General features: G+C 52.1%; 1 protein-coding gene across 1 annotated transcript; it reads right to left on the bottom strand.

The window, feature by feature from the left end:
- Positions 1-32,413: 32,413 nt before the first annotated feature.
- Positions 32,414-140,925, bottom strand: RTN4R (reticulon 4 receptor). Its single transcript, XM_067550296.1, has 2 exons — positions 140,564-140,925; positions 32,414-34,459 (listed from the first exon to the last, which is right to left on the bottom strand). Exons 1-2 carry the CDS (start codon positions 140,583-140,585, stop codon positions 33,030-33,032), a joined length of 1,452 nt encoding a protein of 483 aa, XP_067406397.1. The 5' UTR covers positions 140,586-140,925; the 3' UTR covers positions 32,414-33,029.
- Between the last annotated feature and the right edge of the window lie 2,525 nt (positions 140,926-143,450).

The raw sequence follows: 143,450 nt of genomic DNA, 5'->3' as shown, positions 1-143,450 counted from the left end.
CAATGTAGGACTGATTTCATTTACACTGAGGCCATTTAACACCATTCCGGCAGTGGTGGAGTAGCAAAGGAGGTCTTAATGTGGGTGTAAATTACACTGACACTCACTACTGCCAGTTGATGCTGTCAGAGCAGTGCAAAGCGCTTAATGCAAATGATACCTCAGGCTGCAGGGTTTGCAAGGGCTGGTTTCATCCCTGGTGGGGTCCCAGGCCCCACAGAAAAGGAAGCTTTTTGCTGGGGTTGGTAGTGTGCTTTTTTAACCCTCTCTGTTCCAATCTCCAGGACTCTCCTTTGTACTATAGCTGCTCTGCCAAGAAGTAGCAGAGTTCAGGCCCTTACAGCTCAGTTCCCATGTGGAAGAGAAACCAGTGATATGGAATCTAGGTATTTTCTTAGTGTCCTTGGTTTCTTTGCAGTACACAGAGCAGTCCTCAACCAGAGGCGGTCAAACAGCACCCAGGCAAACCCCTGGTTCAGGCATCTCAGCCCCAACATCAAGGCCCCGGTGCCAAGAAGCAGCTCTGCCCCCCCCAGAACTGGCTCTAGGTCAGGCAAAGAGCAAACTCCCCTGCCATTTGCCACAGCTCCTCCGTGAGAATCCACGTCACAAGAGCGGCCAAGCCTCTGCGCGACTGGCTGTCCAAGAACAAGCACTTGTAAGTCTGGGGGTAACTCTGCCATCTAGTGACTCCTCTCAGAGCGGTGATAGCTGGACAAATGCTGGCTACCAGGACAATGACGAAGGGGCAGGCGTCCTGCCATGACTCCCGGAGTGCCACTTTCCCCAAACCCACCCTTGGGGGCCAGGGATCTTATCCTGGGAATCCCGGCAGTGTTATGGAGAGGGGGAGGACATCGTGGAAGGGGGTTGCTCTTTACCCTGCACTGTCCTCTGACCTGGGAAGCCTGCTCCCCACACACCACCCGTCCATGGGCTTGCACATGGCATCCTCCCTAATTTCCGTGCTACCGCCTAGACCTGCTGCTGCTACCCACCTCCCCTGACAGATGCAGAGGGGGACATAGGGCGCTTCAATTCCCCTTTCTGTCACTTTCACAGGTGGGCTCAGCTGGGCCAAGCTCTAGTTAAGCCCCCCTTCCTGTTTGTTGATGATTTAAAGGCAAAAACACTGAGCTATGCAAGGTCTTGGCAACAGTCCAGGAGCAATGTGAAGCACTGGGACGAGCTAGACGCCTTCAATGGGGAGCTTTATATTACCACGCTGAGCTTCAAACAAACCTCTAATTAATTCCATCGCAAAGTTCTGCTGTACTTGTGGTCTGCAACCCTAGTGGGAGGCTAATTAACCTGATGCCTGCCTCCTCCTCCTCTCTCGCTTCTCAAGATCGTCAGTTTTTACTTGTTGAATCTTAATTTCTCTCATCAGTGTAACAGCATCCTCTTGTTCACGCTCAGCTCCACCATGCTGGCTCCACTCCTTTCTGCCTCTGGGAGCTTGAGGGAGAAGAGCCTGAAAATTGCCAAGTATTGTTCCCTGGAAATGTTGAGAAACTGTCATTCCCTCCCCCGGCCCCCCGCATTTCCCGTGAACATTTTCTCTGGCAAACAACAGAATTTTGGTTTCTGTAACAATTTTCAGTTTTCAAATACTGATTTTTTTAAATTAAAAAACTGAAGAGTTTTACCAAAAAGTTTTCAGTTTCCACCTTCATCAAAAACCTGGAAAATTTTGACCAAGATGAACTTTTTATACCAACAAAAAAATCAGTTTGGCCAGAAGGCCATTCTTCAGGGAAACCAGTTCAACGAGCTCTAGCTGGGTGGGGAGCCCATTGATACATCACGTAGGCATGTTTGAAATTTCCACTAGGCACTGATCTGTGTTTTTAGGTGCCTAAACCCCTCTGAAAATCTGATCCTGTCATTTTGAAAATGTGACTTAAGCTCCTAAGTCACTGAGGTTCTTTTGAAAATGTTACCCCTAGTGCCTCTGTATGCATCAGTTCCCTTCTGTAAAATGGGCACAACACCACTGCCCTATTGCACAGGCTTGCTGAGAGGATAAACACATTAAAGATTGTGAGGCACTCAGGTATAGCCATAAGCAGGGGCCATATAAGTACCTAGGAGAGAGCTATATTGATAGCTAGCATTATTTATTACTTTTATTATTGTAGCATCTAGGAGCGCTATCCATAGGCCAGGACCTCATTGCGCTAGGTGCTGTACAAACACAAAACAAAAAGATAATCCCTGCCACAAAGAACCGACAAGCTTAAGTAGAAGTTAGAGCAGCCCTGAGGCTACTAATGAGGGGAGCTGAACTGACCCTGGATATCAGGGAGGTGACTAGGTGATGAACAGCTTAGGTAGGGCTTTGACTCTCACGACCAACTCCAGCTTCAAGCTGGATACAGAAAAGAAGGTGAGAAGAAAGAAGGGTAACAGAAGGGGTGCCATGATCAGACGTGAAGGCACCTGAAGAGCGGACTTTACGCAGGTTTCAGTTCCAAGGGGCCAAGAATCATTGCTGAGTTGGGAAGAGAAATTCATTAATGGTTGTGAATCATTCAGATACCGCAGGTATGAGCACTAGGGAAAAGGTCATGAGGAAATTAACAATCCCTTGCGCAGAGCAGGGTTTGAATGATGTGCAGGAAATGAGGGCGTGGCCACACGTTGCATAACAACACTAAAAAGAAATAATGAACAGCTGTCTCTTCCTCGAGCACCCTCCGTCCTGCGTACTGAACGAGGCAGGGACCCCGTGGGAAAAACAGTGTAATGTGTAATTAGAGGCTGTATAATAATGCAGATGCACAAGAGGCCTGAGAGAAGACTCAGACAACCACAAAACCGGCATTTTCTTAACTTCCGAGTGCTTGACTTTGCAGATTTAGTAATGTTCTTCTACTATAACTTTATTTTTGTGTGCAGTTGTCTGATTCAGCTTAAAGACAGAGGCATTTGGAGTGGATGATGGTTGCAGTGTTGCAAACCCAAACCCGATGATTTCTTGCAACCGCATAAGAATCCTTCACTAGAAACACTAAGTGATCCAGACCAGTCTAATTTCCTTTTCCAAGCTGCGCATAAATAATGAAAAGCAAATTTGATTGCCACCTTTCCCCCGCCCTGTTTTAGTGAACCGAGACATTCTTTGTTATCCAAGTAACAATTTAGGTTATGGATATGAATGGCCTAGAGGGCTGCACAGTTGTCAAGTTGTCAGTAGAGCTGGTTCTAGACTCAGCTTTCCTCCTAGTCTGCCGGGTGACCTGGGCCAACTCACTTCCCCTTTCTATGCCTTGGGCTTGGTAAAGTGCTGACATCTATGGAAAAAATATGCTATATAAGAGCAAGGTGTATAACGTTATATCTACAGGCATGCGGGACACGGGGTTTGCTGCAGTTGGAAAGAGTCCAGGCTTAACTGAAGCCAGTTAGACACTTTTCCTTGAGAGCGGGGTGACGAGCATCTGGGTGATAATCACTGTGCTAATGAGGCAATTGGGAGGATATAAGTGGAAGGACCAGGAAGCAAGGGGGCTCAGAGGGTGAGCCTGGGCTGAAGAGGGAAGGTTGTGGGAAGCCTGTGTTACTTTGTAAGCAAGGAGTCAATACACACCTTGGTGAAAGATAACAACCTGGGGTGTGTTTGTGACGGTGAGGCCACACACTAATGGGCCAGGCCACTGAGTACAGGAAGTAGCAGGGCAGGTGTCCTATGACAACCCCTTTTCTCCTGACATGGTGCACTAGCTTCTGATCTTCCTTGCACCAGCGCATCTGCATTGGCTAGCCGTGGTGATTGCATCGCATCCCGTCTAGACATGAAAAAGCACCAGTTAGTTCAGAACTGCAACAGCCGGTCTGCACAGCAACGGCGGCCCCTTGACCCCAGCACACCGGCGCTCCGTTCTCTGTCGAAATCCCTAGTGAGAGTGGGGCAGGTTACTGAGGACAGATCTCCGTGTGTACAGCTATGTTCACCCCAAGCTAGCTGCCTTCCACTCCAGCAAATGAGCTTCACTGCACCCAGATGAGGTTTATGAGCATAGGGGGCACAGTGTTCTTGGCAGCTCAACTCGATGTCTTCCTGGGGCGCGGTTTGCCCACAATCTAAAGCTGGGGGACGTGTTTGGAAGAGACTTGTCGGAGTGGTGGAAAAGCCCCAATGGTTTTGAAACGTGGGAGTTGCTCCGCTGGCCCGATGAGGAGCGAGGCATAGAGACCTAGCCAGCAGGAAAATTCAGGGGAGGACTTCAAACGGACATGGGCTCAGTGCAGCCCGGGTCCTTCGCAAAGGCTCCATGGGGTGCAGTGGGATGGTCGTTATCCCATCACAGGCTATTAGCGCACTCTGTTTTATTACCCTCCTGTTGCTAAAGCCATTACAGTGTTCCTCTAAATAGCCTGTCGTGATGATTTACTAATTGAGTTAACTTGGCTGACTGCTGCTGAAGGATGTGGTTTTTGATTAGATAAGACCATTGCCCCTTTCAGAACGAAAAAACACATTAAGAGGCTTTTCTAGGTCAAACTAGACCGTTCCAAGTAGATCTTTGCAAGTCATGTGCAGCCTGGAGCCTATTTCCCTCCAGCCCAGGACAGGCAGTCATTACAGCCCAGCTAATGGAGTGCTGTGCTGCTCCTTCCCTGGGGAGGGAGCTGTAAGGGAGAAAAATCCCCAAATGTTCCCAGCTCAGCCTCCCTGACCAAAGTGTCACCGCAACAAGGTTTTATCTGGGCTGCCCCAGGTCGGTTTCCCCGGAGATCAGGCTAGAATCTGGAATCAGTAGGAGCAGATTCTTAGAGCAGTCTGGAGAGGTGCACAAGAAACAAACAGCATCCGGGGATCAGCTCAGACAGCAGCAGATAAGCTGCAGCTTTATGGCCAGCTCTCTTCAGCCCACTCCGCCAGCTCTGAGTCGGGGGACGCAGCGCACAGCTGGAATTCTTGGGCCCCTCTCCTCAGGGCCATGGGAATTCTCTGGATGCAGTCTCTGCTGCAAAGCAAGACTGGCCTTTCAGGGGCGAAGGCAACTGTCCCCTTCCCCCCATGCTTATTGAGTCTCCTCTGGGTCATCAAGGGCTAACAGAATAATCCTGGTTCCTCCTGATGCACTTGCTTCCATGAGAGCTGAGCTCTGCGGGGAGAACCTACCCAGACTGCTGTCAAGAGTAAGGGCCGGCAGCTGGGAGTTGCCAAGACTGCTCTAGCCCGGCAGTAGTACTCAGCCAGGGGCTGCTCAGCGCCTACGCCTGCACCTGCGATCCCTCCTGTGTGTGCCTTGTTCCCAGCCTTGCTCCAGTCCCGTTCCTGCTCTGCTCCACTGCTTGGTTTATGTCTCCTGGTTGCTGATTCCGTCTTTGACCTTGGCTCTGACTCTGGCACTGACCAGTAGGTCAAACTACCCATGCTAACGTGACAACTGCACTCAGTCCATACTGTGCATTAACTAGGAACAGATAGGGCGGGGATAGGGGAGGGCTGTAAATACCATAGCCCAAGTGAGCTCCCGGCATTGGCTAATGTCTGGGAACCCTTGGCTATGAAACATCCTCCATAAATTCGGCTTCAAAGGGTCACCGCTAACGTCTGGAACTGGGAACCGAGCACCAAGTAGGACCAGCAGGCTGATGGCTGTAGCATTCCATGATTGCTTTGTGCATAAGGTGCTTGCAAGAGATCTGGTTTGTTCTGTGTCCAGATGCATCTGGCTGTGCATAGTAACAAGAGCTTCGCAGCTCCCAGCCAGTCATTCTGGTTGGGAAACTCTGCCCTCAAAGGCACAGTCCCCAAAAATACCACATCTTTGCTTCCAAGCCAAAACTTAGTAACAATACCACTTAAAACCCCCAACATTAATATAACACACAATGACACACATTATAACCATTATCAATAAGTAGAAAGAGCTTTTCTTGCAACATCAGAAATCCTTAGTAGAGCAAACCAATCTAAAGCATCAGGTATGGTCAGAAGAAGACCATGGTCATGCTTTAAAGATGTCGCCAGCACAACTTCCACGGCAAGTGATCGTATGGCCACGACTTGGAAAGAGAGCACAGGCCAGCTAGAGAAACATTAAGCAGAACAACAGAGAAACGTGATGCTCAGAAGCTTGAACAGATCAGCACAAGATGGAAATGAAACTGGTGGATGCCTTATGCACCTGCAGAGTGCGGGAGGCTAAAGATAAAGAAGAAATATAGGGGTTATGATCGGTTTTGGCTGACACAGGCTTCACATAGCCCATGGGTGTACAAATTTCCTGTCATTAGTTAAGGTCAAAGCATCCTTCTCTCTCAGCATTCTGGTTTGGTTGGCACCAGTGACACACAAATCACCGGTCTCTGGTTTTGGCCTTACTGTTGTAAGAGGACTATGCTAATACCCTCCTTGGAGGCTTCCATGGACAAGTTAGTTTTGTGCTTACTGTCACAGAACCTCACGCCTGGGGCCTCTTTAACTCCTTCAGTTTCTCAAACTCTTTATTAAGCTTTGCATCCCATGTCCAGTGGATGTCTTCCCACAGTCGCCCTCCGGTGCCGAGCTCAACCTAAACAGAAGTCTGCAGAAACTGTGTCCCCTAAAAGGGCTGTTGATGTGCACAAAGGTGAGCTGTGTTTTTCTAAGGACACCTTCCAATATCCTGCAGCATATCAAGTGTAGCCGAATATTTGGCAAGCCAACACCCCAAAATGTCTCCCCTTGTAGGTAGTGGGACATTTTCCCTTTGTAGATATTTATTTAATCCTTTTGGGTCTATAATAAGTGAAGGGCTCCATCTTTTTAGCTATAATGACCAACGTGTCTACCCATCTGTAGGCTCGGCTACTCTCTCTGATTCCCAGAGCAATGATCCTTTCCTGCTCTTTTTTTAGGGTCAGGGGAACTTTTCTAGGGTTGTGAGTTGGGGAGCAGTGGGGGCCTTCATTCTCTATCCTGTACTCTGGTGATTGCTTCCCTAGCCCCTGGAAAACATCCTCCAATTCTTCCTCAAATGTTCTGGTCCCTTGCCCCTCTGCTGAGTGCACCCTCTTGATGAGACTCAAGACTTGACTTACTTCTAACTCTTTTCCCTGATGCTATTACAAACTGGGTCTTTTTCAATCTGTTATTTAGCCATACTTGTAGTTCTCATACTCCCTTAATAGGGATCTGCTCACCACCTAAGCCCCAAGTTTTTATCCACTTACCCTCCCATACCTGTGGCTTTTTTGCCAGTGTTAATAACTGTCATCAACCTCTCTGTCCTTGCTGTGTGCACTCTGCCGGGGCTTGCCAGCTTGCACAGTGATGTGACCTATTGCATTTCGTGTAGCTTTTCCCATCTGCCAGGCATCGTCTTGGCCTGTGCTGGTTGCCGCAGCTCCATGTGCTGTGTCTGCCGTACTTCATCTTTGAGCTCTGAATGCTTTTCTGCCTCAAGATTCACTTCTTGTAGTATTTTGGATTCTCTCCCATGTCCACAGTGTCCAGAGCTGTCCATCTTCCACAAATTTCATTCTGGTCCAGGGAGCTTCCATTTCTTGGTAAATTGTTTTGTCACAGGTTAATCCTGGGTCTCCGAGCAGACTCTCTCGGAGCTGTTTGTCTCAGACCCCCATCATTACCCCCCCCCCCCCCCCCAAAAAAAAAAAAAAAAAAATTGCAAGATTGGATCTTCAGCCTTAGATTAATCACAAACTCTTTCATGGATTCACCTTCTTTTTGTACCCTCTGTTTAAAAGCATCTCTTTCATGTGTCTCATTTTTACGGGGAGTGCTGAACACCTCACATTCCTGCGCTACTGTTTTTAGTTAGCCTCCGGTGCCTGAGTTAACTGAAAACTGTTAAACTCATCAAGGGCTTCAGGACCAGCTATCGTCAGCAATATTATCAGGAACCTTCCGACTGTCCTCCTGCCTGTTGGCACCCAGTGCTTGCAGGTGCGGAGTCAAGGGCTCTTTGAATTTTCTCCAGTTGTTTTCCACATTTCCAGTGAGTTTCAGCTCTGGTGGGGCTTTGAATGGCTCTGCTTGTCCACTCAGGGCATTTTCTTAGGGCTGGTCTACACTGGAAACTTACATCAGCATAGCTACATCTCTCAGGGGTGTGAAAACACCTGAGTGACGCAGCTATGCCAGCAGAACCCTTGGTGTACCCAGCATTAGGTCAACAGAATTATTTCATCAATCTAGCTGCCACCTCTCGGGGAGGTGGATTAACCACCGCATTGCAAGTGTAGCTATAGCTTTACTTCTTCTTTACACAGTGCTGGGTTGTGATCACACTATTCTTACGGTGCTTGCAAGAGATCTGCTTTCTTTTGTGTCCAGTTCCATCTGTCTGCACGCCCCTCGACCCCAGACTATCTGTCTGGAAAGCTCAGCCCTTGAAGGTACAGCCCCCAACACTACAACGATTTCAGCCTCTGCCGGCCTGTAATTCTCAGCTCCTCCAGCTGGTCAGATGGTGCTTTCCTAGTAGCAGCCAACTCCAGAGACTGGTTCCCTGTATCAGCCTCCTGCATAAGCAGGTGCTTATTTGACGGGCGTTAGCGTCAGGTGTGAGATATTTATTCCACAGACGTCTGACAGGTTTGGAGGTTCACCTGAATGATCGGCTGTAATTGTCCCGCCATGTGCATGCTGGTGAGTCATTAGGGCTTCCTAGGGAACACTCCAGCACTTCTTGAAATGATGGCTTCCCTTCAGCAACGGTTCGATATGGGAACACTCTCAATCCATTACCCAGCCATGTCAAGGATCCAAGTACCTGCTAGTCAGACCTAGTGAACACGCTGGCCTCAGGATGTTTCCTTTTCAGGGGGGGATTATTGCATCAACACAAGCATTAGCTCTTCTTCCCGCACACATCTCAAGCAGCCTTTCACATAAGCACCGAAAGGGATTTGACACAGAGCAAGACCTTGCTGCTGGCAGAGGGGCAGCTTTGCTGATCGGCCAGTGGAACCTTTCTGGTGCTCTCACAGCCATGCACCCGCTTGCACTGGGATGCAGCTGGGACCCCAGCTCTGCAAAGCAGAGCAAATCCCCATTGTCCCCCAGATACTAAGTAAAGGCAAACGGGGGCAGGGATGACAGGGGATTTTTGCAAACTTTCCCCAATCCTTTTATTTCCCCCACTCCCCCCCCACCCCATTTTGCACAGTGGGTTAAATCGCCCTGATGCAACCCAGAGTTATCCCAGAGGAGAACTGGGCCTTATGGGCTTACGGGTTTTCCTCTCTTTAAATATGCACAAAACGCCTGCTGTACCTTGCAGGTGCATAAACTGACCAGGAGCCTGAGCGTTGGCAGGATAGATTCCCTCGGTTCCGGTGTTTCTGCCTCTGGACATGTGCCCTGCTGCCTCCCTGTGGGTGCCCGATGCCTGTCTCTCACCTCAGTCCCAGGGTGAGTCACAAGCTGGGGGAAGACAGGCGATCAGCTGCCTGAGGGACCCGCTCTGGTAGATGCTTTCTGAGCATGCCTGCCGGAACCAGTTCCAAAACCAGTAAGGGTTTCTTACTGGGGCCAGCCAGTATTGCAAACAGTACGGGGGCCTTACTGGGACCAGTATTGGGCCCTTACTGGGATCAGTAACAGAACCAGTAGGGGGGCCTTACTGATACCAGTACTACGTAAATACTGGGACCAGTACCACAACCAGTAAGGGGGCCTTACTGGGACGAGTACTGCGGCCTTACTGGGACCAGTACCAGAACCAGTACGGGGGCCTTACAGGGACAAGTAGTACGGAAATACTGTGACCAGTACAATAACCACTAAGGAGCCTTACTGAGACCAGTGTTGCGGCCTTACTGGGACCAGTACTGCGGCCTTACTGGGACCAGATCCTGATCCTGTAAGGGGTCCTTACTGGGACCAGTTCCAAAACCATTAAGGGTTCCTTTCTGGGGCCAGCGAGTATCGCAATCAGTAAGGGGGCTTTACTGGGACCAGTACTTGGCCGTTACTGGGACCAGTAACAGAACCAGTATGGGGGCCTTACTGGTACCAATACAACGTAAATACTGGGACCAGTACCACAACCAGTAAGGTGGCCTTACTGGGACCAGTACTGCGGCCTTTCCGGGACCAGACCTGAACCAGTAAGGGTTCCTTACTGGGGCCAGCCAGTATCGCAATCAGTAAGGGGGCCTTACGTGGAACAGTAATGGGCCCTTACTGGGACCAGTAACAGAACCAGTATGGGGGCCTTACTGGTACCAGTACTACGGATATACCGGAACCAGTTCTAAAAACAATAAGGGCGCCTCACTGGGACCACTGTTACGGACTGACTAGGACCAGTACCTGAACCAGTAAGGGTGCCTTTCTGGGACCAGTGTTGCGGCCTTACTGGGACGAATAGTAGAACCATTAAGGGTGCCATACGGCGACCAGTACTGCGGCCCTACTGGGACCAGTTCCAGAACCAGTAAGGGGGCCTTACTGGGACCAGTACCAGAACCAGTAAGGGGGCCTTACTGGGACCAGTAGTACGGAAATACTGGAACCAGTACCATAACCAGTATGGGGTCCTTACTGGGACCAGTACTGCGGCCTTACTGGGACCAGTTCCAGAACCAGTAAGGGATCCTTATTGGGGCCAGCCAGTATCACAATCAGTAAGGGGGCAATACTGGGACCAGTACTGGGACTTTACTGGGACCAGTAACAGAACCAGTATGGGGGCCTTACTGGTACCAGTACTACGGACATATTGGGACCAGTACCACAACCAGTAAGAGGGCCTCACTGGGACCAGTATCAGAACCAGTAAGGGGGCCTTACTGGGACCAGAACTGCGGCCGTACTGAAACCAGTACTGCGGCCTTACTGGGACCAGTTCCAGAACCAGTAAGGGGGCCTTACTGGGACCAGTACTGCGGCCTTACTGGGACCAGACTCTGACCAGTCAGGGGGACTTGCTGGGACCAGTACTGCAGCCTTACTGGGACCAGTACCATAACCAGTGAGGGGGTCTTACTGGGACCAGTACTGCGGCCGTAATGGGACCAGTACTGCGGCCTTATTGGGAGCAGTACCAGAACCACTAATGCGGCCTTAATGAGACCAGTACCAGAACCAATAAGGGCTCCTTACTGGGACCAGTACCAGAACCAGTAAGGGGGCCTTACTGGGGCCAGCCAGAATCGCAATCAGTAAGGGGGCCTTACTGGGACCAGTACTGGGCTCTAGTGGGACCAGTACCACAACCAGTAAGGGGGCCTTACTGGGACCAGTACTGCGGCCGTAATGGGACCAGTACTGCGGCCTTATTGGGAGCAGTACCAGAACCACTAACGCGGCCTTAATGGGACCAGTACCAGAACCAATAAGGGTTCCTTACTGGGACCAGTACCAGAACCAGTAAGGGGGCCTTACTTGGACCAGTGTTGCGGTCTTACTGGGACCAGTACCATAACCAGTACGGGGGCCTTACTGGGACCAGTACTGCGGCCTTACTGGGACCAGTTCCAGAACCAGGAAGGGATCCTTCTTGGGATCAGTACTGGGCTCTACTGGGACCAGTACCAAAACCATTAAGGGGGCCTTACTGGGACTAGTGTAGCGGCCTTACTGGGACCAGTACCATAACCATTAAGGGGGCCTTACTGGGACCAGTACTGCGGCCTTACTGGGACGAGTAACAGAACCAGTATGGGGGCCTTACTGGTACCAGTACTACGGAAATACTGGGACCAGTACCATAACCAGTAATGGGGCTTTACTTGGACCATTACTGCGGCTTACTGGAACCAGTTTTGCGGCCTTACTGGGACCAGTTCCTTAACCAGTAATGGGGCCTTTCTGGGACCAGTACTGCGGCCTTACTGGGACCAGTTCCTGAACCAGTAAGGTCGCCTTACTGGGACCAGTACCACAACCAGAAAGGGGTTCTTACTGGGACCAGTGTTGCGGCCTTACTGGGACCAGTTCCTTAACCAGAAAGGGGTTCTTACTGGGACCAGTGTTGCGGACTTACTGGGACCAGTACTGCGGCCTTACTGGAAGCAGATCCTGAACCAGTAAAGGGACCTTACTTGGACCTGTTCCAAAACCAGTAAGGGTTCCTTACTGGGGCCAGCCAGTATTGCAATCAGTAAGGGGGCCTTACTGGGACCAGTACCAGAACCAGTAAGGGGGTCTTACTTGAACCAGTAGTACTTAAATTCTGGGACCAGTACCACAACCAGTAACAGAGCCTTACTGGGACCAGTGTTGCGGCCTTACTGGGACCAATACTGCGGCCTTACTGGGACCAGATCCTGAACCAGTAAGGGGACCTTACTGGGACAAGTTCCAAAACCAGTAAGGGTTCCCACATCGGGTCCCTTTGGTGGGGACAGAGGGGAGAGCAGCATCCCCTTGTAACTCTTAGCTCAGGGGACTCAGTCGGGAAGTCGGAGATGCTCAGTTCAAGGCCCCCCTCCACCTGAGGGGAAGCAGGGATTTGAACAGGGATTGGTCACCTCCCAGGAGAGTGCTCTGATGCCTGGGCGATGGGCTATTCTGACCTGGGTTCCCTCCATCTTTCCTGTTGTGCTGTGGATAAATAATGAGAGTCAGTGGAGCAGAGGGCCTGGATCTCCCACATGAAGGGTGAGTGGTCTACTCACTAGGCTACAGAGCCATTCTCAGGCTTGGGCACTTGCTTTCTTCTCCCCTGCCCTGCCCCACTACCCCCCCTTCCATCTGTCTTCCTGCTACAACAGCCTAGGCACCTAACTCCACAGAGGGCTCTTGGCAGTGAATTGGAAGCAGAAACAGACGTACGCCCAGCGTAGACGTCCATTCCTGTGAGGAGGCAGTGTGGCAGCTGAACACATGTAAAAGTGGGAGGGGGGGGACACCGGTGCCTGAACCCCCTGAGCCCCAGACCCTCCAGCTGCCCTGGGCGGGGAGCCAGGGAGCCCAAGAGCAGCCCCCAGCCCATGTCCCACTCCCCTGAGGGGCTACAAATTAAAAATCAGAAAAATTAGATTTTGGGTTTAAAAAATGACTAATATGAAGCATTTCGATAAGGTCAAAATGGAACATTTCAATTTTTTGTCTGGAAATGCCTTTTCATGCCAAAAGTTCTTTTATTAGCTATTATAAATTATATATTATATACAATGATATAAAATTAAAAAGTCAAAATTAACCTGAATCAACATTGAAAAAATTCATTTAACAGGAAATGTTGAGGTTTTTTTCAGTTTTGTTCCAGTTCACAACAAAACTAAATTTTGTAATGTTGTAATTTCCAGTGGAACAGCAATTCTGATTTTCGATGAGCTCTAGTGAAGATCTAAGATCAAAAGGCCTGTTGAAGGACCATTCTGGCAGCACACTGATGTGCCTCTGGTTGCTGTTCTACATGCCATCTTGTCCAGGGGCTAGTCCAGTATTGTTCTCTACACTACATTCGCCAGGCCTGGCCTCTGGATGTCTCAAGCACTGGAATGTCCCCTGTTCATAGAATCATAGATGATTAGGGTTGGAAGGGACCTCAGAAGGTATCTAGTCCAATCCCTGCTCAAAGCAGGACCAACCCCAGCTCAATCATCCCAGCCAGGGCTTTGTCAAGCCGAACCTTAAAACTCCTAAGGATGGAAATTCCACTGCCTCCCTAGGTAACCCATCCCAGTGCTTCACCACCCTCCTAGTGAAAAAGCTTTTCCTGATATCCAACCTAGACCTCCCCCACTGCAACTTGAGACCATTGCTCCTAGTTCTGTCATCTGCCACCACTGAGAACAGCCTAGCCCCATCCTCCCTGGAACCCCCCTTCAGGTAGTTGAAGGCTGCTATCAAATCTCCCCTCATTCTTCTCTTCTGCAGACTAAACAAGCCTAGTTCCCTCAGCCTCTCCTCATAAGTCTTGTGCTCCAGCCCCCTAATCATTTTTGTTGCCCTTCGCTGGACTCTCTCCAAATTGTCCACATCCTTTCTGTAGTGGGGGACCCAAAACTGGACACAGTTCACCAAATGTGGCCTCACCAGTGCCGAATAGAGGGGAATAATCACTTCCCTCGATCTGCTGGCAATGCTCCTACTAATGCAGACTAATATGTCGTTAGCCTTCTCGGCAATAAGGGCACACTGTTGACTCATATCCAGCTTCTTGTCCACTGTGGCCCCCAGGTCCTTTTCTTCAGAACTGCTGCCTGGCCTGTCGGTCCCCAGTCTGTAGCTGTGCCTGGGATTCTTCCGTCCTAAGTGCAGGACTTCTACACCTGTGCCTGCCTCGCCATCTATAGGCAAACCACACATGACTGCATCTGGAGCGATGGCAAGGAAACCTGAGCTGAGGGGTTTCAAGCAGCTGTTGAATGTTTCCATGTCATGTTTCCATCCCAGCCAGCTCCCAGAGGTCAATGCAGTGTCTTTCCCACTGTCTGGGTGAGGTGGGGCAGGGGGTCAAAGGATTCGGCAGAGACTGTACCAGACCGGATTCCTCTGAGGTTGTAGCAAGGAGGCTGCAGCCTTTACTCCTGGATGTGGATGGAACCTCTCCACCACACGCCCTGCCTTTGTCATCCCTAGACTGGGCAGCTCCAATCGGCTCCATGTGCAGCTATATCTCAACACCATTCAGCTAGCACAGAACACAGCTGATCACTTGCTGAATGGCCAAGGACCATCTGACCTTACAGAGGCCTCTCTCCCCACATGATATTGCCACAGCTGAGCTGGGCAGATGCAACTGGGTCCGAGCACCCCTGATACAGAGGAGAGGGAACTGGCAGGACATTTCAGTGGCAGCCCAAATTGACTCACCCCTCGGTCTGGGATATCCTCAATATGGTGAGCTTCCAAACATGCTTCGTACAAAAACAGGAATCGAAAGTTACGTTGGCTATATTCAGTCCTGGACCAGACACCATTCCAAGGTGTGATATTTCATGAAACGCCAGTGCTAGAAATAAAAGTGTTACCTCCCTGAAGTATTGAGCATCCATGGTTTCCCATCTGCTAGATAGATGAGATAGATGGCACTGGGGTCTAGCCGTGGTAGGTCCTGAGGTACATTTACAAAAATCTGCTGTGGGTATGTTTAAATGTACACATTTAATCTGAATTCTTAGCACATAGACAAGACTGTATGCATGAGTTTAAAAATCTCCTTTGATATTTATGTCCCTCGGAGGCAGAGATCTGTCTAGGGCAGCTAAGCACCAGCTTTACCAGAAAGGGCGCAATGAAGGAGAATAAGGACATTGCAAGGAAGCTTACTAGTTTATTTGGTCGCTCTTCATCCCAAAGGATGCTAGGAAGGCACCTCCCCCCCCCAATGAAACTATATTAGAAAGTTATGAGAAAAGAGGAGTTAAAACAAACTCAATTAGACAGCTACATTCAAGAGTTCTGAAGGAATTTACAAGTGCGACAGCTGGACTGCTAGCATAATAATATCCAATCAGCAATTCTACCACAGGGAAGGAGGCTATCCGGTGGTGTATCTATCTTTCAAAAGAGCACTTAGGGTGAGCCTGTGAATTACAGACCATTGAGCTTTACTGCTGCACCAGGAAAATCAGTTGAAAACATAATTGACGAGAGAGTTATAAAAATCTGGATTCTCATAGTACAATGAGGGTAAACAGGCATGGCTTCTGTAATGGAAATCACACGTCTCCACGCTGCGAGAATTATAAGAGATAGTTTATAAAAGAGGGGAAAAGTAGATCTTTGGATGTTGTTTGTTGATGCTGTACCAAGTCCCTGATAGGAGTCTATCGTAGCCTTGAAGTAGCCACATGATGAAAGGCAAATTTCTGGTGAGGTTCAGAAATTGGTTAAGAGAGTACAAACAAAGGGGAGGTAGAAACGGTCAATTTCATCACATCAGGAGGGTAGCAGCAGGTGCCTCAAGGTCCATATTAGGACCAAAGTTGTTTAACAAACGTATTAGGCCTTGTCCAGACTAGGAAAAAATTCCTCTTTCCAATCATGTTAGCCAATTGGGACTAGCTTTACTTGATTGAAAATCCCTCTAACTGTGTCCACATTGGTGTTAAAACACCTTCACCCCCATTTGGACAGCTGAAATCAGCCCAGCTGTAATGACCTGGGAGGTGGCAAAATGTGCAGATGGCACAAAATGTTTCAGTCAAAACTCGTGAAGCCATTTAGGAACTGCAGAGGAACCCAGATAAGGCAGGCAATGGAGCAAAACTGTGGCAGATGAAATTCAGTGTAGGGAAAGTAGAATTATCAAACCATAAGGTTAGAAGGGGCCGCAAGGGTCATCTGCCAAGACGCAGGATTTGTTGGGTTTAAACCACCCAAGACAGATGGTCATCCATCCTTCTTTGGAAAACCTCCAGGTAAAGGTGGTGAACTTCCACTATTTTGATTGTAAGCTGTTGGGGGCAGGGGCTGTCATTTATCCTGTGTCTGTACAGCACCAGCGCGACGAGGCTACTCCAAAGCCTCGCAGTGTTACAGCATCAAGGCTGGCACACATGGTCATTGCTGTCACAGATCACACCAGCCCCTATCACAGCAGGGCCAGGACTGAGCAGCTGCAAAAGGCAGCCACGGATGGTGATCCTGTCATGCCTGGAGTTCTTTGATACCAACATTAGTAGTGTCTGCTGTGCTGGGCAAGTATCAGTCAGCTGAGTGCTGCCTGGGCATTAGCGCCATGCACCAAGGGTCAATTTCACCCCCTGGCAGGCCGGGTTCAGGGCCCAACCACAGTCCCAACGCCCCCCAGGACAGCCTGCCTTCACCTAGCCACCACAGCTCAGCCACTCCAAAGCTGTTGAGGGCTGTCGAGGTCCAAAGGAAGCTTGGCCAGTAGCTCTCTCCTCTGCCAGCTCTCCCTTGTCTCAGCAGCTGGCTCAAACTCAGGGGAAACAGGCTTTTCCTGTGGCCTTTTCACAAGACCACACCACAGATTGCCCCAGAGAGCCTCTTGGAGCTGGTTTCTCCCCGCGTGGGTTTACAGAGTCAGGAGGTGTAGTTCAAATGACCGTGCAAACTTTGGGCACTTACCCAGAAGGAACCAAACGCTAAGTGTGCTGATGTCCCAGCATTGATCGCACAGCGATTCCTTGTCCCACAGAACGGCCTGGCCCCAGTGGGAGCGCTGCGTACTGTCTGGGGCCAGACCCAGAGAAAGGATGGGGAGAAGCTTCAGTAAAGGTGCGTGGAAGGAAAACCAGGCGGAGCAATGTATGGGGAATGGCCTAACTAAATGCCTGGGACCAGCCACACAGAATGGCCATAAACCCCAGGAGATGCAGCCACCAAAGGATGTCCCCTGTATAAGAGGTTCCTATATTGTGCCTTCCCTGCTACTGGCACAGGGGCCTGATTGGACAAAAGGAGGCGTGAGCAGGGTGTCCCTGTGCCCCACTGATCTCTACCTACCATTGTCAACCCGGTACAAAGCAGCCCTAGGACCAGGGAACACAAAGATCCCCTTGGTGCACAGGGAAGGGGAAGTCAGGGAGACCTGGTTCTGGTCTCTTTTAAATTCAGAAGGAGGATTGCTTGCACTGGAAAGGTAGCAATGCCTCTCCTCCGTTTCAGGGGCAGGGGTAGCAGGAACTGATGGAGCATGAAACAAAAATTCAGTTTAACAGAAGGCATAAACGTTTATAGAGTGAAATCAGCTTACTGGGGGGCCAGTTCCATTCCTGAGCTGAGATCTTCAAGCGGCAGCTTGACGAGCACCTGTCAGGACTGGGCTGAAGTTATTAGCAAGATCAGTGTCCTGAAAGGGCGTGGATTAGGTGACCTAATTTGTGTCCCTTCTAGCTTGAAAAATTCTCTGATGTATTTTTAATGAAGCACACACAATACACGGCTAACATAATATTGGAGGCTTGACTCAAAGCTCAAATAAGCAAGGAATTCAAGGTGAAGGAATTCAAGGTGAAGGTTTCTCAGCATCATTATTATGTGTCATTCATTTGCCATGGAAAAGGGCAAATACAGAACCTATCTATAAAAAGGAGAAGAAGGACAACCCAGGGAATTACAGACCAAACAGCTTAATTTCGGTACTTGGAAAGATAATGGAGTAAATAATCAAACAATCAATTTGCAAGTCCTACAAGAAAATAAGGTGATAAGTAACAGCCAACATGGATTTGTCAAGAACAAATCATGTAAAACGAACCTAATATCTGTCTTTAGCAGGGTAAAAAGCCTTGTGAATAGGAGGGAAGCAGTAGATGCGTAAAGATCTTGACTTTAGGAAGGCTTTTGATACTGTCTCAGGCGGCCTTCTCGTAAATAAACTAGAGAAATATGGCCTAGATGAACCTATTCTAAGTGGGTGCACAACTGGTTGGAAAAGCATACTCGAAGAGCAGTTATCAGTGGTTCACTGCCCAGCTGGAAAGGCATGGTGAGTGCGGTCCCGCAGGGATCTGTGCTGGGTCTGGTTCTATTCAATATCTTCCAAAATGATTTGGATAATGGCATACAGAGTACACTTATAAAGTCTGCAGACGATACCAAGCTGGGAGGGGTTGCAAGCACTTTGGAGGATAGGAATAAAATTCAAAATTATCTCAACAAACTGGAGAAATGGTCTGAAATAAATAGGATGACATTTAAAATGGACAAACACAGAGTGCTACACTTAGGAAGGAATAATCAATTGCTCAAATACAAAATAGGAAATTATTGCCCAGAAAGGAGTTCTGCAGAAAAGGATCTGGGGGTAATAGAGGGTCACAAACAAAATCAGAGTCAACAATGTAACTGTCAGGGTAGCTAAGCACTGGAACAAATTGCCTAGGGAGGCTGTGGAATCTCCGTCACTGGAGGTTTTTAAGAACAGGCTAGACAAATGCCTGTCAGGGATGGTCTAGTTACTACGTAGTCCTGCCTGGAGTGCGGGGGATGGGGTTAGATGACCAGCTGAGGTCCTTTCCAGCCCTACGCTTCTATGATTCCATGTAATGCTGTTACAAAAAAGCAAACATCATTCGCGGCTGTATTAGCAGGAGTGTTGTAAGCAAACACAAGAAGTCATTCTGCCACTCCCAGGTAGCACTGATGTGGTGCCAACTGGAGTACTGTGTCCAGTTCTGGGCACCACACTTCAGGAAAGAGGTGGACAAACAGGATAAAATCCAGAGAAGAGAAAGAAAAATGATTAAAGGCCTAGCAAAGATGACCTATGAGGGAAGACTGAAAAAGTTGGGTTTGTTTAGTCTGGAGACGAGAAGACTGAGGGGGGACATAGTAACAGTCTCAAGTATGTAAAAGGTTGTTATAAAGAGGAGGGTGATAAATTGTTCTCCTGAACCCCCGAGGACAGGACATGAAGTAATGCATTTAAATTGCAGCAAGGGAGATTTAAGTTAGACATTAAGAAAAACTTCCTAACTGTCAGGGTAGTTAAGCACGGGAACAAATGACCTAGGAAGGGTTGTAGAATCTCTGGCATTGGAGGTGTTTAAGAACAGGTTAGACAAACACCTGTCAGGGATGGTCTAGATAATATTTAGTCCTACCTCCGTGCAGGGGACTAGACTAGATGACCTCTCGAGGTTCCTTCCAGTCCTATATGTCTGAATCTGTCATTCAGGCTGGCATAGCAACCCTGTGGGAATATTGGACCCCCTGATTTTCAGGGAGGATCATACAGTTTTGGTGTTCCCCCTCACTCTGGTCCTGCAAAAGGAAATAGAGGGATGGAAAGCTTAAGGGGATCCATCTCCCTACGTTTCCAGACCATGGAGTGTTCTTCCCCTAGTGAGCCTCACATCCATGGCACTGCAGACAGCTGAGCGACAGCCCTTAGAGGGGCAAGGAAAGCGTTCCTTTGCCCTGTGTCAATTCTTTTCCTCTGAACAATTTCTCACATGGTTCATGGGTCTTTGGTGAGAGGTTGTCCATTCCCAATACTCCGTCCTCAGCTCGCTTTTCACCCAGACAATGACAGGAACAAAGCTGGGACGATATGGGACCTACTTATGCATCTTGGTCTCAGTGAGAACCAGGCTTTGCTCCCGCCTCAAACATTTCACAGAAATAGCAGGTGGCTTTGACAGAAGGAGAACAGACTCTTCCCTCTAATAACCATGTCTCCAGTGAGGGGAGTGAGTTCCCTTTTGTGGCAAAATCACAAATTTGCTCAGTGGGTTAAAAGTCTCTATTGCAGCTGCAAAAGCTGTAACCGCTGGTGGCAACAAGGAAATGTGATGAGAGAATAACAGCAGACCCAGAGGGATGCAATGTTGTAGCTGTGCTGCTCCCAGGATATTAGAAGACAAGGCAGGTGAGGCAATATCTTGTCTTGAATCAACTTCTGTTGGTGAGAGAGACACGCTTTTAAGCTTACATAGAGTTCTTCGGCTTTCAGCCCCAGAGGTTCAGTTTGGATAAGCACCTTGGAATTTAGATGCTTCTTTGAACCATGCCTGAACTTTTCCCAACCTCTTCAGACTACAAAGCTGGGCTAAGAACAAGCTTTCTCAAAGATTGCCAGGACCTCTTGCTTCCAGTCAGGCCAGAGGACCCAGGAGACCTTCCATCCTCATGGTCCATTGGTTCTTGTTCTTCCGATCCACACCAGAATCTGGGAAGTGCAGGATTCATCTGAAAATAAAACAAACCCTGAAACAAATACTGAGTGAAATTAACGAAACTTTTCATATACCAAAAAGACACTGGGTTCGGGGTTTGTTGTGGCTTTGTGGATGAGGGCTTGGAATGGGCTGCAGTCTCGTTGCTTCAATCCACTCACCCATCTCTAGAAATACCCAATTCGCTCATATTTGTGACCCCCGCAGACTGGTTTGAGAATACCTGAGCACCCCCATTCTGTGCACAGCTGGACTCTACCTTTGATGGAGAGATGGTCTCAGGAGTTAAAAACCAGCAGGCACAACAAACCTGATCGGGGGCCTTGTTAAAATTTAAACCTATACTGCCCAAGCAATGCAGAACATTTAGCCCCAGCCTGTTGAAGTCAACTTGAACCTCATGTAAATGTCTGGTAACAGATAATAGAGTGGTGAGTGTGTTTATGAACCTCTACTGCTGTATCTTGTTCTATGTTCAGAATCAGCCTCTAATTTTTATGCATAAAGGGACTGCGCCTTACAGGTAATCTAGCGGTAATTCCACCCTGTGGAAGAGGGGAGGATGAACGCAGCTAATGAACTAGTAAAAGTGATTGATTCCTGTCTTGGTGTCAGGCTGCTGCATGGCTCTTTGTCAAGAAACAACAAAATGTTAGCAGGATTTGTAAGCAATTGTTACCATTACATAAAGCACTTTGACTAAAAAACACATAAGATAACTTTCCAAGCCTGCTGCTCTGAGCGTGTGTTAATATAACCACTGGCTCTTCTTGACATTTCTGCAAACAACTTATAAATATTCCATGGGAGCGGCAGCTCCTGCTGCTGCTGCTGCTGCAGTTTGAATGGAAATACCAGGGGGCATAAAAAAAAAGGAGCTCTGTCCTTATTTAACAAGTGGCAGCCAAATAAGAGTCATCGTCAGTCAGGATATTCCAGGGGCTTTGTTCCAATGGAAGCAATGAACGCTCCCACGGCCTGTACCTGCCCCAGCGACGGAGGCACCTCACTGCATTTGAAGGACAGTGCAGATAATCACAACACAGCGCATGTTTAAAGAGTTTAGTGATATTCACCATCACAGTCCTCAGGGACACAGACCAGCATCATTAGCTGCCTTTCACAAACGGGAGACCCGAGACAGGGTCAAGTGACATGTCCAAGGTCACACATTCTGGAAGTGCCAGCACTGGGATTGGAACGCAGGAATGCCTGATTTTCTGGCCTGGGTTGTGGCCACTAGACCTTCCTGCCTTGCCTGCTAAGGACCCAAATGTTCACGCAATAAGCCAAAGTTTATCCATCCGCTCCAAGCCAATGGATAAAAGAGTGTTTTTGTGGCTAAGGCACTGGCTTGACACTCAGAAGATCTGCATTAAGTTCTTGGCCCTACCATACGTTTCCTCTGTCACCTGCAGCACGTTCCCCAGGCCACATTTTCACACTCTCATAGGGGCACCAAGAACCTGATTTTCAACGGATCCCAGCACCCAGTGTGCTGTCTTCAAAGTCTGGATGCTAAACCCTTCTCAACGTCCTACCCCCGGTTCCCCATGTTCAAAAGGGAGGTACTACTGTCCTGTCCCTCCAGGGATGTTGGTAGGCTGAGTTCACACACACTTGGGAACTGCTAGAGTGACGTGGCTCGAGAAGTAGCTAGGTGGGATCTCTTGAGTCTGCAAGATAGCTCTGACACTCTCCTGCCCACAGGATTCCTGGGACTATTGCAGCACTTTGCCATGACAATTAAACTTTCTAGTTCTGGGGTGCCCAACCTGCAGCCCGTGGGCCATACACAACCCACCAGAGCATGTCATAAGGACCATGGCCTGCTTCAACACAATATACTAACAGCCGATTCATTAGCACTTTGGCATCATGTTTACATGATTTTAGTTTACCCCAGTGTGCAAATAGACAATATTGGACATAGAATCACCCTATCTATATACATACGAAAGAAACTGAACTTAAACTATAAATCGATACAGGTGACTTTAAATCGTATTGAATTATGTGAAATCTGTTTGATCCACACATGGTTATTCTTGGGGTTATGTGGCCCTCCTGTGTAACAAGGTTAGGCACCTCTGATGTAGTTGAAAGAGGAAAACTAATGTTATGGCCAAGAAAATAATACCATCTGTAGCGCTCTGTGTTAAGATCGGGCTAATCAGCGCTCATGCTTCTGGGCAGAAGCTGATAGCTAAAAGGGTCAGGAGGGAAAATCTCTCCAATGCTCAGCAACGCAGTTGGTCAGGTGCATTCTGGGCTGCGGAAGGTATCCAGCTTGTGGCACTTCCAGCGGTGGGACACTAGGCCTGGTGCAACTGTGGTCCAGTCTAGGATGGCTGGCCCTCTGCTTCCAGCCCGATGGGCAGGTGGGCAGGAGAGGCAAACCTAACTTTTAAATGTACTCCTCCAAAGGCTGTGAAATCCTCAAGTAACTCCAACTTTTGCGTGGCCTGGCGAAGGCTCGGGTTGGTTCTGATCAGTAACACGCCACTGGGGTTACCAGAGGCGCCCTCGAAAGCTCCTACTCCAGTGAGCAACAATCCCTGAGTGAACACTCCCCCGCAAGCCCGGCTCCCCCTCCTCAGCTCCTCATGGAGCCCCTCCAGGCAGATGGTGCTCCCCTGTGGTGGCAAGTGGCATCCCCCAGCCTGTAGAGCCCTCCGCCTTTTGCTCTGGAGCTGATACCGTTCTCACAGGACAGGCGCGGGAATGGGGAGGGGGGGACACAATGAACGCAGAGGCACCCCTCCCCTCCTGTGAGCCACAGGGACAGAGCTTCTTCCGTCATCTCCCATCCCGCCCATTCTGCTGCACTCCCATCTCTTCCCTGGTCCCACTATCCACTGTCTTCCACAGTAGCACGTCATAGTCCTTCATGCTGACAATGAATAATCACCAGGCAGGACGAGTGTGTGGGAATGACCCTACACCCTGGTGGGCAGGGCGCTCACCTCAGCACTGGGAGACCCACGTTCAAGTCCCTGCTCCAGTGACTAGCTAATTATTTATACACAGTGGAACAGCTTCAAGAGGAGAGATGGGGAGAGAGACTGCATGCCTGCACTCTCAGAATAGCCCATAGCCTTGTGCTGCGGGCCTGCTCCTGCAGTGTGGGACACTCAGTTGTAACTCCCTTCTCTCTAGGAGGGGTTGGCGCACCGGGCCTGGTCTCTCACCTCCCTGAAGCGTAACCTGCCTGCTGGAATGAAGGCACGGAGGGAGTTCCTCGCCCCTTTGCGTTGTGGAAATGCCGGAATCGAAAAGAAAATGTTGAGCTGGGGCGAATCACAACGTTTCTTTTTGACCCGACGCAATATTTTGTCAGCTTATTGGGAGGGAAGGGGGGTATTTCAGAATGCCAGCACCCCAAAAAGTCCTTTATTCACCCCGCTCTACTCTCAGTGTTTTGGGGCCTGACATAAGATTTTGGAGCATTTGGGGTTGGCCATGCTACAGATGTGCCGGGGTCTGGCTGGGCCGTGAGTGTCATCTGGCTCTGGGGAGGGGCTGGGAAAGAAGGTTGCAGCACTGGCCCTTCCCATTCACAGCTGATGCTGAAAAAGGAGATGGCAGCAGCTGCATGACTCCCTGCTCGACTGTGACCCGGAGCACGTCTCTTAGGCCTAGATCCACAAAGGGCGTTGCAATGCTCCGGGTCACATCCTGCAATCCCTAAAACCTGAGTTAGGTCCCTGAGTTCCAGTGCGATGAATGAGGACTCAGCCTGCGACCCACGAAAGCCATCAGTCTAGGCTTGGAGCTGCCTAAGGGAGATTCAATGAAAGGGCTGTGCGCTGAGCCCTGTCCCTCTCGCAGACGTAGGATCTCTGCCAGTGACTGACAGGCACCCAACCCCAAAGAGACTTCGTGTCTAAGGCATTTTTGCAAGAAGCCGGGTGTGGCGGGGAAGGAGGAGGATCTCCATCATAACTAAGGCCCTTCTAAATGGACGATACTGCGGAAATTGCAGATCCCGCAGTATTAGCTGCCACCACAGTTTTGTTGCCGAATGCAGGTGTATGTATCTGACATTTTAACAGTCAGCCCCACTGCCAGCCCTGCGCATGGTGAGACGCCGGCTGTCAGACCTAGGGCAGTGCGGCTCCAGCGTTTCCAAATTACCGCGCTTAATAAAGGTCCGTTGTTACTTTTCCACATTTTTTCCATGTCTTCTCCGCAGCTCAGCCACATCATCCCACGATCCAAGTAGAGCCTTTGCCCTGACCTCTGGGATAAAAGTTATGACTCTCACCTGACCTGTGGGAGACCTTGGTTCAAATCCTCCCTCCACCAGAATAGGAGACGGGATTGGAAGAGGGATCTGCCACCTCTTAGGTGAGTGCTCTAGAGACTGGCCCAAATGGCTCTTTGAACTGGTCCCTGGAGGGAAGGAGGGGAGAGAGAGCCGCTGTAGCCTGGTGGTTTGTGCACTCACCAAGGATGCACCAGACCCAGGATCCAGTCCTCTGCTCCAATGACTTAAATGGCTCCTTCATTATTTAGCCACAGTGCAACATCTTTAAAGGGAGCTACTGTTGGAAAGGTCCTGGGGGGTACAGTGGATAAGAAGCTGGAGATGAGGCAATAGTGTGCTCTGGTTGCCAAGAAGGCTAATAACATATTGGGCTGTATTAGTAGGAGCATTGCCAGCAGATCGAGGAAAGTGATTATTCCCCTCTATTTGGCACTGGTGAGGCCACATTTGGAGAATTGTGTCCGGTTTTGGGTCCCCCATTACAGGAAGGATGTGGACAAATTGAAGAGAGTTCAGTGGAGGGCAATGAAAATGGTTAGGGAGCTGGGGCACATGACTTATGAGGAGAGGCTGAGTGAACTGGGCTTATTTAGTCTGCAGAAGAGAAGGGTTGATCCTGCTTTGAGCAGGGGGTGGGACTAGCTGACCTCCTGGGGTCCCTTCCAACCCTTGCCTTCTGAGGAGGACTCACATGAGTACCCCAAACCCTAGTAGTTAGGGCTCTCATCTGAGGGGTGGCAGGGTCCTTCTCAAATTCCTCTCTTCCTAAGGCAGAAGGCGGCTGGAAAGGGGGAAGGGGTGTCTCCCACATCGCAGGTGAGTATCCTAACCATTGGGCTAAAAGTTATGGGGGAGCTCCTCCTCCAACCCCCTCCCCACAGCAGGCAAACCTCTGCCTTCTCCTGGCTGGTGAGTCACTCTGGGGCTGAGGCAGGAAATAGGCAGCCAGATGCTGTACGGCACAGCTTGGGCACAGAGTGAGTTTAGGTGTTCAGGGGGTTACAGGGGAGCTTAAAACTGGGGCTTAGGGGAAATGAGTCCCCGAAAGACTAAGCGCTAGATTCTCATAAGTACTTGTGCCTATGTCCCAGAGGGATAAGAGCCCTACTTTGTTAACCAGGGGATTGTGAGGATTAATGCAGACAAGATGGTGACGGGTCCAGACTGGACAGTGATGGGGACAGGCAGAACCTTCCCCGGGCCTGTTGCCCCTCCTGTGGTCGAAGGGAGGATGCACAATTAGGTCGGCCCAGGAGTTGCCAGGTCTCTGGGGCCTTGCGAAGTCTGAGCACGCCCTGGTGTGAATTGCGCCTAAGGCCTTCTTGTGGGTGGCATTTGGCTGCCACCGGCGAGGCGACACCTGACAGCAGAAGCCATGTGTGGAGCGTGGAGCATGCCGGTGCAGCGGGAGTGGTAATTAAACCTATGTGGAGGATTTGGGTGGAGACCCGCTCATTTACTGCACTGTTAGCAGCAGGCATTAAACTCAACGGCCATCCCATTAAACTGCCCCTTTGCGGAAAAGACCATTGGGCCCAAGAGAAGCCGGGGGACCAGGCACTGAATTCCATAATTCAGCCTCCAAACAGGGCTGGAAGCAGAGCCCCATGGCAGCAGAGCCCCATGGCTCCAAAATACGTCCCCCGCCTGCCAAAGAATTTCACCCTCTCCGTGAGGAGCCGAAAACAACTGTGACAGTGAAACACGAATGCAGTGACTGAGCAAACATGGACACAAGGGGTTCGGAGGGAGCGCAGCCTGTTCCTGCGCTCCTTGCTCTGGGAATTCATCAGCACTGGAGTCTGACTAGTCTCTCCGCCCCTTTGAAGGCTCGGCTGAGCTCTGCCTGGCTTCCCCCACTGCGGCCTGCCTGCTTTGTTTGCTTTATTTTACTTTCGTCATCATTCGGAGATGCTGTCAGGAGAGAGGCCTAGCCGGCAAATTGCTCTGGTGCCGCATGGGGAAAGAAAGGGAGCGCAGCTCGGAGCTGGGGAAAAAGCCTTATGCCCTGAGCCCCCATTGCCTGGCCCCGATGACCGTGTGTCATTGAAATTGGTGCAATGTGAGCATGAGTCAGATCCGTCGTGCTCTGATAGCGTTTTACCTACACTGGTGCAAATGACAACAGCTCTAGGCAATGGAGACGGCGCCTGCTGATTTCGCTTCCTGGATTAGCTCTTCTCCTGCCCTCCTTCTACCTCCTCCTGACAGACATTTCCATCTCTACCATGCATCCAGGTCAGCAATCACCTGGGCCGTTCCTCCTCCCTGGTGCTGTTCAGCCCCCAAAACCTGCCAGCCAGACTTGAAACTTGAGCGCTAGGGGTTTCTCATGCCTAAAGCCGATCCGGGGACATCACAGGGGCGTGTCTACACAGCGAAGCTGCACTGGCCTAACGTAAATCATATTTTAAACCAATCCAACAGCAAACCCTTGTGCGGTGGCCCTGGTTTTGGTTTGATTAGGCACCTGTTTAAGAAAACCAAATTAATTTTGGATTTGCTGAAGCAAGCACAATTTAAATGGAAAGACGAGTGCCCATGAGGTTGACTAAACTGGTTTAAATTCTCCCCATTGGTGAACGTCCGCAGCTCTGTGTGCTGTGACGCCTCGGAGGTCAGCTTCAGCAAACTCACATTTCACTGCTCTGGGGACAAAGCTATTCTTTTTTCTTGCCCAGGATTTATTCCAAACCATCCCCTGTCGTCCTTGCTTTCAGGTCCGTGATGCTGCTGGGCTGCTCTGATCGTAGGGCCTGATCCTGTGAAGCGCTGATTGCCCACGACTCCCAGTGACCTCACTGGGTGCAGGCTCGGGACCTGATAGGATGGTTCTAGGAACCATGTATCCAAACCACTAGCCCACATGGCGGCCAGCCTCTCGGCTGCGCCCCGTCACAGTGCTGTTGCTCAACATACTTTCCACTGTGTGGTGCTTCCTGCCACGGCATTTCACCGGCAGATCAGCCAGCTCTGTGTGACAATAGAAGTGCAACAGAAGGCCCCAGGCACTGCCGTCTCAGTGAAATGGCCCAGCCAACTGGTGGGAAGGGTTGATCACCTGGGAATTTGTTGATTGCTGTCAGAGCAGAGCAGGACCCCTTCCCCTTCCCACACCCTGGGTGCTGGTGTGAGAGTTTCTGCCCATCGACTCCTTGCTCCTCCCAAGGCGTGGCGGACCTGCACCACCCTGAAGTAGGGAGCCTGTCTTACATGCTTCAGAGACTGGGTGAAACAGCCTGCCTTGCCGCCGGTGCTTCACTGGCTGCAGAACGCCGCTGTGCCCAGCAGATTTGGAGAAACTGCTTCTGATCACCTGTGTGACGGCCGCCAGCTAGTCAGCATCGCCACCCCAGCTGCAGCTGGAGCTTCAGGAGAAATGGCTTCATGTCCCTGTGTGCTCATGGCACAGCTGTGATCGAGGGCAGGACACAGCTCCGCAGTGAGCTCTTGGCTTCCTAACATGCTGCGTGAAAGGTTTATATGGGATCACATCTGGCACGGCAACAGAAATCAGGGTGGACGTTCGGCATGATTCTGGGTCCACAGCAAGCTGATCAGCTGGCATTGCATGCCTCAGTGGGAGGTGATCTTAATACAACCCCCCTGTCTTCCTATAGATAGTCACTGCCCTCATCTCTGCCCCAGCCCTAGGAATGGGCCTGCCAGAGATGGGAGAGCGCAAGGACATGGGCACAGCCCTTGCACCACTGTCAGATGGATGGAGACTGACTCCAGCAGGGCTTACTCTGATGCTGGTAAACCAAGTGCCCGCTCTGGCCAAGGCCATGGGCGGTAGGTGAGCTGGTTTGGTTTCCAGCGATGTGTTTGTCAGTTCTTAGCTGTCCATTTGTTTTGTTCAAACTAGGTATTACGCTCATAATGTACTTAGTGTGTAGATGCTATGAAATGCTCGTAAATTGCTGCCTGCGTTACACTCCCTCGAAATGGCTGCATTCCAGGCGATAGGGAAATACGTAAGTGTTGCTTTATAATTTTGAAAATGTTTGTTCGGGCCTTGTGAACCCAGGCGTGGGAATCATGTCCCCACCCATTCAGCCGGCCTAGCAAGATTAAATGGCCCATTAAGGAACATCACAGCACAAAGGGTTGGCGACTGGCCCTCTCACCTCGGAAATGCTCTGTGCAAGGGAGCTCATCTCATAGACTGGATGACTAACTGTAAAATAGAAAACAGGGTCACAAGAGAAAGTTTCATCTCTTTGCTGTTCGAACTCTGACAGGGCCAGAGATACTAAACTGAAGTGGAGATCCCCTAGGTTTGCCCTGAAAGACATTTTGAATTGACAGTTCACTCTTAGGAATTAGATTGTAACTCATTTGGGTGTACGTTTGCTTGCTTTATCCTATAACTAACGCTCTCATTTCTTTTTCCGAGTTACTAAACCTTTAGATAGTTTATTACAGGTTTGGCCATAGATATTGTGTTTGGTGTAAAATCTAGGGGTCCAATTGACCTGGGGTAAGCGACTGGTCTCGTGGGATTGGAAGCAACCTGAATAGTGTGTGATGTTTTGTGTAAGTGACCATTGATCACTGAGTCCAGCTTGCCTGGGTGGCAAGAGAGACTGGAACGTCTAAGGGACCTGTCTGTAAGAGTGATCCAGGAGTTCACCTTGCTTGGTGAAATCTAATTACAGAACACACTACCGGCTTGGGGCATCTGCCCTGCTTTTGGCAGCCTGTCCTGAGGCAGGCAGTGGTGGTCATGTGGTCCTCCAGACAGCGGGACGCTCAGAAAGGCCCTGAAATGACCCCAAAAGATGCCATGTATGGGTCATGGCATCAGCACCCAGACTGGCCAGGTGCACAATGGGATGGAGGCTGTACAAACATCCCTGCCCCTCCACTCCAGCTCCCCCACCCTTGCCAGAAATCACCCCCCTGCAGGATCCTCCCGTTCCCCAGCTCTCATTCTTTTCCACTTTGCCCCTTTCTGCCCTTCCTCCTGGCTCTGCCTCAGCCTCCTCCTTGCTGGCCCTGCGTCCCTCCCTGCCAAACAGCAGAGCGCTCAGCTAGGGGGCTTAGGGCTCCAGCACCTTCTCTCCAGCTTTCACTTTTTCTTTGCATGTCTCCCATGCACAGCCCTCTCACTCGCACGGGAGTGACGGTTGTGATGTCCGGGGAATGACCCTGGCGCAAGGGCAAGGGGACTCAAGCCTCACCATTTCTTTGCTCCTCACAGACTCAGGTGTGATGATTTTGCTGTCACTGCTGCCCAGGTCACACATGGTGGTGGCATCTGTGCCTGGCAGGGCAGGTTATAATACCCTAGATTACTGTGCTCTGTGCCTCAGATAGGGTTGTAGAATCCTTCTCTACCTGGATATTGACATCCCCCATCCCTGTCCTTTTGGCGAACCACCAACCCCCATGCGCCAGGGCAGGGCTATTCTCCCCATTGAACAGATGAGAACTGAGGTACAGAGAGAGACCGAGGTCAAACCGGGAGGCTACGGCAGAGCTTTGAAGAGAGCTCAGCCGTCCTGAGTCCAGACTGGGGCCTTCACCACTAGACCCTTTCTCCTGCCTTCCTCTTTAATGAAGATTGCCCAGTTCCTTAACTCTGCCCTGGGCCCTAGACGCTGCAATGAAATGGGTCACAGCTTCACAGCTTGGAGCTGGACTGGAGTAACCTTGAAATTCAGGGGGCGTTCAGAGGTAAGCTTCTGGTTTGGCCCAGTACGGAGACGTGAGCCATTTCTGAGGTTTGGATGTGACTCTGGGAGCGTGTTTTGGACTTGGCTGCCGTTGGTGCATCAGTGCAGACGTTCTTGCTCTACTATGGCAAATATTTGGCTGTGAATCCCCCCGCCCCCCGCTTCTCAGTGCTTAACAATGGAGTCATAGAGGTTCAGGCAAGAAGGGACCACCACATCATCTAGTCTGACCTCCTGTCTATCACAGGCCACCAACACCACCCAGCCACCCCTGCACCAAACCCAACAGGCAGAACTAGACCAAAGTTTAACATGTTAGCACCTGTCTTGTTAGATTCTTAAGTTCTTTCCTCCACGTGGGCTGTAGCCCGCTTCAGTTTTATTTCATAGTTTTCTATCCTATCAGTTTCGGTTTCGTCCTCCTCCAAAGCTCTTCATTTGTGATTTTTTTTTTTCTTCCTGGCCCTCTGATGTTGAGGATTTGCCTAAGAGAGCTGCTTTTAAAAAACTTGCAATTTAATGCGTAAGATTGTAATAAGTTTTCATGTTTCAGTGCCGAATGGTAAGACAGATTTTACAACTGTATTAAATAGTCAACGTTGACTTTGGAGGCACGGTTTCCATTTCTCCAGATCGGCTTTAGGGTTGCGAAGGCACGTCTGGCTTTTGCGCTTCTGGCTTTAATGGCTTTGTCTGTTCCACCGGTTTTGTTTACCGTGCTGCCAAGATCTGTGAAGTGTCAGATCTCTTTTATGTCAATCCCAGAAAATGTTATTGGTGTTTCTCTTGTGTTGATTCTTTTGCTTGTAGTTTCGTCAGCAGGCGCTGGGCTGTGGTCTGCCCCATCGCCTCTTCCTCAGGGGCTTAAAGACAAAGGGGAACACACACCAGAAGCACCACGGAAAGCTATTAAAATGACGTGGGAAGAAGCTAAGACTGTAGGAAGAGACTGCCTAAGATGGCAGGCAGTGGTGAAAGCCCTGTCTCCTGTATGGAATAAAGAGGCAAAGGTCAAGTCGTTATGTGCTACCTGCCTGTTATACATCTGGCCTTGGTGCAAAGATACAAATGACTTCACACCCTTCCCGCGGATGTTGCAGAGCACAGAGGAAACGTAGCCATTTTCTAGGGAAAAGTAACCCATTTTCTAATGCTTCCCTCCCACAGCTCTGGAGTAACGTGGGATACAAAATAGAGTGTGTGGGGGGTCTGTTTTTAACAAAAGAGAAACGTATGGATTTCCATCCGAGGTACTTTAAAAGCCCATCACCTTGGTATCTGAGCACCACACAGACATCCGTGTATATGCCTTCCTCACACAGGGGTGCATTATGCCCATTGTACCAATGGGGAAGTGAGCCGCTGGGCTGATTAAGTGAATTCCACAAAACTCCACTGGGAGGCCACTCAGATCTCCTTGATCCCTAGCTATTGCCTTGACCAGGAGGTCTAGCAGCATCGTGTCTGGGGATACATTTCCTGTTTGACAAAGCAAAGTCTGAACACAGCATTGCTCTGGAGACACTTCCCTAGGCTTAGCAGGACAAGTCCTTAATCACAGGGGCTGGATGCAGTTATTTGTACAGGCCTAAAGGAAAACGGCCCCCAGTGACTCCTGTGAGCGCACGGGATTCTTTACTCACCGTTCCCTCACTGAAGAGTGCTTGGCTTGGAGGGGGCTGGGGTCATATCTCCAGCTATTCTGAGCATCTTGAAATATGCATGATGTTGGGGGAGGGCGTAGGACAGGTGGGAAGGGAAGCAAGGAACTCCTTTGTTGGCACCAATTAAAGATTGTTTAATGGTGCAGAGTACATCTTATTTGCCGCCTTCACATTAAATGTTGGACCCTACCTCCCAGCCCTGAGAGTTCAATGGGCGGCTCTGACACCCTCTTTATTTTCAAAGCTTTTCAGTTCACCAGCGGGCTTCACCTCTTGCAGATAATGACAGCTTAGGAAAAAGAAATCTTTATTTTATATTTTTGTATAATTGTACACAAGTAAAATAAAATGCATATCTATATATACTGCAATCTTAGTGAACGAAAAGGAAGCATTCTTTAACAAATGCTGCCCATAAACATGGTGCGATGGAAATGAACACGGTAAAACTGCAATATTCATAAACATAGGAGAAAAGTAGCATCGAATGCATCACCTCTGCAAATAGGAACTTGCAATGTCGTTCAATATGAGTTCAAGTTACAAACAAATTTTAAACATTCTTTTAGGAGCGTTTTCTTACATACGCTTTTGTTTTTTGTTTTGTTGTGTGTGTGTGTGTGTGTCTGTGTGAGTAAATCATATTTCTTTCCCATCTGCTGGAGCAAAAGCTGTTATGTGAGTAAGTGCAGTTCCGAAGACCAAAGGTATAACTCACAGGTTTCAGGACAAATAAATTATGTACATCTTGGTATTTCTTTTTGTTTTGTATAAAGGCATCCAGTTAACATTTGTGTAACAAAGCTTTCTCGGGGTGTATAGCAGTTTGCTTCACTCTTGCAACATTTATGGAGGTCAGCAAAATTCTGGTATTAAAGTGTCATCAATCAAGGGAAAGACACGTTCTTAGCAGAACAACAGTAAGCTCCAAACCAAAGGGGCAATCAAAAGACTTAAGCTTAGCTGTAACGTGGAGCTGTTTCCTTGCTGGGTGAGGCGGCACTGGGCCTTAGACTTGTTTTTTTTAGAGCACCCCTGCCTCTTTTTGGTTGGGACTGTGGAGGGTTCAATGGGAGCTAGGAATTCTGGTTTCAACTTGGTCAATGGAGGTTCTACAACACTGGGGAAGGTCCCAAAGGGGGAGTCATTTATTTGCTTGTTGCTTCCGTTTTTGGAAGGGTCCGTTTCGATGTACTTGGTTTTGGACATGTTCTCCTTGTCTTTGAAAGGGTTGTTGGGGGACGGGCGGCTGCTGTGTGAAGAAGGACCTGCCTTGCCCTTGGCTTCATAAATAAAAGATTTATCCGTTTCCGGCTGGCAGCACTTCCGGGAGCTGTCATGGGAATTTAGAGGGGGGTCAGTGGTTGGCAGTTTGCCAGATCTGGTCTTAGTGCTAAAAACACTTGTTCTTATCTGATGGAGAGAGTCAACACATCCTTCCAAGTCGCTGCTCTGCAGTCTTTTGAGGTCTCTCCCTGCCAAGTTAGCAGGCAGATGGCACTCCAGCTCTGATGAAGAGCCTTTAAACTGTTTAAACCAATTCCAGAGGGATCGAGCCTGACAGTCACAGATCCACTGGTTGCCGTTTAACCGCAGGTATTGGAGGGACACCAAGGGAGCCATCGTTTCGCCAGTGAGCACCGTCAAGTTGTTATTGAACAGATACAAGGTCAACACTTTCCCAAGGTCATGGAAAGACCGGCGGTGGACCAGGCTGACTCTGTTCTGGTGCAACAGGAGCCGATCCAAGTTGATGAGCCCACGAAAGACATTCTCCGACAAGCTCTTAATTTTATTACCATGCAAAAACAGGTAGGTGAGATTGGCAAGATCTAGGAACGTGTCATCCAGCAGGTTCTGCAGGTTATTATCCTGAAGGTAGAGATACTGCAAGGAGAACAACCCGCGGAAAAGCCCCGTGGAGAGCTCCAGGAGCCCACAGCGATCCAGGTGTAAAGTGTGAAGGTGGACGAGACCCCGGAAAGTGGTGGGATTGATGGACTTCAAGTTCACATTGTCACTGAGGTCTAACTCCTCCAGCTTGTTGAGCCCAGAGAATGCCCCGGACTCAATGAGGCTGATGTTGTTGGAATGGACCCAAAGGATAGTCATGTTACGGCAGGAGCTGAAGCTGGTGGCCCTCACCAGGGTTATCTTGTTGTTGTGAAGGAAGATGCGTTGGGTCTGTATGGGGATCTCAGTGGGGATTGCCGTCAGGCCCTGCTGCTGACAGCTTATTGTGATCTTGGGTTCACTGTAGCATACACACGCCCCGGGGCAAGATTCCACTTCCGACTGGATGTTCAAGCAAAGCACCAAAATCAGCAGTTTGCTTCCTAAAGGAGAACAAAACCAGAAAGTAAATTAGAGTCTGTTATGGGAGACCGTTTTTCTCTGCAGCTCATGTTTTATGTATTAGGCTGAAATTCACCTTTGCAAGTGCATTGACTTAACCACACAGTACCCGCAAACAACCTGTGCCTGGGGAGCCAAACAACTGCATTAAAGCCTGAGAACTGTTCCGCCACGCAATACGATAGTTCAAACCAACGTAGGCTTGGCGGGAGGGTCTGAATGCAGCATCAGCTTTTCACACTTGGGAAGCCTCGAAGTTAGGCCACAAAGGGAAAGGAGGGTTCTTATTGTTTATTTGTAGTGTGGGGTTGCATTGTGTGTTGTGAAGATCAGGAGGTGGAGGGAGTCTCTGAACAAACGTCCTAACAAGCAGACAGTCCCTACCCCGAGGAAGTATATAGCTGTGCACCTTAGGGGGCATTTGTTTTCATCACAGAATCACCACACCATTTAGCACAATTCAACACTAGAGCCAGATTTACGCTACAGCCCTACATGGACACAGTGATCCTGACCTAACCCCCCGTGTGGACAGTGCTATGTTGGCGAGAGAGCTGGGTTGGCTGCAGCGTGGTAGCGCACTGCATGAAGACAAGCCTAGGGGAAGCGTCTGCTCAGGAGTGGCCCAGGGCTGGGATAGCAGAGGGTGCATCAGGCCAGGCGTGGGTGGCCTTGTATCATGCACTGCCAGACACATGCCAGTGTGACCCCATTAGTTCCTCTTAGCCTGGCACGCCACACCCCATGCCTGGCCTGCTGCAGCCTCTGCTCTCCCAGTCCACCACAAGCAGGTGCATAGAGTCTGTTCTCAAACAACAGTGAGAGTGAGCATCTCTTCGTCGGCCTTTCCATCAGCTGTCTATCTGCATGGACCCCTTTGTCCTGCATGAAATGATTGCCTCTGTCTCTCAGAAGCACTGAGAAGTCAAGCACGTTTACTGAGAGTCACTGGGCACCATTTCTGCCTCTTCTAATGCTGATCGGCCCATGATCTCCTGCCAGGCCCTCCCTTTTCTCCTAGGAAATCCATGCAGGCCCTCAGAAAGCGCATCTGAGGCATGGCTTGTGCTTGCCAGAGGGTGACACTGTGCTGGGGGAGGTGGTGCCCAGACAGATTCGAGTACCCCTGAGAGTTTGCATCCCAACAGGAGACCCTTACATTTATGGTTGGGGTGCAACCACCATGAAATGGCCACAAATTGGCATGCTGAGCCTGTGCCCCGCACGGTACCAAGGCCCAGAACCTCAAATAGGACTTAGATGCCTAAATACCATTGAGGATCTGGGCTCGTGTACCTTCAACTTTCACTGACGCCGGTGGGAGCGGAGAACAGTCTGCCCTCACGTGACTGGGCCCCCAATACACAGGAGCAAAATGCTCCCAATGTAGGGTGGGTGGCTTTTGAGGTGCCTGCCCGGTTCTGAAATGAGACAACAGGTCCAGTGTGTTCTCCTCTCCCCATAACCCAAAAACCCACAGGGAGACATCCATGTGCACCGCCACTCACAGCGAGAGATGCATCTACCCTGGGCACATTGAAGCAGTGGGCATTACGGGTTGAGACTACCACTGAGGAACCAGGGAAGGCATTTTTAACAGGGCTTTACCAGCAGTTAGCAGCCATTTAACTAGATTGTTACCTCTAACTAATCTGCTGATCTAGTATGCTCTGGTAGCAGCCGTGGCAGCACATGCCCATTTGTGAAATGCCCCATGCCATTCAGCACACATGAGCCTCAAACACACGTGTCTCCTTTCCAGCTCATCACAGCATCTGGAACGAAGGAGACATGCTTTTATCATGAGCCGGGAAATCTGAGCCAAGGGGCAAAGAGCAACTTCCTGGGTTTGTTTGTACGGCGGGTTTTGGCTTCCTTAAAAGATTGGAAACGTTGGTCATGCATTTTAATGCCTCATTACACCTTCCTGTAAAGTAGCAGCTTAATAGCAGAGTTCAGCGAGTCAGGCAGACCGAGACAGTGACACAAACCGGACAACTTAGCGAGAGCCAGAGAGATTCCTGCCATTTCCAGCCCACGTATGCGCAATGGAATCTAAACACCGCTCTCGTACGGCTGAATTCAGGAGCGAGTGGGCTGCCTTTCCCAGACAAGCCTGAAAGACGATACTGTACCTAATGCAATCTCATCAGCGCTGAGTCTAAGTAGCAACGTCAAACTCGGATGATAAGAGCATAAATCATATGGAAACTCCAGCAAACTGTTTACTGAAGCAATGACAAAGGTATCAAAGAGGCTGAGGAGGAAGAGTCTCTTTCGTGTGATAAAAGGCTGGAAACCTAGATGCGTGTTTCACGCCTGTCATAAACATTCACTAGGTACAGCTAATAAATCTGTAGCTGATCCAATATTCCCATATAGACATGAGATTCTTATACATCATATTTCACTTGGGAGAAGAAACCATCCCAGCATGTTGGGATAATATGAGCCTAATATTATTATCTGCTGTGCCTCCCTGGAAGGCGGCATGTTGAGATCAGCATTATGACACATTCTGGCTGGCTTGTCATGTTTTGACACATCACATCCCATTGTGTGGAGGAAAGTAACACAAGGCAACTGAAGTCTCCCGCCGGGGACGTGTCACACCAAGAGGAACCTCCTGGGAAATTAAAACAATGCCGGTATCTCTCTGACCAGCACGATTCCTCTCCAGCTAAGAAAGAAAAACGGCAGGAAAGGAAAAATGTCTTTCTGTTGGTTTCTTCAGCATCGTGATTCACATCATCAGGGGGTCAGGGATGGCTCTGGAGCGGTGGAATTCAGTCTGCCCTGCAACAGCGTCCGCTCCATTGTCACACCACATCCAGGCTCCATGCATTGCCTGGGAAATCTGGGCTACTTCTAGTTCTTCCTCCCTTGCATTTGCAATAGCACAGGGCCTAAAACCTACCTGGGAGAAAATCTAACTGGTACCTGGATGAACCATACGCGTAATCAATTCACAGGACATAAATCTGTGTGACAGCACGCCTCCCTCCAGCCCCAGAAAGGGGACGGGAAAGCTTGTGTATATACCCCTCCTCTCCCCCAATGAAGGGCCAGGATTACACGTGAATATACACCCCCCGCCCCATCCTCAGAGCTCCCTCACCTGCTTTCAGCACTGTCCGTTTGGGTCTATTGAACCGTCCTGCACAGTCAGGGCCCCGCAGGTCCCTTGTGGTGGACACGGCTGCTAAGGTCTAGCCCCAATGGTGGTGCTTCTTCTCAGCCCACGGGAGCAGAAGGAAGGTGACAGGCCCCTGCTCCTGCTGCAGTCCCCGGCTCCGATTCCTGGCTGCTAGAGATCCAGTGGAGGGGAAGTAATTCCAGACAGCACAACAAGCCTCTCTTTTAATTAGCGAGTCGGGTGGTGGCTCAGATTAGCTCATTTCACCACAGACAGCTCCCGTCAATCGTCGCCGAAGCCTTTTTTCACTCACAATTTGTTTCCCTTTGTTGGACTCGGCGGGGCTCACTGATGCTCAGTAGATCGTCAGAGCCTTCAGCGCACATTGCAGGTGTGCAGAATTGGCCAATGGGGTGACTCATGGTGTCAGACATCCATTTAGAACATCTCACCGGACATCGGCAATCCCAAGAGAAAGGAGCCGGAGAGGCCCTTGAGAAGCAATGCTAGGAAAGGAACTGAAATACTTTTCTAATAGGATAGCTTCTCCTCCAGGAAATGTGATCTAACATTCTCATTCACTGACGGACAAGCCACACTCATGGTTCTATTTGCTTTCCACAAACTACTCTTAGTATAATATTTTTATGAGTGCTGTTCCCCAATGTTTGGATGCTAATATTCTAACTGCATGGTTAAGTGTATTAACCCTAATCTGGGATATTGCAGTTTATTTACTATTCGTATTTTATGACTTTCAAACCAAACTTTGTACTTTTGGGTAATTTGTGCATTATACCCCGATGCATTATACCCACTGTTTATAATTTGTGCATTAGACCCACTCTTTATTTAAACTCTCTATTTGATCCTTTTCACATCAGCTTTAATAAAAATTTAAAATCTGTACTGAGGTAGCCCCTAGGAGGTCCCATCATGAACCAGACCCCATTGTGCTAGGTGCTGTACAAACACAGAACAGAAAGATGGTCCCTGCTCCAAAGAGCTTGCAATCTAAGTGTAAGACAAGAGATGGATAAAGACAGACAGGGGAGCACAAGGAAGCAATGAGTCAGTTTTGCTCAGCATGGTGGGCAGGAAGGTCCTAATCTTTGACAAGTTTGTTGTAGGCCTCACCACAAAAGAGAACTTTAAGGCAGGATATGAAAGACAATGAAGGGATGTTTACAGGGAGCTCCTCCCAAACATGAGGGTAGCAGGAGAGAAAGCATGACAACGCTTGTTTGAAAATGTAACGTGTGGGTGATGGAGGCTAATGTCATTGGCTGGTCAGAGGTGGGAGTCAACATCTCGATAGAGAATGAGAGATTGTGGGGGTTGGTCCTGCTTTGAGCAGGGGGTTGGACTAGATACCTCCTGAGGTCCCTCCCAACCCTCATCATCTATGATTCCAGGAGGATAGGTACGTGAGGATCTGCTGTGAAGGGCCCTGAAAGTGAAGATAAGCATCTTATATTTGACGTGGCAACGAGGAGGGAGCCAGCCGAGGGATACAAGGGATGCTAGGAGAATGCAGCAGCGTCCTGAATGGCCGCGAGCCGGGAAAGGCTACGTTTGGTGTGAACGGAGAGACGGAGGGTGCAGTCATGGAGGTGCAAGATGCCAAGCGTTTGGATGAGAATGTTGGCTGTGTGGGTGGAGAGGATCTTACTGACGTTCTGCAGAAAGGACTGGCGAGATTTAGACATCTCCTGGACGGGAGGACCTAGAGAGAGGGCGGAGTCGAAGATGACACCGAGGTCACGATCCTGACTAAGTGTTAGTTGTCTGTTTTAGACGTCAGTGTCAGAGTTTGTGTGTGTGTGTATGTAGGACACTGTGCAGTGGGGGTTGTGAGTGGGTGGACAGTGGGCCTGCTTGTGTGTTTGTGTGTGTAGATGTGTGGCCCTCCTTCATCTCCCTTTCCTTCCCCGTCCCTCCCTCCATCTTCCTCGCCTTCTTTTTCGTTCCCTTTGTCTCTCATCTTCTCCTTCCTCCCCAATAACCCTCCCCGTGTTTTCTAGCTTCCCCCCCCCCCCCCCTTGGGAGGGGGGAGGTGACGGACAGCAGGGACCCAGCCCTGAGGGAACCACAGCCCTGGCTCTGGGGCCTGGGCAGCAATCTATACTTCGTACATCACGATTCACACCCTGCTGCCTCTTATTGCTCTGGGTACAAAGTGGAGAGGAAAGAACTGAAGCTTCAAAGCTCAGCGTGTGTGAACGCAGCACGGATCTAGCTGAGATGTCACACACCCCAGCCAGGACACTGGCCTGCGACATCTCAACCTGTGGATAGGGTTAACTGAGTCTGAATAAATGGGCCAACTCTTGGGAGGGGCTGAGCATCTGCAACTCTTGGGGGTCCCCACGGAAGTGGTCAATGCTCTGGACCTCTCAGGATTAAGCCCCTTGGGTGATGTTAGTCACTGAGGCAACCACTATTGTGAGTAACAAGGAGGCCTTGGGGTCATCTCCTGCCTGTGCGCCAGACCAGAGCAAGGCCCTGGCTGTATGTCTATCAAAGGGCTCGGTGTCCAGGGCCTGAAACTCTGCAGAGCACTGCCTGCTACGCCACTGTGGGAGTCGGAGTCCACAGGGCGGACCCACCAGCACCCAACATCTAGCACAGGGGTTGCTCGTGGGGCAGGGCCCTGGCTGTTGCCATCCAAACAAGAGAAGACAGGTAACCAAGGGGATGGGCCCAGGGAGGGAGAAGGGGCCCAGTATCTGACTGGCACATTTACCACACGGCTGCTTGTTTTCCCACAGTTCTGCACTGACAGTCCAGCTGTAGGTTCCATTTCATGGCCCCATATTCCCCCAGTCTAATGGGCATGAATCCTGTCCCCCAGAGAGGGGGAAAAGAGACAGCGGACTGCTCCACACACCTCAGCATGTTCCCACAGCCTCTACAGAAGGATCAACCACTGCACCAAGCCCCAGCCAAAGTCCCAAAACCCAGACCCACAGACTCGAGCGGCTTTTCAATCCCCACCCAGCCCCGTGGAAAAGACCCTCAGGATGAGATCAATTCCCAGCCGCTCCCCTCCTGCAGGAGAGACCATTCCTGTCTCCCTTCCAGATCATGATTAAAACGTTAATGGTTTAAAACACAGTTCTGGTCAAAAGCGAAAGATAAAAAGGAAACTCAGCATCTGACACCTTCTAGGTGCGTGGCTTTGAATTTTGCATTTGTTCCTCCTGAGCTTTCTTTAAAGCAGAAAGGTCCTCCAGTCAAACTAGGCTGCAGCACTTTCCCTTTGCCATCTTAGAAGTGTTATGACTCATGGAACTGGGAAGCAATTAAAGCGGGTCCATTATCTGCCTTTCCGCTAGTCCCAGGTGCGACCGCATTGTCAAACACAGCAATTAGACAGAAAAGGCTCCTGGGGCCTCTAATAGATGCTTTGCAAACTTTCTAAGAGGCCAAAGCAAAATGCAATTTTCTGCAGTTTGCAGAGCCGGAGCCTTTCCCTCCTGCTTTCCTCTTGTCTCTATTGATTTGGAGATATTATAATGCAGCTTTACTATAGTGGAGGGTCAATAATCATTTGAATTCACTCCTGGTTGGACATAAAGGGGCTACTTTACAATACAAAACCTTTTGCTGATGCAAACAGCATTTTGCTTTTGTTTATAGTATGGAGCGAGGAGAACTGCTTAATTCCCAGCTTTAAATTGCAAAATGGACTTAAAAGCCGTGAGGGGAATTTCAAACAATAGCAAAGTAACTTCAGTTTCTTTCCTATTTTTGATTGAAGCAGAAGGATGTATGTGTGTGTAGGTTGAATATATACTGCTAGTTTAATGGGGTACAAGTTTGTGGGGGGGGGGAGGGAGCTAGTCTCATGTCAGTAATTACACTTCCCTGTAATTACATCCACATGGCCTGGAGAACAGTACCCATAACCTGCATGGGAGCATTCTGGGGGAATCAACACTGTTACCACGCCCCCATTGGGGAGAAACATTCCCCATGGCTGTTAATGAGCCATGCAACCCCAGCAGGTGGGAGAACAGACTCTATTTGTGTCCAGGGTATCCACAACCCTGTATTGGCTAGACCCATTAGTGCTACATGCTGAGTCAATCCACTGAGCTCTGTCTCCATGAACCTTCAGGGCTGGGGCCCTCTCTCTTGCATGTGTGTAGAGTGCCCGATACAATTTAGCTTAACAAAGAGACATTTAAATGGTGACTTGATTGCAACCTATAAGTACCTACACGGGGAACAAATATTTAATAACAGGCTCTGCTGCCTAGCAGAGAAAGGTGGCAGCCACGATCCAGTGGCTGGAAACTGAAGCTAGACAAATTCAGACTGAAAATAAGATGTAAATTTTTAACGGAGAGAGTAATTAACCACTGGAGCAATTTAATTTACCAAGGGTTGTGGTGGATTCTCCATCACTGACAATTTTTAAATCAAGATTGGATGTGTTTCTGAAAGTTCTGCTCTAGGAATTATTTTGGGAGCAGTTGTCTGGTCTGTGTTATATAAGAGGTTAGACTAGCTGATCACAATGGATTGCTTCAGGCCTTAGAATCTATGAATGGGACGTTGGGCACAGATCCTGGGTGGTGCAGTAATACACATTAATAAAGATGACAAACTATGTTAAAAGAATGTTATTTGGTTTGCAAAGTCAAGCACTCAAAAGTAAGGAAATGCACAACCTTCATTCTGTGTCCTTGTACATCTACCCTGTGCAATGAATGAGGCATGGCCCTGTGGAAAAAATAACATGATCATGTAATTAAAGACTGCACCATAAGGTATATGTATGCGCAAGATGAATAGACAACTGCAAAGTGGGCATTTCCTCTCTTTTGAGTGTTCAACTTTGCAATCAAATAACATTCTTTTAGCTTTTTTATTTGGTATGTAGTATCTTAGGGGGGTTATTTGTAAGGAAAAAAGGTAAAACCAAGTTCTATAATGTGCGATCAGGGTGGATAAAAATCAACTATTTTAAAAAAATAAATTCAAAATATGATTTTTTTTATTTAAATTAAATAATTTTTTTTCTTTTAAAAATAAAGCTATTTAAAATTAATTAGAAATTATGACAGCCTTCATGAAGATTTACGTATACTATACTCTGGTCAAATACTTTAAATTAAATAAAGAATAATAATATTCAAGCAGTATGTATCTGCTGCCAAAGTTTTTAAGAAAGTCAAAACACTGAAATGGTGGAAGTTTTTGACTAAGGTCCTGGAACCAGAGTGTATTGAAGTGCTAAACTATCTTTCAATAGCCGTAGCTTCTTCTGCAGCTGTAGAGAGAATATTTTCTCCATTTCTGTTTATTTAATGAGTTCAGTTCAATGACTAGTGCATTCAAAGTCAAGAAACTGATTGAGAGTTGAAAAAACAAGCCAGCGTGTTTGATTTTATTTATAGACTGGAAGAGGCAAAGTGTGAGAGCATGAGATTCACTAGTTCTAAAATGTCAAAGGACATGGTGACCAGAAACGATCAGTCCAATTCACTAACTACAGAAAATATTTCCTGTGTTTAATAAAATCCGTTAGGTTTAAATGCAAAACATGTTTGGATAAACTTTCTTTTTTGACGTATCCAGCACATTGAAGGTACTTTTATGTAACTAATAAAACCATTTTTAAATGCTGTGTTTGTGCATTTTTAATTGAATGCCAAATTCCATACAAATGCAGCTGGACATAAATCAAAATAGAATAAAATTAAAAAAAAATCATCACCTTGCAAATGAGAAATGCATCATTTCCCACTTTCTAACATAATACAAATGTAAAACTAAGAATCTGAATAAATGTGTGTTAAACAATATAATTGCTTAAATAAATGTGTTAATCCTCCTGGTTAGCAAAAAGAAGTATCAAATTATACCAGCAATGAGAATCAACCTTTTTTTATGAAAATGAAATGGAAAAAATGCAAAACCAGGTTTAAATTGATTATCTAAATCGAAATTTCTCACATGCAACCCCACCCCATCTGGAAACATTAGTGAGATATGAAGCCTGACCCTTCAACGTAGAGGACAACTTGAGCTAAGGGATTAGAGAGGAGTAGTAAACAGCTGCTATCTCAGAAGGGAATCACAGGCTGCTGGGGCTATGTGCTAGCTCTGCATGGAGTTATCCAGGCTGGCTCTATTTCTCCCTAAGTAGTCCAGCAACCCACAGGTGTCCCTAGTACCTTGGCAGTAGCGGTAGCCCAGACTTAGAATGCTTGTGTTTAGTTACTGTTTTGGCAGGCTACAAGCATTTCCCTAAGGAAAAGGGGATTTTTAACCATTGATATTTCAGCAAATCTAAAGGGAATTTCCTGGGGAACGAAAAAGGCACTTCTGTAGACCTGAGGGCTTTTCCCCTGAAAATTTCAAAAGTCTGCTGCAAACCATGGAAACATGAAAACTTTTTAAAGAAAACGTTGCAGGAATATTTCCATTATGAAAAGTGTCAGGCAACATAAGGTCACTAAGGCTCTGCTCCCCCTATGGCAATAACAAAAACACCACCAATTAAGCTAATATTTCACTATCGTGGGCAGGGAATGAGAAAGCCACATTCTGTGGCTATGGAATTTGCTGTAGAATTCACCCCTTCTTCACAGAGAACCATGCACCAGAACCTTAGCTTTCCTTCAAACAAAAATATTCCCAGATCTCAGCTGCACAGAAAACCTTCAAACGTGATCAATGCAGTGACATCTTCCTGAGTCTGCAGACAATCTGAAACAAGAGCTCTCAGTGGCATGATCCACCCTATTTAGCTTTATGGGTTAAAGGGTTTTTACAAAACTTGACCTCTTGCATGGTTGTGAAATTGGAAAAAAAGGAAGCAAGGAGCCACTCTCTTTTCTTATGTCCCCATCACAAGGCTCAGTAAGTCTCGTGCTTCGCAAAAGCAAATAGGCAACATAGTTACAGTAGCACAATACCTCCAGGAGTGCATGCTGCAGCATTCTGCCTGAAGTGTTCCCTAGGCCTAAAGCCCCTTATCTGGCCTTCAATGTGAGGTCATTACTGCCAGAGCTTTCAATGTGTCACTGTCCTGCACAGAAGCAAACTGTTTAGGTCCTAAATGACCAGTGTCTAAGGTAGTGCAGGGAGTGGGAATGAGCGCCTTTCCCCAGAGAACTATTGTGTTTGCCCTGTGCCAAGTCGGTGACTGCTAACAATAATCATCTCCGCTGAAACACTCTCATCCAAAGTGCTCTACAGCCTACTCTATAGCTCTACAGTACTAGAATTGCAGGGTACAGATCCAAAATCAGCCACTTCTGAAACCTGGCAGCGATCCTGCACCAACACTGCACAGCAGGGATTCTCTCGAGACGGGAAGAGAAGATTGGTGTTTCCATGACACTGAAGGTGAAGTGTAGGAAGACAGAATGGAATCACTGGAAGTGAGACCTGGCTCAGACGTGAGGGTTAACACCTCCTTTGCTCTTGCAGAGAACACAGTGGATTATCCTGGATGGTCACGAACGGCTAGGATCTTGGTTTTATACCTCCTCCAAAAGATGGCACTTCCAGCAGCACATACCCCCTCACTTCAGACCCTTCAATGGCTCTGCACTGCCCAAGTGTGATGAGCCCCACCAGATGAATCACCACTGGCCGCTCCTGAAGCACAGTGTCACCTAACACCACTCTGGGGTGACTGATTCTCAACACAGAAACCTTTTGAATTGCCAACATCATTTCTTGCAGAAACAAATAATACTGTAGGTGCCCTATTACTAGGCTTGGCTGAATTCCATTTTTATTTGTGTATAATATTGACAGATAATATCAATGTTTATTTTTAGACATTCTTTTTCCATTCCTAGAGACTGAAATTTTCACAATTGTGCGAAATCATGAGTTGTAAGCATTTTCTTTGATGTTTATCTATTTAAATGTTCACAGTTGTGGGAAATGATGTGGGGGTCAGACTAATTTTTTTTAATGACAATGGACTTTGAGAGTCACAAAGTTGAAGTTTTAAAACTGTTAAAACACAAATTGTCAACATCCGATGATAAAATAGACGAAGTAAATATCCGTAAATCAAACTCTGAGTTCTCAAGCAGCATTTTTCTTACTCTGCTTATCTGTAAAAATGTTGATGGCTATCAATGGAAATATATTTGGTGGTTTGTGTGTCTACGCTGAAAGCAACATTTACCGATAAAAAAACGAATCCTTCCAAGTCTATCTATTACTAATAAATCAGAGACACTAACAGGTGTCAGAAGGAAGTGTATTCTAGCTCCTGAAATGACTCAGATCTTTGATGAGTCCGAGGCAATGCAGAAATGCTTCAAAATATTACAAACAAACACAGCTTCCAGTTATTCAAAACTTGGGGCTTGTGAAACTCGTTTGTGAGGGTGAGTCACAGTACCAGTGAGGCAGGGCTGCAGATGGAATTTATACCTAATCTCTCCATCTGTGCATAGGGAGCTTCACCCCACATGGCAGCTGAGAGCCCCTCCCCGTCCCCAGAGCAGAGGTGGTGCCACAAAGCACTAAGTGTCAGGAACTAGTTTTGCACCTTTCTCGAGTTGTTTTTAAAATGACATTTGACCTAGGGTGACCAGAGAGCAAGTGCGGAAACTCAGGACCCTGGTTTTTTTTGGGTGGAGGGGATGGTTGCATATATAAGAAACCCTAATTTGACCTCAGTTTTTGCTACAGACAGAGCAGTTTTTTAAATGAAGTGAAATAAAGGATCATTACAGAGAAGAAACGTGAAAGAGCAGCCGCTGCAGGGAAGCTGGACCCGTTCACACACTTCTGCCGATTCCCCTCTGTGGGCATAGGCAAGACGTGCACTGCAGGCAAAGCGCATCCATAGACAAGACCTGCATCAAGGGCTCTCTACCAGATCCGGGAAGCTGGCCTTGGAACAAACCAGCTGGGGAAGGGGGAGTCACAAGATATCTCTCAAAGCATTCTTGGTTTCTCCATCCACCAGAGGGAATCTCAGGGAGAAGGAAATCAGCCCAGCATCCTCCCTTCCGCAGTAACCCTGTGTCTTCCTCATCATCATTTCCCCCACAATCTCCTGCCATCATTCTCTGTGCCCTGTTCATTCCCCAGCTCACCAGCACACACATTCTGTGGCATACACAATGTGTTCTCTTATTCCTGGCTAAAAGCCAGGACTGAGTGCTAATACGTGTGTAAATCTGAATGCTGCTGCCCCTAATCGGATGTCAGCATTGTCTCTTTTGCCGTTTCAGCATTAGACACACTTGGCTGCGCTCTGCAGCTCTCTCATCTTCTCTCACCAGATATGAAACGAGACATCCACAACTCTATAAACATAGTTCCCTAAGATGTGCAGGCTTCTGTGAAGCCAAACTAAACATAAATACAATAGGATGCTAATGATACACCGTCCTGTTGCACAGAAACCAGCAAGATAGCATTGGAGAAAAGCTTCCAATCCCCAGCCTATATAAGGCTCTAGACTGATGAAGCCTTGCAGAATATACAGTATGGAAGGAACAATTAATAGAGTCCTACATTTTAAGGCCAGAAGGGACCATCATGTTAATCTAGTCTGACCTGTATAGCACCAGGCAAAGAATGTCACCCAGTTATTCATGCACCAAGTCCGTAATTTCTGCTTGACCTGCAGCATATCTCTTGGAAATATATCCAGTCGATTTAAAGACTCCAATTGCTGGAATGTCTACCACATCCTTTGAAAATCTGTTCCACTGGTTACTTACTCTCACTGTTATAGATTTGCACCACATTTCCTGTTTGAATAAGTCTAACTTCAACTTTCAGCCACTGGATCTCGTTAGGACTTCGCCTACTCGATTATAGAGCCGTCTAACTCTTTAATCAAGGTTAACATAACCTCCCTACTCTTACTTTAGATTCGCCTATTTATACATCCAAGGATCATGTTCATCCTTATTGCCACAGCATGGCCCTGGGAGCTCATGTTTATTTGGTTTATTCACTATGGCCCCTAAATCCTTTTCAGTCACTGCTTTCCACGATACTGTTTCCCAGATTCCAAGAGTGGCCTATATTGTTTGTTCCAAAATGGATGACCTGGCATTTAGCTGCATTATAGTGCATGTTGGCTAATTGTCACCAGTTTACCAGATTGCTCTGTATTGGTGACCCTAATAATTGGGGATTATTTATCAACAATCCTTCTGCCATCTGCAACTATTACCAGCAATGAGTTGATATTTTCTTCAATATTGTTAATAACATATGGAATAATGTTGGTCTGAGAACCGATCCTGCAGGACATCACTAGAAATCCCCCACTCAGAGCTCAAAACATAACTGGCTAACTGATAGTGATGATTCCTCATCAACAGGTTTTAATTCATTTAGCTACGTTGATTTTGTATAGTGCTAATTTTTGTTCAAGTGTCATGCAGCTCGAAGTCAAACACCTTACAGAAATCTAAATATATTACATAAACACAGATATATAAACACTTTGGGGCAGGGACCCTCATTTTGGTCAAGTGTTTGAATAGCACCTAATGAAGTAGGTCCTGGACTCGTAGACACGACCTCAATAGAAAACAATACATCAACCATCATTAACCTGATCGAAGAAAAATATCAGGTTTGTTTGAGACGTTTTCCATGAAGCTATGCTGATTGGTATTTATTATATTTCCATCCTTTAGTTCTTTATTGGTGAAGCCTTATATCAGCCTTTCAGTTGTGTGTTGTTGTTTTTTTGTTCTGTTGTGCTCAGGATTGATATAAGGCTAACCAACATATAATTACCTGGGTCAGCCCACTTATTATTTGTAAATAGCGTCATGACATTGGCTTTCACCTAGTCCTCTGGAATAGCTCCAGTTTTCTAGGATTTATTAACAAGTAAAATCAGCGTTCACAGAGTTCCTCAGCCAGCTTTTTAAACAATCTTGCACTGACCCCCTGGGAGAGGAACAGATGAGTCAGAGCCATGACTGGACTCCTCAGTCTCTATAAACCATTCCGGATTGATGGTGTCTAGTGGGACAGTCCCAGAGACGGCTACTCCACATCCTCCCTTGGCAGCTTGCTCTAATGCCAGACTGATTTCACAGGTGACAGATGAGTAAAGATTTTCTTAGCATTGACTCCACCAGAGGTGCCTTGTTCTTTCTCTAGGAGCTGGGTCCTGACGCACGAAAGCTATCCTCTGCCTTTTAAAGCAGCAGACATCAGTTACTGATCCAAACTGTCATCTGAGTCAATATTGTTGCCATGTTGCTGCCCTTTTGTGCTGGTTGAACGCATCAGAACATACTTGTGGTGGCACCAACTTGCCAGGAATTCATCCGCTGTTGGATCTGGTTACTTAATGAAAAGAACCAAATAATCGAGAGCTGTTTGATGAAAACAAAATTCAAACTTCCAGGTCCTGAGCTGGCAGCAACCCATTAAGTTGTGGGCTCTAGTGGCCCGCGGTAGCTTTACCCGTCCTCACATGGCATGTCCAGGGCAGTAGAAACCCCTTTGTGCTATTCAGGGAAACTTTCATGTTGCTCTTGCCTTTTGCCAAATAGACAGGGAAGTAACTTTGTTTCATTGTTCCCTATTGCTGGGGTTTTAGGCAACAGGAAGAGGCAGGGTGAGTGAAAATCAAGTCATTACAAGAGTTAAACAAGGCAACATTTCTCAGATTATGAAATGGACATTTTATTACAAAACGTCTAATTAACCTGTGGAACTCACTGCCCCAGGACATCACTGAGCACAGCAGGATTCAGAACTGGATTAGCAGGAGCTAGCTGGGAATTACACTTCCAGCTTCACATGCAGCATACCCTCAGAGTCAACAGATTCTTGCCCACATCCATATGACCCCCTTTTAGGCATGTATGTGCTGCAATGGACTGCAAAAAAACGGCCTTTCCTCCTCACACTGCTACAGTCCATTCTCCGTACCCCCTCCTTTGTTTGAGTCAGTTGTTCTGGACTTTCTCCAGATTTGCACAGCTCTAGGGAGGTTTGTGCCCATGCTCTCTCTCTCTAAACCAGGCAGATGAGTGTTCTTGCATGGCTTATGCACAGGGAAGACACCTGCGTTTGTTCCTAGGATGCCTTTGATGCAGCCTAGAATCCTGCTGAGCCAGCACAATGGGCGCCCCCTCTCAGAAATGCCTTGCGTTATCCAACCGCGCTCGTTCCCTTTCCCAGCAGCCGGGAGGTCACCTTAAGAGATTTCAGCTCCCAAATGCACAGCTCGACATTCGCATACGTTAAAGTCCCTGCCGCTATCACTTTCCCCTCTGTTTAAATCCTGCTGAAGGTGATGTCTTATGATGCCAGCTGCTCCACAGGGACTATCATCCAGGGTCTGGCTAATCCTGGATGAGGAAGGTCCCTGTGGGGAGATTTGCTGGGATAGACAAAGAGGGTGTCTGGCTACTGCTCCAGTTCAAGATCACTGTGTGCAGCAAAGGCCAACTGGCCTCCCTTCCTCCTCTGAACACCTCCCCCAGGCTACCCTCCACCCTAAGCACTGCGCCCTGATCCTTCCTGCAGGCTGGGAAGCAGCCAGGGGAGCTGGTATGTAGCAGCAGTGGCCCAGAGCAGCCAGCACTGACTAGGGAGGCTGGAGTTCCCTGCTTGCCCACTGTGGCTTGGGAAGTGCACTTCCAGTGATCCCAAGGTATCTGTACTGGGGCGAGCAGTTGGGGGTAAAAGGGAATGCTCTCAAGAGAAGGGAGAGGAAGGGGGTCCATTTCAGGGCAGGTGTACCCATCCTCAGTGCCCTACGGAGTGTAATAAGAACCAGCCCCAAGGGGTTCTGTAGGAATACGGCTGAAATCCTGCACACTGTTCTTGAGGTGTTGCCAGAGCACAAGATCCTGCTCCCACGGGGCAGTTCTAGGTTTGTCTCTCTGAAGACCCCACCCTGCACTGGGTCAGCGACACAACACAGCTGCGCTTGGAGATCTGCCTTTCATAGTTCCGAGTGTTTCCCAAGTTAACAACCGGTAACAGAAGACGGAGAGAGATGGTAACAGGCCAGAGGCAAAGGAGAAAAGGGAGGTTTTGTGAGGAGGTGTAAGCAAGGATACACTGTATCCTGGTCTAGTGCCTTCCACTTCAGGTTTCATGAATGAACTGAAGGAGGAAAATAAAATTAATTCCCCATTTTACAGATGGGGAAACTGAGGCACGGAATGATTGCCGTGACTTGCCCGACATCACACGGGAAATCTGTGGCACAGCTAGGAATTACACCTATTCTCCTGCTGCTCAGCCCTCTGCTTTAATCACATGCTCGGGAAAGTCCATGATGAAAAGAAAGGAGAAGGTTGATACAGGTGGCACAGACTACCAGGGAGAAAGCTCTCACACCCACATTGGACAGAGCGTGGGGAGACAAATGCAAGGAGGAAGAGTAAAGCAGTGCAGTCAGGAATTTAAAAATAAGGAGAATTTGGACATGGATTCTTAAACAAATATGGGAATGAGTGAACTGATTGAGGACTAGGTGACTGGTTGTGCTTATGCTGCTTCTAAAGAACAAGTGATCCCAGACCAACTGTCCCCTGAGACTAAATCCTCAAACACATAAAACCCTTTGCCTCACATCCAGCCCCTGATTCTCACAAGGAGAAAGAGGAAAATCCGGACTCTCAGACTGTATATTTGTACTATGCAAATCCATCTATACTCAGACACTTTGGCAATGGCTGTGTTAAAAGATAGATAGCTAGAGAGATAGATAGTACTTTATTAAAACATTTGATCCAGTGTCGCCTTAAATTTAACTTGACGCATGAATTCAGACTTGGTTGGCTAGAACCACTCTCATGTGGACTGAAATATGGTTGAATAATCCAAACTAAAGCATAATGCTATGGGTGATGCAGTAAGTGGAGAGAGATTGTGTTGTGAAGTGCTACTGGGATGAATGTGAGAGCTGGACTGATTAGACATCTTCCCCGGTGATCAGGAAGAGAGAAGAAAAGCGGGTTAATTAAATTTGCCCCTCCTGAGTTTGGAGGAGCTGTTGGTTTCAATTCGGGCAGAGGAATAATATCAAAGGGGCCTTAAAGGTTAGGAATACGGGAGGAAATGGAAGTTGATTTTGCCTGGAAAAACGCAGCTACTTCTTGGGGGAACCTATTAACTCCTCCAGCTATTCTGTGCAAGGGGGGAACCTGGGAAGCTATGATGCTGACAGAGCTGTGGCGGGTGGGTAGAAAATTAGACAGGCATGATGGCGAAGGGCGAGACGGGGCGATGGCAAAGAGTGAGGGCTGAATATGCAGACACAGCCCTGTAGGGAGGAGCTAGTCCCCCTGCGTAGGCCAGTTTCAGCAAGATACTGGAGGATGTGCTTCGCTGGGAATCAATGGGGCTGCTCACACGCACCTTTACAATCTGGCCTCTGAGCCTCAGTTCCCATCTGTACAATGGGGTACAATGAGGATCGAGCTCATTAAAGACTGGGCGGTGCTCAACTATGATGAAGATGGGGGATCGATAAGTACCTAAAGTAGGGGGATTACAGTCCTTCATCCTTTGAGGGTCAGGGCGCTAGGAAAGGAAGTAATTTCCTCTGCCATGCAGAACTGTGTGTCCTTGTCCCATCGACCCTACGCCCTGGAGACAGCCCAGCACCACTTTGGAATCAGTCGCACTCTTTTTGCTTCCAGGGGAAATATTTTCAGGGAGGACTGACATTTTATCACGACTCTCCTGCCACTAACATTACCACATTACCAGCAAGGCAAGTGAGACGATAACTGTGAAATGCCTTTAGACTAGAGGAAGCTGGAACCAGGAAGCCAAAAATATCACCTGCATTTTCCTTGAGACAACGCGACCTGTGCCGTGACTTCCCAGAGTGAGATTATAGCACTGCCGCTCCTCTCCGCTGCACAACACTGAAATTAGCGGATCAGTCTGACGGTGAACGTGTTTCCTTAACTCTCAGTGTGGGCCACTCTGATCACCCGTCTCTTTTCACTGGGTTAGCACAGGACAGGCAACAAGTCTCTGACAAGACAGCAGAACCTGCACCGCCATCACAGCTCTGGCTTCTGGAATTGTCTCAATGTTGCCAACTCTCAGGATTTCACTGCAAGTCTCACAATATTTGGTGCTCTTAAAGCCCCAGCTCCTGGAGTGATTTATTTAGCTCAGCTTTCGTTGGTTTTAAAGTCAGTCTCTCGCAATCTTGGCTGCAATGAAAAGCTTGAAAACATGAGCCAAGTGCCCCTAAAGGCTCAGAAACCAGAGAACAAATAAAAAGGCTCTAGGATGGGTTGTATTTTTAAAAAAAAATCTCATGATTTTTTCATCCAATCTCAAAATTCTGGCTGGCCATGCAGGAGATTTTTACGAGGAATGAGATTTGGATAAAGTGAACCCTCCAGGTCACAAAGTTCCTGCCAAACTGGGGGGACAAATCTCTCCGGAGGTTTCACAAAGCCTGATTGACATTTCCCGGGATTATTTTCCCATTTCGTCTGGCTTTTGCGCTGCCTGGCTCCTCGAACTGGAAACACCTCAACAAGAAAGGCCTCTCCTACAGCATCTCCATGCCGCCGGAAGTTGGAAGAACTGGAAATCTCACAAAAAAGTCCAGTCTCCAGCCCAGCCCTGCAGACCCAAGAGGTTTAGACAAGTCTGGAATAAGGTTTCTATAGATATAAAAACTCTGTAGGAAAAAGGTAATTCTAACTTTCCATAGCACTTTGAAGGTAGCGCAGCCTATTAGACCATCCACAGTCAGTGTAGGATGGGGCCTTACATGGCATTGTCTACTGTTTCAATAGCACAGTCCTGCAGTCTAATGCAAATCACACTTGAAAATGTTCCTTTCATTTAATTCTACCTTCTCTTAGGTCCACTGGGTCCCATGATTTTTTTGTTTTACCCCCCTGTGCCACCCATAACATCTAGCTTAACCCCAAATAATTCTTATCCCCTTCAGCTCCATGTACACAGTTAGCACATTCCCCTTAGTCACTGGGATTTGCTCTTCTTCCATCTTTTTTAGGTTCAATCATCCCCCCTAGTTTATAACCCAGTACCTGGACTCACCAGCCAGGAATGACCAGGCTGCATATCTATCTAGTTCCGGTGGAAGGCAGCAAAGTTTTCAGTTGTTTTCAATTAAATCCTGGTTATTTCTAATTTGCAGAGGCAAGAAAAAGTCTCTCTCTGCGGAAAAGAGAAACACAATGTCTGAGTTCTCAAGTTCTCCCGTGGCTTCCAACTCTGCCCCCACTGCTCCCCGCTGAATGGGTCATTGGGAAGTACAGACAAGGAGAGATCTGTGAACCAGAGCCTGGCATTCTCACGGAGGTTTGCTAAGGATCTATCTGCCTTCCCTGCAGCTTCCTGTAATGAATGGAGCACCCTGACCTGGACTAGCCTGGGAACCCCCTGCTCCTCTGGGCGAATGAGAGGGTGACTGGTTATGAAGTTCACTGAGATGGTAATAAACTCCTCCGAGGGGAGACCCTGTCCCCTGGAGACAGATGGCTCAGTCCCACACCCCGCCGCCTTCTATGGGTGCATCTGCACTGCAGCGGCTGGTGTAATTTCCGGCTTGGGTAGACGTACCTGTGCTAGCTCTGATTGAGCTGCCTGCTAACAAGAGCAGTGTGTCTGTGGCAGTGGGAAGGGCTAGCCACCCAAACGTACGTCCCCCAGTCCCCCAAATAGCCTGGTGGCTAGAGAACCTGGAGTGTCGGACAGAATCAAACTCAGCAGCTAGCTTGACTTGCCACCCATGCTGCTGCAGCTACGCGTGTATTTTGAGTGCCCCGGCTTGAACAAAGCCAGTGCGTTTCCATCCACCCCCTCTGGGACTGGCCCCTCCAGCTGCAGAGCAGAGATACCCCTGGTGGAAAGTGAGAACCTGAGCCATGAGGCCTAGGATAACACGCCAGGTCTGAGGCCTGAGCTAAAGTAACAGGCAGACCCTGCTGTGATAAAGCAACGGTAAAGATAAAGCAGGCTGTGAACCTGCGTGCAACTTCACAGAAACGGGCGAGAACAGAGCTGGTATTGCAAAAACACGCCTTCCTAAAGAAGCGCTTGGCAGCGAGTACAGAGCAAGCACCTTCCAGAAAGCTGGTACCAGAACAGTCGGGTACCAGGAATGCCACAAGCATGTGCCTCAAAGATAATGAGGACACACTGACCCCGCTCGAAGGCCAGGATGGCAAAATGATAGCTAGAGATGTTTTGATCGGACCATCCCGTGCAAGGTAAAGGGCGGTATCTCACCACCTCAGAGGGTGGCAACTGCACACGCCACAAAGGCAACATGCAACTCGTTCGTAGCCGTGTATAAAGGAGGGTCTCAGAGGAAGCATTTTTGTCTGGCCAAATGAGGAACAGAAAGTCCCACCGTTTACTGAGCCAGAGCAGGCATGTAGCACTTATAGGGCACTTTTTACTGCGCTTTGTTGGCAATAAACGTATCCCGGTGCCTTCGTTACTGAAATGGACCGCTGGGCTTATGGGGTAATCCAACCGTGGTTTGCTCTATCAGCTGTCTGTGCGACGCTGGGACAGCACACCCGGGGAGAATACACCAGCCAACACCTGACAACAACGCCCTGGGGCAAGGCGCACCTCGCCCTATGCCTGGTAGGAAGTGCCAGCTCAGGCACTAGTGCTAGTCCCGAATGTTTTTGTCTGAAAATGCCAGTTTGTCACTTTGATGTGGGAAAGGGTCAGTTTCAACGACACTTTTCGGGGATATAGGGGCGGGCCCTGACCGCTGGCCTGTGGCTCTCACGCTCCTACTTCCATGACAGATGCTGGAAGAGCTCGCTTTCATCCTGGAGGGCGCCTTTTTTAATTTCACATCCAGAAAAGCAGATGGTTTTCTCAGCTCAGCGCCCACCCAGAGCTGCCTCCTAAGGCGGAGTGACTCTGAAAACAACTCCATCATGTCCTTCAGCACCAATAGGTTGCCTGCTAGGGACAGAGAGGACGCCAGCATGGCAGGAAATCTGACCAGCCTCCAGCTCGCAGCTGTCTCAGATCCCACCTTGCATTTCTGCATGTTTGCGTGCCTCTGAATCTCAGCCTCCTGCCCAATGGGATTGGGGGACCCTAGACTCCAGTGCAAACGACCGTTCAAAGCAGCAGAGTCCCAGCTTTATCTTTCAAGGGAAGGCGGGAGGGTGGCGTCCCGCCCCACGCAGCGTGAATTGCGTTAGCCTATCACCTCTCCCTCTAGCAAAGGCCTGGGTTCAAAACTTGTGGTTGAGCAGGGCTGGCCCCACCAGCGAGCACCTCGTCTGATCACCGACCCATTGCGCTCATGCCCCGCAGCCTCTGGACACATCTGCTGCACCGCACGTTCTCTCTGAAGTGAAGGCAAGGCTGCGTGATCTGCGTGCGCAGGTCCCCAACGGCTTCCCCCATCCCTGCCCACTGTGCAGCACCTCCGCTTCCTGCCATGCACGTGCCAAGAGACGCCTGTGCCCTCCTGGACTGCCGCTCGTCCTCATTAGTCTTCCTCGTCACTCGGTTGCCATGGCAGATGCATACCCCTGCAAATCCAACTGCAAAAACGATAGCTCCTGGCCCAGCTCTTTCCCTCCAACAGAAACAGATATCAGGGAAAAAAGCCACCCAGCACACAGCCCCCAAAGCCGACTAACACACGCTTTTCCTCTCTTCTCCACCTCCTCTACTGGGCCAGCGTCTCTGGCAGCACCAGCCAGGGAAGAGGAGACGGCAGCCACCGGTGGGTTCCTCGAGAACAGCCCTCCCTGGCAGTGGAGCTGGCTAAACAGCACAGCCCTGCACGGACAGCTTCGCGGTGTGTGTGTGAACAAGCCCGGGTTTCAACACATCTTTGTTATCTGAAGTTACTTGGCAAAGCACATCCCGGTGCCTGTCACCAGTGCATGTCAGTGACACGGAGGGCTATAACGCAGGAATTGCACACACACCACGACGCGCACACACACACCCGGGCCACTGATTGCAGGGACAAGCGGCGAAGTGAGGAAGGAGAGTTCAAGGGTCAGAGCACTAGGCTGGGACCCAGGAGAGCTGGGTTCAGGTCCCTCCTCTCCCAGCTGCTATTGGCTAAGTCATGCAGCTGCTCTGGTCCCAGTGCCCATCTGTGAAATGGGGTAGCAGGCCTGCCCGGCCGCACAGGGCAGACTGTGAGGTGCTCAGGTACATGGAAGAGAGAGGGGGTGGCAGGGCGGGAGCATGCCTCTGAGTGCAAGAGAGCAGCACAAAACTATTAACTCTTTAGTGCCCAAACCCTCTCCATCCAAGCCATGGCAAGCTGATCTCTGACACTGCCTGTGTCTCTCCCGAGGCCTTGATTGGACGACCCAACGCATGCTAACTGCCGCCTTCTTTTCCACTTCCCTTTTATCCAGAAAAGAAATGCACCCCTTGACTCAACCCAGCTCATCTCATGACCCTGAACCGGCAGTTCCTGAACGTTGGCTCCAGCCCGCCCCTGGCTACCTGCACATTTGTGGGCAGCAGCGGCACAAGCAGGCTGATGGCAAACCAGGTTTCGGATTCAAGGAGCGGCTTGCAAGCAGGTTATGCAACCGCCTCTTCTCAGCAGCCCGCTCGTCCCTTGCTCTGGGATATAACAAGCAAATAGGCTTCTCGGCTCTGCGTCTGTTTTGTCCCTTTCCCTTCACAAAAGAAAACACCGCGAACAGCAGCTATTCCCCAGCTCTTTGCACTGAGGAACTAATTACAGTGCTTGTGATTCTGGGCAGAGCAACTCGTGCAGCCCGGGAGCCTTCACAGACACTGTCCCTGCCAGCAGGCACCAGTTGAAACAGCTCTCAGCAGAAACTCCCTGACGCCGAGTCCATCGGAAGGAAACGGCCCCTTTTCCTGCCATTCCGGAAACATTTCATAAATAAAAAGGCCAAGTTTAATTACTGGGGGGATAGGGCGAGAATGGGGGTGTCTGGCTGAACCGAGGCTTTGCAGGGACTGGGAAGCCAGAAATATTGGTCTGTCCGTTGTCAAATGTGCCACTAACTTTCATCCAGGTGGAGGGGCAAACAGCTAGGCACTGACATCGGGGCATCCAACGTCCAAAGTCCTCTCCACCCCAGGGCCCTTTGGTAAGGCTTTGTACTGCACCTGACACAGTGGGGTCCTGGCCCAGGATTGGGGCCCTTAGGTGCTAAATAAATAAAGTAAGAACTAATAATAATAAATGAATGAATACCATGTAGTGGATTCAGTTAGCTCGTCGTCTTTACCATTTTAGTGACTGGAGAGACAAAGCCAGTTTGGGTGATTATCCCATGTTCGAACCAGCCAGATCAATCAGCAAAGACGCAAAAAGAAACTTCGAACTGCAACCACTGTCGGCAGAGTGATTTTTGTCACAGCAATGTGTACCTCCCTAGAAACATTATGACGTGTCACCATGGGCTTCAATCTGGAGTGACGGGAGGAAAAGGAAAAGCAAAGAAAAATGGTGTTTCTGCTTCTCCTTCTGTGTCTCTCCCAATTCTGCTCTCAGTTCCCCCACATAAATTAAGAGTGACTCCAGTGAAGTCAGTGATGTGACTCTAGTCCCTGTCCCTGTCTCTGTTTCTCTCAGATTCATTGTTTCCAGCTCAGAAATCTTGCCATCAACTCTTCTGGAGCTGAGGACTGGGGTGTGGTCAGATTGGGAGGCATGGTTTCCATAGCAAACCCAGTGTTTTCAGGCGGAGAGGCTCAAGCACAGCATTCACTAGTGCTGAAAAGAAAAGCATGTATTTCTCCATAAGCATGAAGGGCAGACAGAAGCCTAATGCCCTGTACAGTTTATATTTCATGAACTTCTTCAAAGCAGGAATAGGCTGCCAGGGACAGCCTGCCAGGCAGCTGCCTTTCTCTCTCACTCAATAAATGAGCTGCAGGCTTTGCATGCCAGAGCTGATTCGGTCACCCTTTCTCAGCTGGTAGGTTTTGTGTGCTGTCCAAGGGGCTGGTGAAGTGCGATGCTGTTAAGGGAGGGAGGATGTGCTGATCTCTGTCCATGTGTGGTAAGGGGCAGCTGGACCGTTCTCAGGCTTAGCATATTCAGACAATCGAAGCTGGGCTTGGTTGATTCACAATGTGCAGCCTGTAATTAGTGAGTCCCAGCAGGTGGAGATGTGCTGGAAGGCTGAGAGGGGAGGCTCTGCTCTTCTAGCTACGGCCAAGAACACTGCATCCAACTGTGCACGTCCAGGGGACAGTGCTCTGGTAGGGGACACCTGCACTGTGGATGTTGTACAGGGAAAATACGGAGGTTTTGGCAGCTGGTAGAGAGGGCCGTTGAGGCTTTGGCGCCTGGAGAGGCATGGGAAACAGTTTGGTATTGTGGGACTAGCACAATCAGCAGTGAAACAGTTAACACTGTCATATTGTTGTCATTAGGTTTCAGAGTTAACAACAGTTTTAAAGAATGGGGCCATTCCAACTGCTAGAGTTATTGTTTCAGGCTGTCTGAACTCTAAAGCCACCACTGCGTCAGCTGCCCCGGCTTTGGCTTATGAGGGCCAGAAACATGCTGTTTTAAGCAAAGCTCAGATTCTGGAGCACTGAGCAAGTAGCCCACGGAGCATCTGTCAGAATAGGGGCCAGTTACACAGTGTAAAGCTGGAGTATGTGAGGGCAGAATTTGGCCCTTGAAAGGGGATTTAGGCCTGGGTTGTGAAGTGGGTGGGAAGCCACTGCAGGTCTCGGCCATCAGTGGAACTGCAGACTTACAGCATAAAGAAGAGAACGCAGGATCATTTACAACCACAGGCCTGTGCTGGGGATGTTAAAGAGAACTATTTGCTACCAGCAGGATGCAAGCTCATATGCCCATGGCAGGTTAGTGGAGCTACACACGAGCCACTCTGACCTGTTCTGTCTTGCAGAGGGAAGTGCTGGGTACATGCAGACCAACCATTGCGTGGAGCTCTCCCTGCACCTCTCCACCAGCCGGGCATAGCCTAGTTCTCCTCCGCGCAGCAGGACAGCGGGTGTGACGGCTGGGTACCAGTGTGGGAGGCTCTGCAGCTGCACAAACACGGATGGCACTGCCAGCAGCTGCAAGAAGCCCAGACACCCCAATAGGGGAGGAGAACTGCCACTTCCAGCTCCAATAACACAGGCCACCGCAGTATCACCAACCCCCACAGTCCAACACTCAGGCCCCCAAAATCATGAGACCCCCTTTAAAATCAGGAGATTTTTTTAAAAGACCCTTTTCCCCCTTCTGGTGTGTGAACCTTTGGGGCCAATTATCTCAGCTTCCCCCACAACTACGAGGGCTAAAAACTGACCAAAATCCCAGGACTCCAGGAGTACGAGCTTTAACAAAAAGACCAAATAGCATGTGACTCAGAATAAATCATGAGAGCTGGCAGCACTGAGTCTTTGAGCTAAAGAGGAGGAATCAGGGCAGAGGTGAGGGGTGGATCCAGCGAACAGCGCTCTTTGCCATCCGCTCGAGCAGGAACACGGAGGGCGAATGCCTGTCTCCAGGCCTAATCACCCAGTGAAACCAGAGCCTCAAAACGACCAAGCTGTGCTCTGGGGATGGATTCTGCTCATGCAGCCCCAGCGTTAACCCAGGGTAACTCCAGTGCCCTTCCCTCCATTGATACATGGCAGTGGCACTGAGAGCTGGATGGGGCCCATTCTCTCCAGGAGTTCCCAGTTCCCCATAAATATCAGAGGCCTGTAGCCTGCTGTTATGCCCCTGCCTTACCACTCCAGTCCATGGCATTGCATACAGCAATGCAGAAAAGGCGAAGGGCTACTTCCCACACCCAGCCCCGCACCAGGCGACCCGTTAAGAAGCAGGTTTGATGTGCGTCTTTCTCAAGCTGCAATGGCAGCGACGTCCCATCTGTGAAAGGTAGCGACGTTTTGCAAACTCCAACACAGCAACGAGGCTCAGCTATTGCATCCTCGGCAAAACGCAGCAGACCAGAGGAGCGGCAGGCGGGCAGGTGGGCCTGGCACTCAGCATCTTCATCAAGGAGCTGTCAAAGACCTGAGCGCTCCTTGGGAAAGTGTGAGATGACAAATATCCTGGGCTGAGGAGAGACCCACATGAGGAACCATAGTCCGACCTGCTCGCCGGGCAGGTGCTTGTGTCACGGAGTGGGGAGCCAGGTACCCCGGCACCGTGCCCCGGGTGCAAGCATTAAGGGAGTTTGCTGGCATCTCCTGTCTGGAGACCGCTTAATTCTTTGTTATCTGATCAGCTGCTAGACCGACCTTGGTGATGCCCAGCTCCTTGCCACGTCCTGCCCATTCCTGATTGCCTGTCAAAAAACGGTTTGAGTGAACTGAGTCTGAGGGAAGGACCTGGTCTGAGGGTCTCAGAGACCAGGGTCCTTTACGTCCACAGAGGAGATACCGCATCAGCAAATACAGGCCAAACTTCCTCACCCATCTCCTGCCCACTCTGACCCAGGAAACCCATTTTGGAGGCACAGGGGATGGAGACGGGATGGCCTCCATGTTCATTCACTCTTTGGTTTCTCTGCCCGGACGGACACCCGTGTCCTGACTTGAGATCCACAGCTCACTTTATACAGGCCTCTAAACGGCCGTCAGATGGCCCTGAGGACTCTGAGAGGGGAAAAAAAAAAAACCCAGGGCCAGAGGGGGACATTTACCTTGTGCAGAGGGTTCACACCAGGCCTATAGGTTTGAGTGGGATTTGAGTGGCACATAGTCCTGGTGCTGGCCCCTGCAGGAGGGGATTCCACCCGCAGTGAAGAGCTTCCTCTGAGGCCTGATCTATACTTGACACTCTCGCCATAAAGCTAAAGATTCACACACACCCCTGCCACCAACATAGCTGTGCCGGCAAAAGCCCTAGCGTAGACGCAATTATGCAGGCAAAATAGGCTTTTTGCCAGGGTAGCTTATTCCATTTGGGGAACTGGTTTAAGCTATATGAGCAAGAGAACTCTTGCCAGCATAAGCCACATCTCCACTAGGAAGTCTGCCATGATAGCTCTCCCAGTGCATCGAGGCAAGCTGACCCTTTTGAGTGTGGACGGACATAGCCTGAGACACAGGTTTCACCATCCTGGGTCACTCTCTGCAAAGCACCTCCCTTGGGATCTAGCCAGCTCCATTCTTTGTGTGGTCACCACACTGGACTTGAAGCACAAGCCCACGCTGAATGGAGCTGTTGGGGTATTCTGACATTTATCAGACAGGGCATCACACCCTGTGGTTGCCACCTTCACACCCAGTGATGGTCAATTCTTACTTGCCGGAGACCTTTGCCTTCAAACGCAGCAGCACCCTTAACGGGGCTAGTGGATATTGCACCAGGGTGGGAATCGCTGAGAAGTTCTGTTCCGCGGAGGCAGAACCGTGCGTAACGCCCAGAACTAGACATTAGCAGCCTGCGTTCTGTTCCTGACTGAATTCCTCCCCTGCCGGGTAACCTTGGACAAGTCGCTTCCCTGTGCCTTGATCCCCAGCTGTGAAGCAGTGGGGATAACGCCCTGGCCTGCCCCTCTAGAGATCCAGGGATGGTAACGCCTGATGTAAGTGCAAAGCATTATTCTGGCAGCTCACCGGCATTAACTCTGCTCTGATGGTTATTGATAGAATTAGGATGAGGATATTTTCCCAAAGGGCTGACACTCCAGCCTCCATTGTGTTGGCAAAATGGATCTTTGCTGGCAACAGAGAGGTTTCCTTCACCTGAATCGGAAGGACTTGGAACCAGCCTAAAAATGGGTTACGGTCCACTCAATCATCCAAAGATCTTATCTCCATCTTGGGAGGGCAGGAGAGCTGCACTCCCATTGGGGACCAATCCCTGTGTGACTTAGGAAATCCTGTGATTCAGGACCAAGCCTACATCTCTTGGTCTGACCTCAGAGTTGATGCTCTGGGCGGTTAGAAGTCTGTCTGTCCGTACCTTAGGAGATAAAGGGACCCTTTTTGGAATGGTACAGGTGTGGGCTCGCCTGTCTCACAGCATGTAGGCAAGTTTCACGCGACGTGAACGCCACTGTGGGTGGGAATGGAATTCAGCTCTCCCCGTGTCTATCATATTTCTTCTTGAGCTTATAAAAGCTTTGAACATCTTCTGGCAGCCCCATCATCTGACCCCCGTCCTGTTTAACTTCCCTTGCTCTTGCACAGCTCTGTGTGGATGTCCTCTGCACAACTCGCCGAGAAGCGGTTTCGCAACTAGAGAAGAAACCAATCGTTTCTGGCTCTGTGGAAACATCGTAGTTCACGGCTCCGTGAGAACACCCCATGTCACGGCTCTGTGAGGATGCCCCATGTCACGGCTCCATGAGAACACCCCATTTCACGGCTATATGAGAACGCCCCATTTCATGGCTGTAAGAATACCACCCTTCACAGATCTCTGAGAATTTCACACCAAGTGAAAACACCCCATGTCACAGCACCGAGGACGCTCCATTTCACGGCTCTCTGAGAACGTCACATTTCACAGCTCTGATCAGACCCCATTTCATGATTCTGGGAGCACTCAATTTCACAATTCAGAGAATGACCTCTGAGAACACCCTAATTCGTAGCCATGTGAGAACACCCCATTTCACAGCTCTGAGAAAGCCCCATTTCGTGGCTCTGAGAACACCCCTTTTCACGGCTGTGTGAAAACGCCCCGTTTCACAGCTTTGAGGATGCTCCATTTCAGAGCTCTGAGAATGCTCCATTTCATGCCCACGTGAGAGCGCCCAATTGCACAGCTCTGAGAACCCCCCTTTTTCATTGCCTGTGAATACACTTTCCCTCTAGGTCTGTGTACACATTACAATTTTTTGAGAACAATTGTGAAGGGGAGAGGGGAGAAGCTGCCTCTTATATTAATTACATTCCACCTCATTTGCTCAAGAACTGCACTGGGAACACATGAAGAATTACAACATTAATTAAGGAGTAAACGACCCCGGCTCATAACAATAGTCTCCTGGCTTTGGCAGCCATTTGCTAATAATGAAATGCACCAGATTTCATTGCAAAATGTAACAATGAGAGGCGGCACGTTCTGGGTTTAATATTCTTCTTCCAGTGCTGCAGCATTCTTCCTTCCCTCTCTCTTTGTGGCCCTGAGTCTCCCATCTGAGCCCCTCCCATTGATGTTACCGAAAGCTTCTGTGTGCAAAGATTTTAGGACCGGACCCAACTAGCTGCAATCAGGGACCTAGATCCTTTCCCTCCAGCTGAAATGTCTGTAGGGCTGGTTTGGGTGGCGACCATCTATATCACACATCAGAGCAATGGCCAAAGGCTACTTGCTTTCTCTCTGCAGCTCTCCCCAAACCAGGGACCCAGCAGCCTGTGCATTCTTAATTGACAGAATTAGCAAGCTTATTTGAAGAATACTTCATTCCTCTGAGTCTAATTTCCTGCTGTATAAATAATACATCAGCAGCAGAAGGCTCTTCAAAAACAGATGAATATTTTGCGCTGCCACCCTATTGTGAAAACCCTTAGCCAAGAGTTTTTCACAACAGCCAGCCCCTCGCAACATTGCACCATCTCTCACATCGGCCAAGTCAACGCACGTGATGGGAGATGGAAACAACACGGGGTTTCACGCCCACGTGTGAGATCGCACCTTCTGATGAGTGTGGCGTTCGCACGTCTATGTGTGAGGGCTCACAGGAATAAAGGCTGCATCCATCCGAAACAAACCACAGCTGCCATTTGGGGTGCAAAGCCCAGCATTTAAATATTAGCAAGTGCCAGAACCACAGTTCTTAATTCTGGCCTCTTGTGCACGTACACTACGAGACAGCCTTGACCAACATCACGTAGGAAGCCTGGGGAAAAGCCAGGAACAGAATCTACTCTCAAGTTTAATGCCTCCAGTCTATGCAATGAATGGGGTAGCGGCCTGCAGAACAAACAATATGTGATCCCATAATTAAAGGCTGTTGTGATATATACAGTCAAGGGGGCCGAATGAAGGTTGCACAGGAAACCTTAATTCCGGCATCTTCTAACTTTCAAGTGCCAACTGCAACTTTTTTTTTTTTTAACTTTTGTGAGTAATTTCCTCCTTTTTTTAAAAGCAGAAATTGCATTAATCCTTTTCTCTTCAATCCATCCTTGCAAACTGGCTTTGTGCTTCGCAGACAAATATCAGGGACCAGCTGGATCTGTCTGTATTCACTAAAACCAGTCAGTGTAGCATGAAATCATGGAGTCTTCCTCGGTTCCTTGTGTACAGCAGCCCTGCCTCTGAAGGTTCAGACAGCAGGAAAATCATTAGCTGGTTTGGGATTAGGCAAGTGCCTGCAATGTTCTGGATCTGCAGGGGTTTTAAAAGGGTTGCAAAGGAGAAATTAAAAGCATTGCTTTTGCTGCCTGTCAGAAAGGGGCTGGCTGTGGCTCTGCGCTGGGAAGGGAAACAAACGCTCCTTTGAAAGTATAAAATGAATTTAGAAAAGGCGACCTGCAAGAGCTAATCTGAAGGGCATTTGAAGCGCAAATATTTGTATTTCTCTGGGGTGGGATTTTATCAGCAGATACTATGCAACTGCAAGAGATGCGATACCCGAGAAATAGCTATCCTCTATCCCCATGCACATCCTTCTGTTTACCCATCCATCCCCCCACACACCTCTCTGTCTATCTGCCATTCATCCCATACACACCCATCTATATAACCAACTTCATACACACTCTTCTTTCTATCTATCCATCCATCCCCATACACACCCATCTATCTATCTAGCTCTTGAATCTACCTCTATGTTATCTATGTGCCATGGGTAGGAAAATCGGGCCTCTGGCAAGCCGTGGTTTTGATATCAGCATTTCCCAGGACCAAGGAGCCGATGGTTCGAGAGGAGCCCAAAATGTCCCCGGCCCAGCACCACTCCCTACAGGAGTCCAGGCCAGGGTTAATGCTGCAGTCACCATCCCATCCTTGTGCAGTCACCACCCCCAGCCAGCGAACCCAGGAAGGGCCGTGGCCAGGAATCACACTGCCCCTTGTCACTTGGACGGGGCTCTGACTGTCCTTACTTGGGTGGGGAAGATGGATGTGTTCAGGCAGGACTGCTGGGCTCCGGTTACTCTCTGAAACCCCAGATGGAAGCAAGTCCTGTCCTTGGAAGAGCCCGGGAGAAGATGCCAGTTGCAGAATCCCAGGTCGAGTCCCGACTTAGGTCATGTTCCTGGCCTGGTTTGCCACATCTGGTCAGACCCTCAGTGCACCTTGCCCTGCACCAGAGGGAAGGGGCTGCCTCACGCCAGGGACACACAGAGACATTCCTGCAGCTGACATCTGCAGCCAGGAGACAGCCCAGCTACAAATGGGGGCACAAAGTTACCCACCCACCTGCGGCAGGGAGTTCCACAGGTGTATGTGCTGCCTATGGAAACCCTTTGGCCTGGTCTCATTGCTCAGCCTGGCAGTTTCAAGCCACAGCCCCCTCATTCTGTCATGCTGGAACAGAGTAAAAGGCGGGCCTGTAGAAAACGCAGCCATCCCCTGTCACCCCCTGGATGGCCAAAGCATGCCGTGTGTGTCGGGGAAGTGGAAATCCAGCCCAAACACAAGAGAGACGGGGCCAGTTTGGAATGGTGCTGCTGATAAATAATTCATGGGAGAGAGGCGGTGCGTCTCAGGGGAGCTGGCGCAGGGAGCTGTGAATCTGGATGAGTTTGCAGTGCTTTAATTATGTAAATTGACAAATGCCTCTTTGCCGAGCAGTTCTGCTAGTCCTGCAAAAGAGGAAACACTACAAAATGGCGAGGCTGCTACTGGAGCCTTGCAGGTGCACGCCTTGCTCCCGCCCTCCTCCACCGAGTGAAAGGGCAGCCGCCAGGCGCCGGCAAGGGTCTTCATGTGGCCCAGCCCGCGCAAGCCAAAAGAACAGTGAGCATCGCAGCTGCGAAGCCAAGGCCTGTGGGAAGCAGCAAGGGGCCGACTCCACATCTCTGGCTCCTTCAGCTGTGCCAGGCTGAGGAGGAAAAATACCCACGTGTCTGTCTGTCTGTCCAGCCATTTATACCACACTCAGCAGCCGGGTCTGAAGGGCCAGGTGCATGACTCCTGCGGGTCCTGAGAGAGGCTTCTGGCCCCAAGAAAAAATTCCCTGCCCCACTGGGATTGTATTTAATCAAAGACCCGCTTCTGGACTCAGCAAGGAAGCTCCTAGAGTCCCAGCTGTTACGGCCCATCGCGACCATCCAGCCTGATCGCCTGCAGAGACTCCACCCAGGCAACCCCGCATCCCGCCCAGCACTTGGGGGAGAGCTGGAGCCAATTTGTGGCCAGAGATGCCCAATCCCACTGTAAAGACCCCAAGTGATGGGGAATCTAGCCAAGCCCCGGCTGACAGTGGGGACGTGTCTCTGCTGGCCAGGGGCTCTGAAGCCCTTGTGTGACACTCTCCATGCAGCGCTGACTGTGCTCTCTGTTCAGAGCCAGGAGGTCCCATGGAGACAAGATTGCCCCCGTCTCTCTTGGTCCCCGTAGCCGTTCCGCACTGTGCACCTAATGCTAACCTGCATGGGGCATTTCACCCTGCGGAGTGCAGTGCAGAAACCCCCCGGGTTGCTGCATGAGCACGTGACAGCGCCATGGCTGGCTGCGGGGGGCTTGCGAGACACGCAAGTGGGGGGTGCGGGGAGTTGAATGAGGCCCCATAAAAGCAACGGTGAAATGCGCCGATACACTTTGCCTGGGTGGCTGCCCCCCTGCACGTTGGTTATGCTCATTAATTAGTATGATGATTACAGTAACGTCCAAAGTGCAACTGAGATCGGGGCCCTGTTGTGCCTGGCGCCGCAGAGCCCCTGACCGAGATCAGGCCCCCCCATTGTGCCGGGTTCTGCATACACCCCAACTGGGGTCAGGGCCTGGCTGTGCTGGGCATTTCACATGTTCATAGTGTGAGACGGATCCTGGCCCTACAAGCTGACAATCGAAACAGGCCAGAGAGCGACGCAGGGCGGCGGGGCCACGCTCCCAAGGTGATGGGGGCAAACAGCACGTTAGTGCTGTGATCTGAATCACACCTTCCTCCCCTTCTCAGTCACGCCCCGTGCTGGGGGCTGAGCCCTTCCTTGGCGGGAGCAGTCCCCATCCGGGGGCAGGTGGTTTATAGGAGGCGGTGAAGGGAAAGGCAGAAGAAGGGATGCTCTCCTGGACCGGGCTGGATCTGTGCTGCTCCGAGTTGCTGGCCTCCCCCCCCCCCCCCCCCCACGAGGCACCCAAGGCGCGCAGATCCCATCTCAGAGTGCCAGAGACACCCAGAATTTCCTCCAGCTTTCCATCCCCCGTGCCAGGTTAATCACCAGACCCAGGAGCGGGGCAGCGCCCGGGGCACGCGGAGGCAACGAGTGGAGATTCTCCTCAGCGAGCGGGACCGGCCCAGCAGCCCCGTCCTCGCTCTCCGGTCACAGCGGGAGGGGCAGAAGCGACCCAAGGCCACAAGCCTTCGCGTGGAGCTCCCCGGCCCAGGTTGTACGCCCCACGGCTCTGTATCAGGAGGGAGCTGGCAGTGCACAGCCAGCGCTGCCCTCAGGGCAAGACCCCGTTATTCCCAGTCCAAGCCGCGCTCACGGCTGGCCAGGCCCACTGGGCTGCAGTGCTGAAGGGAGCAATGGAGCATTTCCCATCAGCAGATCTCAGCGCCTGTTACACTCGTCCCCTCTGGTTGTTTGGCACGGCCCGTCCCAGCAGGCCCCCCGCCAACGTGTTACCTGAGCCCCAGGGGCCTGGCCAGGCTGGGCTGAGGGGTTGGGGCTGGGGGGGGATCCCCACTTGCAGGGCAGTTTTTAACTAAAACTGAAACTTTCTCTTGAATACAAGTTCTAGCGTGGGAACGTTACTCCTCGGTCTGGGAGCAGAGCCCTGGCAGCTAGGGATGCCACCCGCAGCCGGGGCTGGGGGGCGCAGTGGGGAACGGGTGGAGGGTGGCACAGTGAGGCATAGGTGTCGGGGTGCAGTGGGGAGTAGGGTTCGGGGGGGGCGCTGTGGGGAATGGGGGTGGGGGTGCAATAGGGAACGGTGCTGCAGCAGGGAAGGGGTCAGGAAACACAGTGAGGCATAGGCACGGGTGGGATTGGGAGGGACATAGCAGGGACATGCCCTGGCCTTTCCATTCAAGATATCTGTCACGGGACCCTAATGATACCCCCAGCTTATGGGGTGCCGGCGCACTCCAGTCTCTAGGGCATTCGTTTGTCCCACCAAACCAAACCACTGTGTGTGGTGGTCTCTCTTCAGGCCAGGGCCAGGACTAGAAGGGCAGAGTCTTGTGGAGCAGGAGTGAGGTGCATGAGCCAAGCCGTGGGGGGCTCGTGGGCTGCTGTAGCTGGGATGCTGACGGACTGCAGCCAGGTGCGCACCGAGCCCTCTCTGAGAACACCAGTCCTGCTGACACTGCATTCCCCTGGGATCTCCCTGAGTGCCAGACCTGCCCCCGTCAGCAAGGAAAGGACCTGACGCAGGGCTGGTGGGGAACACGAGAGGGGGTTTTGCACGGACACGTGGCCATCAGACATTCGGGAGCAGGTCCCACCCCCAGCTCAGCAGGCTCCCAGCCATGGAGGGATGCTGGTGCCCAGCCAAGGGGTGCTCAGCTCACAGCACTGGGTCCAAGGATACGGCAGCAAAAACAGGGCCAGAGCAGCCATATACCCAGTCAGCAAAGCACAGCAGGGTTTGCCTTCGGCCAGAGAGTGGAAGCGACTCCTGGCTACCGGCCTCAGGCTGAAATCTCTCCCCCACCAGCTGGGCATGAAGCCAGGGCACCGGCAGTCTGGAGCTGATACCCAGCCTGAGTGCTGCTCACCTCTGGGTGGAGCTGGGCAAAACATACAAGCTGGTGGAGGTTTCCCAACATTTGTTGTTGTTTTTTTAATTTCCCACAACGATATTATGTTTTTTTCCTAAGAAAAACTGGCATATTTTTGTGTTTTGAAATCCATTTTGGGTTAAAAAACCCCCACGCCTTCTGTTTAACGTACTAAGGTGCAGTTTTCGAAAACCAAAAGCTGGACAATTTTGCTGAAAACCTGAACATCGTTACCAAAAAAACTGGAGGTGGTTGTTTTTTGTCATCAAGAAGCTGGAGAAATTTCAACCGACATGAACATGCTCTGCCCCAATGGTCGTTTGGATCCCAAAGTCATTTTGCATCAAGGCCTCACCCTCGTTTCGTTGACCTCAATGCACGCCGACCTGCCCCACCGTCTGGAAAGCAGGACTTGCCGGCAGTTGTCACTGACCTGGGGGGACCACCTGGAAATGAGGAGCGGAATCGGCTCAATGCTCACCCACCTCAGCTCAGAGCACAAGAAAGTCTCTGTTCTGCTCTTCTCAGGTCCTTAGATGGTGCCCATCACCCGGGTATCAAAGCTCTGCCTCTCTGGCTACATGCTTGCCTTCCGTGAAGCAGATGGAGCACAGAGCAGGACAGGAAAAGCACTGAACATGAACTGAGTGGCCTCCAGAGCACATGCGACTCACCTAGACCCTTCCCGCCACCCATCGTTCAGGAAACACTGCTCCAACCAGCGTCCAGGGCAATGCCACGTACAGCAGGTCTCCATCTAATTCTTCTAATGCTAAACCGTCAATAGCTCCAGGACCCCCCAACCAGGCTAGGAGGGGGCATCCTGCTGCCCAGGGAAGGGGGTGTGATGCAGGGGGAGTGAGTGGCAGGGAGCTCCTGACCCCTTTGGATCACTGAGACAAGGACAGGAGCGTTAGCGTCCTGTCTGAATTCCAGCTCAGGTGCCCGGAAACGCGGGTCTACACTGCAATTGCGCTAACCCAGGACTTGGACCCTGGGCCCTGCAGGGCTGGAGGATCTAAGCTCAAGTTGCGTTGGGACCCAGAGTCTGAGCCCCGATGCTGTGCAGTGTAGACATCCCGAAGTATCCCACAATGCCACGGCACAATGCCCAAACATCTGCAGTCCTCTCTCTTGAAACTGGAGTCCTCCCTGCCAAGGGTGGGCAGTAAAGTTTTTCCACGGTCCTGGCGCTAGAGCAGCCGTGTTTCAGGAGGCGCTAGGCACTCTGTGCTAGGGTTGCCCTGACTCGGGTCTGCGCACTGCAGCATGGACGCCAGAGCCCCAGAAAAGTCTCACTGTAGGGTTTAAATACAGTGTAGACGCTCAAGCCCTGGGTTCCCTAACATGGGTCAGCTGACTTGAGTCCCACTAACCCGGGGCTTGCCTTGCAGTGTAGACACACCCCCAAATTCCAGGTGACATCGTATCAGGAGGTTTCGAGTCTAGGCCGAGGGCTCTGTCAAGACTAAGTCACCAGCTAAGAGTTCAGCCCCAGCTGGGCCAGGCATGCACAGCTAGATGCACGAATGCTTGGGTAACGTCTCTGGCCAGTGCCATACAGGATATCAGACTGGATGGTCACCATCGCCCATTCTGGCTTTTCAATCCATGCACCTGTCACTGCCTGTCCTCAGCTCTTACGTCGCTTTGCTGTGCGCTGTTAAGCAGCTGCTGAGTCCCACCCCAGACGCGGCATCATTCCAGCCGGGAAGACCTGTATACGTCAGGCAAACGCTCACCAGCGCGTCGCCCCAGAAGTCAATGAGAGGTGCGAGTCCACAGCTCCTGATTGATCTGGCCCACGGCCCCGAGCCTGCGTGGTGCACAGGGCCGCTCTGCCCCTTGCAGGCCAGGGCCTTCTTTGAACAGTGCACTGCAGAGCTTGTTTCCTGGCAGAGCGGATTGGCAAGGCAACTTCTTTCGGTTCCAACAGTGGTTCTAGGAGCCCGATGCTCTGTTCCAGGCCTTCGCGGTGTCCCTTGTTTTCTGGTGATCATCAGCTCCAGGCTCCACGTTTAACATCTTGCTTTTAGGACGTCTCCTCACTGAGATTTTACCGGGTAGAGAGCAAGCTGTGACTGCGACTTTGAGCAGAGATCAGAGGTCACTGCCAACTCCCCCCATTCTGCGCAGCCCAAATAAGTGAAGGCTCCATTATTTTCTGTCTCAGCATTGGAGACAGACAGCAGCAGGCCTTTAAAAAAGGATTTCTTCATCCATCATTTATTGGATGTATGCAGCTTCACTTAAGAACCTGATTTCTGTTTCCTCTCAATGTACTGCATTTGAAATGTTTGCAAATAGACACGTGATTCACCGACTAGAGTAGACAAAAGTTATTTTCAAGTTGCATTTGGGTCATACGAAGCATTAATTTTTAGTTGCAAGGGCTGGTTTGGATAAATTAGGTTTAGATTGTGTCTTTCTTCTCCCGGGCTACAAATTTTAGAGGTGCCAGAGTGAGTTTCAGTAGTCGGAGGCAGATATAGGGGAGGGCTCAATTCTGCACCGAGTTACACTGCAGAACACAATTTGATGCCTTCTTTTTTGAGGGGGAGATACATTCCCAAATCCAGCCCAGCTCTTGGGCAGGAATCCAGATCCCAGAACACACACGTGATCATCTTTCTTTCACATTTAGGTCTGATTTTCCTTTCCGAACCATTCCAGCACATCCTCAGTCTTTAAGCAACATCATGCTGTTGTAAATTCACCTTTTAATCTACTGCAGGTAAACCATGAAACTCTGCTATTACAAAAGTGAACTCCTTTCCGGGTCGCAGTGTTTCAGCAGCGTGTGTGGGTGGCTGGTTTAAACTTGGGATGATATTTTATTTAAACACAGAAGCCTGAGATTCCAGCTCATTTCATATAAATCCCCTGGTGGAAAAAAATGCACATATTTTCAACACAAATCTGTGGATGGTTCCACTAATTCTCTGCCGAAACACTTTACCTGCTGGAGCAGACGATAATTCAGCAAGGTAAACAGAGCCTTTTCATTTCATTTTGGGATCATGGATGGAAACAAACTGATTAACAAAAGCAAAGTAAACAGTGGTGCTGCCTTCCTTTATTAGTATTAATACACTCCTGTCATGTATGCCGTTCTCCCAGGAGCCAGCGTCTGTGTGTGGAGCTGGGAAGCCAGCACGCGGCCCAAAGCCACGGTCATCCTGGGATGATATTTGGTGCCAAGTGGGCAGCACTTAGGGTGGGTATGTAGGATGCAGAATGCATTCTCCAGCATTCATTATGTAATGTGTGGGAGAAATTCCCTCTTCCTGGGCTATTCCAGGGAGTAATGTCGTTAGGAAATGCCACCCCCAATCCCACTGGAATCCAGGGGAGTGGGGCATGCCCAGTGCCCCACAGCATCCAGCCCTACAACTGCCCATGCACACCCAGGCACACCCTCACATGTGCGTGCACACAGCGTGTGAAAGCAGCGAGCCACAGCCCCACGGCCCCGTGGCATTGCACGTCTGGTCCTCGCCGCGGCGCTCGCCGCAGGGGCCCTGCCCTCAGGGGGCAGGCTGCCCAGCCGCACAAAGCGATGCCCGGTTGCACAGAGAGACCCCTGTCCACAAGCCGCTTCCAGTGGCTTGGTAAGAGGGAGACTCCCCACAGCTCCCCCACAGGTGACTGTGTAAAGTGCCCCTCCCCAGGGAGTCTGGGCCCCGCATGGAGTCTCTGCTTCAGCCCCTGGTGAATCTAAGACTGCCTCCAACAGCCAGCGGCACCGGACAGACATTCCCAGGGGGTCCCTGCCTGTGCACGGTGTGTGAGGTGGGCATCAGGAGGAAAGCGTTGGCGCCCGGATCCCTGCCCTGATCCTCCTAGCGCCAGCCCAGAATGCTGATGAGCCGCCAGCAGAGTGCCCGGCTGTAAATCCTCCCTCCCGACCTTTCGCCAAGCGTGGCTCGGTGATTTGCTGCTTTCCCGGCTCCTGCCTCTGCTGCCCGGTAGCTGCTATCCCGGCAGGGCCCCTCGCCCCCGCAAGCACTAAATCTGCCAAGCGGGCAGGCTCCGGGCTCTTCAGAGAAGGTCTCGGCAGTGCCCCAGCAGTGGTGCAAAGAGCGGATTCCCTGGGAGTGCCCCTGTCAGCACTGGTCCCTCACACCTGCTTACCCCATCTCCAAGCTCTGCCTGCACAGACCTGGGGGAGCCTCTGTCTGTCTCCACCAAGGAGCAATGTCGGGCGGCTCCCAAGGGTTGTGGGTGCGTCCTGGAGGATGCTGTGCAGAGACTGCTCCACAGCGTATAGCAGGGAATAGCGGGGGAGGGAGGGGGCTGCAGGTCAGGATTGAGGGGCATCAGCAGTGGGGTGAGCACATGGGTGAGTGGGGTGGGGAGCCCAGTCCTACAGGATGGGAATCAGCTGACCTGGGCGACAGCAGGGGGCAGGATTGAGGGGCGCCGGCAGAGCTGTGGGGGAAGCCCATGGCTGGCATAGTGTGGGACCTGGGCTGCTTCAGGACTGAGGGATATGGAGAACGTTCTAAGGGACCATCCGCTGGCATGGGAAAACACGTCCTGGGACTGGACTGGGTTTTTCAAAGATTCCTGGCTCCCAAGGGCAGCAGGGCCACTGATATCCGGTCCGTGTGCCGAATGTTTGGCCTCCTCTTTGATCATCTTCCAGCCACAATCACTGTAAGATCCAGCCTGCCAAGAGTCCTCTCTGGTCTCCCCTGGACGTGTCTCCCTCAACTTGTCTTCAGTTGGGGCAAATGGCGCGGGGCCCCTCGCACCCGTGTTTTGTTTCCCGTCACAGAACCATTTGAGCATCTGAACACCTTCATTTCCGGGGCGCAGAGCATATTGATTTCATGTCTTGGAGCTGGCCGAGTCTCTGTTCTGTGCATTAGGATGGGTCGAATTGTAGTTTTCTACACTCTCTATAGTTTTTAACTATACTGGCATCTTTTTATCGCCAAGAACCGGGGTCAGCTGCTGCCATTTGCACCAGGCGGCTCTGGCCACGCATCAAACAGGAGGGCAGGGAAGGAATGACCAACTCCCATGAGGCTTGTCCCCAGGTGGTGGGAAGAGGAACATCTTGCAGATGCAGAACAGATGTAAATATCCAATAAGCAGTCACGGACCACTGGTGGCTGCTCTTATCAGGGTGTGGTGGCATGGCTACTTCCAAAAATGCCACAGAGGCCCTATGCAGAGGAAGTGACGTTGAATAAAGACCACCTTAAAATAAGTCTTGCCAGGGCAGGTGGGTTTCAGTGGCCTCGGTGGGCAGATCAGCTAGGAGAAAGGAAACTCTGCTTTCAAACCCCAGGTGGAGAGCCGACCTGTAAAGCTCGTGTAAACAGATGTCAATGTATATTGGCCAACGAAGTGAATTATAAATGAACTGCCGCTCCTGCCATGGCATCTCACCGAAATTTTAAAAGACCGCAAAGATCCCCAAATACTGCAAACGAAGGCCCTGATTCTGCAGCTCTGTAGTGTCACTCACATCAATAATCACCAAGCTGAGCCTCAGGGACTCCCACGGCATTTTGATTAGAAAATGCCTCTTGTAGGGGCATAAAATCTTTGCCATGTCAAAACAAAATCAATTCGGCGTTAACAATGAAGAGTGAACGAGGCTTTCATTTCATTAGCAAAGTTGTCGTGAACTTCTTTAACGCACATGCCAAATCTTTCAACGGGTGCAGCCTAAAGATAGGCTTCTCCACCCAGATTTAGGGCCCTAAAATTTGGGATTGTCAAAACGCCTCTAAATGACTCGGGAGCACAAGTCCCAGTGACTTCACACTGCAAATTCTTATGGAGGAGCAGAGGCTGGTCAAAGCATTTCCACTTCCGTGACGCGAGGTAGCTCAATATCTCAGGGGGTATGGGTGCAAATATAGCTCTTTGCTTATCAATTTTGTGTCTGAGCTCGTGCTGTTCTCACAGTCAGGGTGCTAACAAGGTCTTTTTCAGCACAGATGAGCATTTTAAGTATAGAACAGCTTAGTAGAACATCAGATTTTATAGAGAGATTTTTTTTCGTAACAGTTAGAATCCAATTAAAAAGCAAAGTACAAGACATCCACTTTAGCGCTTTAGGACTACAAAACAGGAAGGAGGGAAAGGACTAGCAAGATAGACATTAAAAACAATCTGATTGAAATTTTTTTTAAATAATCAATTTCAATACGAGGCTCATGATTTAAATAAATAAAAAGATTAATATTTTGTGAACTATGATTAGTGCCCACCCTGATTTCTTACACAGCCCTGGTTACTGATGAAGGCTTCATAACCCAGCATGAGAAGGCAGCCAGCTATCAGCCTTCACTACATCACAAAGAAGTTAAAAGGTCAGAGCAGCCAGCGATGGGACTAAAACCCCTCTCTCCAATACAACAAAGTAACAGACAAATGCCTTTCAGCCTGAATGTACTGAATACATGTGCTTAGGCTAGGCCGTCTCTAACCACTGCACCCCGTTTCCCCTCTAGAGCCAGGGTCGGAGCCCAGGATTGCTGCTCACCAAGTGCTCAGTGCTGTCTAGTAACTAGGTATGTAATCCACTGTCAAACCCAAAGCGGAGCAAGTGCCCCAGTAAATGAACCGACAGAGATCTGTGCCAGGGCTTCGCAGAGGCTGGATTTGAGCCTGGCTGTGCACTTTGGGATGGGGGCGTTTATGGCGGTGGGGGCAGAGCTTGCTCTGGTTTTGAGGAACACGTTTACTTCATCCCCCCAATGAGAAAACTCCCTTTAGCCCAGGCTTTCCAGCGAGAAGTCACGCTATTCTGTGCACGGCAGCTGTTTGTCGCCGGTGTGGATGGCTGGCGTGGAGCCACAGCAGGGCTAAAAGTGACAGTGGGCGCCTGGCGCTGGGAGGGGATGGAAGGAGGTGATGGAGTCCGATTAAGGGGAGGAGGGAGCTGGCCAGGGGGGCAAAGTGGACAGTTCATAGTTCTTTGCCCAATTCGTAGATTTCAAGGCCAGAAGGGAGCTCTGGACACTTCTCTGCAAGCCCCAAGTTTCTCCCCAAGCACAGACTCGGCCAGCACACACACGCATACAGATGTTGCATCACTGCTACTAGGGAGCAATGGCCTGGCATGGCCTGCTGTTGTGTGTGTGTGTGTGTGCAGAACCCAGCACAACTGGAATAAAAATAATAGTAAGGCTCCGCCAGTACACTGTGGATCGATCTCTAGTGAGCTGCCCGTGCATTGGGGATGGATCTCCAGAGCTTGCCAGCCCCCTCCACAAGTGAATGCCAATGCCTATAAAGGTTGACTGTGGCAGGAGATTTTTGTGGGGGGGTTATAATCCATCTGAAACACTGGTGCAATGAACCACGGCCGCATATACACAGCCATGGGGCCAGAGCAGCCACCTTCAATGCAAACGCTGCCACTTGAACTCCAGAAAACCCCATTAGCCATGGGCAGGTAGCAGGCTCCTATCTGGGCCATGGGCAGGCGCTAGAGGCTGACACGCCCACGTGCTCTAAGCCAGCGTGTTACATTTCGCTGCAACGTTCCAGGATTCTGTGGTTTGAACTCCTGTCCTGGGCCCTTTTGCTGTCCCTTGCTGCCCATTGCCCTCTCTCTGCCAATACCCAGACCGGGTCCGCCCTATGCAGTGGCTGGGCACAGGGCCTGGCCGATGGAAGAGCGGCTGGCTTCCACTTCCCTGCTGCAGGCAGGAGCTCATTTCCAGAGTGACGGCTTCTGTTCTGCACACTTGGAGAGGTGGCTGCGGCGCCTGGGCTCTCCCACGGAGAACACGCTGTGCGAGGCCGCCCACGGGCACTTCACTGCCGGCCTCGTCTCACAAATCGCAGCCGCCCGGGAAAGGTCAAACGCTAAAAGCCCTGAGGCGGCTCCTCCCAGAAACACTTGACAACCGAAGAAGCACTCACGCGTCTATTTAAAGAAGGGCCTTTCCCACTGGGAGAACCGTGGCTGCAGGGAGGGAAGGATGGTGTGTCGGGCCAGCGACTTTCGGGAAAACTCTGCTATTAGCCAGCTCCACTCCTCCACAGTGGAAACACCTGGAAGGGAGGGGGGTCAGCTGGGGGAGCGCCCCATGGGAAAAGCATTCAAACAATATGCCAAGGGAGCCAGGATGCTCAGTGGTTAGTGCTGCCCGCGTCCCAGGTTCTGTTCCCTGCGCTGACGCAAGCTCCCTGCATGACCTTGGGCAAGTCACTTCAGCTATGTCTACACAGCACACAAAGCCTGGGCTCTGACTCAGATATTAGCCTAAGTCCCCCTTCCAGCCACACACAAACCAGTCTGACTCGAGTCAGCAAATACTCAGGCCCCAGGTCCAAGGACCTTGCTGAGGGGAGGGTCGGAGCCTGAGTCCTGCAGATTTTTTTTACCAACACAGTAAACTTTTTACTGACATCACTAAAGATACCACAAACAATACAATAATACCACAAAAGTGTGTACTCCCTCGCGATAGCCTGTATGCAGGAATTTGGAATTATGCAATTGTTTTAGCTGCAGTTAATTGATCAATCGGGTTCTTTGGGCATGTGCAATAATAGAAAACAGGAATCAGTGTAGTTTTATGATACAAGAAGTGATTCTGAATGATGACAATCAATGTCAAAATACCATCGGTTTGATTTCTACTCAATTTTTACCGACATTTTCATTTATTTGCGGATTAACGGACAGTGTTAAAATTGTACATTTTTTTACTGACTATCCGTACATTTACGGACGGTTGGCAATCCTGGTCCCACAGCCCCAGAGCGACTCGTGAACTGGGGGAAGAGAGGTGGAGGAATGCCTGTCTCGCCTGCCGTGCGTGCCCTGGAAGGTGGCCTGTGTGTGTGTGTGTGTGTGTACATGCCCACTCAGTTCTGGCCAGGAGAAGAGGTGCTGATGCCCACCGGGTAACTTGTAGCCCAATGATCTGGACACTCACGTGGGGTGTAGGAGACCCAGGTTCAATTCCCTCCTCTCTGCTTCAGGGGACAAAACCACTGAGCGAAAAGTCATACTCCGGGCACCAGCTCTTCTGCAGGGAGCCAGACAGGCCCTAACCCAGTCTCATAAGAACCAGTTTAGGCACCTAAACCACCTGACTCCAGAGAGGGGTTCCCATTCACAGACTGCATGCAGGCCGGCCCCAGGCTCGTGTCTCCTTCTTTGGGGCAGGGGCTAGGCCGGATCCCTCTCCTGGACATCGTCCATTCACCAGCCGAGGCAGCCCTGCCTAGCCTGCTGGCTTTGTGGGTCATAGCCTATGGCGCCCGTCTCTCCCCATTCATTGTATAGGGAGCAATTGCCCAGCGCAGGCACGGCCCCTCCAGTCAGTGTGAGCCAAGGAGAGCCGTCTGTGCGGGAGGAAGCGTGGTCCAGGGGGGAGGGACCAGGCCTGTAACTCAGGAGATCTGGCTCCATTTCCTGCTCCGCCATAGACTGGGTCTGTGAGCTGGGCCTCCATCACCATCTGTGCAGCGGGGAGACCCGACCTTCCTTGCCCCCTGCTCTGTCTTGTCTAGTCACACTGGGAGCTCCCTGGGCAGGGGCTGCCTCGCTCCACGTACCGTGTCCAGTGCCACGGGCCCCGAATCTAGCGTAGGACGGGTGGGTGTTGCTGTAATGCACATTTCAGGGGCTCCTCGGCCACAGACGTGGTGCCCTGTTCTCATCCTATTCCCAAACCTTTGGCCTATTGGGGGCCAGGGTCATGCCACCAGTCGGGGGCGCTCACGTACCGTGTGGGAGCCAGATAAGCACCTGGAGTCCCCAGCTCAGGAGACAATGGCCAAGGATGCATTAGGAGCACGCAACTGGGTGCATTTCCTGCCGCTGCCCAGCTCACAAGACGCTATCGTGGAGGTTCCCACACTGCGACACCCGCGTGACTTGGCGGGGAGGGGGGAGTTGGTTGGAAACGAGGGGCTGCAAACCCTGCTCCGTTTCCAAGAGACTCACAGGCCCTGCAGCGTGCGAGGAAATACTCAAGAAGCCGCCGTCAGCCAAAACGGCAGGCGACACTGGCCAACCACACCGGCCCGGCAGCTCCATTTAGCAGCGTTCTGTGCGCTGCAGCTGTGCCGACGCACACCCTGCTACCCCCAGGCCCGGCCTTCAGTCTGCGCTGAGCCACGTGGACCCAGCTACTGAGGGGAGCGCGTGACGTTTCCCATCCCATGCCTGGCTCCTGTCTGAAGAGATTATAGGCATACAGGGCCGTTCTGAGAAGCTGCAAGGCCTACGCCGTGGGGAAACCAAGATCAAAGCCCCCCCCATGGAAAGCTGCAGTGGAGCAAGAGTTCCTCCTGCACCCCCCTGCCTGCAGGCAAGTTGCGGGGTGGGGGGTTGGCTGGGTCCAGGGGATAAAAGCCAGGCCACAGGACGAGGGAGAGCTGCCGGGCTTCTCAGCTACAGAGCCACCAGCTGGCTGCAGTTTGAGTCTCCTCCCAGCGAGGGCGGCCCTGTGCAATTTGCCTGCATGGTGGGTGCCATGGAGCTGAAACTGCTTGGTACCCCGATAAACCCGCAGCACTTCCAGCCGAGACTCCCCGCCTCCCTCATCAGGCCTCTGAGGCCCCCAAACTCTTACACACCCCCAGAGTTGCCGTCCTTTAACACACACCCTGAGTTCCTCGTCCTTTTACACACACACTCACACTTCCCACGGAGGGCGCTCCCTTTTGTTGCCTCCGAAAGCCACTCAAAAGGTTTGGCATTTCCTTGATTTACATTGCAAACAAGGGAAGCAGCGGGCGCTTTGGCTCACGTTCGCCAGCAATCCAGGTGCAAATGAGCAGGAACGTAGGGCTTCAGTTCGACACGTTACATAATCAAGCCGCTCGCTGCAGTTCAGCTGCACTCACCAAAAGACATCATGTCGTTTACGACATCTTTAATTGCATCTCAGCCTTTGAGCGACACACGACAGGCAAAGCCTCACAAAGGCTGCTCCATCGTGTTTCCTTCGGACAACCTGTCTAAAATCCTGAACTGTTTACAAAGGAGGCTGCACTCGAACATTTAGGCATTGATTTTTACGACAGGGTTTGGAAATACTTAAGTGAACCCGACTAAGCCTAAAATGAAATGTGCCCGGCAAGGAGAAATGTGCATGTGGCAGTCCAAACATCCAGTTTCTAAGAAGGCAGAACGTGAACCAATAAAGTTTGGAAACTGCTGCCCGAGACCAGACACATCCGCAGCTCCTGACTCTATATTGCACATCTCTGTTCCACACTCATCTATAGGGTTTGCCTCTGCGCTGTACCCGTCTGTTCCCTCCTCCTCCATCCCACTGGCCTGTTGCCCTGGGGGAAGGTTTTCCATTAACATTGAGTGTCGACTGGCCAATGGGACCATTGTCCATGAACAAAACCTGCCCTGGTGTAAACCTGCAGTGCCTCTCATGAACGGGGTGACCCTGCATTGACCCCGCCGTCATCAAGATCAGACCGTGGCCCAGGGCCTGGTCGGCTCCCAGAGTCCTCTGGAACTTGCAAGGGTCTGACAAAGATCCAGCCCCAGCTGTCCGTGCCCCTTAAAATCCACCCATGCAAGGAATGGCCAGTCAGACTAAGAAAGCTCATTAATGCGCCACAAATATCCTGGAGCCTCAGGGAAGCCGACGGCTCATGGACATGTTGCCACAGGGCAAGCCTGAGCTGTGCTGGGCCCCCCTCGCCTCCTGGAGGGGTTGCTGCCCTCTGGGCACAGGGAAGGGTCAGGGGAGCCTGCATGTTCATGCTGCTTTGTGTGGCTGTGATGGGTCAACCAGCCCCAGGCAGGCTCTCTGGCCCCAGAGTTCTCCTGCGTACAGGAAACCTCAGAGCACAGAGCCACCATACCATACCATAGCTCTATATCACCACACCCCCCAGCCCCAGATTCACACCTGAAGGGACCAGATGTCCCGATTTTATAGGGACAGTCCCAATATTCAGAGCTTTGTCTCATAGACACCTATTACCCCTCACCCCTGTCCTGAATTTTCACAGCTGCTATCTGGTCACCCTACTCACACCCAACTTGCGGTGTTGAGGGGCCAGGACAAGGAGCCCGGCTGTGGCAGAGCATCCCTATGCTTCAGCAAACCCCAGCAGCTGGAACCGTCCCTTGAGGGCCATGGGCAGCCGCCATAACCTAAAGCAGCCCCGAGGCTGCTCTAAATGGTGCTCGAGGAACTGCAACATAGCGCCGGGGCAGCAAGGGCCTGGCAGAGCTGGGGTCTGTGCCGGGTGAGGGTTGTCCATGGAGGACGCTGTACATTGGGGGGACCTGACATTTCCCAACACCCCACAGCACTGGCTGTGCCTCTGTGCACTCACTGGCCAGGACACACCTCCCTGTGGGGGGAGCCATTCCCCTCTCTCAGTGCCTTTGCAGCCCCAACTCGGCCTCGCCACCACCCATGAACCCCGCTACAGGGAGAGGGAATGGCAGGAAACACCAGGTCTGGGGAGGAGGGACCACAGGCCAACCCTGGAGAGAGATGGGGGGCTGGAGCACAGAGGGCAATGGTGGGCAGCAGGCTGGAGAGTGGGTCTGACGAAGGCAGAACGAGCAGAGAGTGGAAGGAAATAGAGCAACAAATGAGTGGGGGGAAGCACACCCCCAGTTGCTGGGGGTGGTTTAGCATCTGATGCTGCATTCATTGCTCTCCCCGGCAGTTTCCTCTGCAGGTTCGGGGCAAGGGAGGGCAGGTCTGTCTGCTACACGGGTAGAATGTCCCGATCCAACTGGTGCACGTCACATCAACTCATCGTTCTGCGTTGCCAGCCCCGAGCCTCCTGCAGCTCTGACCTGCCCCTTGGGTCACGGGGACTCTCAAGGCCATCTCTGCAACAGCCTGCTTCACCGCTCCCCACAGTGGGAATCCCGCACAGCTCCCTGCCTTTCCCTGCCCTGCCCTGCCCATCTTTACAACCTTCCCCCCACCCCCGGGACAGAGGGACGTGCAGCCAGACGGCACGCTAGAGCCACATTTTCCAGTCCTTTGCCGGGGGCCTCCATCCATAACCTGGAGCTGGCACAGCTGGCTCTGGTGCCTGCATCCGGATCTGGGTTGCAAGTGTTGCCCTGCACCCTAGATCCTTCTTTCTGTCATTGGCGTTTCTCTGCCCCCCCATCGCTACGGGATCATGGTGTCTCACCCTCTCTAAGGCGTATGCTGGCAGGAATGGCTTAGCCTTTCTTCAAGGAACAACCAAACCAGTGGCCAAGATTCATGTTGGTAGCTACGTCACTCACATGGTCTTGCTTTTGTTCCCTGATTGGAGGGATTGTGTAACTACCTGACACAGTAGGAGCAGGCTCTGCCACTGGATGGGCTTTTAGCCAGGATTTGCAGCCCTGAGTCCAAAATCCCTTTCTCATCCGTACCCGTGTGAGCGCTCGGACATAAACTGCCACACTCTGAGAATACCCCAGGAGAACGTCCACTCTTCGCTCAGCCCTTGGACAAGGTCAGAGACCGCAGCCCACACAGCTGACTCACGCCCACACTTCACACTCTGTGGCTATTACTTATTAAGTCCCCCCTGCTTGTGTTGTAAGATTAACATTCACAGTCAGTGTTGCCACCGGTCTCCCTCTAGAAACACGCCGGCCGTGTCAGGCGGTCAGAACCTTCTCCACAGCGCCAAGGCATTCTGCTTTCCAGCCCAGGCTCACTCTCCCAGCAACCTGCAAACGACACAGCCAGCCTGAATGCTGAGCCGGGTTCTGCTTCGGGGCGCAAAATCCAGAAATTAGCCAAAGCAGCGCAGGAAGCACAGAGAGCGGCTCCGTTCCCAGTCCCAAGCACAAGAGGAGCGAGAGTTGCTGACCTCTGTTAGAAAAGCTCCTGGTCCGGTCCCAGGTCCCCACCAGAGTGCTGGGAAAATGCTGATTCTGCACTTTGCCAGGTTTTTTTGCAGTGAAATGGAGTAATTGTGCGAAACCCACAGACTCAATGGACACCGTGAACAAAGGGTGCAACGGTCAGCAGAACCGGGGCACTTTCACGCAAGACATCCTAGTAAGCAGAGCAGAGAGAACACAGGACAGTGAGACATGCACGCCTGCCACACACACCTGCACACACAGTATGCACACACCTTGCACACACAAACCAGTGACAGAGAGACAAGGAAGGCGCACCGTTTTTCTACCTATTGACGAGGCGGGATTTGCCGTAGTGCTTCCATTTGCAGCCAGGTACCATTCATTCAATAAAACTCAAATCACTCTGCCGTCCCCCGTGGCTTCCTGTCCCATCAGTGCAGCCCCTTCCCTGACCCGCACCCCTGGGGATCAGGGCCTAATGCTCCATGCTCACCCCATATGTGGAAGGTGGCTCCCACTCATCCCAGGACAGAGCCATGCCCATATGAATCAACGGAGCCACTGTGCCCAGGGCAACCGTATGGAGCGATGTACGTTGCATAGGAGCGGCTGTTGGGATGCTCCTTCTCTGGGCCACTGGTGGGCCTGTCCTGCCTCGTTCCCCTTCTAACTCCTTTTGATCGTGCTCCACGACAAGTCACCCTTCGCCAATGCACTGAGGCCTACCCCATGCTCACAAAACACCATCCCAATACGCCCCAGCTCCTCACAGCACGCAGACGAGAAAGGTAGCTGGGGACCCCAGCGAACAACGGGATGTCAATGGCATTGCGTTTCCGTGCAGGAGGATTGCTGAAATAGGCAGCAATTGGCTGAGGGCCGGTCTGCACTTCCCCTCTAGGCCCAGAACTCATGCTGACAGCCACAGGGGAGAGGTCAGCAAGCTCTGATTGGCGCAGAGCAGATCCCTCCGTGCCGGGTTCTGGCACCAGGCAGAGACGGGGGGAGTTGCCCACTCTGGGTTGGATGCAGAAGCAGGAAAGGTGTGTCGGATCGCTGTGCCCCCAGCAGCACGGCAAACGCAATCCCGGCCCGCTCTGTGCTCTGCAGCTCGCAGCACCCTGAGGGCTGAAAGGTGCAGGAATTGCCAGCTTCGCAGAGCAGCAGGTGGCATCTCCAGAGACGGCTCCGAGGACAATTGAGCCTTTTGATAAAAAAAAGTGATTGCATCATCAAATCCTAAGCCAGGGTGGCAATCCCCTCTCAAGCAGGCCACACCAGCCGTTCTCAGGGGGAGGAGGGAGATGCTGGACACAAGGCCCTGGGCCCTTCCCAGTGGGGCAGTCGCATGCTGGGCACACAGCTCCCATCCCAGCGGGGCAGTCGCGTGCTGGGCACCTGGACCTAGGCTAGTCCCAGAGGGGCAGTCGCGTGCTTCAGGAACTTCCTGCGGGAGGCGGTCGCTGTGTTGCAGTCCCTAAGGCCGCCAGGCAGCGTGTGGTGAACGCTGCAGGCTGCCCCTGCGCTGGGACACAGGGACCCGGATGCCAGGGCGGTGGGACCGCCCCTCGCCAGCACAACACAGAACAAACAAACCCCCACCTTCGCATTAGCTACAGCCCCGCACACAGCCCCAGGAGGAGAGAGGGCAGCACGGAAGCCTGACCCCACTGCAGCACCAATGCTCCCGGGAGCCTGCCCTGCTCCTCGACCCACGGCTCTGCTGCAAACAGCTCTGACAGATGGGGCTGGTGCCCGTCACCCTTGGCTCCGGGCAACACCAGGAAGGAGCTGGCAGGGGCGCAAGGGCCTCCTAGGGAAGGGACCAGGGGGATTGGGTGCCAGAGAACACGGTGAGCTGAACTAACCCAGGAGGGGTGTGATGGGAGCCAGGCTGGCGGCAGGGGTGGCACCCAGGTACACTAATACACCTTCCCTCAGACACCGCTGGACAAAGCCAGCCACCCCCTCCCCACACCCAGTGCCTTCCAACAGATCCAGTCACACTGACACTTTCACCCCTTCCGGTACCATCTGACAGACCGAGTCATATCGACACTCTCCCCCTTTCCAGAACTGTCCCAGAGCCAGCCACACTGCTACCCCGTACCCGCCCCAGCACCATACAACAGCCACTCTACTGAAGTTATTTAGGGCTATTTTCTGGTCTTTGCTTCTCAACTTCTTTACTTTACTCTTCCCTTGCTTGGCTGGGGCCAGATCAGGTGACTAAGTAGATCTCTTCCATTGCTTATTTCTAGGAAGCCGATTTCCTAGGAAACAGGCTCATATCTAGGCCATGATACTGGGGCGGTGAGAAGCACTCAAACATCTCTGTGCTATACTGAAAACTCGTTTGAAAAGGTAGGCTGTCACTCTGAGTATCGGCGATTCTTCCCTGTCCTGTTTGCAGGCTAGCAGGCTCTGTAGGGAAGTGTGTGGTCGGGACCGGCCATGCCAGCCCAGGGTAAGGAAAGGTGGGCCCCTGTAAGAGGGAGCAGCCTGCTCCGTCTCTCTCTGGTTTGGGGTTCCTGTGTGTTCTGGATTGTAAGAAACAAAGTAGTGTTAGATTGCAACCTTCCAGCCAGAGCATGGTGGGTTTGTATCTAATTCTCAGCGTGCACGCTGTGAACCTGACAACGTCCAGCAGCCAAGCTCCTCCAACATCACTCTGCAGCGCCGCACTGGCTAAGAGACAAATGGCGACCAGTGACTCAGCCCCACCACTTCCTCCGGCCAGCCCGGCTTTTCCTGCCAGGCCAAATATCGGACCACAGTCCAAGATCGCAGCCCTACGGCCAGGGGGTCAGAAGGCCGAGCTCCCAAACCGAATAGTACAAATGTTTCCTTGGGATCTCACAGCAGTCTGAGACTATCAGGCCAAAAAAGACTCCGGGGCCCATCCAAGTCTCCTGCCCACAGGACCCCACCGGTGTCTTTTCCACAGCTGTCTGGACACGCAGCGTGAGGAGCAGGCTTTGGTGAGTGGCCCTGCCGGCAGGACTGGATGCACATTTGGGAAGGGTGAGGGATTCTGACATGCCCCACGCTGGCCGACAGCTCCGCGCACAGATCATGCTGTGCATGCCATCGGTCGGCAGGCTCCAGGAAGAGCTGGAAACAGATCAAGGCCTGTGTGCCAATAAATCGGTGCAAATGGGACATTTCTGACAAGGATCACTTCCCTGATGACTGGTGTTTGCTCTGCAATTCACAAACACCGCATGCAACCAGGGGCTAAAATCACTGTGATCATGAAATACGGCCCTCTCTGCCCCGAATGGAAACCTCTGGCATCTTCTCCCCCCAGCCCTCTGAGAACAGGCCAGACCCACTTGCCCTGGGGCCCATGCCTGAGTTTGTGACCTGTGTATCTGTAGGGGGGCTGGCCGTCAGGGCTCTCTCGCGGGAGGCAGAAGTGGGTTCTAGTCCTGTCTCTGCCATTGGTGCACTCAAATCGCACGGTATCTCTGTCCCTCCCCTGCAAATCAGTGCCTGCCTGCCTGCCGGGGGACTGCGGAGCCTGGGGATGGTTTGCGAAATGGAAGGAGCTGGAGTGTCATCATCTTTGCCCAGGATCAGTTCCCCAGGGGCCCCAGGCAGTCACAAGGGGGGCAGTCAGAGTGGCTGGAAATCTGCAGAGCCATAGGCGTGGGCTGCAGGCCTTGCAGGGAAAGAGGCAAAGGAAGGGGGCTGGAACAAAGCACGCCCCGTCCCAATTCCATTTCACGCTGCATTCCCGACTCCAGAAACCCGGCTCCCCGCCCCAGCTCATCTCTTAGCAAAGCCATTCTCAGCACCGAACCACAGATAAAAGAAAGAGCAAGTCACGAATCGCAGCAGCCGTGTGCATGGTGGGGGCGGCCTGAGGGGAGTGGTTGCTCCACCAGACCAGCCAGCTTCAGTTGCTAAGAAATCCATTTTCCATTTCACAAGACAGTGAATCCCATCTCTCTCTGTGCCCCGGACTCACAGCTCGGCCAGGGCACGACTTAAACCAGTAATTGCTTCTTACAAAATGCAATGGCCAGCAAGTGTCACCGCTAAAGTCACACTGGCCTGGCTGAGTGGCAGCAATAAGCCAGTTACCGAGGAATCACGACTAGTCTCGTGTGCACCCTGCCATGCCAGACTCCATGAAAGCATTTGCTGCCACTGCCCAGGACTTGCACCACTATGGCATGTTACCGCACCTCAGGGAAGCCAGGACTATTGCTGTTGCTAATTTGAACCCATCTGCACTCATTGCTAGGATGTAGGAGCCCCGGCACGATGGGGTTTCCATTTGCAGTGGAGATGGGACGTTAACCAAAAATATTTAGAACCTCGTGGCCGTAACAGATATTGAAATATTGGAGAAGGTACGGGGAAGCACCAGAAACTGATCTGAGAGCTGGAAAAACAGGCGATCAATCTGTTCATCTGACCAAAGAGAAGATCAAGAGGTGACTCGTTTACAATGCATAGCGCACCTTAGCGCGGAGAAGATACCAGATCTTAAAGGGCTCTTTAATTTAGCAACGATAGGCAGAACAAGCACCAATAGCTGAAAGCTGAAGCCCGACAAATTCCAGTTAGAAATCGGGGCCACATTTTTACCAGAGCTGGTGGTTAACACTGGAACAAGCTACCAAGGGAAGAGGTGCATTGTCCTTCTCTTTATGGCTTCGGGTTGAGCCTGGCTGTCTTTCAGGAAGATGCTTTTGCCAAACACGAGTTACAGGGCTCAGGACAGGAGCAAGTGGGTGCGATCATCTGGCCTGTGTTAGACTAAATGATCTCCTGGTCCCGTCTGGTGTTAAACCAGCAACCCCAGTCTAGATCCTCCCAACCCACAGACCACATCAACCAGCCAGCTGGGCTACAGACAGAGCTACAGATCTTGCTTTCCTCCCCACACAGCCGCAGCATCCCAGGTCTTTCAACCCACTAGAGCGCCAGCAGCAGAGAAGGGGGTATCTCTTCGCGGAGCAGGGCACAGGACCTTCACAGCCCCTTTCGCACATCTGGAGCCCAGAGCAGCCCATCATGACCCTCCAGTCTCAGAGTACAGGCCAGAGACCCCACCCAGGGGTGCCTGCCTCCAGCCCGGCGCCCCCGGCTGAGGTACAGCGACTCGACACTGAAGTCTATCCAGGAAGCGATACGCAGCCGGTGCAGATCGCCAGCCCTGAGGGGACACACTCTGGGAAAGCAACTACCTTCTGTGCGGTCTTCCCTTCCCCAGCAGCCTCCCAGGCAATGCTGATTTCCTGCCACAGGCCTTCCTCGCTGCTCGGACCGCCCTGCAGCCTGACAGCGGGGGAGTCGCTTTCGTTGCTAGTCACTGCACCCCCTGCTCCCGAGCCAGTGCAGGCTGGGGGCTGGAGTCGGGTCAGCGGGGAAACGGGCTCCTTTCTGAGTCGTGGGAGCTCTGATGATGCGGGACTGTCAAGGAAGTGGAGGCAAGAGCCAGGGCTGGCCCCGTTCAGGAGGTAACTGGCAGGAGTTCACCCCAGAGATCCGTGATGTCCTGCAGTGGACACAGACCACCCCCCTCTCCCAGGGTGCCATGGCAGATGGCTGGAGTCCCAGTGAGGCATCGACTGGGCACCTGATTATGCCTGGCCCTGACAGGTTACGGGCACAACGGCAACCTCAACGTTGCCCTCTGCACAAGGGCTGGGGCCAGTGGGAGATGCCCCAGATGGACGGGGGCCATGTGTCACCCGGTCCCAGGGTAACTGGAGACACACAGCCCAGGGGTTCCCCTGCTCACTCTCCAGCATAGCCTGCCCCAGAGTGCCCCCCAGACGGGGTGGGGGAGGCATTGTTTCATTGACGGCCAGGATCGTCGGCATTTTTACAAAGCTCCTCTGAGAAGCGGCGAGCCCCATGCAGCCTGGCAGGTGTGAGAGATGGGCCGGCCAGTCCGGGCATCCAGCCCATCGCCCGGCAGGAGGGCGGGGCTGGGCCATACGCAGCAGTCAGGAATGCGCTGTGACCTCCAGGGTTAGATGTCCCAGCCCTGCCGGGGGAGACAAGTCAACAGACGACACGTCTCCCTGCCAGGGAGTCTCCTGATTTCAGCCCAACTTGTTCCTTTCACGATTTCAACGCCGGATGCGAAGCAGCATCTCCCGTGACTCTCCTCTCTGCCACTCACACCCTTCAAACATCTGGAGACTTTCACTGTTACACACACATCAACCACCGCCCTGTCGAGATGCAAGTATTTTCCTCTGTTCATTTATTGTTTCCCCGAGTCCCCCCCCTCCTCCCAGGCCCTGATCATTCACTTCTCTCCCTCCAGTTTTTCAGTGCAAGATTCCAGGTGTGGTCACCCCTCGGCCATGCAGACACCGCCTCTGCTCCCCTACTTTGTCTTGTATCATTTGTCTGTAAGCCAAGTTTCGCTCCTTGTGTGGTGCATGAATTTCTAGACTGTCCTAGGCGTTTTGCATTATTTCTCAACTTTCCCTGTTGTTTGCCACACCTCCAAGTTTAGCACCATCTGTGAATGTCATTACCATATTGTTTGTTCCTTCCTTCAGATCACTAATGAAGCTGTTAAATAAGAAATACCAGTCACTCCATGTGTCCCCCACAACCCGACCCCAGACACAGCACCCCCCATTTCCCGTTCCCTGCTAGCGATCCTTCAGGGAATCCTCCATCTTCCGGGTACAGCCCTCGCCCCAGTCAGTTGGAAGTCGTTTGGAGATCCAGATTCCATGGGAATCTGTCTCAGATCTCCCACAGTGCCGTCAGTCTGTCATTCGAGCAATGAAAGTGAAGCTTGTTGGGGATAGAACGGTTTTCCACTGGAAAATGCAGCTTTTCACAAACCAGATTGGCTCATGAGAATGTGTCAAAGTTTTGACAACATTTTTGACGGGAAGATTTCAAAGCAATTTGGTTTGACTCCTCATTTCCCTAAGGTCCCCATGGCTCATTTCAACGTCTTCAGCTTGTTGTGACCTGTATTGTATTAATCTCGCTATGTTAGACATACGCCTACTCTATTCGATGTCGTAGAGATGATATTTCCGACGCTCCTCGACACAGTGCCTGGCTCATGTACCTCTGGAGGGGCAGGATGGGAGCAGTGTGGGCACGATGGAACCTCCCCTGCCACACTAAAGGGGTGGGAGAAATCAAGCATGGGAAAATTTCCCTCTCTGAAGCACGTCGTCAGTCACCTCCATGGTAACTCTTGCTCCTCCTTCTCCTGGGCCCTGGGAGATGCCACCACTGTCCCAGGGAGCAGCAGGTGAGGAAGACCAGGGCTGGCTGGGCAGGACCAAGGAGGGACGTGCATCATCTCACATTGTTTCACAAAGTTTAAAGGCCAAAAGGAAGCACGGCCGGCCAGCCCGACCCCACCCACCGGCCCCAGAATCACTCCCTGAAGTTGGAGGAAATCAATCTCTTAGAAAGATATTGAATCTCATTTTAAAAGCTCCAAGCGATGGAGTCCATCATTGTCTCCCCAGTGAGCTGTTCCGGTGTCCCCGCCCCCCGCCAGGAAACTGTGTCTTATTTCAAGGTTGAATTTGTTTAACTTCAACTCTCAGCCCCGGGAACGTTTTGTGCCTTTGTCAGCACAGCTGGAAGCCCCTCCAGTATCAGGTCTCTTCTCCAGGTATCAGTATCCAGACACAGCGACAGCATCACCTCTGCTTTCCCCGTTTCTTCCCAGCGTGAGCCCAGCAGAGTCCACGGTCTTTCCCTGATCTTGAGGGTCCTCTGGATGTGGGGATGGATCTCATGGCCTGTTCCATGGCAGGGCAAACCCCTGCCCCTTGATGCTACAAAAAGGGAGGAAGCCCTGAAAAGATCCTCACTGAGTTTGCAGATGACACAAAAATTGGGGCCGAGGTAAATAATGCAGAGGACAGGTCACTGATGCAGAGTGATCTGGGTCGCCTGGTAAACTGGGTGCAAGCAAACAATATGAGTTCTAATATGGGGAAAGGTAAATGCATACGTCTAGGAACAAATTCCGTAGGCTGCTCTTACAGGATGGGGGCCTCTATCCTGGGAAACACTGACTCACAGAAAGATTTGGGGGTGGGAATGGATAATCAGCTGAACACGAGCTCCCAGTGCAATTCTGTGGCCAAAAGGGCTAATGTGGTCCTGGGATGCATGAACAGGGGAATTGCAAGTCGGAGCCGAGAGGTTATTTTACCTCTGTATTTGGCCCTGGTGAGACCACAGCTGGCACACTGTGTCTAGTTTTGATGCCCACTATTCAAGAAGGACATTGATAAATTGGAAGGAGTTCAGAGAAGAGCCACAAGAATGATGAAAGGATTAAAAAACCTGCCTTATAGTGATAGACTCAAGGAGCTCCATCTATTTAGCTTAGCAAAGAGAAGATTAAGGAGTGACTTGACCACAGTCTGTAAGTACACATAAATATTTAATAATGGGCTCTTCAATCTAGCAGAGAAAAGTAAAACACGAGCCAATGGCTGGAAGCTGAAGCTAGACAAATTCAGACTGGAAATAAGGTGTCAATTTTTCACAGTGAATGTAATTAGCCATTGGAACAATGTACCAAGGGTCAGGGTGGATTGTCCAGCACTTTTTAAAATCAAGACTCGACGTTTTTCTAAAAGACGAGCTGTGGGAATTATTGTGAGACTGTTCTCGGGCCTGTGATATACAGGAGGTCAGAATAGATGATCACCAGGGTCCCTCTGAGGCTTGGGATCTAGGAATCTCTGAGATCTCCTTCCCAGGGTGCCCTGGACTGTCTGTGTGATCCCATCCGGGAGAGCTGCAGTAACATATTGGGAACAGTCCCTCCATCTGGAGGTGAAGGTGAATTCCTGCACCCTCCCGCCTCTGAGATTCATAGCTCAACCCAGCACCCAACCGGCTGCTGCATCTCATCCGCTAGTCAAAGTAAAATACGGCTGCTTAATTATTAATCACTTCGTATGCAAAATAGGGATCATAGCAAGGCAGGGGGAGAGGTGCTCGCATTGTTCCTCAAAAATAAATATTTAACATGATACAGAACAACATGAATTTTTAAAGAGAAATTTTTGTAACTGCTCAAGCAATCGAACTGCTAAAGAAGCAAAACATCCCCCAGCAGTGAGCCCAGCACCTCAGGGAGCTCTGCGCATCCCTGGTGGGGGCAAGGGATGGGACTTAAAAATCCCAGCTTTCCCATAACCACCATTCCTTGCTTCTACCAGTACAGTCTGGCCTGATTCTAGCAGCTGCGATGGCTAGACCTGAGGTGGTGCCCAGCTGAGAGCTTGCAGAAAGCACTGACCGTGGACTCTATTCAGGAAAACAATGGCTTCTATAGACATGCTGGGACTAAAAGAGGGGAATAAACGGTACTGCTGACTCTCACGCTTTTATTGAAAGCCTCGTGCTAGCTAGTATTTCTCCTAAAGCCTCAGCTCCTGGAGTCCTGTGGATACCCGAGAATGTCAGCTTGCAGGAAACAAAGTCAGTGTCTATTGATTTGCAGAGAAAGTCTGGAACACGGGAGCTCAGCGCAAGCTGCAGGCTCAGGAACCAGAAGGCAAAGGGAAGCATCCCACATTTGCTTAGGTCTTTAAACTCTCTGGATGGTTGCCCAGGTGCAGTTAGTGGTGCAGAGAGGAGCAGGGGGCTAGTGACAGGACCTGGCTGGAAGGGGAGGCCGTCACCTGCCTGGTGTGTCCCGGGGCCCACCTGTCATTCATTTCAAGCCACAGCAGGTTCTCCCAACACGAAGGAACGTTCATAGTGGCCCTTCGGGGCCAGGACCCCGGTACAGTGTGGTCTGTGCTGGGGGAGGGTGATGTGTCCTCCTTGACAGGTACCGGGGGCCTTGCACACTCGTGACACTTAGCTGGCTTGCTCTGCCCTGGACGCGAGCTGAAAAAAGCCCTAGGTAAATTCTGACTGGAAATAAGGAGTAATGTTTTAATACGTTGAGGAGTTAACCATCACACCAATTTACCCAGGGTCAGAACGGATGCTCCGTCACTGACAATGTTTAAATCAGGACTGGATGTTTTTCCATGAGATCTGCTGTAGGAATTACCGTGGGGCCGTTCTCTGGCCCGTGTTATGCAGGAGGTCAGACTAGATGATTACCATGGGCCCTTCTGGCCTTGGGATCGAGGTATCTCTGCGTCCCACAGCAGGCATAAGAAAACTGTGCCATGGAGCGTGGCCTCAAGCGGCCCACCTGCCCTAGCTGCGCAGACGCTGGCGTCCTCTCACAGGCACGCACACCTGTGCCTGCCTCACGGAGGGCTCGGGCCTTCCAGAGCGATGACACCAGAGGGAACAACAGCAACAGCCATGATGCTGCCTTGGACAGGATCCTGGTTGGGAGCTGCAGAGGATCCACCCAGAGCCGCTCTGTGCCCCTCCCATCAATACAATACAGTGCACCCTGGGGAGGGGCAGAACTTGGGAGTAGCGAGGGACAAAGGGTTTGTGCAGAGCATCCCCTCAGCATAGCTGAATGGAGCGGGGTGCTGTGAGTCAAGGCATCCAGGGGAGAGTGAGGGATCCCAGCACCCACAAGCTGGCTCTGTGCCACCCAGGCAGTACGGGGCAGCAAGAGGAGAACATGGCTGGAGGAAGCAGAGCCCTGGAGGCCGTGGCCCAGCACCACGCTGCTTTAAGCACACTCCGCGGCTGCAGTGCTCCTAAAGTAGCAGCCCAGAAGGGTGGCGGGAAGAGGAAAGGGAGCTGCCTTTCCTCCTGCTTCCAGACCAAGGTCGTGCCAGCCAGGGGCACGGCAGAGCCCGTTGCAACTGGGGAGCACCGAGCTGGAAAGAGTTGCGGGGAAGCTCACAGGCCGGTTCCCCCAGCCTGCGGGACCCTGGGAGCAGTGACTACCCCCTGGAGCAGGGAGAGATCCCAGCAACAACAGCCAGTCAGGCCCTTGCAGAGCTGGGCTGAATTTTTCAACTGAAACTGGGATTTTTTTTTGGTAGAAAAATGCAGCTTGGCATCCCCAAAAGGTTCTGTGAATTTGCATCGATTTCTCTGAATTGGTTCAACCAAATCCTAGAAACAAACCAGGAAGTTTCAACACCCTACCCTCCTCAAATGCTTCCTGGCTATAGTTTCCAGCTCAAACCTCTCTGTTACCCAGCTCCAAGCAGCTCGCCACTTCCAACTTTCCTTTAACAGTATTTTTAAACATTTTAAAATGCTCGAAATCAAAAAGGGAAGGTTGCATTTTGGGTCCAAATTCAACAGCTTGTTCGAGCCAAAGCAATTCTTTGTCACTTTTCAGAATTGCCAGGGGACCTACAAATCTGGACTGAGACATGGGGGGAGAAGAACAGCAGAAGTAATGTAACCTATTGAGCTGACCGCGCCCAGAGGGGCTGCAGATGCTTTACAGCTGGGCTGACTCAAGGCTGCTCTGGCTGGAACAGGAAGATCCCCAGGATGGAAGCCAAAGGAATCTCGTCTCCTGAGGTTTCCAGCCTAGCTTGGGGAGCCGAGGGGTTTGAAGAGCTCAGGGCAGCTTAGAAGACCCCCACCAGTGTTTGGCTTCTGGCCCTTACACCGAGGACTTTCCTGCACTTGGAGCGCTACCGTTCTCCCATCAGTGTGGTTAACCCACCTCCACGAGAGGCGGTAGTGATGTCGATGGACAAATTCTTTTGGCAGGCTAGCGCTGTCACCACCAGGGGTCAGGCTGGTCGCTCAGGGGGTGGATTTTTCACACCCCTGAGCTCTGTGGCTGGGTCGAAATCACTTTCGAGTGTAGACCACTCGAGGGCATGGCCTTTGAGACCCATGCCCTTGCCGTGCAGTCAGTGGAGTGAGCATATCGCTGCACGGGTGCTTTTAAAGCTAGAGTTCAGGAGGCTCTGGCCTGGAAAGGAATCTGCAGACGTCTCTGCTCCAACATGCTCCCAGTCTAGGGACCCAAACCTATTACTCTCCTCCTTGATATATGGCTCCCATAATCCAGGGGCTATAAATTATGGTGACCTTCTGCTTTAAGGGCTGTCTGCGCTCAACCAAAGACAGCCCAAAGTCAGGAAAAGTTTGGAGCAGATCCAGATCTGCAGCTGTTATGCAATCTCTCCGCCATCAGGCCTCTGCCCCCCAGGGCCAAGGGGGTGGCAGGCAGCAAAGCTGTTGCCAGGCAGGCGTGGGATGGAAGGCAGGAGGATGGGGGATGGGATGAGGCACGTGGCACTGGGGCTGCGGACTGGAATGTAGGGGCGCTCCTCTTGTATGGCTCATGGGGGGGCAGCGTCACCTCTTCCCAGCCCCTGTTTGTAGGGGATTCACCATATCCTCCCCCAGTGCTGGGCCTAATGCCATGCACAACCAGCCAGCACGCTCCCCAGCCAGGCTCAGCAGAAGCAGCATGTGGTGGGCTCCCAACTGGACATCTTTTGGGCACGTTCCTGTCTCCCAGTGCTCAGAGCTGCCTGGGTCTGGAACCCCAGAGGCCACTGGATGAATGGGGCATGGAGGATGCTGGTTTTTGGGTAGCACCAAGCTCTGGTACATGTGCCCATCCATTTCCCAGCTTCCCCCTAGCCTCCCTGACCCCTGGGGCCTTTCCCAGCCCTTCCCCTCCAAGCAGACACACTCCTTTCCTCGACTCCTCTCTGGCGGGGATGACTGACTGCCGGGTGGACCAATGACAAAGTGACATTTCCCTCTGCAGTGAGGCCGGTCTCTCGTCCCACGGTGCTCGGACGCACACGGAATTCTCTCCATCACCCTCGGAAAGTTCAAAGGAGGGAAAAAAAAACGGGTCGTAAAGAAGATGCATTGCTTCCCTGCGCGTCTCTGACAGCGTTTTACCCGTCAGTGGGTGTGCGCTGGAATGGACGAAGAGCACAGCTGAAATGGCAGCGAGATGAGTCCTGATTCTCTCCATGGAGACGTGCCGTGGACGGTATGGAGCCGCGCCAGATCTACCCCAGTGTAGTTCAGATCAGGATTTGAGCCTGCAGTTACACACTGACCTTACGTGCAAGACGAGCGGGGTCACCAAGTGACCCCTGCCTCCATGCATAATTGCCCAGGTGCGTTGTGAGTCACCCTGTTCTGAAACATCAGCTGTTAGCCCCTCATGGAGGCAGGGTCCCAGTCTCATGGCCCCTAGAGATTCCTACGGCTGCAGATGGCAGAAATCAAAGCACAGGCCGAGCCCTGCCCTCCGTCAGATCGGTGTAAATCTGGAGGAGCTCCACTGAGATCTCTGAGTTCCTCCAGGTTTACACTGGGGTAAAGCAGCAGAGTTTGGCCCCCGGGGGCTAATTCTGAGCTGCTGCCAATGTAAATCAGGAGTAACCCCAGTGCAGTCAATGGGGAAGATCAGAATCAGGTCTGATGTCGGCACCTCACCCTCAAAGGCCCCTACCAGTCCCACTGGCGACAGCGCGGACCAGCCCAGGCTTCGTGCAGCTTCTCCCCTCCCTCTGCACCTGTCCCATGCCCCATGGGCCTGGCTCCCCCCGCCGCGTCTGGCCTGTCAGCCGCCGGCACAGCTGGAGCCCGGTCCTTGGGGCCCTGCCTGGCAAGCAGCAGGGCAGGCTGTGAGCAGGACGGCGGAGCTGCCGAAACGTCATTCAGCCCAGCCTGGGAGTGCGCCATGAGGATGTGCCAGGGGAGCCCACGGCAGCACTGCGGGGCATGGGAATGGGACACACGCACGTACTGCCCGAACCATGTGGTGGCATTTGGGATGGAGGCGCTCACCAGGGCTCCAGCCCCTCACATGACAACTTCAGAGCTCGCTCAGGCGCTCCCTTGGTGACCTCCCTGATCCCTGGCCCCTGGTCCAGGACACCCAGCTTGCAGCTTGTCAGAACAGCTCCCAGGACCCCACTCAACGTCTGCAGCGCCGCCCACCCCCCTGAGACACATGGCCCACGCGGCCTCCTCACCCAGCCAGGCACTCAAGGCATGCCGGGAAAGTCTCCCCTTCCCAGGCACAAGATCCAGCAGCTTCCCTGGGCGCGAGCAAGGACGTTCCAAGCCCTGGTGGCCGCCGTGCAGAGCAGAGCCACCCCGCCCCGGCCAGCAGGATCCCAAAGCTCCTGTCCGACATACCGCTCAAGGCCCGAAGGATCCTAGAGTTTAACTCCTGTGCTCCCATGTGAGCAGGTCCCCGCCTGGCTCTTGGATGCTGGATGCTGAGACGCCAATGCCCGTTAAGGGGCGGGGCACTTTAAAGTCAGGTGGGCAGGCGCAGCGTGCCGGGGAGAACAACGGACCAGACTCCACTGCAGTCAGGGCAACGGCACAAGGGCCTGGACCAACCTGCCTCCACCTTGCACAAGCACTGAAGTCACTGAGAGAATGGTTATTCCAGAGCCCCCGCCCGGGGAGAGAATGAACCTCTGACCGGTCTCCTCACCCATTCACAGCCAGTTAGCACCAGGGCAGCCGCGGGTCTACGGCCTGGAGTAGGGCTGGCACCACTGCCTCCAGTGGCCATCACAGCCATAAGCCTTACCCAGACAGAGCAGAGACAACACAAAACCTTGTGAGGGGCAAGTAAGGTGCAAACCAACCGGACAAACATCCCAGCCAGAACCCCACCAGGACCCAACCCGCTCCTCTGTTTCTGGGTGAAAAATCTAATGAAGCCATTGAGGAGAGCTCAGCCTGGGGAACCATCCCTCTCCCCCAATTTGGGCTCCTTGTAAAACATGACATATGACTGAAAACTCATCCTGGGTAGCAAACAGAATTTATTCTGCTGTAAACCAGAAATTTGCTGCACGAGGCAAGCGAACAGAGGCCCAGGGACCTGTGCACCACTGAAAACACACACACATCTTGGCAAACAATTGATTTTATTCCCTACCACTGCCATCTGTCTCTGCTCCATTCCGCTGTCATTTCTGGCTGGCAGGGAGAATATGAGTTTTAAAGGTCACCACTTAATGATGTTAAGGAGTCATCTTCTTTTTCAGATAAAGCACTGATCAATTTATAATATTTCTGACCGGGCTCCGTTATCGGTGCGCTGTGGAGATTCAGGAGGACTTTTTTTTTTTTTATGTTTCAAATATACTTAAAGCATTTTTTGAACTTGAGTTGATAACTCATGTCCGGGACTGATGCTGGGTGGAACTGACACATCACGTGGCCAATTTGCAGGCATGAAGCCAGAGGAATGAGAGATAAAGTGCAGTTTGGATTGTTCTACAACATCGAGTGCTATTATAGCCTGAGATAACCTAATGCAGAGATGTTCCAATAAACCCACCTTTCTTCCCCTGTGCCTGTGACACAGCGGGCTCCCCTCAGAGCAGGGACAGGCTTGTTTTCCTCCAGTGTTTCATTTTCCAGGGCTCTTTAAATGGTTCACACTAGCGTGTTAAAAGCTGCCGGTGCAGTGGCTCTGCAGGCAAATGGGGCTGGCACTGCGCACTTGGCAATTGTTCAAGAAGGTGAAATTCACCACAGTGCCAAGGGTCAACACAAGGCCCACGCACCCCCTGCATGGGACCCTGTCCTGACCCCATGTTCCTTCTGCACTAGGCTCTGTGCTGGCCCCACGCTGCCCCTGCATTGGCTCCAAGAGCGCCCAGCCTCGCTTCATGGCCCCAGACGCAGGGAGAATTTCACCCAAACAGCTCACGATACGTGAACCCACTTTAGGGGAGAGGAAGTTGGCTCTCTGGGGTTCCCGCCCAGCTCTGCTGGAGTGTTGCAGGTCACCGGGGGCAGGAACTCGGCTGAAAAGTACATGCAAACCACGCTGTCCCTTCAGTTTCCTTCTTTCTGGGGGATCCTTTGGGATTCCCAGTTTCTAGCTGAACCATCACCGGCCCTGGGCCCTCAGTCGGAAGGATAGTTCCTCAGCGTGCACAGCAGTTCTACTCTGGGGCTGCTCTGGATCCGCTGGGGTCAGCGAGAGTCCTCCGGCTGAGCTCAGTGCACTCTGGATCACACCATACAACACTGCAGCCCCAGAACTGGGAGCCCACAGACTTGCCGCCATGACACAAGAGCCCTCGCAGCTGACATCTTGCCTCTACTGAAGTTGATGACAAAATTATTGGTGACTTCAATGGGGCCAGGATTTCGCTCCTGGGCCGAAATACTCAGTCCCGCCTCCCCATCTCCCAGAGGGGCAGCATATAAACACTGTGTAAAATATCCTTAAATAAGTGCGTATCCGTGTTCCCCCTGCCATGCTGAAAGGAGCACACCTCGGGAGTTCTCCTCCAGAGCCCATTACCAAGAGCGAGAGCCTTAGGTTGGAGGAGACATTATCTCCTGGGCGTTCTGCAGTCAGAGCACAATCTGTGAACAATCAGACACAAGCCCAGGGAGATCAATGCAAAGGGCTGAGGCATTCCCGTCTCTTTTTCAGCTTTCCCCTTTCAACCCACCCCCAATCAAAACTTTTAACCAAAGCATTTCCCCCGCTCAGTTCCTTAACAGAAAAGATAAATAATTTGAATACACAATCTTCAGGATGAACCCAACAGCTCCATTTGAAATTACACCAAAGAGTATTTAATTTGCTTTTTGATCTGCTGCCTGGAAACGGAGCCCTTCCAGAGGAAGTGTGTTTATAATTTATTCAGCAGCAGCGCATTCTGGAGTCTTTTAGAAGTCCTCACAAAGAATGCTAGGGCTGGGTGAGATTTCTTTTATTTTTTTTTTTTAAAACAAAGTGATCAGGGTTAACTCGGAATTTCTAAAAAGTCTCAGAAGCGTTCAGACTTTCAAACCTCTCCAGAGATGGCTTTCAAAAATCTTTTAAATTCTTGCCCGTTTTGTTCTGAAAAGGAGATCCCTCCAACACATCTCACAAACAAAAAAAAACATAAACCCCCCCTTGACCTGTGGTGCTAGCATTAGAGACCAGACTCCGGAATTGCTGGATTCTTTCAATAACAGCAAAGAGTAAATTACCCTTCCAATACCCCAGACCTTTATTTATTTCTGAACAATTCAAAGTGAAAATAATCTATCTTTTCACTAATCCAGGAAAAGAGCTTAAATCAGTCAAATAGCTTGGACTGTTCACAGAAGGAAACAAAAACAGGTCAATATCTTTTCTATTTCCCCTCTAGCTGGATTTTAAATGAGCTCCCAGAGTCAGCTTTATTGTAGTCTCAACTGAGCCAAAGAGGAGAAGAGATTTTGAACCAACTGAGGGAACAGAGAGAACTGTGGGAGAGCACGTGGCTAGAAGGTGGCAATAACTGAGTATTGGGAAGGAGATCAGGACACACCAGCCCTGCCACTCGCTAATCACTGGAGGGTATCCAGAACGGCTCCCCCGGCGCACACCTGCAGTAGAACACCTGTGTCGTATCCTCTGAACTGGGCTGACTCCCAGCAGGGGAGTCAAAGGGAAGAGAAAACATATCTCAGAACTGCACTGGCAGCGCCTTCTCTGGTAATGTGAGCTCACATGATCCTGTTACCCCTCTTTGGCCCTGAGCAATTGGCCAAAAATGTGGGAACTGTGGGTTATTGCCATTCAAAGGTGAAAGTTTGCTGACGGAATCAGGTGTTTCTTCGGTGCAATCCTGTTTGTTTACAAAGAAAGTGCAAAGTCCTGTTTCCCTAAACACAGCAGGAGCCAAACAAGACAGTGTCTTTGCTCACAAATCCAAACCTCTTTTCCGTCAGCACTCAGCCCAAAAGCTCTCTTTCTAGTTTTGTTCAGGACCACGTTTTCACTGCTGCTTCTGACTCTGGCTGGTGTTTCCTTGCTGCCTTCTCTCTCCACATCTCTGGCATGCCTGCTTCTCTTTCACAGACACACAAACCTTCACAAAATCATAGCCAGCCAAACCCCACCGCTCACATGTGCCTAGCACGCACCTTTGTCTTGGGTGGGGATGACATGTGCCTGTGTCAGAGGTGGAGGCTTTTATTGTTTCAGCAGCTTGGCTGGTTCCATAACAGAGCTTAACTGTTTCTTACAACTATCTCCAGTGAAAGGGGAGGGTTATGCCCGACCCATAACAATATGCATTCGGGCTAATCAAGCCACCATAGCTATTCCCAGTTGGTGCCTCCAGCCTGGGCTGAACCGTGTGTTGTCCCATTCTAACATTGGTGTGCAAAGAGAAATACTGCAGCGAAGCAATCCAAGGTGTTTCAGAGAGGCAGAACCAGATGCAAAGGAACAAACATGGGAAATGCAAGCTGTAGAGAAGCAAACATTAGCTGTGAGATCTACTGGACAGGTCAACACAACTGTTCTGGAGGGGCTGCCCTGCCTGACCCGCTGGGCACAGAGTGGACAGGGTCAAACCAGGCTTCCCCCTCAGTGGTTCACAGGGATCTAAAGGGGTGTTAAATATAGTCAGTTCTCTCCCCATCACCCAGCTGTTCCCCTTCCAAACTGACAGATCTCTTCCAATGCTTAAAATTCAAAGCTGCCTTCCACAGAGCTCAGACACAGCTTGTGGCAAACATCCAGAGAGCAGCAGGCACTGAACTTCTCCTCCATCCGATACGTGTGCATTTTGCTGATGGGGAATTCATCGTAGAATTCCTAGATAACGCCCTGCTCATGTGCGGGGTTCAGCCTGGGCGAAAAGGAGGTGGGAGTCTTCCAAGCTCTGGCCCCATGAGTCCCCAAATGAGGCGCCACTTGTGATAAATTGTGGTACAGATGCAGATAATCCAAATATGAGCACGTTTGTCACTGGGCTCTCTGGATTGTGCTCCATCTTGATGGGACTTGAATGTGCCCCATTGGCTCTGCAGTCTTGGTTCCTTCTTGACTGGGGAAAAGAAATCTGTGGTGGCAACTTCACGGGCTACCCACGTGCACCACCAAAATGAGAGGTCGCACTTTAAAAGTCCGCACGAATGACAGATTGATCGAATTCTTGTAAATGCTCTGCAGGAAACCTACTGCCCCTCCTGGAAAAACACACACAGTGACTGCCTCTTCCCAGCCCCAGGGGCCACCTGGGCACTCCCCATCCACCCGCCCCGGCTGACCCGTGTCCTGGCACTCTGGGAGGCGGCAGAGGGTGGTCAACACATGGGGTGTGGGAGGAGAACTGGCTCACACCTGCAGCCCGGCCTGTGAGTGTTACTTTGAATCCGGGCTGGGGCACTGAGGTCCGGCTACACACAGATGGGCGCCGCGCCATGTACAGCTTCGTCTACACGGGAACGTTACATGCACCGACTGCAGCTAGCTCGCCACAGCACAGAATCCTCCTTGGAACCGGAGTGACTCCGCTTTGCAGAGAGCTTGTTCGCTCTAAGGTTTGTGGGGACCAATTTGTAACTGCTCCCCACGGCTACCCCAGCTCCTTTGCTCCACGCCTGGATCTGCCAGCCTGGTACCTGTGAGCTCCAGGGTCACCTTGCTCGTATGCCATCTTTTCGTTTCAGTGCTGAGAGGCAGCCAGGACTATCCCTGTTCAGTCCCAGACAGGAGTGAGTCGAGGTACCCATTATAACGGTCATGCCCCCCTCCCTCGTGGCTCCCACCCTGCAGAGGTCCTGGATTTGATAGCCCTCTCTGGAGACATGCTTGTCCTGTCCCCTCTGGGTAAGAAGCACCACAATACAGTCAGAGACGAATGAAAGTGAGGGCTCACTCCTGGAGCTGAGGCCATGCCCGTCCAAGCAAAGGAGCTCCCGGGAAGGTCGCTGAAGATGAGGGAGCAAAATAGGATCCCAGGAATGGCCCTGCTACTTGCCCATCCTCTGAGGAATGACGCTGCATTTTTGCGAGCAACGCTCTCAGTGAGACCAAACCTGCTGTGGCGGGCAGCGCGATGGAGAACGTGGCAAGCACCCAAGAGAACGTGGCAGGCACCCAACAAACAACCCCCTGCTCTCCTGACCCCACCCCTGCCAGGGGCTCCAACCAGCAGAACTATCTGGGCCGTCAGGAACTGTCTGACTCGCCAGATGTGGACCATATGCAAGAACCCACAGTGGCCAGCCAGACTGCCACCGCCACCTGATGCTGCCACGAGGAGCTGTGCCAGCACCTGCCGTCTTACACTACAACTGCACAGGGGGATCCAATCTACTTTCCCTGGGTAATCACTGTCAGTGCCAGAGCCAGGACCCTCTCTCCGCTCCCATGGCATTTAACCTCCTACTGCCCAGTGTGATGCCTCTAGCATCCATGACAGAGGCTTAAAACTTTACATCTTCATTTCCCCGCGGTCCTAATCCACCAATCCCACGGGCCACCCTTTCCCCATCCAACCCCTCCTTCCCTTACCGAGCTGCTTCATGCCCCTCTTCCTCCATACTCCAGCTCTGCCCCACTTTGCTCCGGAGGCTGGCACCTCGGGGTTAACGGCCTAGGTGTCATCCTGCTAGTAGCCCCAAAATCAGACAGACAAAAAGGCATGAGGCAAGGCAGACTGACTCTCAAGGTGATGAGACCACTCTGCTTTTACAGACCTCTCTGGCACTCGTGAGACGAATGCCCCGAACAGCAGAGATCTTGGGATGCACCAGCGTGTGTTTGGATTTAGAGCCATTACTGCAGAATGCTCTTTGTTTTGCAGTGCAGTTTGTGCTGAGTTGTAGCAATCATAAAAGAAAGAACTCAAGGCAAAGCCTGTGCTCAATTTTGGCATGATGATTGCAAGGTGAACCAGCTCTCTCAGGGCTACTTGGACAGTGTTTCCCTTCCACTCCTGCACCAGCTAGGGGCAAACCATTGGAGTAATTTGCAGCCCTGCATATCTTCCCAGTTTTCCCCTCTGTCTCCTGGTGACTCGCTTCTGCGTTGCATCATCCAGTGATGATGGCAGTCCGCAGCCCTCCACCCCCGACCCTAAAAAGTGAAAAGTTGCATCCAACCGACCACTCAACAGATCCCAAATTTAAAAAAAAAAAACTTTACAGATCTCGCAAGAACCATTTCCCCACCCCACACAGCTCCCAGATAAAGTACAGGGGGCCTATAGTGTGGGGATTTATGTTGGAAAAACATCTTCACATCTCAAAAGGAACCACAGACTGGGAGAAGAATGGCATTGCAGAATGGTGGGAAAAGAAACATTTGATCATTGTTGGCAGAGAGACCATGCACAGTGGGACAATCAGTACTTGTGTTTTTTTCTGATTTCCCTTAGCACCATGAAGAGGGAAGATATCTCTCGCAGAGACACAGTAAAATTTTAAGGGGGGGTGGGGGGAAGCTAGCAACAATCTGTTCCATGAAGTATTCAGTTCACCCCACTACAGCACCACAAAGGCAGAGCTGAAGAGGGAAGGTTTCCTGGAGCGTTCTCCAAATATCAAAATGGAGCGCCTGGCCCTGGAGAGGGACTTGATGCAGACAACGCAGAAGCCAACGGCTGTGATAGAGCATCTTTCGCTGCACTCGTCAGGTGTCAACCCCAATGTTCTTAAGTTTACACTATGTTCCTTGAGCTGTTTTTAGTTTTACTGAAGACGTGTTGCCACTTGTTGGACAAACTTAATTCAGGTACAGAGCATTTATTAACCGCCGCTATCCCTAGCATCAAACCCTACTCCCTTGACCACCTGAGCCGCACTGAAAGGACACCCTGTCTGGCGGCCCATTATTTTAAGAAAGTCCCTTCAAATTTTGCCCCGCCCCCTCCTCTAGGATTTCACCCTGGCTCTCATGAATGTGGTGCAAAATTTAACACATGAGACACAATGATGGGTAACACCCAGACTTTTCATTAGCGAACACCATCTTCTTTTCCGCCTTCCAAACGTAATCTCCACTGACATTCCACATCTACTCCTGGCAAAGGTAAACTGATCCTTGCTCCCGTCCAAGCGTCCAGTGGAAGTATTTTTCAGCCAGGGAAGCAGAGGGTAGGTGGGGTCTCTCAGAATGAGAGGAGGAATCAGAACTCCATTCGTGTCCATAGTGATCTAAGGAGCAAATGTTCCCTGGCTCAATCCAGCAAACAGGCCTGAGTTCAAATCTCCTGGCACCGTGATCCTGTCCACCCCACGTTAACAGTGGTGAATCTTCCACGGGGATTAAGCAAGGAGAAGTACTCCTTCCTGTCAATAAAGTCTTTACCCTAGTATGGGAGGCGAGGGATAGTCGTGTGTGTCCCATCAATAGCCCTCATGCAATTTGGGAATGCCATCCATGCAAAGACATCAGCCCCCTGTGCACTGAAAGCGGCGCCTTGCTGGGCAGCACACACCTCCATAACAATGGCCCGGGCAGTCAATCTGCCCTGCCAACCTGGCTAGCTAAGCTACTAACAGATACCAAGCAGGGGTGGCAAGCTTCCACGTCCCCCATACTGCTTCATGCTGAGGAGCGCTGTCAGGTCGGTGGGACGCCGCTACAGCTCCAGGGTGAGCTCGGTGCAGATTTCCAGCAAAGTTCCCTTTGTCATCCTGAGATTCTGCCGCCACAGGCTGGTCACCCCAGTTCTGCAGCACGAGCCTGTCCCACCAGTCATTGCTGGTGGCCAAGCCCGGAAGAAGCACGCCACCGAGTGCAGGTACTCCAGGTATCAGCTCTCCAGACATAACTGCATCCTCCTGCTCCTCCTCCATTAGCCACCCGCGCAGCCTCAACAGCTCCATGAAAACGGCAGAGCCACATCCATCCACCTGCGGGATTGAAAATGTACATACACCACCCTGGTCTCAAACTCACGACTGCCATGACCATGGTGCTCAGCACTGGATCCTCCATGCTCCCTGACATCAGTTTGGAAATGGCTCTAGCAAAATGACTGGAATGGCAAGAAAGTATCTGTGGGAGTCTGTTAATTTCATCCCATAGCCCACAATAACTGTAGCGTCCACTAGTTTCCCCCAATGCACCCTGAGAACAAATGTAGAGCACAGAGCAGAGCGGCGAAACAGTGCAGCATGGGATATCTGCCCGGAAGGCTGGGCAATTAATCTGAACTAATGCAGAGCGGTGTGGACGCATTTCAGCTCACCACAGTTAAATCTCTGTCTTTAAGGCAAACAAAACCCAACGATGCAATGTCCCCATATGCACAAATCCTAAAGGGCGGTTTCAACTGATTTCATTAAACTCAGGCAAACGCCCATGTGGGCGCTCTGATTTCCCATTGGCTCCCAGCAATTCGGCTTAAACTGATTTCTCACCAACTTCACCTAAAGCAAGATGAACCACTCCCATTATACAGAGCGTGTGTGTGTCCACACAGGGGTTTGCACCGTTTAACTAAACCAGTTTCTAAACCAGTGCAGCTTTCTGGTGTAGGTGGCTGCGGGGGCCGAGGTGCAACTGTCATTGTGCCTGGGGATGCAGAGCAGAGATGGGACAGGGACTCCCAGTCCATACCCTGCCCCAGAGGGAGCTGCATAGGACCCTGAAAGAAGACATACTAGTTTAATTATTACTCGTGTTGCAGTCGTACCCAGGGACCCCAGCCAGGGTTGGCCCCATCAGGTTAGCTGCTGTGACAGACAAATGCAGACACAGTCCCTGCCCCAAAGAGCTTCCAATTAAATGTCAGAGAGACTAAGGACAGCCCCTCTTCTCACCAGATGAAAAAATAGTTTTCTGGAGCTCCATTCCAGCTGCCCAAGGTGTAAGCATCACTGTCCCGGACTCCAATCCTGGACCCCCGTTATCCCAGATCCAAGTGTCACAAACAATCCCACAGCCTCCTCCCTGATTTCTGGCATTAGCCACACCCCCACACGCCCGACGGCCCTCCATTACCCAGGATCTAAACATACTGATGGCTGACGTCTGAATCCTCCACCCCCCAAATCCGGTAATTAAGGCCCAGGCAAAGAAGCCGGAGTCTCTGCAGCAGAATGTGTTTGTGCCGCAGCTCTCACTCCCGGGGACCTGTCCAGGGGAGCACTGACATGAGGAAAGACCACGCTCTGGAAGGGATGAGCTGGAGTCTACTGGCAGGGGGAAAAGAGAAGAGGGAGAAGGCTGGCTGGCCAGTGGCTGAGTCCGGCGGGATGCTGCACCTGGGATCCCAGCTGGCAGGCAGGGGAATCTTCACAGCAAAGAGGAAGCAGCAGGCCAGATTCAACCTCAGGATCTGCACCCTTCAACTCCGCGGGGAAGCTGCCACTGTGGCCTATGACACACAGGTGATAGCGGAGTGCGGAGGAGGCCGTCCCGGGACAGGGCTGGGGGGAAAGAGCCGAGGGCACGCAGCCAAACTGGGCTGCACCCCCCCATCCAGGGCAGAGCAGGAGGGTGTGAGCTGTGGAACACAGCCTATGGCAGGGCAGGATGGGACCCAATCACCAGCTCTGCTTTGATGATGCACACCCACTCCTCCTCTCCACCCCTCTACCCGCCCCATCACCTCCCATGGCACCCCACACACCATTCCCCGGGCAGTACCACCGCCTGGATGCACCTTCCTGCCCGCGAGGAGCCAAGAGCCAGGCAGAAGCTGCCTGCTGCTCTCTGGCCTGAGGGGACCAACCGCTCAGATCTTCACACAGACCGCAGCGCCAGGCGCCTGCCAGAGTCAAGGTTCAAGAATTCATTCGAAGTAAGAGGGAGAAGGCCAAGGGAGAAGGGTGCTGAGATGTGACTCGCCATCGTCTTTCAGCAAGGGACAGGAAAATACAGGCTCTGCCAGAGCGCCGGAGCGGCCGAGGAGAAGGCTTTCACGCGGCAGAGGCAGGATGAGAATGGGAGGCAGGAGCCAGCCCGGGTGCATAACAGAGCCCTGGCGGGGGGCATCACATGGCAGAGAAAGCGTGCATCTACCAGCCGACGGCCTGCGTCTGCAGCAGCGCTGATAGAGGAGGAAATTCGGAAAAGGAACATGACAGATTAATGGGCCAGAGCTGAAATACGAGATTAGATTTTTCAGAATATGCCTGAGTATTCCAGGTGCTCTTTAAATTTGTACAGTCTAGTTACTCTATTATGTAAAATGTAATTGCCTACAAAATCCACATAGCCGGCCTCGTGAATCCTCTCTCAGCCACCAGAGAGGGACTTTTATTTGCAAGCTTTATTCAGGCTGGTGCTAAAATGAGATATATTCTCTCCTTACTGATGGAAGTTTGCTGCCTAAAGCCCCGCTGCCTGTGGCCCGGATCCTGTCCCCGCAGCATGGCACCAAGCTGCGCACGCAAGCAAGGAACTGTGCTTCCAGAGAAAACGTCCAGATCCAAGCAGAGCCACACTGCCTGCGTGGAGCCTTCTTGACCAGCTCTGCCCCCGACGGCATTAACATCACGAGCGGAGGAGGCCGCCTGTGGCTCGGCCAGCCAGAGACAAGCCCCGGGGCCCCAGGGAATGCCTGGCTGCTCACAGGACACTGGAAAAGACAGAGTGACCTCAAACGCTCCCGCCCACCCATCAGCGCGAGAACGGCAGTCATGCCTATGAACGGTCACAGTGGGCCAGACCAATGGTCCATCCAGCCCAGTATCCTGTCTTCCAACAGTGCCCCGTGCTGGGTGCTTCCGAGGGAATGAACAGAAGAGGTCGTCATCAACTGATCCATCCCATTGGCCATTGCCAGCTTCTGGCAAACAGCCATCCCTGCCCATCCTGGCCAATCTCCACTGATGGACCTGTCCTCCAGGAGCTTCTCTAGGCCTTTTTTTATACGGTTCCTTTTTCGCAGAGTGCCCCAGCCGAACAAAGCCTGTGCCCTGACCCAGAGCACCCCGGGGGCTGCTAATTCCCACCGGGGCTAACTGATCAGGGAGCAGGGCCCTGGGATCTCCACGGTCCAGCACTCTGCGAGGGTCCATGGAGACAACTCCACGGAAGGAGCTGAGCCCCAGGACTGAAGGAGCCAGCGAGCCTGTCAAACACCAGTTAGCAGGAGCAATGCGATGCCTGGCTGCAGAGGGCGCAGGTGGCAGGGCCCAAAGGCCTCGCTCCGGGACAGGGCATGCCAGAGGCACCTCCCGGCCTACACAGGGCGGGGGAGAGCGGCAAGCTGCACCCGGCGTGATCAGGGTGGCGAGGAACCCGCGGGGCAAGCTGCACCCGGCCTGCTAGCCCCATTTGCTCCCTCTTGTCATGTCCTTTCTTATTGCTGGCGGCCATCGGGGCAGGGTGGGCAGAGGGAACAGGAGGAGGGTGTGGGGGGTAGAGTCCTGGACGCTGAGGCCAGAAGGGGCATTATGGCCATTCAGTCTGGCCTCTGGCATAGAGCAGGCCAAAGAACCGACCGAGCCTTTCCTGCCATGTACCCACAGCTCCCAGGTGAGCCGGAGGACCAAGGAAAATAGGATGAGGCCCACAACCTGTGACTACTACGCAGCTTTCCAGGTTGGCCTTGGCTGATGGCTCAGACAGATACATGGGGGTAGGGGGCTGGGGCACTGGCTACGGAGCCTATAGCTGCACAGTACTGGTTCCTGTCCTGCCCAGGATCCAGGCTGGGGAGTTCAGATTCACATACCAAGTCCTGGTTCTGATGCTGGCTGACCCTGTCCAGAAACCGACGGGCATGCAGCGAATCACCGAGTCTCTGTCTCATTCCTAGGACATGCTCAGAGCACAAACCAAGCCACAGCTGGTGGCACTGGCTGCCCTCACCCAGGCCCAGAAGATCGAACAGAGCAAGGAGACCAAGGCCTCATCTTCCCAGGAGCTAGCGGCCTCCAGGGCAGAGCTGTCCTGGCCATTCCTGGCCGGAGGACGAGCTGGCAGCTTGGGGAAACGTTGAGGAATTCATTGTGTGGTACTCTCAGCCCAGGCAGATGCTCCTTCCTCCAGAGAGGCAAGGCAGGGAGCTGCTCCCGGCAGAGATACCCTGCTGCCACACCGATGGCTCATGAGTTAACCAGGCAAGGGGGAGCCAGCGCAGAATCTTGGTCCACAGCTTGACCCAAGCGAGACTTGATTTCCCACCCCATGACCAGCCTCCTGCCTTGCCCGAGAACCAGCTCAGGTTCTCAGCATCTCCCGCAGCTTCTGCAGCATGTGTCCTGCAGCCGGAAGCTGGGGAAGCCTGACCATGCAAGAGTCAGCCTGGTGGGTGGGGGACTGCGGACTCGGAAGGTGGGAGGATCAAGGAGGGAGCAGGAAGGGAGATGCAGGCACATCCAGCCATTGGAGATTGATCCGAGTGGCACCTGCAAGACAGCTGCTGGTCGCCCAGCCCTGCCCACATCCCCAGCCCAGTCCAGGACCCACCACCCCCAGGCACAGCTGTGTCAGAGCCACCGTGCTCCACTCACACTCATTCCCTGTCACTCGCCAAGCGCCGAGGAATAATCAGCCCTGGGAATGCAGTCATCAAGCTGTGCTTCCCAGCAAAATCTCCCGCCTCCCTCTTAACCATTCACCACCATTTCCAAGCGACGAGGCAGCGCGGCGCTTGCTGTGAAGTGACAGCAGTGAGCAATCCCCTGAACAGACACTCAGCCTTCCCGCCGCAAAGCAGCCGACAAAGGGACATTTAAGGTTGCTACTGAGCACTTAATATCGTTTATATTTACAGCTTAATGGCTTCTCAGCATCACTAACTTCCATTCCAACAAAGAGACCTCTCCTGCCTTGCCCGCCGCTTAAGTGCTAACTACATCTTCATGTTAATAAATATTTTAAAAACCAGTGGAACTTTAGATTCTTCTGGCAGGGAGCCGGCTGCACCTCGAATCGAGTTTTCCTTTGCGCTGGCGAGAAGCCGTACTGAAAAGCTTTCCCCAGGATCACGGAAAAGGGGCCATGCTGCACGCCCCTCACTCAGAGGGCCTCTTTCAGCCGATGGAGATCCCCTTCTCCGACGGACTGGACGAGCTCAAGGCAGACCCCACGGTGTCTGAGCTGGCCACACTACACAGCCCCAGGCCCTGGATAACAGCGGGAGGTCCCCCCCCTCCGACAGCCTTCCATGGACTGCCCTCTCCTGAGCCGCCCCGACTCCCCCGACAACACCGGTGCACACACCACTCCAGCCCCCCCCCATGCTCTGCAACAGTCCCCGGGACTGAGCTTACCCCACCCCGATCTCTAGGCCCTATCCTGGCTCCACCCCAGCAGCGGGATGGCCTAGGCAGAATGTTACCCTGCTCCCTGGGCTGGTACCCAAGCCCCAGGCTTTGAGCAGAGCACCCACATTCACCCATTGCCAATGGGGTTAGTGGCTGCTCAGCCCTGATGCCTTTGTACTATGCTGAAGGACAGAGATGCCTGTTAAGACTCCCTTCCCCTCCCCAACCGGGTCCTTTCAGTTCTTAGTTCGCTGACAGAAGCAGAGGTCCAGAGTCCAGCAGCAGGCCACATGACAGGTTTATTGGGATCTTTTCAAGCGAGTATTCATTAGGACCCCTCAGTCCTTTACACCAATAAATCTTCCCCCACTTCCTGTTTTACCTCAGTTTTTATAATGTATCTTACCCAATCATTTCTCTAACAATATTACAAGATGATTCTTTAACCAATCCTAACATATTGTAACATAATCCTTTAACCAGTCATATCCCACCACCTTACCTGACCACACTTAGCTGTGCAACTGACAGAAACAATCAAAGAACCAGACAGAAATCATTCAAATACATCATAGAGAATTGGGTGCCATAAAGACAAAAGAAAAAGGAGTGTAGATTTTACAACCACACCTGTTGATAAATAATTCTTTTGCCAGACAGAACGCTAGCAAACCAAGTGTCCTTCCTAGGATCTTTTCTTTAGCTGGAGGTGTGAGACTGGATCACCGTCATAACAGCCGGGTATTAGATGTTACGCTGGAATGCGCGTATGTGACTGCACGCTTCCCAGCTTATGGCCGCCTCTCCTGCATCTGAGCCGAAGTACCAGGCCTCAGACTGTCACAGCGACAGAAGGCCTGTGCTTTTGAGTCTTTGTTTTATACCCCTATAACCAGCTGAAGGATAAGGATACACCTACAAAACATGGGCCTTTACAGGCAGGCCTGAAGATCTCTATTCTCTATACTAACAATGCTGCCTGCAGACTGTGGCACAGGCTAGGCCTGTTTCCCACTGTGGCAATGCCTGGCGGCAGGCATCCGGGGAGAAGGGACAGTTCAGCTCTCAGGAGCGTCATGGCGCCAAGAGGGACAAGAAGGCGAATACTCTCAGCTCCCATCGGAAGGTGGAAACTCAGGGCAGCATCCCCGGGAGGCCCCCGACCCGCAGAGCCTGTGCGCAGAGATTGGCCTCCCCTCCCCACTCCACCCTAGGAGTCTGGTCAGTGGCACCCACCTCAGCTGGGTGGGGCCATGACTCTGGGGTTTGTTTGATGGGGGACTCCCAAGGAGGCAGATGTCCCGGGAGCCCATGGCTACCCACAGCCCTGGGCAAGGGGCCGCTGTGGCTGCCATTAAACTCCAGGGAAAGGCTCCCCTACACCAAGACGAGGGACTGGAGCTGTCCATGGTGCTGGAGCCAGGTGGCAAAGCATGGGCTGGGCGGTGCTGTATGCCCGGGGGCATGCAGTGGGGGCAGGCTCTGCCAGCTGTATCCAGCGCCCCCATTGCTGAATGGCACGCATGCCCAATAGGTCTGAGAGACTGGCGCAGGCTCCGTGGCCCGCTGCTCCTGGGAGCCCACCCCACACGCAGTCCGAGTGCTGGTTCTGCGTGGCGCGGAGGCTCGGGATGTTGTCTAGGGACCCAGCAGACCCGCGCTCAATACCGGGCTCCTGACATCAAAGTTGCTGGGAGCCAGGGAGGAAGAAGAATGTCGTGGGTACACAGGGAGGGAGCTGTTGAGTGAGGGAAGTGGAGGAGTGTGTGGAGGGGAACCAGTGTAGGTGACAGGAAAGCTGGATGGGGTCTATGCATCATACGTCTCCTAGTGCCCAGCACACAGGCAGGGCACTCATTAATGATGTTCTTCCCTTGCAGTGGGACAGCCTGGCCTCCTCCAGTCCCCTCCCCTGTCCCTCCATGCATGCACCCAGCCAGCCTCCTTCGCTCATGCCTAGTGCAGGGTAACAGCAGCACAGCCACGCTCAGATTTAAAGCTCTCACTGCAAACCAATCCTCCAGCATCACATGGTGGTGGGGGAATCTTGCTGACCACAAAGAGAGCAGGCCAAACGGATAGGGACGTTGCCTTCATGCATGGGGCTAGGTCGGGGGTTGCGTTTCCTCTGAGGAATCTTATTGCACCAAAGGGCTCTCCCCTCCCCCTCCACAGACTCCCCCTCTCCAAATCCAGCGAGCAAAGCCTTGCCTGAGAGGCGCCTGGGTCATCTCCACTCATTGTTGTCTAGATGGTTTGTTAAGAGAGGGAGAAAGGATGCAGCTCTGTAAACTGCATTGTGGTTTGGCTTGTAGAGGGAATTTTACAAAGCTCAGTTGAAGGAAAACCTTGACTTGTACAGTGGAAGATAAAACTCCTCAGCTTTCACGAACAAATGTACCCATCTGCCAGGCACTGTATTATCTTGCAAAAGAAAAAAAAAAAGTGAATTGAACTTTGGGTGCTTTTCATTTCCCTACAATGTGCAGCAAACTGTGATTCCTATTCATTAAGAGACAAGATTGACATTCATTAGAGTGCGCATTAACTCCCTCATTCTTCTGCTGCCCGCAAAATTAGTCCACAGAGGGTAGGAACTAGTAATTTCGAGATTGAATTCCTAGTAACTGCAGTGGGGTTTTTCTCCAGACAAGCAAGGCAATTATGAAAAGGGCCCATTTCTTCCTCAAACTGTAAAATCGGAAATCTCGCTCTGTCACTTTGCCACTGGAAAGGAGAAACAAACAGTTGCTCAGGTGTTAGGCACTGAAGCACAGCTTGGGGGAAGCTCTTTTGGAAGGAATGTTCTCTCTTAGGAGGAAGGGACGCTCAGCTTCAGTTCTACCCATCCCCGGAATTCCCTCCAGCTCCAGGTCCATACATGTCGTGATCAGATCTAGGGACCACGTGTTGTTCCGGTCTCACTTATTCCCGAGTGGTACAAGAGGCCAGAGGGTTAATGTATTCACTCTGACACCCACATCACATTGCAGTTATGCTACAAGCCAGTAAGTGCTGGGAATGGAGGATGTGAAGAATGCTGCAGTCTTCTGGTTCAGAGACTGCAAAGGGGTCTTTTGACTTGGCTGCCAGGCATTTTGCTTTTTGCATCATCTCACCCAGTCTGCCAGTACTAAAACATCCCTGGAATTTCTAAACATTACAGATGACAATTTCTTAACTCAGAACGTGGTGCAGCCAACACCGGGGAATTCTATATTAGACCTTGTCCTGACAGATAAAAAGGAACTGATCACAGAATTAGAAGTTAATGGTAGCTTTGGTACAAGTGATCATGACTTGATCACATTTATAATATGCAAGCAGAATCCAGTCTAGACCAGTAATATATATATACTTGGTGCAATTTATGGAGCCAGTTTCACAAAGCTGAAAACAATTATGAGCCAAATTAGCTCGGAGGAAGAATTTGAATCAGAAAAATCATTGGGAATTATTTCAGACCACCTCACTAGATGTGTAAAAAAGACACAATCCCATGAGTAAGGAAGAAGGCAGCGCTAGATAAAAAACTAACCTGATTCAGAGGGGAAGAGGAGGCAGTTGTAAAAAATAAATAAATAAGTAAATAAATAAATAAATAAATAAATAAAAGCAAACAATATATAACAAATGGAAGAAGGGGGAAGCTGATAGTAATGAATATAAATCAGAAGTTAAGAATTATAGAAAACTGATAAGGGAAGTCAAGGACACAAGGGGAAATCTACAGCCAGGATTGTTACTGACAAGAAGAAGAATTAAAGAAAAAAAGATAGTAGGAACAAAAAGAATCCGGACGATGTTATTGGTCCATTACTAGATGGAAATGGTAGAACTGTGGATAATAATGCAGACAAGGAAAAGATGTTCAATAAATATTTCTGTTCTATATTTGGGGGAAAAAATAGATGATGCACTCTTAATGTGGTGATAACACTCTTTCCATTCCACTAGTATCTTTGGAGCATGTTAAACAGAAGCTACTAAAGACAGACATTTTTTAAAATCAACAGGTCCGGATGACTTGCATCCAAGAGTCTTAAAAGAGGTGGGTGAGGCGTTCCCTGGATCATTAATGTTGATTTTCAATAAGACAGAAGCACTGGGGAAATTCCAGAATACGGGATGAAAGCTAAAGGGCCGATTTTTAAAAAGGGTAAATGGGATGATCTGGGTAATTATAGGCATCACCCCGACATTGATCCTGGGCAAGATAGTAGATCAACTGATACAAGACTCGATAAATAATGAACTAAAGGAGGGTAATGTAATTAATGCAATTCAATGTGGGTTTATGGAAAATATATCCTGTCAAACTAACTTGATGTCTTATTTTGATGAAATTATAAATTCAGTTGATAAAGGTAACAGTGTTGACATAACATACTTTGACTTCTGTAAAGAATTTGACTTGGTTCTGCGTGACATTTTGATTAAAAAACTAGATTGATGTAGAATTAACATGACACAAATAAAGGGATTAAAAACTGGCTAACAGATAGCTCTCAAAATGCAACTGTAAACAGGGAATCGTCATCTAGTGGGCATGTTTCCAGTGGGATCCCACAGGGATTGATTCTTGGCCCTGCGCTATTTAACATTTTTATCAATGACCTGGAAGAAAGCATAAAATAATCACTAATAAAGTTTGCAGGTGACACAAAACTTGGGTCAGCGGTAAACAGTGAAGAGGACAGGTCACTGACACAGAGCGATCGAGATTGCTTAGTAAATTGGGTGCAAGCAAACAACGTGTGTTTTAATATGGCTAAATGCAAATTATGCACCTGGGAACAAAGAACATAGGCCAAACTCACAGGGTGCGGGACTCTCCAGGAAACAGTGGCTCTGAAAAAGATCTGAGGCCATGGTGGACAATCAGCTGAACATGGGCTCCCAGTGTGATGCTCTGGCCAAAAAAGCTAATGCAATCCTGGGATGTATAAACAGGGAAATCCTGAGTCAGAGTAGAGAGGTTATTTTACCTCTGTATTTACACTGGTGCAACCACTGCTGCAATAGTGTGTCCAGTTCTGGTGCCCACGATTTGAGAAGGATGTTGATAAATTGGAGAAGGCTCAGAGAAGAACCATGACAATGATTAAAGTATCTTATAGTGATAGACTCCAGGAGCTCAATCTATTTAGCTTAACAAAGAGAATGTTAATGGGTGAGTTGCCCACACTCTATAAGTACCTATGTGAGGAACAAATCTCTAAGAATAGGGTTTTCAATCTAGCAGAGCAATGTATAACATGATCCAACGGCTAGAAGTTGAAGCTAGACAAATTCAGACTTGACATAAGGGGTAAACTTTTAACGGTCAGAGTAATTAACCACTGAAGCAATTTACCAAGGGTCATGGTGGATTCTTCATTACTGACAATTTTTAAATCAAGCTTGGATGTCTTTCTAAAAGACCTGCTCTAAGGATTATTTGGGGGCAGTTTTCTGGTCTGTGCTATAGTCGATGATTACAATGGTACTTCTGGCCTCAGAATCTCAGCACATTGGTGGGGGAGAAGTTTCTCCTTAATGATTCCCTTTGCGATTCTTGCTGTTCTGACTGGTGCAGCACAGTTTGCTCTTGTTTTGAAGCTGACCCAGCCCCAAGGGTGGGGTAGTGAGTCTGACACCCACAGTCAGACCCCCACAGCAGTATCTATGAAAACAGTTTCATTCACCCATCTGAATGGAAGTTTAAGGGGCCACCCCTGGGTCTGCTCGCTGGACCTGACTTTCATATGCATCTGCACTCATCCGAGAGCCACTCAGTTGACAAATTCAGATCTCATGCAGAGGGGAGCCTGCGTTCCAGAGATGCAGGGAGAAGGCATGGGAGACTCAATCAAGTGCAATCAATAAACAGCAGAGATCTGTAGTGGAATTAGGAGAATAAGAAGAACATTAGACTGGCCATCCTGAGTCAGATCAATGGTTCATCTAGCCCAGTATCTTTTCTCCAACAATACCTTTTGCCAGATGCTTCAGAGGGAATGAACAGAAGAAAGCAATTATTGAATGATCCATCCCTTGTCATCCAGTTCCAACTTCTGGTAGTCAGAGGTTTAGGGATACTCAGAGCATGGGGTTGCATCCCTGACCACTTTGGTTAATAGCTATTGATGGGCTTATCCTCCATGAACATATCTAATTATTTTCAGAACCCAGTTCTACTTTTGGTCTTCACAATATCCCCTGGCAATGAGTTCCACAGGTTGAATATGCATTGTAAGAAGAAATACTTCCTTATGTGTGTTTTAAACCTTCTGTCTATTAATTTCATTGGGTGACCCCTGATTCTTGTGTAATGTGAAAGGGTAAATAACACTTCCTTATTCACTTTCTCCACACCAGTCATGATTGTATAGACCTCTATCCTAGCCCCCTTAGTTTTCTCTTTTCTAAGATGAACAGGCCCAGTCTTTTTAATCTCTCCTCCTATTGAAGCTGTTCCATTTTCTAATAATTTTTGTTGCCCTTCTCTGTATCTTTTTCAGTTCAGTATTCAAGCTGTGAGCATACCATGGATTTATATAGTAGCTTTGTGATATTTTCTGTCTTATTATCTATCCCTTTCCTAATGGTTCCTAACATTCTGTTAGCTTTTTTTTTAAGTGCTACTGCACACTGAGCCGATATTTTCAGAGAACTAGCCACGACTCCAAGATCTCTTTTTGTATGTATAGTTGGGATTATGTTTTCCAATGTGCATTACTTTGCACTTATTGACATTGAATTTCATCTGCCATTTTGTTGCTGAGTCATCCGTGTTTGTGAGACCCCTCTGTAACTCTTTGTAGTCTGCTTTGATAACGAACACTGCAGCCCCAGCTCCGTGCAGCCAGCACGGGGCCTGAGCAGTTTAAATAGAACTAGACTCATCATCATGCAACCACTTAAAAGCTAAGCCATTCGCAGAGCCAAACGATGCAGTGCCATGAAGAGATCTGTGGGTAGGACGGAGGCAGCCGGGCCAACAGCTTCCAAAACACACATTTGAAAAAACAAAACAAAGGCTTTTGGGTATATTTGTAACTAGGCACAGATCGAGGGAGTGGACCCAGATCTGAAGGTGTTAACTCATTCCTGGCCACACACAGGGGGGCCCGTGGCCTTGTGACAGGCGTTGTGTCTCATGGATGGGCATGAGTATACTGCAATTTGGAGCAAAGCTTCTGGCCCCGGCACAGACCCAGCTCCTCCACCTCGCCCCCCAACACACAGAAGAGCCTCCTTACAATGAATGAGCAGGTCTCCCTCCAACACTGAGGTGCTGCTGGGCAAGGGCTAACAGCTTGGGTGGTGCCAGGGTTGCTCTGCCACTCTTGGGTGGGCATGGTGCCTCCTGGCAAGACAGAGCACAGCAGGAGCTCAAGCGCTGTCTTTGGTGTGAGAACTAAGGTGCAATTGACCTGGGGTAAGTGACTGGTCCTTTGGGACTGGGAATAACCTGAATATTGCTGTGATTCTTGATGTAAGGGACCAGCTATTGCAAAGGTTAGCTTACCTGGGTGGCCAAATAGACGGAGTACACCTGGGGACAGTCTGTGACTCCATGGTTAGGCTGTTATGGTGCCCGAGGAGTTCATGCTTGATAAGTGATTGGTGAAATCGAGGTACAGAACTCAGCCACTTTGGGTGTGCGCCCTGTTCTCTAACAGTCTGCTCTGAAGTTGGTATCCCTTGCCACTGCAGGACAGCTTGACAATGGGATTTGGAATAGGATCCCCCCCCCGACCTTCACTGTGCACGGAAGCTGGAAGGGGGAGGAAGGGGAGGATGCTGTGACAATCAGGATACGGACATCAAGGGACTTGGATTTATTACAGACAACTATGCCCTGTTGGTTGGCACAGCCCACGGAAGGCAGATCAGTATTTCTGCCACTAGGCAGGTGAAGAATGGAGTCTATTAAAGAAACCATCTGTCTGGGCCTGACAGGTCTTTACGATGACATCTGAGAAGTATGTAGATTTTGCATCTTTGTGTGTCGTTTTCCTTTAGCCAGGCCAATTTGTGGGCAGGGCACCCAGACGCCTGTTAGGCACGTCCCCTCCTGAGCCTGTAACTGACGTAAACTGCGGGGAGAGCAGGGGAAGGAGGGGCAGCTTGGACGAGGCATGTTTTACAACGGGATGCAGTGTCAATTTGCAAGAAAAGCCGAATTATAAACTGTGCCAGCCATGTCCAGAGCCGCCAGCCGGCCCCCAAAGGCGGGGGACTTAATGGCATCACAAAGGAACAGGCTGGCCATCCCTGGGCCCCTGTGCTGCCCAGGAGATGGGGGTTGAGGTGATGCAAGACTCAAGGTCACCAAGAGATGAGGGAGGCAGCCCTGGTAAAATGGGGTCACTTCGTTTCATCGGCCGAGCTCCCCGGCGCCTGCTATTGCATGCCTGCCTTGGAGATGGGGACTAGGGTCCAGCCTGCCCGGCAGAGAGCACCGGGGGCTCTGGGCCGCTTGGAGGCAGTGCTAGGTAAGACTCAGTTGCAGTGGCCTGGCGTGGTGGAAGCACTGCAGTGGCACAGTCCACTGACCTGGGAGTGATGCAGTGAAGGGACAAAGCTGGTGGAATCCAGGAACCTTGCAACCAGAGGTGAGTGATTTCAAGGAGATTCAGGAGGAAAGCTGAGGGATGAAGAGAAACTGCTTCTCACGCCCCGCCTCGGAAACCCAGCAGCCTCTCCTGCTCCCTCCCCCGAGATCCCACCTCCTCTCCCCTCACATGGTTTGCAGCTGCTTAAAACCCCAGTATCCTCCCAGCCGTCTCAGCTAGGTGCAGCCTGTGAGCCGGGCGGAGGGCATCAAACACTTGCCCATTACTCCCTGCTGCGCGAACAGCTGCTTCCCCAAGCGGAGCCGAGCCGGCAGGCCCTTCGCGGGGGTGCCTCCCCCGTGGTGAGCACAGCCGCCCTGCCCAGTTGCTTCAGCATCTCCGTGTCCACCCCTGTCACGTTCCCCTCGGCTGATGGCTCTCTTGTAGATTTCAGCGTCTACTGCTTATTAATTAAGGGGATTTTAATGCACCTTGTGATGGATTTGTAATGGCTCTTATCTGCATTTACAGGGAGCTGCAGAGAACACAGTACGGGCTAGAACAGTCTCTTAATTAGCATCCAAGCAAATACAGCACAATGAGATCTTCTCCAGAGATCTTGCGCGCCTGGTGCTGCCCTGCTCAGCCGCACTGGAGAGGGGAGTATAATCTAAAACAGATAAAAATGCTTGAGAGGGCACCTCTGAAGTAGTTGCCAGCGCTTTAAAAACCACTGTTTACTCTCTGCTGTTTCCCGTGCTCCCTGAGGAGACAGAAATGAACCTATTTTCCTACTCAAGCACATCACATGGGCATCCGGGTTTGCTATTTTTAGGGCTGCTTGCAAAGCCAAGCTGCACTCCAGCTTGTTATTGTAGGGTCTCTCATTAGCACTGTCCTGCTCACGCTGGCTTGTTATTGGAAGGTCTCTCTTTAGCATTGGGCTTCAGACCATTTATTCTGGGCCATTTATCCTGCTCCCAGGGCAAGTCCTGTGTCACAGCCAGGGCGTTGGGGCCTTTCTGCCGAAGCAATGGAGCCTTGAGAGCAGCCTGCAGAACCAAATCCACCCTCCTACACTCTGGCCTGGGCTAGCCAGGAATCTAGACAGCCACAATGGTCCCCTCTGGCCTTAATAGCTCTGAATCTATTACTCCAATTAACTCTTTATGGGCCAGACCCAAAGACCATCAAAGCCAGTGGAAAGGCTCCCACGGACCCCAGCTGGTGTCGGATCAGGCCCTTTAAGAAGGGTGCTCTGTTAGAGGAAGAGGCCTCTTACATCCAGCCAAGGTGCTGCGAGCAGCTCTTCCTGCTGTGAAATGTGCCACTGCTGACAAGTGTTCCTCCTCCCCCCCGATCTTCTAACAGCAGCGACCGGCGAATCGTCCTGGAGCTCACTTCGGAGCCAGCCCCAGTCAGAGAAACAGACTTCACGCCTCACCTCGCATCAATCACTGGCCTCTGCCGCAAACGAGCCGAGGCAGTGCAGGAGTCGTGCTGGCACCTGGTTCCCAGGCTGGTGGGTGGTGCCCATTTGCCAGGGACCCCGCAGCCCCATGCTGCACGGAGGCACCACGGATTCACGCCGCAACCTGGCGCCACTGAGCTGCATGCTAGCCTGGCATCCCCTCCGAAGCCACTGTGCACACAGGGGTAATGGCCACCATCAGCCACTCCATCCCCAGCGCAGGCCAGTCCCACCCTGCCACACTGAGTCCCGTTTCCCACAGATAAAGCCACTGACAAATTCCCAGGCTAAATGTGCCCGTTTTCTTGTAGTGTCTTGACAAGCTGGACAGCGGCTTGGGACAGCGGCACTGCAGGCAGCACACGCTTTCCAGTGGCACCCTTCGGATGCTCCACGGAAGCCTCTAGTTTGAAGGGGAATAAAACATTGGCCCCCGAGGTTGCGAAGGTTGCCAAGCACTACAGAACAAACGCTAACCATTCATCCTCACGGCATCCCTGCCCACCAGAGACCAACACAGGCACTGCCAGACTGGACCAGATTAGGGACCCTTCTAGCCCAGGATCCGGCTCCAACAGTGGCCAGGACTGGGTGCATCAGGGGAAGAGGCAAGAAACCTTAATGGGGACCCGTCTGGAATAAACAGCTCGTGGATGATATTTCCTCCTAACCCGATCACCCACGGGCTGGTCTATGCCTGAAGCCACAAGGTTTATAGCCTTGATATTTGTATTTCTACCTAAGGTAACCGCTGCTGTTCCCATGTAATAGAAATGTCCAGTCCTCCTTCAACTCTCACTGAGGTCTTTGCCATCAGGTATTTCTGAGGCTACGAGTCCCACAAGCTAGCCATGCCTTGTCTAAAATAATCACTTTTAAATGTGTTGCCTTTTGATTTCACTGACTGCCCCTTGTCATCTGGGGGAAGTGGGTGATCTGCCCTCCCGGTGACATTCGTTACTGTGTGTGCCGGCATTGTGTCCTCACTTCTTCTGTTCCTTACTGCAGCAAATAGTCACCGTCTTCCTGATGTCTCACCACACGCAACTCCCTTCTCTCGACTAATTTTAGCACAAAGGTAACAACTGCCTCTTTTGAGATCAGGTGCCCAGAAGTACACAAAATATCCCAAGGGATGGCGTACCATTGATGTTCATAAAGACATTCTGGTGTCTCAGGGTTTTCTGTCTCCCTCCGGGCACGTTACCATTCTGACTGCCGGTGCACATTGAGCAGAGATTTCCTTCGAGGGCACAAGGGCTACAGTTCGTCTGAAACCCAGCAAAATGGACGAGGAGATTGAAAAAATCCTTCCAGTGTGTGCTGCTTTGCATTGATCAGCTCTGAATTTCTTCTGCCATTATGTTGCCTGTTCTCTTACCTTGGCTCGTTCCGACACTCCTCAATGAATCCTCTCTTCTGGATTAACCTAACAGCTTGTAACATCTGCATACCAGGGTTTCGCCACTTCACAATTCACACCTCTTTCTAGATCATCGTTAAATCCATTATTGACACCAATCCCCAGTACAGGTCCTTGAAGCCTCCTGTTGTTAGCATTTTGCCGTGTTGAATATAGAATTTTTTATTCCTACGTTCTGTTTTCTGTCTCTTAGATACATTTTTCTCTCTCACTCTGCCATGGATCATAAACTAGGACCACTTAGTTTCCTTAACAGCCCCTTGTGGGGACCTTGGCAAAAGCTTTCTGAAAGTCCAAACATCACCCACTCTGCTAGCCATGCTTTTGATGCTATGCTCAAAGAATTCTGTAGACTGGAGATGCCTGATTGTCCTTGGCAGAGATCATTAATTCCCACCATATCAAGAGCATTGCAGTGTTTCTATACCTGTCTTTAATTATTGCTTCCCAGTTTTCCTGGCACAAAGATCCAGCTCACCGCTCTAATTCCCAGGATTGTTCTTAGCTCCTTTCATTTCAAACACAGGTGAACACCCGCTGCCCTTGTGACGTTCCCCTCTGCAGTCCAGACTGGTGTATCTGCTGTGCCACCCCGATCCCTCACTCTTAGAGCCCGTCGTACTCTGCTCTGCTGTGTGAACCCCCATGCCTGGGTCAGCCCACGCACAGCCTCCAGCAAGCAAGCTGATCCCAACTAATTGAGTGAGAGCTTCTGGACTGTCATTCTTCAGATTATGCACTGGTATGACCCCAGCCAGAACCCCCAGTCCCAGATGCAATCCTAGGAACAGCCATTTTACAGTGTTCACTGCTGCCCATTGCCCGCTGGAAGTTCATATGTTCATCAATTTATCAAAGAAATTGATATGCACCAGCCTTGTGTCTCTTCAAATGGAGCCTCTAGCACACCTTAAACCACATGCACTGCTTTAGATAAAACAAACAAAACGTATTAAGTACAGAAAGATTTTAAGTGATTATAAGTCAGAGGAAAAAAGTCAGATTTGATCAAGATGAAACAAAAAGCAAATCGCATTCTAAACTAAGCTTAACACTTTCAGCAACCTTACAAACCCAAATGATCCTCATCACCAGATGGCTAGATGCCTTCAGCCAGGCCCTCCCCCGGTGATCAGCACTTCAGTTGCTTGATGGGGTATGCAGATGGAGGTGGAAGAGAGAGAGAGCAGCAAAACATCTCTCCTTTCAAAAATGTTCCTTTGCCCCGCCCCCACTTTCAGGGTCAAGTGACAAACAATGTCCTTGTATGGGTTCATCCATGCCTGAGTCACATGAGCATCCCTTTATCGATGCTTAGGCTAGTCCATTCCTCCTGGAAGAGCTGGTTTGTTTAATGCATGTCTTAGCGAGGTGTGAACTGCCCTTCAGCTCTGTAGAGTTTTGCCTAGATCTGTCTCAAGCCACGAGACACACATTTGGGAATATTACATAGTGAAGCCTCATAACCATACACATGACATTGCAACAAACATACTACCATAACAATAATTTTCAGTATGCCATGAGCATTCCAAAAAGTGCCTTACATGACATACTTTGCATTAAACAATACACAATTACACTGTAAGGGTGAACATGAAGGATACACAATCACACCATAAAGGTGTACCTGGGGTGCAGTGTGTCACAGCCCTTTAGCCTTCTGGTACAGCAGCTGATTTTAAGAAGAGATGGCATATTTTTTCTAGCAGCTCAGCCAGCTCATTCTGAAGGTCCTTCAGCGCTCTCAACTAGACCAGCCAGGCCTGGTGACGTATGGGGCTTTGATTGATCAGTTTGTCCCAGCTCCTGTTTTTGCGATGGTCAGTCTCTGGTAGGGTCTCATCTTTGCTACCTGAAGAGAGCACGTCCAGGGTTGCAGGCCTGGCTTTTCATGGGTGCTCAGCACCCATCACTCCAGCCGATGTCAGTGGCAGTTGTAGGCTCTCAGAACCTCTGCATATCAGATTCCAAATTACTTGCCTGACAGTGAGTCAACAGGCCACCCAGCCCCGGGTATCTACCCCCTAGGCAATGCCACCTGCTAGCATTGAGACAGCAGCATGTGCCTCAAAATTCCAGTTTCCACCCACAAGCATGGAGTGGAGGCCACTATGCATCCCCATGGCCCTTGGGGCTGCTTGCCGCAGGCTCAAAGCCTCCAACCCCCATTGGAGCCTAGGAACCATGGAGGTGACCATGCCCCACGTGCTCCCAGGTCTCTGCGGCTGAGAGGAAGAGGATCTGAATGCAGCAAGCAAGGGGGCTGTAACGACATATGGGTCTTGTGCCCCTCTGCTTAAATCAGCAGCAATAGGAAGATACTGCACCAGGAGGCTGTTTGGTAGCCTGTGCCACAAGCGGGTGGATCTTTCCCTGGATCCCAGAGGGCACACAGCACTCTGTCTGACAAGCACACAGATCCTTGCTGACAGTCACCATAGGGAAGCTGATGGAGCCCAAACTCCCCCTCGGCCCTAGACGTGCTCTGGCTTGAGGTGCATGGGGGATGCACGGCGGGGAGCCTGGCACAGCTCCATCCTGACTGTTCCCAGAGATTTCTGGACCCGTGGCCAGATGAATCCAGATGAATGCAGCACTTAGGACTGGCCCCGAGACCCAAATTCATCATGGTAATAGCATCTCTCATAGAGAAGCCCGGTGGTAGGCGCTGACACGAATGGTGAAAATGCAGCATGGGAGCTGCCCAGGGATCATCCCGGGGCATTTACATCTTAAATATAACACCTACCACGAACATGGCATTGTCCTAGGAGGAGAGACAGCCTCTGTTCCTGAGGCATTCCATGCCACATGCATCACACCCATACAATGGGCACTACGCCATCTGCACACCCACAGCACGACAACTTATCCCAGATATTTGCTCCTGCCCTCCTGGCCCTGTCTCCAAAGAGAGAACAAATCCCCTATCTTTATGGCATGTGCAGAGCAAAGAGGCTTCTCTTCCTCCTCCTAGCCAAGGAAACTCAGACTTCTCTTTCCACTAGCGGGGGCACCACCCCTCTCCAGGAACACATGAGTTCAACACACCCAGATGATTATGGCAAACAAATCCAAGATCATCTTGCAAATCTATGGGCCACGACCTAGCAAACACTCTGGGAGATGGCCGCCTCCCAGCAGCATGGCGGGAGCTCCCAGCTGACCAGTTAGAATCCCCGGATTAACTGTAAAACTAGCCAAGCACTAGGAAAGCCGAAAATAAATCCTAACAGAAGAAAAACATTTCACGCTAGAAGGACCTGTCCAAGCGAAACCAGTCGCTCTTGGGCGGCTGCCAAGGGGCAGGGTTGGATTCATTTATTCAGCAGCTGGTGCAAATGTCTCTCTCTGGCCAGGCTGGTCCCTGGGTGCTTCCTTCCAATCCAAAAGAGAGGCCGGTATTCAGAAACAACCCCACTCCCAAACAGGGACGCCAGAGCCCAGATAGGCACATCCCCCGCAGTCACAGGACGTGAGCTGTGACCCACAGAGAGCCCCTCTGGCCAGGCTTTGGGAAAGATCTCCTCTCCACACAAGACAGAAGCTGTCTTGGGAGCCAGCATGCCCTGGAGAATGGGGACCAAGGAGGTGCTGGGAACACTGTTCCGATAACTCCCACCCAGTTTCCAGGCATTGCATTTCAGGCAGTCAAGGACACAGCAGCATCACCAACCCCAAGCCACCAAAAATCACGGGTCAGATCCCCAAAAATCGTGAGATTTTAAAAACACCTTTACACAGACAATATAATATTGTTTATTTGCCTTCTGGGTTTTGAGCCCTCAGGGGCCAGGTTTTCCCACTCTTCTCCACAGCCATGAGGGCAGAAATGTGCTTTGCATTTTTAAATGCAAGCTGAGTGCCTCATATAACCCCAGGACTCCAGGAGCTGGGGCTTTAAGTACATCCCCACACGACGCCAGAAGCGGCACCAGGGCGTTGCTAGGAAGGGGCTCAGGTGGCAGGCTCCTCTGCCAGACCCGGCGGGAGCTCGCCAGCAGGCCCTAAAACTTTCGTTCTGTGGCTTGGGAGAGGGCCAGGCACAGCAGAGAAAACTCTAAGCAGGGAGCGGGAGGGAACGAAGAGCACCCTCTGGGAGCCTTTCTGCCCCGCCAGGCCCCAGCCCCAGGCGGAGGCAGCTGGCCGAAGGAAGCCCTTGGGGTCTGTACCGCGTCGTGCTCTTCCTTGCCTGCCATGGCGGCTGCGAGAAGCATTCCTCCGGACAGCTCAGCTGAGGATTTCCTTTCCTGGCCTTTGCAGGGCCTCGGCCACAGGGAAGGACACAAACAGGATGCACTTGAGTCATTAAAGGTGTGTGTGGGGGTGGGGGGCATAGAAAGGACAAGCTAGCCTCAGACACTGGCCTGGCCCTGTCATCACAGAGCACTGAGGGGAAGGGTCCAGATATCCGCAGCCAGGATGGCGAGGGAGGAGACCTCACTGCACTGACAGGGAGAGGAGTGCGAGCGAGTGGGCTGTGGCACTTGGTGCGAAAGCCCTTGTCCCTCTAGCTCCCCCCCGGCACAAGGGGCCGTCCCGAGTGAGAAGCCAGGCGAGGCAGCGCCCATGTGCTTCACCCCTCCGTGCAGTCACTGGTGGGGGAGGTCAGCGAGGCAGCTGGAAAGGGCAGGATTCACACGTGAGCACTGATGCCCTGTGGCGAGCGATGCACGAGACGGGCATTTAAAGCTGCCGACACAAGACTAAGCTCAGTGGAGGGTGCCCCATTGCCCTACCGTGCAGACGGCTCAACGGGTCTCTGAGTAGCCGCCAACAATACAAAACCCCTGGGGTTGTGCAGCCTGCCAGGGGCAATGGGCAGCAGCCAAGGGACAGGGAGCGGCTGGCAGGAGAGGCCAGAGCTGGTGGGGCCAACCCCCTCCCCACCCACTAGTGCCAGCGACAGAGCACACCCCGGACAGGCTGTTCCCGCAGACAGCAGGCAAGCCCCTGGCCAGGGCAGAGGGCGGCAGTGGGAGGAGAGGAGGATTTGCTGCCAGGGCTGCATGGGAGCCAGGGGCCCGGAAGAGATGTGGAGGCCGAGGGATAACGGGGGTGATACAGCGGTGAGTCCAGGATGGTGCCAGGATCATTACAGGGTTTAGTGTAGATTGCGTCGGAGATGTATTACCAGCCTGCAGCAAACTGCATCCTCCACAGAGCTTCCCACCATGGGGCGAGAGGCGGGGGGGGGACGGGGGGAGAGAGCCGGGACCCCACGTTGGGTGGAGCAGGGGGAAGGAAGCTGGGGCCATACTCTGAGCACCTGTAGGTGGGTTGATGAATGATCAAGGCAACGCCTGGGCAGCACCGTACTATGGCAGGGCCACCCACTCCCCACGTCCTAGAAGTGCCCCTACATGGCTCCAGCTTCACCCTAGTCTGGGGGCTCAAAGGGGAGCCTAACCCCTTCCCCTTCTCTTCGCAAACCTCCACCACTCCTGGGCTCTTTGGAGGCAGATCCTTGAGAGCCCTCCCCAGGAAGGGGACAGGGCAGCGTTCGTCACTGCCGGGAGACAGAACACACCGCCTGGTCATTCACAGCACGAACAGGGTCCCTCTCAGCTCCCCCTACACATCCCTTTCCCCACTGTGCCTTTCCCTGCCCCCTCTCCTTGCAGGCTATCGGGGATGCCTGCTGGCCAAAGCCGCTTTCAAAGGCTCCCCCTGGAGTAGGCGCCGTGTTCCCCAGAGTTCCCAGGCGCAGTGATGGATGGAGAGGCGCCGTTAATAGGCCATCTCCGCATTCAACTTCCTCATGCCAGAGCAGTTCCTGCGCGCGGTTTCCCACAATCCATCATTGTTCGTGTGGTTAGCACGAGCGCTCCGCACCGCGAGGTGCGGCAATTACTGTTATTAATTCCACCCTCCCACCAGGAGAGATGAGCTGCAAATTGAGAGGGGGGGAGGGGGAGACATCTGTACTCTTGATAAATCAGTCTCTAGCAAGGAACTGACGCACGGGCTTCAAGGTGCGCTGGAAGCCACCAGAGCCATGCGTTGCAGAGCTACATGACCCCAACGCCGAGCAGGGGTGAGGGTGCTAACTCCAAAGAGGTCCTGCACGAAGAGCAGAGTCATGCCCTTCTGTCCCACTTCACCCCTGCGCTTGAACCAGCCACGCACAGCGCATAGAACCATAGCAGATGAGGGTTGGACGGGACCTCAGGGGGTATCTGGTCTAACCCCCTGCTCAAAGCTGGGCCAACTCCAACTAAATCACCCCAGCCAGGGCTTTGTTAAGCCCCACCTTAAAAACTGCTAAGGATGGAGATTCCACCACCTCCCTAGGTAACCCATTCCAGTGCTTCACCACCCTCCTAGCGAAAAACTTTTTGCTGATATTCAACCTAGACCTCCTGCACTGCAACTTGAGACCATTGCTCCTAGTTCTGTCATCTGCCACCACTGAGAACAGCCTAGCTCCATCTCCCCTGGAATCTCCCTTCAGGTAGTTGAAGGCTGCTGTCAAAATCCCCCCTCACTCTTTTCTTCTGCAAACTAAACAAGCCCAGTTTCCTCAGCCTCTCCTCATAAGTCTTGTGCTCCAGCCCCCTCATCATTTTTGTTCCACTCCGCTGGACTCTCTCCAACTTGTCCACATCCTTTTTGTAGTGGGTGGCCAAAAACTGGACACCATTCTCCAAATGCAGCCTCACCAGTGGTGAATAGAGGGGAATAATCACTTCCCTTGATCTGCTGGCAATGCTCCTACTAATGCAGCCCAATATGCCGTTAGCCTTCTTGGCAACAAAGGCACACTGTGGTCTCATATCCAGCTTCTTATCCACTGTAACCCCCAGGTCCTTTTCTGCAGAACTGCTGCCTAGCCCGTCGGTTCCCAGTCTGTAGCTGTGCATGGGATTCTTTCATCCTAAGTGCAGGACTCTGCACTTGTCCTTGTTGAACCTCATCAGATTTTTTGTGGCCCAATCCTCCAATTTGTCTAGGTCACTTTGTATCCTATCCCTACCCTCCCTACTCCCCGCAGCTTAGTGTCTTCTGCAAACTTGCTGAGGGTGCAAGCCACCCCATCCTCCAGATCATGAATGAAGATGTTGAACAAAACCAGCCATAGTACCGACACCTGGGGCACTCCATGGGTGAATGCTTCTGCATTTCCTGGGCATCTCAAAGCTCTGGGTTTGGAGGGAACCTGCACTCTCCCAAACAGGCCTCTCCTCTCATGACAATCGGTTAACAGGAGGCAAAAGGTGTGGAAACTCCTCTGCAAAAGGCAGGGACTTCGGAAAGGCCACTGCCTCCAATGTCACCCTCCTCCTTCAGGTTTGTCTCCCACTGCTGCCTAGAGACTTCAAACCCGGCCTAGAGCCGAGGATAAATTCTTGGGGTTTTTATGGCAACACAAACCCTGGAAGGCCTGAGCCTGCAGGTCAGAGCAGGTTTGGGACATGTGCCCTAATGCCCTTGGTCCCAAGCATCCCAGTCAGAGGCGCCCTGAGCTGGCAGGACAATCTAAGCAACATGGCGCTGACCCTCAGGATCCCTGGAAAGGTGGCTCAGAGCTACCATGGCCTATTTCCCTGTGCACCCCTCCCTGCAGGGCAAGTAGTGAGGAAAGCAAGAATAGGCTGTGTGAGATGTGGCCACAGCTTTGTATTGGCTGTGCAGGTAATGGCCACTTCCTAATTTGTGCAGGTCCTGCATGTTGATTTCCGCCTCACCGAGCCTAGGGGATCCAATGACCTGCAATGCCCTGCAGAGGGTACAACCTTGATTGGACTCAGAAAGCGCTACCCAGACAGGTTTGCTGCTTTTCCCTCTGGTGACCTGGACACAGACTTCACCCCTGCAGCCTGGTTCAAGGTGCGTCTCCTTGCAGAGCTGGGCAAATGTGCCCCAATGGACAAGCCAGTCCCATGTTCACCATTTGGGATTTTTCAAATGTGTTTTTCAAGGGAATTCCAGCCTGGGTGTTCTGGTTTCAAAGCTCTCTCTGGCTGGGGCCCTGCGCCCACGTCTGAGCTGGGCGAGCCATCACCGAAGCCGCACGTTGGTGGCTGGGGCTGGGTGACCCAATGGCTGGAACCTAATGCCCACTTCTGTCCAAACCCAACCCATCGTCATCCTTGTTAATGTCCGGGGAATGTGGCTAAAAAGGGCCAACAACGTGGTCAGCACAGAATTCTACTGGGAAGCCACAGAACTGCTGGTGAATTGGGTGCTGTCTTCATGAGACAGCCACAGCAGTTTAACTAAGGCTCTGAACTCAAACTGAGTTTGTTCACACCTGTGGGGGATGCTCCACTTTAATTTTGAACCAGGCTTATTGCAGCTGAGCTTTTACTCCGACTGGGAGCAGGGTTAAACTAAACTGAAACAACCCCTGTGGATGCCCGATTTCAGTGGAACTGATGCAGCTTTCACTGCTGACAAGGCCCAGCTATCCTCACACTTCCCCCAGCTCTGCTCTGTAACAAGAGGCTAAGACAGGCTCAGCAGCTCACCCCACACAGCTGAGGCTGTGGGAGGAATGGGGGCAAGCTCCCCACTCAGCTACACAGGGCAGATCTGGAGAATCTTCTCTGACCCCAGCAGCAACTCTGGGCTGGTGCTGATGTCCCCAAGAGAAGATGCACATCTTGGTTCGGCCTGGGGGGCTCAGCTGGAGAAGGCAGAACCAAGAGGCAAACCAAAGTAGAGAACACCATGGCTCCCGGTGAGCTTCCACCACCCCAGAGGCCACCCCATATGGGCAGAGAACAGGGGGGGGGGAGGCTAGGGATTGTCTGCTGACTGCAACCCAGTCTGAAGAGCAGCAGGTGCTGGCATAGCCTGTCTGGGACTCTGACCCCTGCATCACACACCCTCTGCCCGACAATGAAGTCATTTCCACAGCATGGCTCCCCAGGAAGGATCCCAGAGCACTCTGCAGATTGTACATCCAGCATCACACCCCTTCCTGTCCACCAGTCGGTCCACCACTGCTCCCAGCCAGCCCCAGCCCTGACTGGCTCCAGGGGGATGTGCAGAGCTGGAGTTTCCTGGCAGCAATTCACCCACTCCCTGGGCTGCTCAGCAAGCTGCCCTGGACTGGGAGTCCAGGGAGGGGATGATCAGAAGCCATAGGTGTGCCCGAAGGGGGCGCTCACTGGGAAGTGCTGAGTGCATGGAGAAGTGGGGGTGACCCAGTTGTGGGCGGGATGAGGCCCTGTCTGTTTCTACGTTGCATAGGAGCCTGCAGGAGGATCCTGGGCAGCAGCAGATGAGGCCTGAGCTTCTGTGACTCTTCCAGCTTTGATGCACCCAAATGCCAAGAGCCATTAACATGCACAGAAGTCACTTGGACAAGACGCGTCCACATGGGGCAGCTCGATTTTGAATCAGCATCAATTCCATTGTGGGCAATGATGGGGCTGGGGCTGATTGCTGCTTCCCCAGGGGGAAGCTCACCACTGCCATTCTCTAAGGAGAAATTATTACTATTTCCCCCTGCTGCCATGCCCTGGTCCCAGCCCTAGGCCCCGTTCCTGGGAGCTGCTCCATGCCCTGTCTGAACAACCGCAGCCCTTAGGGTTGAACTGCCACACAGTGAAAGCCACATGGGAGTGAATCCTCTGTCCCCTGGCCCTAGCCCACCTTATTCCCAGCTGCTTCTTGGAGCTATAAACCCAGCTCATTCACTGCAACTGCATCACAGCAAGGAGCTCGAATGGCCCATCTCCTCCGGGAGCCATAACGCTGGGCATGTCCTAGCCTGGAAGAGGGGGAATCACACACCAGGGGATGGAGGAGAAGCTTCCCCACCTCTTAAGAACTCTGACCTCAGCCACCCTGGCCAGCAGCCCCTGAGACTTGGGGGGGGGGGGGAAGGACACATTTGGGGAAAGGCGGGCAAAGCTGATCTGCCATCTGTAGGGGGGTGGGGAGGGGCACTGTCCCTGGGAATGATCCTTCTGTAGTAGGTCTATGTGTGACTGACAAGAGACACCAGCAGTAGAAATCACACACACACACACACACACACTCCAGTGTGCGTCCTCCTGCTCCCAAAACACCAGCCTCTGCCACGCAGGCTGTGGGAGAACTCCCTCAGTGAGCAGCAATAGTAGGCTGTGGCTCCATCACTCTCACATTCAAGCAAAGGCCCCCATCCCAAGCAAGGGCTGTCCTCCTGCACTAGTGCCCACTGGAGTTCACCGTATCAGGAGTAAGGCCCTGAGCTTCCTGATAAGGACCCTACCCCTCACCTTACACCGCCACCCACCCTGACTTTTGATAGGCCTATTCTGCCTGCAGAGAGGCTTTCCTCTCCATCACACCCACAGCTTTCTTCTCGCCCTGTTCTCAATCTGTGGGTGCCACAGGGTGCTGGAATGCTCTGCCCTGCAGTGGAACCCAGGCCCCTCCACCTCCTGGTCCTCTGATCCCCACCCCGCAGCAGGGTCAGCGGCGTGTGTAGTGACAGGCAAGCAGCAGCTTCCTTCAGCATGCTTGGTAGAGGGCCCTGCAGCTCCCCAGTTTCCAGAATCGGCACAAAGCCACCACGCCAAGGAACATGCAAGAGAAGGAGGCTAAACTGACCCAGCAGAGCAGAATGTGCGGGTTACACCCAGTTCGAAACACCGCTGGCTCTTCTGATATGGCTCGCAGGCTGCGGCTGCTTCTGCCCAGTGGGTCAGGAGAGAATGGGATGCAATGGACAGAAATGAAGGTCTCCCGGCATTGAATGCAAAGAGTTGCAACGTGGCGAGCAGCCCCAGAGCACAGCTCTTTGCATGCAGCGCAAATAGACTCGGCGAGCAGTAAATAAAAGCTTTCAAAGCGTTTCCCACCTGACAAAACGGGCGGCCATTGAATTGTTTGGATGCTGCGGACATGCACATCCAGAGCGTACAGACTAATGCGTTCCCTCTGAAGGGAAAGGGACAGACAGCCCTCTAGTGTAAAGCCAACGCTAACAGTGTGTGAATTGGCATGGAAAACACTAGTCACTGAACACGGAGAGACACGACTTGTGCTCCATAGCTAAACTACAACTTCCTAGACCCCTAAGCACCTCTTAGCTGATGGGTGCCCATGGAAACATCCCAGACATAAAGTTCCCCACAGCTGTTGGATGCTCACTTATGGCTCCAGAGAGAACATTAGCAATCCACTTATTCCCTATTACAGTCCCAAATGCTGCCTTTTGTCTGCAGAGGTTTGTAACCTTTATAGCCAGAAATGCAGACACACCAACTGGGCTGCTGAATTCACTCTGCAGCCCGTCAGCGGCCCCCTAATGGAAAGGGGGGGGGGGGGGTGAGAGCTGAATTTAGCATCTCCAGAGATTCCTCCCTCCCGGCCCCATTGAAATAAGGCTGAGCTCACACCTGAGCCACACACACATTGCTGAATTATGCACGGGGTGCATAATCGCCTCTCACAGGCCCGAGAAAGACACACCATTCAAATCAATATTTAAAATGAGCGCACACCAATGTGGACAGTCACACAATTCACTCTGACACAAACACGCCGGGGGCAGAGACGAGGGCTGGGCGGCGGTGCCGAGGGCCCAAACCTGCCCCCAGCCTTGCAAATGTGATGAAGACACGCCGGTTTTAAACACTTCCCCAAACCCAGCTTGCAAAAGCTGTCACTTTGATGCGAACACGCCCCGTCTTCGGCTAATCAGTCACTTTTACTTCCTCTTTAGTAGCTAAAGACGTAAATGAACTCCCAGCAAACTGCACAGCTTCGGGAGAAGAATTCAGCCTCCAGATGGTTCTCAAAAAAAACACCCAACTCTTTGTTCTTACCAAAAAAGGAGTTAACCAATTTCCCCCACAGAGCAGAATGCAGGAGACAATCCGGCAAGCCAGGAAAGTGATTGTCAAGTGCAAATGGACAGGGCTGATTTCTTTCTGTCGGAGCACTGCGCACACCTGGGGCACTCGAGCAGTAATAAATAGCCATAATAACTGATCAGTTCCTGCACGGACACGTTCTTGCTGAGTTCTCAATGCAATTTCCCTGCACACGCAGCGAAGCAAGGGAGACACGAAGTTTATTAAGCAGAAACATTAATTTGCTTCCAGCGTGAGGAGCAACACGTGAGTACAAGGGGAGGTGCGATTCTTAAGAAGAAATTAGGTTAAAAAAGTCCATCTAGGCTGGTCCCAGGAAAGGCAGCGCTATGGAGCTTTCATCTAGCTGGGGGGGGGCAGATGGAGGAGAGGCAGGGAGATGGAAATTCCAGGGGCGTGGTGAAGTTGCACTAAAATACCTGAAATAAAAACCAGAGCAGACTTTTGCAAATGTGTACGACCAGCTGGAACGGCAGCAAGATGTAGCCACCTCCCCCCAGAGTGGTGAGACCCTCCCCCCCCAGCACATAGACCCCAGACCCCTCTCCCCAGAGTGGTGAGACACCCCTCCCCCCCAGCACACATATCACTGGACACTGCTGTTTAGCCCAAGAACTGCAACATGGGGCTCTGAGGACAGACCGTAGGACGCCGTTATTCTTGGGCACTGAAACGTCCCTGCCAAAGACGGGACCCGCCTAGCCCCAGGCAGGTCCCTGCCCCCCCCACACACACACACACACACGCCCACCCCTCCTTCTCCTTTGGAATCCCCAATATCAATGCACGAATGAAGAGCAGAGACCACTTTGCATCTCCGCCCCCTTCATCCAGGGACCTCTAAGCACAGAGCCTTGGGGGAGACAGATCAGCACCCCCCCCCCCCCCCCCAGCCGAGGCACAGATGTATGGAGTGACTTGGCCAAGGTCACGACGAGTCCCTGGCAGAGCTGGGACCAGGATTGGGGTGTCCCGGCTCTCCGTGCCCTTCTCACCGTGGAGCAGAGAGGAACACACTCGCAGCGCGGGCAGCCTGCAGCTGGGTCTGTCTACGGTGCATGCCCGTCCGCATGGCCGCTGGACTCACTGGCCTCCATTGACCGCTGGGTCCCGCCAGCTGTAGGCCCGAGGAAATGCACAGACCTGACGGAGCGCGGCAGGCAGCCAAGGGCTCGGGGGATAAACCCGGGGCAGAGGACACAAGCAAACCCAGGAAGGCCCCAGTGCAGACACAGCCGGGGGGAGAGGGAGTCTGTGTGAAGTCTCGTGGAGACTCGCCATTTCCTGCTTCAGTTTCCCAGACCCCTGTTGCCCGGCTCTCCTTGGCCCCTGTTGCCTCCCGAAGCTGGACCAGTAACTACTGGAGGGGCGAGGCTGGGCTGGGCAGAGAGCAGAACCCGGGGCTCGTCTCTTCTGGAGACCCCAACAGCCAGCGGCGGCCCCAGAATACCGCTCACAGCCGCCCCTCGGGCCTGGTCTACACTGAAAAGTGAGGTCGATCAGGGGTGTGAACCCCCTCCCCTCTCCCAAGACGAATGGAAACCGAGGCAGCGCCAGTTGGAGGGAAGAATTCTTCTGCCCCATAACCCGCGCCGACGGGGGATCCCCCCTGGCATCGTGGGGGCTGCCTGCATGGAAGAGCTACAGCACAGCCGCATGTCACGTGCATTCAACCCTGGGTGCAATTCCCAGGGCTCACAGGCCCCTTGCACGGTCGTGCTCGGCGAGGCACGTGCCTCCTGGGTAAACCGCCGCCTTTGGAGCACGAAAGGAGGAGCTGGGCTCTCCGAGATGTGTCTTCATGACGGCGACAGCCGCAGAAAGCATTTCAAATGGGGGGGGGGGGGGGGATGCACGCCTAATTAAGCCAACTCCTTTCTTTGCCTTTGGTCCCCCGTGCGGGGGACGAGCCACTTGCGCTGCGTTTGCAACCTCTTGGAAAGGAAACGCTGCGCGTTACTGGGGGGGGGCGAGGAACTGGCACGGGAGCCCGGCACCTGGGGTTCGCGCTGGCCCAGAGCGGGGCTCGCCGCGCAACGTCACCAGCTCTGGTCGCTGCAATTAGGGATCCTGGCTCAATCCACCCTCCCAGCGGCCCAGCGGGAGCAACAGTCCCCATCTCCCCCCCTCGCCCCCCGGTGCGCCCGGCTCGGCGCCTTTCTGCAAGCGAGGAGCGGCGGCGAACCTCCAGCGCCGGTGCCGATGGCGTGAGGGGGCCCCGGCGACACGCCGCAAGGGAAGGGTTGCGGGGGGCGCTGCCTGGCCTGTGTAGAGAGCGGGCGAATGGCCGCACACACACACACACACACACAAGGGCAGCACACAGCAGCAACCCGCCGCGGGAGGCACCCCTTGGGCCCACGCTCCCGGGAGCCCCAACTCAACACGCGCCCCTCTGCAGGCCGAAGTCATCCCTGGTGTCAAGCCCGGGAGTCAGTGCAGTTACACCAGGACTCCGCAGGCATCGGGTCCGCGTGTCTAGTGGGGCGCAGAGAACAGATCCGAGCGCGCTCTGGAGACCGGCTGGACGGTCCGAACCGTTGCTCTGCAGAGCCCGGCTCGGCCCGCCGGGCTGGGCGGGCGTCACGTCCTCAGAGGGCAGAGGACCTCGCTTTGCCTGGAGAGGATCTCGCTTTGCCTGCGGACTGCACCGGCCCTGCCTCCCTCCCACTCGTGCGCCGACAAACCCTCCCCTGCGCCGGCTCCCGGGGGGCGCCGAGCCAAGGCTAGCGGCGGAGAGCTGCGCGCAGGTCATTAACGCAGGACGTGGCGGCGCTGGAGGCCGCGAACACGCTGCTCGGGAGCGGCTGGGCTCCAGGGGGTCGCGGTGCCTCCGCCTCTCCCCGCTTCTAATTCAATCGTTTTTTTCTAGAACAGCCTTTTTCCAGCCGGGAAGCATCCCCGGATCAAGCAGGGGCACCCCGCCATCTGCGCTGACCCCCTCCAGCGTGGCAGAGAGCGACGCCAAAGCACCGGGGGGGCTGACACAACCCTACGCTCAAACAACCCCTGTGCGGCCAGGTACCCCAGCCCTGCGTGGGCACGACGGATCTAGGCTCCAGGAGCATGTGCTGCATCGCGGGGAGAAGAGGGGCTTGGGAAAGGCCAACCCCCCCTCCCCCCCGATAAATGATGTAATCAAATCTGTCCTGAAAGAATTGAAATGTAAACTAAAGAGCCGATGGATCCTACCGCCTGTGCGGAGAAATAAAACGCAGGTCACCGCCTCCATCCACGCATACTTATCCGCGGGGCTTAGCGTCTTGGTGGAATGAGAGGTTTTCAAACAGAGGGTTTCCCCTCGGGGGAAGCTGGTGCAATAAAGGGTGTTTCGTAGGCAGACTGCCCCGCGGAGCTGCGAACGGAACGGAAAGGCTCGGCGAGAGCTCGGGATGCAGAGTCACCCAACGGCCCCTGCCGGGTGTTTCCAGCTAAAAAGACACCTCAGCAAACTCTGGGAAAGGCAGCAGCGGCTCAGCGGGGGCTGGCAGGAACCGAGAGGCAGCCGGAGCCCGGCTGTTCACTCACTCAGGGCCTGATCCTGTGGATCACGTCCTCCGAGGTCCACGGGGCACTTGACAGTCATCTAGGACCAGCAGCGGAGGGCATTCTCCCCCCCCCCCCCCGGGAGCAGGCCAGAGCGCCCTGTGCACCTGCCACGCTCATCACACAGAGCTCTCGGAGCAGCTTTCCTGCCTTTACTTTCCCGCCTGTCTTTTCACACGCGGCTGGTGACCGTGTGGGGAGCTGGTGGGAAGTCACTGTGCAAAAAGCAGCCCTGCGCCGGTTCTTCTGCTGCACCCAGCTCCGTTCAGCGCTCTCTGGGTCCGGGGCACAGTGCACCCAGTGTACTTACAGTATAACGGCAGGCAGGAAACCCACCCGGCACCCCCAGACTGGGGCCGGGAGTCTGCGCAGGAAAACACAGCCCCAGCCAAATCCAGGGGGTGCTCGGGACGCAGCCCCCTTCAAGTCTAAGGTCGTTTGCGCACAGGACCAGAACACATGGCGGGATAGGTGACTCCTGAAACACCAATGCCCCCTGAGGGCCCTGAGCAAAAGCCATGATAGCAATCTGCTCCCTGAATAAACCCTGAATACACTGGCTGTTTCGAAACTCAATTCAGTCCAAACTCTCTGAAGAAGCTGACTGGCGTTTGGTTTGGAGCTGGGATATCTCCCGCAGGCATTGCAAATAAACCAGCCGCCGTGGCCCCCGAAAAACACCACCAGGTGATACTGGGGTGCGCGGAGAAGAGGCAACAACGTAGCACTCTGGAGCCGGCTCCCACACAGCCAGGTTACGCAGAGAGAGCTGGGTCATTCCTCTGCCCGGTACCCTGGCCAGCACTAGCTTTCCAACCCGGGTTGAGGTCTTTTGATGTTAAAACTGCACCCCGCGGGCTGTGTTCAGCAACGCACCCGGGTCTCTGTGCGGGACGCTGCAGGAGGGGCGCAGGCTTCTCAAAACGCAGGGCTTTGGTTCGCGTTTTACCCCAAGGTGACTGGAGATGAAGAAGCCCGGCTTGCCCCGCTGGCTACCCCCCTCCCCCGGCCCGAGCCAGCACCCCAAGCTCTGCTTCCTAGCCGACAGCTCCCCGTTGTGCCACACCAGGGGCCAGATAGCCCCCGCTGCTGCTGGGACTGGCTGAGCAAATGAAAGGGAGCTCTTCGCAGTGCCAGGGGAAGCTTTTCTTCCCTTCGATGGCAACAGCCCACGGGGTTCTCCTGAAAGGCCAGCGGCGCTGAATGCTTATTACACACAGAGATCTTTCACACGGTGGAACCAATTCAATTCCTAACCTACACACCACGGCTTGTTCTCAGACATTCCCCCCTTAATCTAGTTTGCTGCCTTTGACTAATGGGCATTTAAATGAGACGAAGTGGGCTCGAAGCACAATTAGGTAATGATGCATTTGTCTGGCGCGCACCCTAACCCCCAGTAATCCCGGTCTTTCTCCCAGGCCGCACGTTCAATGCAGGCGCCGCGTCCTTTCCTTCTGCCCCCTCTGCCCCAGCCGTGCTCCGGCTCTTCGGTGTGGCTCTCAGGGGGCTGCCACTCCGCCACGCCACTTCAGGGAGCGTTTGCAAACTTTGCCAAGTCAAGAGAACTTGCCTTGGAGATTTCCCTTTGCCCCACTCCGCATGCCGCACCCCCGGGAGGAGGCAGAGGGGATGCTGCGTGTCTCGGGTCGCGGGTTCACGAGGGGACCGACCCTTCCGTCCCTCCCTCGCCCACTGCTCCTCTGCTGCGCACCTAAAGCCCCCGGTGCCTACTCCGAGCCCGAGCCCTTCCTTCCTTCCCCCCTGGCGCAGCAGCTTGAGTGTAACCCTCCTTTCTGGAGCTCTCCTTCCCTGCGCCCAGCCCACGGCTCCAGGTTTCGGAGCAAGGCTGGGGGCAGTCAGGGAACGTCTTGCCGCTCTCTCCGCCCCAGCACCGGCGAGAGGGCCGGGCTGGCACCGGCGGGTCTTGGGGCGCTCGCTCCCCTGTTTTCCTACCCTCCCGCCGCGGCTCCTCGTCCAACCTGACGCCTCATCTCAACCGCCTCCCTAGGCGAGAGCTCAGAGCAGATGTCAGGCAGTTATCAGCCAGCCTGGATCGGCGCCCCGGGCGCCACGGGATGCCGAGTCCCCCACAAACCTCCTCCGCACCCCCCCCCCTCCGCCCAAGTTTGGGGCTGGCAGCCCCGCAGAGACGGCGGGAGGGAAGCGGGGGCGTGTGAGGAGGGCCCAGATGGGGAGATCCCCGGTGGGGCTGGGGACCACAGCCCGCCCGATGCCCTCCTGGGCCCTGACCTAGCGAAGGGGGAGCGGTTGATTCCGGATCCCGGCTGTTCACACCAGCGGTCGGACTCTGCAACGGCACAAAAGCGCAGATCCAGGTGCCGGGGCTGGGGGGGGGGGGGCAGAGCCGGGAGCCCCCCCCCCCCCACTCCCCATTTCTTCTTCCTTTGGGAATGCGGGGTTCCCTCCTCAACTCCAGCCTGCCCCCTAAGTCGACGGCGCCCGGAGCCTCGCGCCAGCCCCTCTCCCGACCCACCCCCCAGGAACTGGGGGCCGCAAGGCCAGCTGACAGGGCCGGGACTGGGAGCCCGGACCGCGCTGCCAGGTTCGCGTCTCCACCAGCTATCCGGCTCGGCCCCCGGTCCCGGCAGCCGAGGCAGGCGCTCTCCAAGGTTGCCGGCTGGGAAGTTATCCGAGCCATGCGAAGTTGGGGTCCCTGCCTCGGCCCCCCCCCTTTCCCCCCGCCCCGCCTTGGCGCGGGGGCCGGGGGTCCCCCCCCCCCCCCCGGCGGAGGGGACGCACCTACCTTCAGCGGTCGCCCTCTTCATCTTAGGGGTCGGGGCAGGCACGGCTCGGCAGGCAAACAGGCGCCGGGCTACAGTCCTCGCCAGCGCGGGCGGCTCCGCGGGCGAACTTCAGCCCGAGCGCAGGGCGGGGGCTCTCCGGCTGCCGGAGCCCGGGCGCATCGGGAGAACCAGCCGCCCCGAGGCCGGAGTCAGCATCCAGGCGCCGGCTCCCCGCCCCAAGGCGCAGGGGGGGGGGGCTCGGGCGCGCGGGTCCCGGCGGCGGCGAGAGGCGGCTGCGGCGCGGGGTCCCTGGAAGCCGCCGAGCGGGGCGCGGGAGGGGAAGGCGGGCAGCTGCTGGCGGGCTGCACGGTGCGCGCTGAATGTTGGCTGGGATCATGTGGTTTGACGCGGAGGAGTCAGCCGAGCTGGAGAAGGAGCTGGGGGGACAGGGCGGGGCGGCTCCGGCAGCGGGGCGCAGCGGAGAGGGCGGCTGGCTGCGGGGGGCGCACGGGGCCGGCGAGGGGGAGGCGCCGCTGGCCGGGCGGGGCGCAGGGGCCGGGATCCCGGGCCGGGGGCAGAGATTGAGAGGGGAGAAGGGGAGCAAAGCGGGGACGGGCGCGGGGACCCGGCCCCTCCCCAGGGCGGCTTCATAACGGGACCAGCGGCCACCCCGGCCGGCGTGGAGAGCGGCTTTGCTGGGCAGGTGCCTGGCGATCCAGCGGTGCCGTGGCAGGGCCGCCGCGCTCATTGCCCCGCCGGTAGGGGGCTGCCTGGACCCCAGAGCCCGCGATCGCCCGCCTCGCCGTGCGGGGTGGTGTCCTGGGAACACCGCCAGGCAGTGCAGAGGCAGGTGGGTCCGTTCATCGGGCCTGGATCCCGCTGCTGACACAGGGCCTGCCATTCTGAATCGGACCCGGAGTCCATCTAGCCCAGTCTGCTGTCCGCCAGAGTCCAGCCTGGCAGGCAGTGGCAGCCATCCTGAGACACCTGGGTCCAGAGAAAGTTCCTTCCTAGCCCCTTAGTGAGAGGTCCTGCAGGATAAATATTCCCTCCCAAGCCTTTGGCTGTGTACCCCTTCTGCCAGCCGCCAAAGGCAGCCACCAGGGAGAGCTGGTTTTCTAGGGGGCCTTTTCTGCAATAAAAGAATTGCTGGCTCCAGTCTCCACCCAGGGCCCCAGGCCTCCTTCTGGCTATGGGAAATTATAAGGTAACCTCCTTCTTCACTTTTGCAGGTGGTTTTCCTCTCCACAATCACGCAGACCTTTGGGAACATGGAACCACACTGATCTTGTATGTGTGGGTAAAGGGAACACAGTCAAAAGAGACATGGAAGCCCCATATATTTATTTGCCTATAGGAAATGGAGCAAGCCCAGCCTGTACCCCAAGGATTTGGACAGTGCCCTCATTCCAGATAACAGATGGCCAGGGATGGAGTTCCAGGCTCTGGCTCCCCACACAAACCACACTCCAGCAAGTCAGGCCTGGTCTACACTTACATTTTAAATCCACATAGGTACAACGGCCAGGGGTGTGAAAAAAACCAAGCCCTGCGCAGCGGAACTGGGCTGACAAACTCTCCAGTGTAGACACAGCTATGTCGCCAGAAGCGTGCTTCCATCGGCGCAGCAGCACTCGCTCAGGGAGGCAGTGTGCCTACACAGATGGAAAAACCCCTTGGGCGGGCATAGACTGCATCACCCCGCACGGTTATGCCGGCGGAGCTGGGGCGACGTAGCCCCATTGGTATCATCTCTTGGGTTGAGTAGCCATAGCCTCAGTTTTAGGCCATGTTGACACTTAAACTGTTCCAGCCGCAGCCAGCATGGCGCTTCAATGTAAACACTCACCAGGGTGACAGGAGGGGCTGTCCTGTCGCTGTAGTTAACCACCTCCCTGAGAGGTGGTCGCTAGGTCAACGGAAGCATTCTTCTGTCGATCTAGCACTGTCTACACCGGGGGTTAGGTCGGCTTAACTCTGTCGCTCAGGGGGGTGGATTTTTCACCCCTCTGAGAATGTAGCTGGGTGGACCTAACTTTTGAGTGTCGACCTGGCCTCGGTGGTAGCCCAGAGGTCAGTGCAGAGAGTCAGGTACTGCTCCAGGTCAATGATCCCAGCTCTGCTTCCCCCAGCTGGGCATGCCAGGGGGCTCTGGAGTCAGCTCTGCCCTACTGCTCTTGCTGGGCCAGTTGGGGCTCACCTTGGATTCAGTTCTGCCTCTGTCAGCCCAGGTGGGGAATCCAGAGCAGTAAAGAGGGTGAGTCTCTTTCACTTCATTCCTTCTAGGTAGCCTCAGTAACGCCTCTCCTGTTCTCACCTAACCCTAAACCTGTCAGGCGCCCCTTGCTGACACAACATGCATGTGTGGAAATGGAAACAGACCCAAAAGAATGGCAGGCACTGGGGGCTTCTGGGCTGAGCCACCCAGCCTGCAGAGCAGCAGGGGGGGCTATGCTGGCGCCATCCAGCCGTCAGCTGCTAGAGAGATTTGCTGGTATCTGGCTTGAGCATGGAGGGAAATGAATTTGACCTTCTTCTTCTAATGGCATGAGCCACATTGATCACCTGCAAACTGCCACATGACTGAAAGGAGTAACCTAAGCTGGAGATGGAAAAAAACCTACTGGCCCCTCACCACCACCTGCCCTTGGCAAATGCAGGCCTGTTCCCTACAGTCCACTCTCCAGCACTTTGTCCAGTCTAGCCCAGTCTTTGTCCCCAGGGCTGGCTCTCCCACTACTTCCAGAAATTATTCCATGGGCAAACGCATCTCCCAGTTAGGAGCTGACAGTCTGCACTGGAGAGGCTACTGGTGCTTGCCTGAAGAGAGTTGTTATGGGTCAGGGTTGAGGAGCAGGAGCCGAGTGGTGTGCAGGGTGAGGAGCAGAGCTGAAATAGGACGAGATG

This window comes from Emydura macquarii, unplaced genomic scaffold, assembly GCF_026122565.2.
Source record: "Emydura macquarii macquarii isolate MOO-44397 ecotype Brisbane River unplaced genomic scaffold, CSIRO-AGI_Emac_v2 contig_1254, whole genome shotgun sequence".
NCBI lineage: Eukaryota > Metazoa > Chordata > Testudines > Chelidae > Emydura > Emydura macquarii.
This window is presented reverse-complemented; position numbering and strand designations above follow the sequence as displayed.

What these genes read in the sequence shown, in the direction of transcription:
- RTN4R (XM_067550296.1), bottom strand. Translation starts at nt 140,585, where the DNA reads ATGAAGAGGGCGACCGCTGAAG. An exon ending in GAAGAGGGCGACCGCTGAAG is followed by an intron (nt 34,460 to 140,563) that starts GTAGGTGCGTCC and finishes GTTCTCCTTTAG; the next exon opens with GAAGCAAACTGCTGATTTTG.